The 121,896-nt window shown below is 38.0% G+C and overlaps 1 protein-coding gene and 1 long non-coding RNA gene across 3 annotated transcripts in view; both read left to right on the top strand.

Annotated features, from left to right (window-relative positions):
- Positions 1 to 3,553: 3,553 nt before the first annotated feature.
- LOC116664793 lies at positions 3,554 to 75,423 on the top strand. Its single transcript, XR_004321240.1, has 3 exons — positions 3,554 to 5,195; positions 5,387 to 5,686; positions 75,079 to 75,423. It is a non-coding gene; the product is annotated as an uncharacterized LOC116664793 (long non-coding RNA).
- Positions 75,424 to 88,775: 13,352 nt separating this feature from the next.
- ZNF800 (zinc finger protein 800) overlaps positions 88,776 to 121,896 on the top strand; it is a 45,239-nt gene continuing 12,118 nt past the window's right edge. The window contains exons 1-6 of one of the 2 annotated variants that reach the window (XM_032483276.1): positions 88,778 to 89,420; positions 89,918 to 90,036; positions 94,914 to 95,009; positions 103,380 to 103,523; positions 105,621 to 107,313; positions 108,538 to 121,896. The exon at positions 108,538 to 121,896 is cut by the window's right edge and continues 2,988 nt beyond it. In XM_032483276.1, coding sequence (XP_032339167.1) covers positions 89,976 to 90,036; positions 94,914 to 95,009; positions 103,380 to 103,523; positions 105,621 to 107,313; position 108,538 — 1,995 coding nt within the window. In that variant the 5' untranslated portion in view covers positions 88,778 to 89,420; positions 89,918 to 89,975 and the 3' untranslated portion in view covers positions 108,539 to 121,896. Of the gene's footprint in view, positions 89,421 to 89,917; positions 90,037 to 94,913; positions 95,010 to 103,379; positions 103,524 to 105,620; positions 107,314 to 108,537 lie in introns of both variants that reach the window. The other variant, XM_032483275.1, reaches the window with a different exon arrangement.

Genomic DNA, 121,896 nt, shown 5'->3' with positions numbered 1-121,896 from the left:
TCTTCCTCCACCTGCCAGAGAATGTTGCTGTTCACCCGAGTTCTGTATTTGATCTTCTCTATCACTCAAGCTCTCTTGGGTATCCATCCAGTTCCCTTACCACCACGCATGACTTCCGACTCTGTGTTCCAGCTGTGAGAGCATCCTTGAGCTCCAGCTGCATGTGATCAATGCGGGGTTTCCATTGGAAGTATGAGCACCTGGGACGCAGTGTGTTCTAAGCCCTGCATTGACTTTCCTCTTCCCTCAGCTGGAATCACAGACTCCCCTCTTTCAAAATGAAGAATTCATGCAGAGTTTTTAATTAAGATAAAAAAGACAGATACTTAGCAGTTTGGGAGGAAATAAAATACAAACACACACACACACACACACACACACACACACAGAATTATGGTTGGTGGCAGTGTAGGAATTACCCAGTTAATAGACTGTCAAAGCTTGTCTACACGAACTTTTCATACAATACAAGGAGATTTTAAGACACAAAATATATATGTAAGGAATTTCCAGGTAAAAGTATAAATAAAGCATTTTACAGCTCCTTCGAGCAACTTTAGCCTCTCCCCATTCCGGTTCTCAGCCCTGACTTCAGAGCCACTAATCTTGGTCACCTTGTTTTGTCTTCAGGGCAGGCTGAGTGCTTAAAAGTCTCCTAAGTGGATGGAAAAGTAATCTTTTCCTATCTCCATCCTCCCCTGCAGCTAGGTTCTGCCTGCCCTTGCTCTCTATAATGACACCCTCCTGGCCTTGTTCTTCACATGCTCCAGTGGGCTGATGAGCCTGGAATCTCCTGTGTGGCCCTCCGTCCTGGTCCTGCTCCTGGAGGCCGACACACTTCTCTCTCCACCCTCTTGCTGTTCACATGAACAGCCTCGGGTCAGAGTCCAGGCCAGAGAAGAGGAGCTGAGAGGTGGAATGAGAACCTACGTAATAAGATTTATTTCAAAATGTGGTATCAGCTGATCTAATTGCCTCACTGCATTGCTTACAGTGTTAAAGTCCTGACACCCGAGGCTCAGGGGAATGGACTGATGAAGCTATTTGGATGGATGGATGATACTGGCTATGTCCCCTGGCACACACTAATGCGCAGTTGGTTTTTGAGACATCCAGTAATGATTAGAAGTGTGCCCCTAAGCAGCTCTGGGCTCAGCTCTGGCAGTCATGTCTTAATTAGGTGGGTTTTGACTCATTATTTAGGCACCCATTTTTCCTTAACAGAGTGCTTAGTTGTTTTATGCAATTAGAAGGAGGAAGCTCACAAAAGTCATCACATTACAGAAGAGAAATGACAGAAAAGACCATTAACTCCATCCTACTGTACAAATCCCAGCAGTAATTAGGGGCTCACGTAAACAGCACAGTTTAAATTATTTAGTTGACAGTCTCTAATAACAACACCAGCACTTGGTTCTTCACAAAAGCAAAAGTGGTTAGTCTGCTGTACAACCTCATCATTGGAAAATGCATTTCCCATTACAACATTTGTGATTGCTTCCTTGTAAAAGGGAAGATGAAAGACAGAATTTTCACACATCAAATTGTGTTGCAGCGTGAAAGCCAAAATAAGTGTCTCCTCCACTAGAGGGCTGGTGTCCACACTGTCTTGGGGACTCTTCTCCCTGGGCAGCAGGCAGTGTGGATGAAGTTGGGCAGAACCTAATTTTCAGCAAGTTCTTATCTTTTCACTCTCAATGACTTCTAGGAATAAATGCTGCAGAAGCTAATTCTTTCAGGAGAGGAGTGGTTCTAGAAAGATGACTGAGGTTCATATGGGAGGCTTGGGGGGATTTTAAAACTTCCATTTGGCAAACAATTTTAGTTAAACATTTATCGGGCTCCTTGGATGTATGAGGATGTGGGCCAGATGCTAGATACAAAGATACTGAGACAGTGCTTCTGGCCTCAAAGAGCTTCTTTCTAACCCTGGACCATCAGTCACTGATGTTTCCAGTTCTCCTGGGCACTTGGTCACCTGCTAGAAGGTAGGCATGGCCATGTCCCTTTCTTTGACTAACAGCAACTCTTGTGTGATTTCTTCACTTCCCTATCCCTCTCCAAAAAGTGACCAGGAGTTTGCTCATAAACTGCATCAAATCTAGCCCATCCTGACTATTATAGAGAGTTAGACTTTCTACCACACCTGGTTGTGGACAGTCAATGAGATGACAGATGCAGATACAGTGATTGACATGTAACAGTCCTTGGTAAAACCAGGGTATTTTTCTCCCTCCTTTTCCCTTAAAAAAACTCATGAAAAATGTGAATTCTTATTTCTCAAAAGAAAGCTGAATTCATGTGCCTTTTTTACTACAGTAATGTCTAGAAATGTTTACATAAGAAATTTCTTCATTTGGGAGTTGGGTGATGGCAGGTATGATTTTACAGTTACAGTATGTCATAGAGTTGGCTTATTGTCTCCCAATATTTATTCTCTTCTCCGTTAGTAATATTTGAGTGGGCACATTGTGCCTCAAGCTAAAAGACATTTGCCAAGCTCCCCTGCAGTTATGAAAAACCATGTGACTACAGGACAAGTGATTTCTCAATCTTTTTGTTTGTTTGTTTGCTTGTTTATGAGGGGGAGGTAATTAGGTTTATTTATATTTAAAGGAGGTACTGGGGATTGAACTCAGGACCTCATGCATGCTAAGTATGTGCTCTACCACTTGAGCTATACATTCCTCCCTGACTTTTCGGTCTTGTGAGATCATTTTCTGACAGGCTTTGACTTTTTTTTTCAGAGCAGTCCATATGGTGGTGGAAGGAAGAAGAATTTATCTGTCAGCTGCCATCTCACCTCATGGGGCATTCATTTCCTCACATATGAGGGAGCAGAGGAGGTCTGCCTCGAAAAGGAGACCCTAGGAAAAACCTGGAAGTTGGACGTGAGGGATGTGGGGTGTGGGCACAAAGGGAGGTGCTGTTGGATTGTGGCCACTGGGTCACCACTACCCTGCATAAAACTCTGTTATGCTCTGCCCTGTAATTAGCATCAAACCCAGTGATGTACATGATCTGGTTCCTGCTCATCTCTCTGACCTTATCTTATACCGCTCACTTCCTCCAGCACTGGCTTTCTTTCTGTCCCAAGTTTTGAAGGCTTTGCACTTGCTGTCCCCTGTGCCTAGACTGCTCTTCTCCCTGATCTATGCTGGCTAGTTCCTCTAAAGAGTCCACTCAATCTAGTGTATGCCATGCAATTTCTGCCCTATCACCCCACTTCTAATTTTATTTTTGGATGTGTATTTTCTCTCCTTGGTCCCCATTAGAGTGTGAGCTCCAGGAGAGCAGAGACCTTGTCATTCTTTCCCACTCTTGTTTTGTTTTTTTTTTAATTTTTAAAACATTTTTTAATTGAGTTATAGTCATTTTACAATGTTGTGTCAAATTCCAGTGTAGAGCACAATTTTTCAGTTATATATGAAAATACATACATTCATTGTCACATTCTCTTTAGCTGTGAGCCACCACAAGTTCCTATACATATTTCCCTGTGCTACACAGTACAATCTTGTTTATCTATTCTACATTTTGACTGCTACACCTGCTTTTTTGGCTTTTCCATTTGCATGGAATATCCTTTTCCATCCTTTCACTCTCAGTCTATATGTGTCCTTCTTTCTAAAGTGGGTCTCTTGTATTCTACTCTTGTATTTACTGCACCTGGAATAGTGCTTGGTGCAAAGTAGGCACCCATTAAATATTTTTCGAATGACTGCTTGGATAGTGATATTTGTAATGGAGATATTTATGATGAAACCAGACTTCTTTATAAGTACAAAATGCCTAAGAGTTATATCTGTCAATATATAAATGGCATCCTGTTTCCCTCTTTGACTGAAGAAAAGGTAGAGGCTATTTCTAGAGGACTAACAGCTTGGGTTCAGTGGCCAGATAGGTAAAGTAGGCTTTCCCATGGAGGATTCAAATTTGGGATCTACTGGTGCAGCTAACTGCCTGAAACTTCATGGCTAGTTTCCTACTGACCACATTCATTCATATGTGTAGCGTGGAGATGACCAGAACCTCTAGTAGGCAAAGACAAAAGCTTCCAAGCCCCATCCTGTGCCAGTGGACCTATTCTGTTATATAGAAAGGATACAACATAAGGGACTTATTTGAGAACCATTACATCACTATGGTCTGCAATCTCCAGAGGAATACTCTCATCAGTCTTTGATGTTACTTCTGGGGTGGTCCTTGGAAATCATCTAGTTTAGCCTTCTCATTTTATAGATGAGAAAAGTAAGGTAAGGAAGGAAAAGGTAAAAGTAAGCAGAGAAAGTGACTAGCCCAAGGTCATTCTGTTAGAGGAAGAGCCAGAACCAGAATTCAGATCTCTGGACAAAGAGTTGAGACTTTTACAATGTACCACGACAACTTTCCTTTATTCCCCTACTCCCCTAAAAAAAAAAAAAAAAAGAAAAGAAAAAAAACCCAAAGGATTTTTCTTAAACAGAGGATTACCACGGGTCTCTGAACCCTGGCAGTGGTAATGAGAAGGTACTGATCTTCCTTTCTTATTTTGCCTGGAATATTTTTGACTCACCATCAGACAAACATTTACCAGCAAGGAAAGTAATTGTGTTTCATCTAGGGCTCCAGTGAGACCTGCATAAAAAGTCACAGGAAACATTTCCATTCCAACTAGGTAACAGGCTATTGAAATTCACTGGAAACAGATTACCGTGAATGTGTTTTCTCACAGTGGCACAGTTTTCTCTAAGGAATCAGGAGACATGATTATCTTTCCCTTTTCCTTTACAGGTTTAGGTTTGAAGAATTTCAGTTTATTCAGCTCTCAAAAAACCAATTTTCTTTGTACTATGTTACTGTACTTAAAATTTAGGACCATCCAGAAAAGACTCCAATTAATTTGGAATATTTGGGAGAAAACTGAGTGTTCTCCTTTCCTGAAAGCAATGAGTCTGTAATCCCTTTCCTTCAAGTGTTCACCGTTTACTTCTTTCCCTGTCTTCCTGGCTTCAGAGGTGGGAGGTGTGGTCACATTTCCAATTTGCAGTTTGTCCACATTTGTTTTCTCTAGATAATTCTCAGGATGATTATGAGGATTTAGTTGTGCGGAGGTGCACACCTACGTGTAATTTGAACAACTTAACCCTGTGCATTTCTAGCTGAGCGTGGAACGAAGAAGTTCAGGACCGGAGCTTTAGAGTTGGAGCCCCTTGGTAAGCGTGCCCTTTCTAAACATTATATGGGATGTGATATGAGCAATATGATGCCCTTTCGTTTGCCGGGTGGGTTTTGGGAACAGGAGGACTTTGCGTTCATCCTTCCCCGAGCAAAAGACAACTGAAACAACCGGCTGGAATCACCCCGCGTTCCTCCCTCGTGCAAATCACTTTCATATTTGTTGCAGCTGGCCCTGCTCGGTCCCTGAAGAGGCAATTGCACAACTTGCTGCACACGTCCTGTAGCCCTACCTTTGTGCAGCCGATCTCTCCTCGGTAAAATGTTCTCAGCGCACAAAAGCAGCGGCTGAAGGGAACCGCTTCGGGCAGAGACGGAGGAGGCAGCTGGCCGGCTGCAGCACCGCTGCGCCATCTCCCGTGGAAACGGACGCTGCTAACCCTGCCTAGGAAACTAATGGAGCGTCCCTAAGAAACCCAAACTCCAGCTTGGCTCACCCCAGCTTTCTCCCCAACCTCCAGACCCCCAGGTGAGACTAAATCCCACCAACCAACCCTGTGGCGTCAGCCCCAGCAGCCTGCCTGTAGAAGGCAGGCTTGCAGCATGCTTCTCATCCCGGAATTCAACCTGAATCTTAGCATGTTTTGTTTTGTGAAAAGAAATGCTGTCACCCCCGGTTTCCTTTGTTTTCCAGCGATTTCTTGTCTTATGGTAACTTAAAACATTTCCTCTGGGGATGGGGTGAAAACAATCGGGTATAAATGTTTACTGCGCAAAGTCCTTTGGCTTATTTAGCGTGTGAGACTTGAGAGATGCCTGCTAACTCCCCAGGTTACCCACACGAGGCTTCCCACTGACTCCCGAGAATTGTGGCCGAAAGCCAAGGGCACAAATGTGAGCTGCACGTTGCGGGCGTCCGCGTCAGCATTTATATTTAAATATATTTCCCTCTAAGAAGTTTTAATTGGAGATTTCGCCTCGAGGGGCTCCAGTAAATCAGAGGAGCCAAACCGAGTTATTTCGCTTCGTCCCCAAGCTTTATTTTGGGCCTGTCTTTCCCCTGCGGTTCTTGCCCCGAAGCGATCTGTAAAGCGAACCCACTCTGATACAGTTTGAAAAGTGCATTTTGTACTTGGCTCTTTCTTTGATCGAATTAATCTGGGCTTTTTTTGTAGTTCTAAATGAGGCCTATGGGCTGACAATGTAGCTGTTTAAAGGGGATTTCAGGGGATAATAGCCAATGCAAATAGTGCCATGAGAATGGCAACTTGCTTTTGCACTTTCAATCACATAATAACTGCAAAGAAAGCTTTTAAAATGAATTGAAATTTTGTGGCATGCCATCTGGGATTATTTGGGGAAACAGTTCTGAATACTGCAGTTGGGCCAATGAATGGTGGTACGGTCTGCTCTTAAGCTGACATGTTTCAGATGGCAACCTTATGCTAACTGGTGCAAAGTTGGCTAGCATTTTTTTAAAAATTTTATTATTTTCTTTCTCTCGGATTATCTGCAAAAATTCTCTTTGATTGCTGGTATTTGGGTCTGAAAAACTTTTCTATTGTTGAAGAGTTCAATTCAACTCCTTGCAGCTGCTGATCCCCTCATTGTTCCCCTCGTTATGTGTACGCGTCTCAGATGAATGTAGCCAAGCCTTTTAGTGCCTTAATAGGTGTCTACATAAAGGTCATTTATTCTGCCGTGCTTGTTTTAACAAAAGTTTATACACAAACAACAACCGCAGCTAAAACATTCACATTAATCAATTTCCTCCTGATTGCAGAATGCATAAACTGCCTCGAGCCAGAGCCTGGGCATGAAAAATGTTTTTCTGTATATGACGTTGTAAAGCAGAAAATAGTTTAAGCAATTTCATCAAGGGCAAAAGCAGGGCAAAGCATAAATGTGGCAACAGAGTTTCTAGCTGAGATCTGCCGTTCTGGTGTTTTCTGTGTCTATGGAGCACTGTTGGGTTACTTTGAGGGCAGAGAGGCTCTTAGGATGGGGTGAGTGGAGGGTTTAGCTCCTTCCCCTGATCTTCACCCTGGTTTTGGAGCTGTTCTCTGTGAACTTCTGGCAGGTGTCAGCTCTTACCTCTGCAGGGAAAGCTGTCTAGGTGATCATTAGAATCTGGAGAAAATTGCATAAAAGGTATCTAGAATTTGAATCAAAAATAAATTTGCAGGTGTTAAGTTCCTCCTTTTATACAAAAGAAAAGGTGACCCCAGCCATCCCTTGCAAACTCCACAGAAGGCTGCTTTTAGGATGAAGTAAATGATGAAAATAATAGCCACCGATTGTAAACGTTGGTGAAGATGCTGATATGCTAATAACTAAACTACTTGACACGGGGACAGACAAGCAAAGGTTTCTAAGGGATCTTGGTGCTGTTCTTTGGTGCCTTGAGAGGACTGCCCAGCATAGTGGATGTCATCTGGGAATTACAGAGCTCTGGCCACGTGGGAGAGGGAGCAAGAAGTCCCACCTACCCTGCCTTCCTGAGCAAACTCCAAAGAGTTTGCCCGTGGGTAATTCAGAGACGTGGCCACATTCCTCGCCCACCTCAGGATGATACCTGGTATCTGTTCATGGAGCTGTCTTCACCCAGATCCTTCAGGAAGTAAAAAGAATCACACTGTATGGTGCCCATAGGTTGTTCTCCTTTGCTGTATTGATTTGTCTGCTCACCAATCTTTCAAGCTCAAGATTTACACTTGAAAAGTTAAGGATTCAAGTCCTCAGATACTTTGGAGGTTTTGTGAAGGTGTGTGACTTGGTCTCCGGGTGTGTGTGGCTCCACCACTTCCCCCAACCTCATCTGAGGGTCTCTTCATTCCCCTTTCTACATCTCCTGGTGCCAAGGACCTTCCCAGTGGAGCCAGTGGGTTCTCTCAGCCCTGTGGGTTAGTTAGGTGCTTCTCACACTTTAAAGAGCATGTGAATGACCTGAGATGTTGTTAAAAAAGCATATTCTGATTCTGTTGTTTGGGGATGGGGCCCAGAAATCTACATTTCTGACAAGCTCCCTGGTGATGCTGATGCTGCCAGGTGCTATAACTTACCTGGAGATGAGATCCACTTCTCACTGTCCCAGAGCCAAAATATCTATCTGTGAAATGATAGGAATGAAAATGGCCACTGATGCAATCATGGATTTTTTTTGCTTTGTTTTCATTTTTTTTCATTAAAGGTTATTATAAGATATTGAACATAGTTCCCTGTGCTATACAGAAGAAATGTTTTTTTAAATTTATTTTTATACATAGTGGTTAACATTTGTAAATCTCAAACTCCCAAATTTATCCCTTCCCACCCCCTTTCCCTGGAGTCATAAGATTGTTTAGTATGTCTGCAAGTATGTTTCTGTTTCGTAGATGAGTTCATAGTGTCCTTTTTTTTTTTAGATTCCACATATGAGTGATATCATATGGTATTTTTCTTTCTCTTTCTGTTACTTCACTTAGAATGACAATCTCTAAGTCCATCCATGTTGCTGCAAATGGCATTATTTTATTCTTTTTTATGGCTGAGTAGTATTCCATTGTATAATATACCACAACTTCTTTATCCAGTCATCTGTTGATGAACATTTAGGTTGCTTCCATATCTTGGCTATTGTAAATGGTGTTGCTATGAACATTGGGGTACATGTATATTTTCAAATTAGAGTTCCCTCCAGATATATACCCAGAAGTAGGATTGCTAGATCATATGTAAAGTTCATTTTTAGTTTTTTGAGGAATCTCCATACTGTTTTCCATAATGACTGCACCAAACTACATTCCCACCAACAGTGTAGGAGGGTTCCCTATTCTCCACACCCTCTCCAACATTTATCGTTTATGGACTTTTGAATGATGGCCATTCTGACTGGTGTGAGGTGACCTCATTATAGTTTTGATTTGCATTTCTCTGATAATTAGGGATATTGAGTATTTTTTTCATATGCCTATTGACCATTTGTATGTCTTCACTGGAGAATTGCTGGTTTAGATCCTCTGCCCATTTTTGGCTTTTCTACTCCAACAACTTTTTGGGAGATTGGGCAGGGTTTGGGGACAGTCTGGTTTCAGAGAAGCTTATTTTGCAGTTTATCTGGTACCTAATTTGAGTCGTCAGGTTCCAACCAGGAGAGACAAAGTAAATGATTTTTGGCCCCAATCATTGATCATTTCTGTATCAGTCACTCGTGTTTAAAGACCACATATATATCAGATGCCTACTATATGCAGGCACCGTGCTTGACGCTGTGGCTATGGTGCTGGCAAATGGATCTCATCCCTGTCCTGCAGTGGTTTACACTCTTAGAGTCTTCAGCAGACAATCTTAACCCTGGCTGCACACTGGAATCACCTGGAGTGGGGGGGTGTTTATAACTAATAGATGCCTGGGCCCCCTCACTCCCAGAGAGTCACATTTAATTGGTTTGGGATGGGGCCTAGTCATCAGTATTTTTGAAGAGCTCCTCACGGCAATCTAGCATGCAGCCAGCACTGAGGACTCCTGGCTCAAAGGGTTGAACTAGATGAGGAAGGATGTGGATGGGAATTGTGAGAATTGCTACCTCTGGTACAGACTTCAAAGGCAGCGGAGGACGGTGGGTTGACCATGTAAGTAGAGTTTTCTTTCTTTGTTAGCTTGCCTTTCCGAAGCATCATACTCATCGTAGTGAGAGAGGAAACGGCAAAGTTACTGTGTGTGCACGTCAGGACGTGGGAGCATGACAACTACTCATGTGTCAGTGATATCACGTCCTGATTCTAAGTCATGGGATGTGCTGTCTTCCTGGCACTAACCCCTCTGCTGTTCAGCTGAGGCTGCTTTGGTACATAGAGGGACAGGATCTCAGTGGTTCTAGTTATGGCGACCTGCTGTCCTGGTTGGTTTGGGACTGAGGGGGTTCCCAGGCTGTGGGACTTTCAGAGCTAAAACCAAGAAAGTCCCAGGCAAACCTGAGTGAGTTGGTCACCCTAGTTCTCGTGCAGTAACTCCTACTGTGGGGCTCTCTAACTTGACACAAAAAGCCTGATTCATAAAAGGAAAAAGTGTAGAAATTGGACCTCACTAAATTAAAAACTTTTGCTTCTTGTAAGACTTTGTGAGAGGATGAAAGAATAAGCTACAAACTGGGAGAGAATATTTACAAATCACATAACTGATAAAGGACTAGTATCTAGAACACATAAATAATTTTCAAAACTCAGCAGTAGAAACCAAACAATGCAATTCGAAAGTAGGTAAAAGATATGACTAGACCTTTCACCAAAGAGGATATATAAATGGCTAATAAGCCCATGAAAAAATGTTCAACATCAGTAACCATTAGAGATATGGAAATTAAAACTTCAATGAAATATTACCACATGAGTATCAGAATGGCTGCAATGAAAAATGATGTCACCACCAAATGCTGATGAGGATGTGGATGAAATGGATCACTCTTACATTGCCGCTGGGAAAGTACAATGGCCTAGCCACCCTGGAAGGCCGTTTGGCAGTTTCTTATAAAACTAAACATGCAACTACCATACACCCAAGCAATCATACTCTTGGTCATTTATCTGGGAGAAATGAAACCTTATGTTCACACAAAAACCTGAATGTGAATGTTAATAACAACTGTATTTGCAATAGCTCAAAACTGGAAGGAACCTAGATATTCTTCAACAAGTAAATGATTAGCCAATGATTGTATTTCAGTAGATAAAATATTTTAAGACATTGTTTGTAGAGAAGGAAAATCAAAGGCGTTCGTAGAGGTCAAAAGGTTGGGAACTACTTTTTCAGTGCTTACCAGGTCTGGGCGTTTGATTTTGGGGAGCTATATTCAGGGAATACTCAGTCTGTGTGGTAGGGAGGGGAGCTGGGTAAATGATTCATTCTCACAGAAGAAGAGCACTGTGCTCCTGCATAGCACTTTCCAGGCACTAAACAGGATTCTCAGTGTGTTACACATGTTAACTCATTTAATTCTCCTCACAACCCTGCAAGACAGGTACTAGTCCTGTTCCCATCTTACTGATGAGAAAACTGAGGCACAGAGAAGTTAAGTTGCCCAAGATCATACAGCTGAGCAGAACCAAAGTTCAAACCCAGCTCATCTGGCTCTGGAGTCCATTGCCTTTCAAAAAAGCATGCAAATGCCTAGGCTTTATAATAGGTCTTCTATGTGAATGCCAAACAGTTTTATTTTAATATGTCCCCAGTTTTCTAGAATTTGTTTTGCTTTCCTTTTCTGAATCAACTTATCTATTAAAAATATCTATATCACAAAGCCTGTGGACCTACATGCGATACTGCAGTTTGACTGGAATAGTGTCACTGGTAGGAGGCATTAACTGTGTGGAGTCTTGCAGATGGCAAAACAAGATCAAGATGGAGTAATGTTATTCTTAATGTCGTTGGGCATGTCATCTGTTTTGATGAGGCCTGCATAATTTACCAGTTACTAGTACTATGGAGTAATTTGTTGAATGGTGTCATTTTCATTTATTCAAGATTATGATTCAACGTAATGTGCCGTTTGTTTATGTTCAAGGGTTGTTATTTCCCCGTGGGAACCTTAGACAATGAAGGACAAGCTTCCTGTAGAAACCCTAATAAGCTATAGAGGGGTTATCTCAAGTACGTATCTGCTGTCTCCCTCCCCCAGGTGTCAGATTTTCTACAGATGGGCTGACCTATGGACATTAGAATGTTCTTTATTTCATAGTGTGTTCACAGGCTTAGACGGATTTGAATGGCTCTAGATTTAATCACAGGCTTCTGTGATTCTTGGTGTAGCATGTATTCATTTAGAAATGAAATGAGACCTCATTACCTTACAACTCAGTCTAAGGGATTTTGCTTGCCAGAGTTTATTGTTGTCATTGTTATTGTTTTCAATATTATTATTACTAGCAGTTGTATTGCTGAGACTCTTTTTTAGTATTATTTCTGAGAAAATAGAGAAAATCAATGGCGGTACTTAGGGTAAGTTACATGATTTCTCCCTTTTCTTCACCCTCAACTTAGGCCACTAGGCTAGCTCAGTGGGGGAACTAATTAACTTTTAGATAAATTATTTTGCTAATTAACTTTCAGATAAACTACTGCTTGAAGGAAAGGGAAGAGACCTTGAGGGCTAGAAGTCAGTCTATCAAACAGTCAGTGGAGATGTCCCTGTAATTTTGTCATTTTGCAAACGATGTCAATAATGTTTGCTTGGCAATCTAAGAAACAGCATCTCAAGCGTGCGGGTGTCAAAATGAGTAGGAAAAAAATCTCTAAGCCGTCGTCAAAGTGTCTTCTCTCTGACTCAGAACATAAGGGGCAGAGAGAACAGAATCTGTCACCATGGCTTACCATAGACTTCCCTTGTACATCCCTCGATTTTATGACCCCTGGAGCAATGTTAAGTATGATAAGAAAGTCATGGCCCAGATTCTAGCCAGATTATGGAAGGAAAATGTTTGTGTATTCAGGAACAACTGAACTATCACTGGGAGCTCTCTTTTATTTGAGAAATCAGGCAACTGGCAGAAGATGGAAAAAGGCATTTAAGGACACGTTGTAATGGAGGTGTTTGTACAGAGTGACAAGAGGGCTTCAACTTTTTCTTATTATTTTAAGCTCTATGTCAAGTCAAGGTAAGCTATTATTCTAGTGTTTGTTACTACTTTTTATTACATGTACTGCTTAAATTGTAATTCTATTAGACATTTCAGGGAGTTTTAGAACTAGAAGGGGATTTTGTGCTAATAAAGCGGCAGAATGCTTACGCCCCCTCAAGGACCCCATTAAAAGCTTTATATGTTGTTTCATTCTCTACAATCTGGGTATAATTGGGTATAATTATGCCCACTTTACAGTGAGAATAAATGAGGCCTGGCAAGGTTATCTAACATGACCAAAGTTTCCCATCTGGTTGAGCTGGGATTGAAATAGTTCTGCATGACTCTGATGTGTTCTCTTAACACTTGGGTTCTAACTCCCCTGGGTGATTATCTGAGAAAACTGAGGTCAGGAGAAGTTGATTTGACTGAAGTAGCTTCACCACACGGTCTATTTTCTGAATTAATTAAGTAGAGAGAAAAGGGGAAGGCCAGGGAGAAGACCATGGTGCTCAGGAATGGAACTCTGTTCCCTCTGGGTCTTAAGACACCTCCTAGTCACCATTTCTGGAAACTTCTTCGCTGATCAGAGCACAAAGCACTTTCAAGCAATAAGCACTTACAAAAGAATAACAGCTTATTGAGATATAATTTACATATTATAATGTTCACTCTTTATACAATTCAGTGATTTTTAGTATATTTACAATGTTGTACAACCATTGCCACTAATTCCAGAATATTGTAATCACTCATCTCTGGCCATACCACCCCGAACGTGCTCGATCTCGTCAGAATATTTTAATCATTCCCAAAAGAAATCTCACACCTGTTGGGAGTCACTCCCCATTTTTCTCTTTCTCAGCCCCTGGCAACAATAAATCTGCCTTCTGTCTCTATGGACTTGCCCTTTCTAGATATTTCATATAAATAGAATCATACACTATGTGGCCTTTTGTTTGTGGCCTCTTTCATTTACAGAATAATGTTTTCAAGGTTCATCCATGTTGTAGTATAAATCAGTTGCTTTTTATGGCTGAGTAATATTCCATTGTAATGAACACACCACATTTTGTTTATGCATTCATTAATCATTAACAGACATTTGGATTGTTCCTACTTTTTGGTTATTGTGAATAATGATGTTGTGAACCTTCCTGTACAAGCTTTTGTGTGGATGAATGTTCTCAATTTTTTTTAACATTTTTTTATTGATTTATAATCATTTTACAATGTTGTGTCAAATTCCAGTGTAGAGCACAATTTTTCAGTTATATTCAAATTTTTTCGTTGTATGTTTTCAGACTGTTAGAAGTGGAATTTCTGGGTCATAAGGTAACTCTATGTTTACCTTTTTGAGCAGCTGCCAGACTGTTCCCCAGCGTAGCTGTGTCACCTTACATTCCATTTACATGTTTGAGGGTTCCAGTTTTCCCACATCCTTGTCAACACTTGTTATTGTCTATCTTTTTTGGAGCCATCCTAGTGGGCATGAAGTGGTATCTCTTAATGGATTTGATTTGTATTTCCTTAATGACTAATGATGTTGGGCATCTTTTCATAGGTTTATTGGCCATTTGTGTATCATCTTTTGAGAAATAGCTATTCAGATCCTTTGCCCACCTATAATTGGGTTGAGTGGTGAGAATTCTTTATATATTCTGAATACCAGACCTTTATCAGATGTATAATTTGCACTTATTTCTTCCTTTCTGTCTGTTGTCTTTTCTATTCCTTGATGGTGTCTTCTAAAGCACAACAGTTTTAACATTGATGAAGTCCAATTGATCTATTCTTTTCTTTTGTTACTTGTGTTTTTTGTTTCATATCTAAGAAACTGTTGCCTAATGCAAGGTCATAAAGATTTACTCCAAGAGTTTTGTTGTTTTAGCTCTTAATTATAGTGGGAACTATAATCTTACATCTATAATCCACTGTGAGTTAATTTTTGTGTTTGGTATGAGGTAATAAGTATTTTTTTCTATGCAAATTCATGGGAGTTAATCAAGTTGGCACTTTGATTATTATATATTAGAACAGTGCAGTCAATTACTTGAAATTATGTTACTCTATTAATCTGATTGGGAAGAAACATTAAAATTTTGTTTCTAAATCCAAGATTGATTCTACCCCTGTCTTTTCTAACTTCAATTTTCTTAAAGCTAATAATAGTAAAATATGCTGGGATTCTTTGATTCATATCTGTTAAGCCATTATACTGGGGCTGGGAAATAATTTTCTTTTAAGGGACTTTTGCTAACTCACAGGAAAAAAATAAAAGCAATTCATGAGCCACAGGAGTAGAACGTAACTTCAATTATTATTTTAAAGAAAGTAATAAGGTTAAAAAAAAGAGAGTCCATGGATCTAGTTCTTGCATTAGGAACCAGCAACTGAAAGGAATGTTTAAGCTCTTAAGTATTAAGTCTTTAAGAACCAACTGCCAAGGAAGAGAAAAAAGATAGATGGATTGGGAGGGAAGGATGAGGGAAAATGAAGACAGGAGAGAGATGAATAGTTAGGGAAGCCCCACCCAGATGACTGATCTGGCCTGGCAGTTCATTTTGGGTGTGAGCAATGGGGCGTGGGGGACTGTGGCAGAGCAGAGACCCACTTAGAAGAACAGCATCAGTTAACAAACCTGTAAAATTCCTGGTCTGTTAAAGATACAAAGGTAGACAGAATGAAAGAGGAAAGAAAGAGACTGGCATACACATAGGAATTATTTATAACAGTGTGAAGAAAACCAGGTTTCATGAAGTAATAAGCATTTTAGGAGTCTGTGATTAAGTCATATAAAAATGGAAGTAGGGGAGGAGTTCCCTTTATACAACCAAAGGCATAAGGAAAGTTATCCTATCTGGGTACCATCACCCTAGGTGGGATGATTTTAAGAGCCAGATTCAGCTTATAGCCTTGTCTTTTATCCTGGGAGGCTTGGTGCCTGTATCACAGCTAGATGACAGTGCAGAAGATGGAATTTCTTCTAGGGTTTTATTTGTTTTATATATTATTCTGATTATTTAATATATTTCATGGAGACTGAACACATCAGGCACTTACTGAGATCATACATAAATGATTCCTTTTTTTTTTTTTTCTTTCAAGACTCTCACAGCTGTAAATCAGGTCAGTAGGCAAAAGATTCTAGATCTTCAACGTAGCATTAAACAGGTAATATTACTACTGCAAACTTTAATCCAGATTGTAGACTTGCTAGAATTCAGTTGTACTGAATTGACATGAGCTGCAGTCTCTGCAACTTTATAAAAGGGTTTGAAATGATTAAAACAAAATGTTAATAAATAGCCAACAACGTGAAACGCTATCAGTGTGTGACAGGTGTTAAATATAAGAACACTACATTCGTTTGTATCAAGTCCTTCAATAATATTAATTTTCAAGAACATTAAATTCTGTCTAGTGTACTGAAGCTGGTAATTATAATGCATAAAAATAGCTGAATAACCAGGGTAGTGCCAATTACTCTGTCACTCATGAGTCATCAATTATTTTCATGCAGCATAATATGTATGATGCTTGCACACACAGTGATAATGTAACAGCACATAAATGAAAAATTATTTTTCAAAAGCATGGTGAGGCATGCCTGAAAGCTTAAACAAATTTCCTTGAGAGCTGGGTTATGCCTTTTTGAGGAGTGCTAAATTGATTGGTTTGAAGAGATTTTGGTTCGGGCTGGCCTATGTACCAGCCTCCCAGGAATGCTGCATACACAGCTTCTCTGTGCTTTAGATGACCCATGACAATGGGCAGAGGGCAGACCACGTGTCGGATACTGACTGACTGTGTGATGAATGGAGCCTATCGAAGGGTAAATTACAATGGTGTTGATGGCGTCTGTATTAGGAATAGGCATTGTACATCCAGGATTTCCCTGAAACTTCCCACCAGCCACCCTATGAAGATAGAGTCTTCTCTGAGGCTGGTCACCCCCGTTGCTTCTTTTTCAGTTATATTCTGGCATGCTCAACAAACCCTTGTCTTTTGGAAGTCCTCGGCAGGGAGCCTTTCCGATGTCTCAAGCATAGTCCCTTTCCTCAGTTCTGGGCTCTTTAAGAAAGGAAGCTCAGGAAGAAACTGATAGAATTCAGAAACAAGGAGACCACTTTATAATGTTGTCAGAATTAAATGATATGTTTACAGAGCACTTACTATGTGCCAAGCACTGGTTTAATAGACATTAAATTATTACTATTCCTTGTTATGAATGATAATTATACATTGGACCTAATTGCTAATTTCATGCTCAATCGATTTCCCCTTTGTGGAAAACTACATAGTCACAAAGGAGGTAATAGAGAGATACTTCTTTTTGTAAATGCTGTATTTCATTTTAGATTTATGTGTAATTTCTATTAAAATCCCTCAAATTGAAGTTCACACAAAAAAAGCTGGACCCAGAGGTGCCCTAAAAGATGCTAGATAGAGGATTATAGAAAGCAAATTATTGGATTCAGTGGATGGTGTTTATTGAGCATTCACTAAGGAGCTCTAATAAAAGAGTGAAACTTGATTCTTCCCCAAGGGAACATAGCACAGTGGAGGGGCAAGAGTGTAGTCAGACACAAAGGATTCATTGCAAATGCCAGCAGAGGTCTAGGACAAGGTACACAACGGGATAACTAAGCGTTGGGATAATCAGTCTTAGATAAAGTCAGACAAAAATTCACAGCCGAGCTGTAAGCAACTTGAAAGAGGGGAGGGCCTTGGTAGGAAGGAATGGGAGGGGGTGGGATTTGAGGAAATTGTCAGCGTGAGGATTGGAAGGAGGGCTCAAGTCAACCCTCTATGAGTGTGGGTGTGAATGAGTGTGTGGGTTGGTATAAGAGGGAGATGGGGCATTAGGTAGTAAAAACCAGGAGTGGAGAGTATGAGCTGGGGAACCATTAGGAAGAAAGGATCCTAGTCATTTTTACTGCATAGGAAGCGCTGTACCACATGACAGGGATATGCGATGTGAACCAGCAGAGGCGGACTCTGCCTTCTGGGGGCTTACAGTCTACAGGGGGACACAGACATGACTGAAGGCGCAGAGATCAGCTGAGAGTCACCTGCAATAATCTGATGGTGGCCTGAACTAGGTAGTGTCGGAGAGTGCTTTAGGTACTGGAAAAGATAAGCCCAGAATTCTCAGTGGCTTGACACAGTAATAGTTTGTTTCATGCTGTGTCACAGCCCAATATGTGTCTTCACGGTAGACAGCCTTCCAAGTGTTCATTCAGAGACCTGGGCTCCCCTATCTCATGGCCCCATCATCCTCTAAGACCTGTGAGTCTACTCCGCTCAGCTGGTGGATGGGGCAGGAGCCTTGGGGATGTACGTCTGCTTCGTGAATCCCAAGTAGTACAAGTGACATCAGCTTACATTCCATGGGCAAGAACTCATCATATGCCCTCCTCCCCTGCCCAGATACTAAGGCTTAGGAAGTAGTTTCTGTCTGAACAGCTCCTCCCCTGTGACGGTTCCACACTACAGGACAGGAGCACAAATCTTGGGTGGTCAGGCAGTGGTCTCTGCTACAGTTGGGTTGGTGAGACAGGAATGAAATAAAGAAACACCCAGGAGCTGGAGTCAACATGCCAATTAATTAAGCTCCTGAGATTGACTTGGATATGATAGCAGAGGGACAAGCAGTGGTATCCAAGTGAAAATGACCAGTTATGGATTCTGTGGGTCTGAAGCTTAGGAGAAATGTCTAGGCTGGAGAAGGGGATGTGAGAGTCTTTAGAACATAGACGGTGATTGGTGTCATGGAAGAGGATGAATATTCTGTTGTCTTTGTCCAGGTGAGAGGCAGCAGGATCAAGGGTCAGGACTCCTGTTAGGGGAATGGATAGGGAGTGTTGCTGGGGAGAAGAGAGAAGCCAGCCACAGCACCACATCCAATTGCAATTAAGGGGCTGCATCTGATAGAAATGGGGGGGGGGTTGGGAGGGGGTGGTGATTCAGCAGGGGGGACACTAGCTCAGTTTTTATAATGTTAACAGCTAGAGATATGATAGCATTAAAGAGGGGACTACAAGTAATCCCTCTTATTCTAAGTCATTGAAACCTCAGGAGATACAGGAGAGGAAAGGTCAGGGAGTTCTTATTCTATGGAATATTGAACCACGTGCTTAGATACAGTCATCTTGATACTGAGTGTCAGAAGAAGGGCTCCAGAGGACTGGACAGGGAGTCTTTGTGGATCCTCATAGTTAACGGGCAAAGGAAGAAAAAGGAAGGGTGGAGGATCACAGGGAAGAGAACACAGTAGGGACGGGTTCAAGAAAGGAGGATTAAAAAGAAGAGTCAAGGGGGAGAGAATAGTTAGCAGAGTGAATGGTAGGAGGCGTTTACATCAGGGACACATGACCTGTCAATAAACGTGTGGGTAATCTTCCTCATAATTTGCACTTCAAAATTGTATCAGTAAAATGACAGTTCTCATTTATGTAGCTTATGCTGGGATTAATGGGGCTGCTGCATACACGGATGTTTGATTTTGGTTTTAGCAAAGAATTAAAGTGGCATAAAGTCTTGTTTCATGAGAGAGCTGAAGGCTAACGTGAGAAGCCATGAACATGACTTTGCAATCTACTTAAGAATAAGGGACATAACATACCTCAAATGGCTCAAGGCCAGTAAGAGATTTGGTTTAGAAGGACCCGTTCTGCAGCTGCAGAGAAGGGAGACGAAGATTCGGTACACTTGTAGCCAACAGATGTCAGTGTTGTGATGCGATGCACAGCCTGATTTTGGAGTCTCCTCTCTTGCTGTACTTTGGGCTTTGATTTAATGTTATGAATATTGTCAGCTACCTCTCCCCTTTAAAAAACACCAGCAGAAGTATATTATAATGAAAGCTTTTCTGTATACAGAGAACTGCTTCTCACACCCTGGAAGTTTCATCTGATCTTCAGAATGAACTAGAGTGGGTGTCATTTCAATGCATCTCTTTGCAACGAACTACAAAATGACAGCACTTGGGTGAAACTGTATACGATAATGAATGTCTTGAAATGAACAAGGAAATAGTCAATAGTGAAGGATATATTGGCTAAATGTTAGCACACTTTTTTTGACACAGTCACTGGCTCTAAAGAGTGCCATCTTTATTCTTTCATCATCCTCCATTGTATCCTTTGAAAAATTATTCTTGTTTAAGAGATGCAACAGCCATATAGTGTGCTCCATCTTCCTCACTGTATGTCTGGGTGTCACAGAGGCTGGGATCCCCCTGTTTTTTTTGTGGGGTTCGAGCAACCCCAAGAGGACTAAGAATGGGATAAGAGATTGATTTCTTCTTGTTCTTTTGGGAGCCTCGCATTGTGACTGAAAGCACATATTGTTAGAAGCCAAACAGAGCTATATATCTCACCAGCCTGTTTTTTTTTTTTTTTTAGACTTTTATCCAAGTGGTGGCTTGGATATTAAACTTTTCATCGAATGAGGGTGAGTTTGCAGATGGAATTCTTTTTGGGCCAGTCTGATTTCTTTTTTTTCCCTGTGGATGTGACAGAATTTTTGGCAGTGTAAACAACTGTCTGGTGAAGGCACAGGCGAGGAGAGATCATGGCCCAGGGGTCAAGGTCAAGGGAAGAGAAGCTATACTCGTGAAAAGCTGTCACTCCCTAGCCACCTTGTGTCTTCAGGTCTATTCAGGGATTTGGCTCTCCTCATTGTCTGGCTTCCTAGGTATGACTGGCTGCTTTTTTGTGCAATAATCTGTCGAATATTGGGAAGGAAACTTGAATTCTATTGGTACTGGAGAAAATAACCCTGATTTCCAGGACTCAGTTTACCTCGTTATAATATAGAGATAATAGTGACTTCACAGCAGTTGGAAAGAGTTGCACACCTAGTCATGATGAGTGTAAAATTGCTGCATATAGTGGGAAGACTCAGCCTTCAAGTGTAAGGAAGACGAAGGTGGATGCTGATGACAACGTAGTGCGTTCTAAGATATTTTACTGGATGTGTCACTGGGTCGCACTGGGTCATTTTCACTGTTAATGGCTGAGCCTAAGAGAGAAACCGGAAACCTGGTTTTGGCTGAGTCGTAATCAGAATTCGGGCACTTCTTCCACAATTTCTGGCAAGTTGCTGGACTTTCTAGTATTATCCTAGCAAAATTCTTGTGCTAAACGTGGACAATTGTAGCTTTAAGATCTATCCTCAGCATCTGGATACTAGATTTCTGGTTTTGCCCTTTTGTGCCCACAGCCACCCTTCTCCCTCCTGCCACACTTGTCTGTCCCTAATCTGTACCCCATGAACAAACCTCTACAAACCTACATATGTGATAAAACTGTGCAGAACACAATACACACACACATGTACAAATAAAACTGGGGAAATCTGAGTAAGAAAGGTGGATTGCATCAACTCCAGTATCTTGATGCTGCGCTACATTTTTGCCAGATGCCACCAGCAGGGAAAAGTTAGTAAATGGTACCTGGGATTTCTCTGTATTATTTCTTGCAACTGCATGTGAATCTACCATAATCTCAATAAAATTTCAATAAAAAAGGCATTAATTATTTTCAGTATACTAAAGTAATATCTTTTTCTTTAATAGATGTTTTATGTCCCTCATACAACCAAATACCATCAGCATTTTTGTAGAACTACTTGTATTTACTACAAAAATTGTATATTGGTATGTAAAATTTTTAGTGATTGAAGAAAATTATCCTTAAGTCAGATATGATTTAATACTCTAAAAAGACTTGCTTTTATTTTTTGCCACATATCCATTTCTGAATGCTGTGCCCTACCAAAACCTTCCTATCAACTATCTCTTGGAGAATGGTGGTTAAGGCTTCAGGCTCTAAAATAAGATTATCTAGTCAAGTCAAGTTGCACTATTTATGATTTAGGTGTCTTTAAGTTCTCCATGACTCAAGTTTCTCAACTGAGAAATGGAGTCAAAACTAGCACTTACCTAAGAGGATCAGAGTGATAATTATATGAATTTGTGTGCAGAGAAAGACTTGACACAATCTTACGGAGAGTCAGCACTCATTAACTATTACTTACTTTATTCATACTATTTTATTGCCTATAGAATATGTACTATGATTGCACAGAGACAGTGAACTTTTCTTTGAAAATGCTAATAGTAGATTCACATGCAGTTACAAGAAATAATACAGAGAAACCCCATATGTCATTTATGCATTTTTCCCCACTGGTAGCATCTGGCAAAACTGTAGTACAGTACTATGACCCAGATACTGGCATTGATGCAATCTTTCTTACTTAGATTTCCCCAGTTTTACGTATACTTGTGTGTGTGTGTGTGTGTGTGTGTGTGTGTGTGTGTATTGGGTTCTATACTGTCTTATCACATGTGTAGGTTGTATATCCATCACTATAGGCAAGATCATCAACGATTCCATCACAAGGAGCCTTCGAGCTGCCCCTTTATATCCACACCCACCTCCCTCCCTCCCTCCCACCATAATTTCTGTCTGGAATCTGGAATCTGTTTTCCATTGCTATAATTTTGCCATTTCAAGAATCACAAACAGAGTTACACAGTCTGTAACCTTTTGGGATTGACTTTTCTCACTCAGCATAATTCCCTTGGGAATCATCCAAGTTGTTTTGTGCATCAGTAGTTCATTCCCTTGTACTGCTGAGTAGTGTGTTCTGTGGTATGTAGGTACCCCTGTTTATTTAACCTACCTGTGGAAGGGCATCTGGGCCACTTCCAGCTTTTGACTATTACAAACCAGCCTGCTTTGACCATTTGTATACAGGTTTTGCTGTGAACACAAGTTTTTCATTTCTCTGGGATAAACATCCAAGGGTACAACTCTTGTGTCATATGGTAGTTCTATGTTTAATTTTATAGGAAACTTCATGTATTAGTTTCCTATTGCTGCTACAAATTTAGTGGCCTAAAATGACACCAATGTTTTCTCATAATTCTGGAGGTCAGATGTCCGAGTCACGAGTCTCACAGGGTTGACAGAGCTAATTCCTTCTGGAGGCTCCAGGGGAGAATCTCTTCCTTGTTCCCACCAGCTTCCAGAGGCTCATCATGGCCCCTCTTCCATCTTTAAAACCAGCTCTGCAGTGTAGTCTCTTCTCTTCTCTCTGATGTTTTGCCTCCCTTTTATAAGAGCCCTATGTTTACATTGCATCCATTAGACAATCCAGGATAATCTCCAAATCTCAAGATTTGAATTTAGTTACATCTGCAAAGTCTCTTTTGCCATATAAGGTAATATTTTCAAAGGTTCTGGAGATTAAGGCATGGACGCCTTGCGGGGGAGGGCATCACTCAGCCTGCCACGTTGCCAAAATGTCCAGAATGACTGTATCATTTTGCATTCCCACCAGTCATTTATGAGTGATCCATTTTTTCTTCTTCCTGCAACCTCACCAGAATTGGATAGTGCCGCTCTTTTTTTTTATTTTAGCCATTCTGATAGGTGTGTGGTGATATCTCATTGTGGCTGGTTTTAATTTGCAGTTCCCTGAGGGCTAATGATGTTGAACAAACACCTTTTCATGTGCTTGTTTGCCACCTGTATATCCTTTTCCTTGAAATATCTCTTCATGTCTTTGCCCATTTTCTAATGGATTCGACTTTTTTTTTTAACCATTAGATTCAGAGAGTTTAAAAATATTTTTTAGGTACTAGTCTTTTGTTGGATATGTCATTCGCAAGTATTCTCTCCCAGGCTGTAGCTGGTTCTTCGTCCTTTTCCCATGGTCTTTTGCAAGCAGAAGTTCTCAATTTGATACGGTCCAGTTTATCAAGTTTTCCTGTTATGGGTCATGTTTTTTTGTGTCAAATCCAAGAAACTGTTGCCTACTCCTGGGCCCAAAGTTTTTCTCCTATCTTTTAGTTTGTTTGTTTGTTTCTAGAAGTTTTATAGTTTTATGTTTCCACTTAACGCTATGATCCATTTTGAGTTCCTAGAGTATTCATGTTGTCGCTAGTTAAATAGACATCCACTTTGCAGATAAACTGTGCCGGATGGCAGATTTCAATAGCTAAACAAATCTAAACCAGTTCTGATTCCCCTGGGCAGAGCCCTGGGCTCTTTTTCATGTGTACATCCATAATGAAATGCCAGGCTTCATAGTCTTTTTCTGAAGAAAAATAACAAAAAGAGATTGTATGTCATCCTGCTCAGTTTCTTTGGTTGTGGGCTTGAGTAATTTGCCTTATTGGAAAAGAGTGCTGTGAACTGGTTTAATTTTCTTGGTACTGGTTGTTTCATTACATCTTCTTCTGGCTTCGGAAGTGGAAAGTGCGTTTTTCTGTGATTAAGCATCTAATCAAGTTCACGTTATACTGTTGGACTATGGACCGAGGGTACTGCTGAGGCAAGTAGATTTTGGGAAAGGATTAGGGAGAAATCAGTAAAAGCTCAAAACAAGCATCATGAAGGTTGGGACAAAAACCGAAGGGTTATCGGTATTACTGCTGATTGGTAATAAGAGACCCCGGGAGGGTCTTTTACTCTCTGGGAGGTTATATACTAAAGAAGTAAATATAAACTTGTATTTCCCTCTGAGACATTCAGGGACGTTCACTGTAACATTTCAGATAAATCATTGCCCTGGTAATTTTATATTACCAATTTTGTGATGGATTTCCTACTCTGTATATGGAAGGAAGAAATTCAGTGGACTATAAAGTATGCACTCCAAGTTTCAAATGGTCAGTATGAGAAGTGCGGTGGCTTTTGTAATAAACGTAGCAACTGGATTGGTAAAGATAATTATGGAGTGAGTCTACCCTTGGCCCTTTTGAAGATAGATTCCACTGAAATCAGTGCGATTACATGCATGGATCAAAGATAGAATGTTGAATAATTTTGACATATCACATTAAATCAGTTCACAAACTAGTTGCTACATGTGCTAGAAGAACTATTTTTAAAATATGTAATCAGATCTTTACACTTTAAAGAGAATATTTTATACATGTTATTTTGTTGTCAAAAAGTGATAAAATAATATGAATATTATTACTGCACACATACTTTGAAAATGGTGAATGCATAATTTCAGGGACATTGGTGATGTCTCTGGTCTCCACAACTGTAGCTTGATTGTAGATCATCAGGTGAAGGGAATAAGCCCCTAAAAATAAAGATGGCACTGTTGTAATTAGTCTTTTTTCTTTCAAGGCAGAGAAGAAAGTGTATATACTATTGGAAGGCAGAAAGCCTTGATCTTCTTGAGTTAACAATACCGTCTCCTCTACCCGCTTGTACTCAACTTACAGACTAGCCCTTCCTCATTGTCTGCGTGCAAGAGAGCACGGAAATTGCATACGACCTGCAGTCTCCTCTCTGATGAGACAGCTCCCTAACACTGCACGACCAGATCACACCTGCTAAAATGTCCTATTTAAGACTTGAATCTAGAGCTAAAGAGGCACCGTGTAAAATACCACGTGTCAGGCTAATTAATTACTTGATCAGAGTCCCTGCTTCTATCCTTTTGGTAACCTGATCATATTTTCAGACTTTGCCTCATTCTCTTTTGCTTATAGACATTTCTGTGCTAGGTAGAGACTTCTTTTATTTCTGCATAATTTGTGCAAACCTTGGTATGAATGAAGTGGGACTGGGGTCCTGCCCAGTGAATGAGTGTGACAAATGTTCCCTTGGGGCTGAAGGGGCCCCTCTTGGGGTCCATACACTTTCATGGCTTTACTCGGCCACATGGTTGAGGGCTGTGTTTGCCCTCTCCGGTCTCTCCCTGCAGAAGTAAGAGCACCCTCCATAAATTTCCTCAGCACTCTGTCTGATTCTATCTTAGAGAATGTCCAACTCTTTACTTTGCCATAATTACCTGTGCAGCAGGCATAACTCTCAATAGACTGGAAGCCCCTACAGGGCCCAGGTCGTGTCATAGTTACTTTTGTGCTTTCCCAGGGCATGTAGTCAGGGCCCAGAGCAGACAGGTTGTGTTAATGTGTGTGTTCCCCATTTTCTAAAGTCTGAATGAGGCATATCATGATACTAGCTGGGCTATGTGTTTTGTAACATTTAATGACAAGGATTTTGTTGGTCTGGATTCTAGCTCTCAGATCAGTGGGTCTGCTGTCCTTATGACCAAATTTTCTGCATTTATGTTTTCAGAAGAAGAAGTGGTTACCTCCTCTCTCTGCTCCCTGTTTTTATCTCCTAGGATGAGAAACATGTTCATACATGCCCTTCTTGCTAATCACTACTTTGGGACTAATCATCAGGGACCTTAAATTTAGAAGAAAATGTGTAAAATTCCTGTCCGGAATTTGTTTCTAGGGAGCCACTGGGGTATTTTCCTGAAAAAAGAAAATCACATTCTTAATCTTCTTATTATTAATATTAGATGATCCGTAGAATCAACACATTATATAATGAGCACAAAGAAACAACATAATATTCTTACAGCATTATCTTCCATGAAAGAATACCTTCAGTTTGCATGCAGAATTATCATATAAATCCAAAGTACAACTATTATTATTGTATGTTTTTAATTATTATTAAAAGTAGGTCTATAAAGCCAGGAAGATATATGTTTTCCAAGAAAACAGGAAGCAAATTTGGTTTTACTAGTCATACCTAGTAGAAAGCTATTAATTTTCTTCCAAGAATAAAATAGGATTGCAAGTGGGTGTTTAAAAAATGCATTAAAATGGCAATGTGCACATAATTTAAATGAGCCAAGAGCTGCTAATTATTCTGGCATGTGTTCAATTACTTTTGTACTATTATTCCTCTAATGTAAACAAGAGAAATCCTCTTAGTTGTCAAAAATTGCTTTTAGTAGATGTTGCTATTTTTGGTTTTTTGCTGTTCTTTTTTGTGCAGTTTGCATATTTAAGAACTAGTCACAAAGTGTGATTATTTAGAATATTAAAAAAAAGAATGCACTATTACTTATCTTTTTCAGCTCTTAAAATCAAATTAAGGAGCTAATTAAGCTGTTCACTTACTCGAGCGGAAAATAATCATGCAGTGTGTATCTGGAGGAAAAAAACAGCCTTACGTGCATCCAAATGAGGTAGAAGTGGGCTGAGACATACTCATGTAACAGGGGACTTACAGCATGATGCATAATGAAGAAGGCAGGTCCTTCACTGTAGTATACTTGATCATTATTTTCCAGAAATGACATTGATTTGTGGGCGGGACTGCACTATTCTTCACAGCTCAGGGCCTTCAGCGTATGACTAAATACTGCAGCCTTATTTTGAAGGCATTCTATCATACATTTACAAAATTTAAATGAGTTAATTAAGTTTATTAGAACATGCTCCTGCTCCCTCCAGCATGGTGTACTAAACGCTCAGCTAGTTCCTGGGTAAAGCATGCTTACTGATGAGTCACAGGCTGTTGGACTGAAATTCTTTCCCCTGAGTTTTGACTGAAACACCAATATGATGGATACCAAAGAAAGTTAGAAAATTCTGTGAACCGCATCCGTGGAGTCGTAGGGCAAGATATGAAAAAGGGTCATTGCATGGAGTGAGAAAAGGATTAGTGAGGAGGATATCTTTGGAGAAAACTGTGTGATACGCAGTTCACTGTTCCTATCCAACCCCCCACCAAACGCACAGGTGGAGACACTTCCTTCTAGTCCCACAGGCCATGGCACCTCCTGGAGAGCCTTGATGAGTGCGGGCTGGGTTTGTTTCTGATGTTGAAAACCTAGAGGCACGAGAAGGGCTGACTAACCACTCCTGGGGAAGATGTGGAGAGGAATTGGCTTTGTTTTTTTTCCCCAGGGCTGCCTCATTGTTTCAAAAAGACTAGATGTGGGCATTTGGGAGAAAGAGCCAGGGGGGTTTCTCTTAGAGCCGCCATCTGCAAGAGGTGAGAAGGAAATAGAAGATACAGGCTGGTTATGTACCACTGGGGTACAGAGTCTAAGGGGGGAATGATAACAAGCACTCAGGTTAGAAATGCACCCACCTGGGGCTAGAAGTTGCAGGAGAAAGATGTCCATTGATAGTAACTTCTAAAGAGCTCATGAACCCTCAGCTCATGGGGGTATCAGCTAAATGAGAACGTTTTGTCCCATTCCTCTTCCCCATCCTCCTACTTTGACCCTGAAGACATCAACACTCAGCTTGGAAGAGGGAAGAGGGAAGAGGGAAGAGAAGCACAAGGCAGTGAATTAGGCGAGAAGCCAGTCAGCCCCTCGTTCTTGTGAAAGGCTTCCAGCCTGAAGCAGAAGCAGCCTGGGAGAGGAGGAGATTTGCTGCTAAGTCAAGCCCAGAGTTATAATTATTATACAGAGTTGGACATTCTAATTTCTGAATCAAGACTGTTTTTTTTTATCCCGGTGCAGGGAAACATCACCTCTGCAAGGTAAATCTCGAAGGAACAGTGAGCGGCAAAAATGAAGTTGGGTTTCGATTCTATTACAACATATACGTGCTTAAGTAACCTGGCAATTTCAAACGCAGTGCTAGGTTTGTAGGAAATGGAAGAAATTTCCAATGGTGAAGAAAAAGAGAGAATAGTTTGCTGAAATTTGAGTAGGAGATGCAGTGAGCATAAGCAAATGTGATCAGGAGGCTAAGCTGTGCCCAAAGCAAGGTAAGGAGTGGAACCTGAGACTCTTATGTTAGTTCAGACCCTGGAAGGGGGATAATGTAGCCCCAGGTCTAGCATCCCAGGCCCCCAGCAGAAGCAAGGGAAAACCTGCTCTGGAGGAAGGCAACATCAGTGGGCCCTTGGGATTCCCATAGATTAAAATCTGCCAAATAACCAAAGATCACCAAAATGACAGAAGAGAAAGCCTCCCTCTCACCATGAGGAAAGTCAGCAGAAACAATGAACAAAGGATTCTGAGTGTTAATGAATTCAGATTTTGGAATTGTCAGATGGAGAATATCAAGTGATTATGTATGAAATGTTTAAAGAAATAACCTGCTAAGTCAAGAAATGAGAAACCCATAAGGAACTACCCAAAACAAGTGGGAAGATTTGAAAAGGACCCAAAGAGAAATTCCAAAATGAAAAATATAATTGTTGAAATTTAACAAAATCAGTGAATTGGTTAAGAAGCAGACTGAACAACTGAAGAGAGAATTATTGATAGAGGATTAAAAGAAATTACCCAGAATATAGCACAGGAAGACAAGTGGATGGAAAATATGAGAGAATTTATTACAACACATCCTCAATTAAAGAACTCCTAAAACAAGTATTTTGGTCTCAGATCCCCTTTATATTCTTAAAAATTATTGAGGACCCCAAAGTGCTTTTGTATATGTAGGTTATATTTATTGATGTTTACCATATTAGAAGTTAAAACAGAAATTTAAAAGATTTTATTAATTTATTAAAAAAAACATAGTTTAAGAAAAATAGCTTATTTTCCAAAGCAAAAATATTGTGTTATATTTTTGAAAATTTCTTTATTGTCTGTATAAATAGAAGACAGATGGATTCTCATATCTGCTTCTGCATTGATTCTATTGCTATATGTTGTTTGGTTGAAATGTATGAAGAAAATCTGGCCTCACACAGCTATGTAGCAGAAAAAGGGAGAAGTATTTTCATAGCCTTTTCAGATAATGGTGGATATTATTCTTGATATGACACCCAAACTCAACAAATGGTAGTCTTCTAGTGATTAGTTGCAATGTGGAATTTGAAAGCCAAATCAGTAAACTTTTCATATTCTGTTACATTAAAATTTATTTGCCTATGTTAAACTTTAAATGGATCTTTTACTTATGGATGATTTTGTAACATCATGGACTAGTGATTTGGAAGATACTGATTCACTGATTCATGCAGATCTTCCAAACATTGATGCAAAAATCACACTCATTAACATCACCGCTGATCTTGTTAGAAAAGTCCCTGTACTGAGAAGCTCATGGTGGGAAGTACACATTTTCTAAAATTCTGATTTTTGCTTGAATACTGGAATTTTATCATTGGCAACAAATTCTGTCAGTTGTTTTCCTAGAAGTTAACAGGCTTACTTCGTTTAATTTTGAGCAAATGTCTGCCAGTTATCCAAGCTTGAATAGCCATAGTTCATCTGTCAGTCATCCTTTTAAGGAAAGATGGTGTTCCATGAAAAAACTGGTTACGGCAGCTTGAAACTCAATCGCACAAGTGTTTTGACCATCATACTCTGGTATTCAGCAGGAGTGTTTTTGGTACTTCCCATGTGGTCACAGACTATTAAAAAGACATTGCCTAAGTGTCAAGAGTTAATAAAATTAATATTGTTTTTCTGATTCACCAAGCACACTGTTAAGTGAAACTGCATTTTAGAAAATTTATGGTGAGTGGGTGGCCGTGGAGAACACAATGACTCCTAGCCTAATTTGGTGCCACTGCCTTGATTTGTGCCAAGGCAACTGCACTTCACCCATCATTGCTTTTGTACCTTCAGTGTGTGTGTCAATGCAGTGAAAAAGACAAATAACACCTCAGTATTATTATGAAAGTAGTTTTGACCTGGTGGACCCCTAAAAGGGTCTTGGGGACCCTATAGATCCATACATCACACGTTGAGATCGCTATCCTAAAGGAATGGAAAAAAAGTCTCCAGAAGTAAGATCTGAAATAGAAGGTCTGGTGAGCAAAAGAAAATGATAACCTAAGAACTCTTAGCTATATAAAATCATAATGTATAATTTGTGGGGATTAAAACATTAGAGTTAAACATTGTAGGCAACAGTACCATACAAATTGGGAGGGGTAAAAATAATGTGTAAATTGGGAAGGATATTCAGAGAAGAATTTTATGGTATTGATTAACATTAGGACTTTATTTAAATATGAAGGAAAATGTTAAGGATGGAGAATGTTTAGTTAAACATTGTGGATTGAATGTATGTATTTATTTTCATGCCCTTCCCCAAATCACAAGCATGACAATAAATGGATGTTTTTAAAAGATACAAGCCTATAGAAGCAAGTGAGGAGACCAGAGCAGCCAAATTTAGGAAGGCGGAAAGCAGGTGGATGAGTGGTAACTATCTTTGACACCCTTGAAGAGCCGAGTTCCAAGCTGCATGAGGAGTCAGTGGCAACAATGAAAAATAACTGAGGTTCCTAAGAACTTCAGATTTCAGAATTACCAGAGGCAGAATATAAATTGATTATGTATGAAATTGCTTGAAGAAGTCATGTATGATCACTTTGTGATGTGTGTAAGTCATATCATGCTGCTGTACATCTTATGCAGTGCTGTATGTCAGTTATATCTCAGTAAAACTGGAAGGGGAAAAAAACATAACATATGTACTAACATAAAAGGATAGCAACAAGAAACTGTCAGAAAGGCAATGTGTACCTGGAAGAAATAAATGGCACCTTGAGAAGCACTACTGATGCTGAGGGATCCTCAAAAGGTCCCGAAGCTGGTGTCATTATGAACCTCCTGGAGATGGAGGTTAGGTGAGGGTGCAAAAGGAGGAGAGGTCGAAAGGTTTTCTACAAAGAGGCTAGCCTCCAGCTTTCCTTCCTCACCCTGAGGATTTCCTCTGGGTATGATCATTCACATGACTTCTGGGCTGAGCGGTGGCAGGCACAGTTGGGAGTGGAGTATATTAAAACCTATATACTGAAGTGTAGGTACTGAATCTGTGTACAGCAGCCCCCATTTGAAATTCAAAAAACTATATTGTGAGGATTGAATGATGGTGTTGGTGCATATGTGGTAGGTTTAATGAGAGGATATGGAGTACGTGTGAAAGTGTGTTTAGTTCTTATTTTCCAAGGTGGGAAGGCGATAGGTAATACCTGAAACAGAAAAATAAAGAAGTAATAACATAAGCATGTTATGTAGAGCTATGGACATAAATATCAAAAGAATCAATTAAAAAATTGAAAGGATTTACCTTTGGGAATCAGGAAATGGGGCTGTGGGGAGGGGTTAGGAAACTGCAGTCTTCCAGAACAAATTCAAAGAACTGTTTGACTCTAAGCTATATCCACAAGTGTCTTTGATAAAAATAAAAATGAAATCTAAAAATTACAAGGTTACTGCTAAAAGAATAGAAATAGATTCCATAATTTCAAACTTATAAGAGGAAAAAGATAGAAAAAGGAAATGAAATAGTTAAAATCTTCCCACAAAAAATACCAGGCCCAGATAGTTTTACCAAATTTTAATAATCAGATTATTTCCGTCTAACACTAATGCTTCCAGAATACAGAAAAGGAGACATTTCCTCACTTACTCTGAACCTGGTGTAAATTTAAAACCCCAAATTTGACAAAATTAGTATAGGAAGGAAAATTGCAGGCCAATTTCATTCTTGAACATTAAAAAATTCTAAATATTAATAAACCAAAATCCAGCAGTGTATAAAAAAAGCTAATGCATCCTGATTAAATTGGGTTTATTCTAGGACACAAGGGTGATTTGACATTCAAATAATTATAAATGCCATTCATCATATCAAGAAATTAAATGAGAAAAAAATAAATTCAATAGATTCAGGAAAAACATTTGACTTAAAAAAAAATCTTGTGAAGCTAAATATGGAAGGACATTTCCTTAGCCAGATAAAGGGATTTAAAACAACAACAATACCCTACAGTGAAAATTATTCTTATTGGTTAAATCTTAGGAGCATTCTTTTTAAGACCTGGAAAAGACAGACATCCACTGTTGTCAGTTCTCATCAACATTTTATTGGCTTCCTAGTAAGGCAAGAAATAAGTAAGAAGTAAATTCATTATTTACAGATAATATGATTCTCCACCCAGAAAATTCAAAGAATCTATAAGCTTTTTACAGAATTAAGAAGTTAGGGAAGCTCATTGGTGGGGCCACGTGCTGAGTGTGATTAGTCACTCTACTCTGTGTCCCTTGGATAGGTCTGAGACTTGGGCCAGAAGCGGCCCTAACAGGGCTCTCCCTGAGCTTCGGGGAGGTGAGTTTCCAAAGAACGGGGCTCTGCGCGAGGGCAGACTGGACAGGAGATGCTGTGGACCCCACCCTTCGGAGTGGCCTGGCGGATGCCTCCTTAGCCGGAGCTTGGAACAGACTCACGGTCAGCGAAGTGAGTTCAATGGCTGAGGTGAGGTACCATGTACGTGGGCCTCATAACCCAATTCAGACTACTCTCCCTCCTAAAAAAAAAAAAAAGTTGATTGGATATAATGTTAGTATACAAACTATTTGCCATCAACAAATAGAAAATATAACAGAAGAAAGAATACCCCATGTAATAGCACAAAAATACTGTTACTTATGAATAAATCTACCAAAAGATATATACAGTCTTTATGAAGTAAATTATAAAACTCCATACAAAGGCATTAAAGAAGATCTAAATAAATGGATAGGTATACTATTTCATATATTCGAAGATTAAGTATCATGTGACATTGATTTCTTCCGAATTAATTTATAAATTTAGTGCAATTCCAATTAAAATCTCAATAGGGATTTTTTTTTTCTTTTTTGGTGGAACTTGAACAACTGATTAGAAAAATTATATGGAAGAGCTATGAACCAAAAACAGCCATAGTACTCCTGAAGAAGAGCAAGATGGGAGACTTGTCCTACCAGATAGTGGAACCATTTATAAAGCTACAGGCAAATTAAAATTATTTAGAACAGCAGCTGAGCCGGAGTAAATGCTATAAATATGCAGATCTTTCTAGAAGTCATGGAAGTATTTTAAAATTTCTTCCTCAATCCTTTTATTTTTATTTAAAAATTTTTTTAAGAGTTTATTTAAACAAAAATTATTTATTTAATTTTAACACCTGTATTGTGTTATGGTTCCTGAACAGTAAACTACATATGTTTCAAATGTACAATTTGATGAATTTTGATAGATGTCTACACCAAGTGAAACCTCAGTCCCTTCATGAAGTCCTTCCGTACCCCTCAGCCTCTTTCCCACGTCGTTAATTGACAAGTTCCCAGCAGTGCATGGCAGCGGTCTTGGGAGGCACTGCTGGTTACCACCACATTTGCTCTCTTGACGGATTTGTCTGCTTATTGGTTTATGCACCTTGTTACATGGATAAATTGTATTTCCACAACTCTTGCCCTAATATTTTATATCCTCTGCAGACCAAGGATTCTGGATCTCTACAGGACATTTCCGTGTCCTCAACATTCTGTTAAGTAAGATAAATAGGTTACATTACATCAACGGGTTCCCAGGGCTTTGGACTCATCCCACTGTGGTACTTTAATAGACTACATGTCTTCCTGGTGGTTCTTCATCTAGAACTGTACTGCCTACTACTGTAGCCACTAGCCACATGTGGTTCTTAAAATAGAAATGAATTAAAATGACTACAATTAGAATTTCAGTTTCCCATTCTCACTAGCCACATTTCAGGTGTTCATAGCCACATGTGGCTTGTAGCTCCTGAACTGGACAGGGTGGATAGAGAACATTTCCATCACTGGACAAAATTCTTTTGGATAGTACAGGTGTAAGACATTTTTCTTGAGCTTTTCATCTTCTCTACCAGTTAACCTAGGACACACCCACAGTATGCCTACACTTTTACAACAAACACTTTGTGGTCTCCTCTCTCCAATTTCTCACGAATCACCTGGAAACTCAGGGTCACACCTGGGCATTGTCATCACCCAGAATCACCTGACATTTAGGTCTAAGAACTAGTTCTCCACTGTTTTGCTCTCAAATGCTCACCAAGCCTATTCTTAAGTTACACCGACACCTCCAGTTCCTGGCCCTCTCTGTTCTCATTTGACCCCTCTGTCTTCCTTATCCAGCCTAGTGTCCACTTTTCGACGTTCCCATGCTGTTATCCTAGAATCTATCAACTCTCATCCTTCTAATACATCTGCCTTGATTCCTCTTGTCCTGTATCAGGTAAGTGGAGCAGGAAAACTGACTAAATGCAATTGAAGTTAGGTATTCTATACTAGTGTTTTTCAAACTTTAACTCGCAATTCATTGATAGATCATGAGCTCAATCTAGTGAGGTTTTTTTTTTTTTAGGATAAAGTAGAAAACATTCATCTCAAAAAGTAAGTGTAAGTATTGTTTCATGAATGTATTGTGTTAGTTATGTTCATATATATGTATGTGTGTGCTGAGCCACAACATAAAACATGTTTCTTAACATAGAATAAAGGTGTTTGACAACTAGTGCTCTGTACTGTTCTGTACTGTCTAGCAATTCTTCAAGATGTCTGGAGTCTTAAGTAGCTTTTCAAAAATTTCCCTTCAGTCCTCAACCCAGTTCTCTATTCCTGACCTTGTGAAACTCAGAGGGCTTACCTTCGCCTTGCTTTCCAAAGAGAGGTTATCAGATGGAACAGCTTCAAAATCCTCCTCTACCAAGAAATACATGTCGATCTGCCCTAGTTCTTTTCCTTTCTCTTCTGCCTTAATGAGAGGGATGGTCCCCTTCTGCTGCTTTGGTGCTCACCCTTCCCTTTTCATTGGTGACCATGTGACCCAGCTCAGTCGTCTCCCTGAACTCTTCTTACATCTTCCCACAGTTGATACACACACTAAATTTCCTACCTTAAAAAAAAAATCCTCCCCTGATCCTGTGTCCTCCTCTGTCTATATCGTACATCTCTACTTCCTGTCATAATCATTTAAGGTTTTTATTTTAAAACACCTTTCCTTTAGAAAGTATTATTTTTATTTTCCCTAATTATAATGGTAATATACGTTGTCTGTAGAACGTTTGGAAATGACAAAGTCACGGCACTTCTTGTAAGAGAAGTTTCCACCTGCAGTCACCCTTCTTCACAGCCTATTCCCCAGAAGCCTCCACGGTCTGGCATCAGCACCCTCTTCACTGAAGCTGATCTTGACCCTCACTTGTGACCTTTACACTTCCTGGGTCTTGCTTCTCCTCTTGGTGATGGCAAGCTCTGACCATTTCTCCAGATTCTCTCCCCACTCAACTTTCCCTTTCCTTAGTTCACCTCCGCCTCCATGGTCATTTCTCCTCAGACTTCCTTATGGTTCCCTCTTCCTCTGGTCGCCCCTTAGAGGTCAGTGTGTTCCCGGGCTCTCTGCTTGGGTTTCTGCTCTTCTCGGTCTGTATGCAGTTCCTCGGGGCTGTCATCCATGCCCATAGCTTCAGGCACCACCTATGTATGGATTGCTTGTGTCTATATTTCTAGGTTCATGTCCAAGGAGCACCTCCGTCTGAGTACTCCACGGCGCCCCCCAAATCTGCCTAAACTGAACTCATTATATTTTCTCCATATCTGTTTCTCTCCCCAGTTTTCTTTTTCGACAAAGGACACCCTCCATCTACTAAGTTGCCCCATAAACTTACATATCTTGCAGTATTCCTCCCTCTTCATGCACACACCTGGACAATCACCAGTTCCAGGCCGATCTCTCCTGAATCTCTGTCCTCGTCATCCTGAGTGCCACTGCCCACTCGGGGCTCCCATCCTTTCTTGCTCGCGCGATGATGGCATCCTTCTCTCTGTCTTACTGTCTCTAAAGAAGATCTTGCTCTTCTTTAATCTTTCCTCCCCTTTGCCACTGGAATGATTTTTTGTCTTCTGAAAATGGTAATCAATTGTTTAAGCAGACACCAGCACATTTTTGTTGTAAAAATTTTAGGCGTAACAGTTGAGTAAGAAATGAAAGTCTTTTTCCCTCAACACTTTCCCCCTCCCCAAAGGTAATCACCATAAACAATTTTGGTGTGCATCTTTCTAGCCCTTTTCCTATGAATTTATGTGTACATATAGGTTCATAAACAAAACTATAGGATTCGATTTTTACATAAATAAGGTCATACAGTTCACTCAAATTGACTTTTTCTCTTAATAGATCTTAGCACACTTTCCATATCAGTATATACACGTCCATATGATTCTTCCAAACTGCTTCATAATTTTACATATACAGGCTTAATTTTCCTTTCTCCTACTAATGGACATTTCAATTATTTTTAGTTTGGGGCCATTATAAGCAGTGCTGCTATAAAAATCTTTCTACATATATTGTATCATAATTGAGAGCATATTTTGGTTGGACAGATACTTAAAAGTAAAATTGCTGGGTCACAGAGTACATGCATCTGAATTTTCAATTGACACTGCCAAATTGTCTTCCAAAATGCTATAGCCAATTTATATTTCCATAAAGATCATTTCCTAGCATTTCAGTACTAACACTGAATATTGAACATTTGTAAATCTGACTGTAAAAAATATTCAGGTGTTGCTTTTATTCACCTTCCTTTGATCAATAGTAATACTAGGCATCTTTCCACACGTTTAGTGTGAAATGTTTTGGTGAAATACTCGTTTTATCCTTTGCCTATTTTTAAATTGAGTTGTTTGTCTTTTCTTACTGATCTGTGGAGCTCTTACAAATATTTTCTCCCAGTCTGTGGTTTTTTTAAAAAAATCTTTTAAAAGGTACCTTTTATTATTTAAAAGTTTAAAATTTTTATGTAGTGAAATGGTCAATCTATGGCCTTTGGGTCTGAAAAAAATTTCTTACCCCCAAATTATATTAAAATAATCTTGTACTTTCTTAGGATGCTGTTATAATTTCATTTTTACATTTAGCTCTTTCATCTGTGTGGAATTTATTTTTGCACAACACAGGAAATAGGGACCTAATTTTGTTTCCAAATGCTTAGCCAATTGTACCAATGCCATTTAATATAAAATTCTGCCTTTATCATCACAGAAATTATGAATATGTGGCTGCTGCTAGCTTTCCTTACGTCCTCTGTTGCCTGCAGCACATGTTTTAATCATTAACGTTCTATGTTTTGAAACCTGCTATGGTAAATGCTCTCTCATTGATCTTTTTCAAATGTATTCTTATACATTTTTCTCTTCCAGATGAACTTTATAAAAAGCTTGTAAGTAAGTGCCATAAAAAACTATGCTTGGATTTGATTGGGATTATATTGATTTTATAGGTTAATTTAATGGCTTTATAATTTTGAGTTTTCCCATTCTGAAATATGGTATATTTCTTCATTTTCTCAGGCCTTCTTCAGTATAGCTTCAGAAAAATTTTATATTTTTATTTACATGAGTTTATGCATTTCTCATTAAGATTGTTTTTGGATATTTCAGTCTGGGCTATTTCTGTGAATGTATATTTTTTAATTATATGTTCTAAGTGGTTATTACAAATATGTAGAAAATTTATTGATTTTTTTGTGTTGATCATGTATTTAGCCACCTTAGTGAACTTTTATTAATTATCTATACAAATATAATACTATATTAATATTTTTCAGTTGATTCTATTGAATTTTCTAGCTTGACAATTATATCATTTCCAAATAATAAATGTTTACTTTTTCCTTTTGAGATCTGTACCAATTATTTCCTTTTTCTTAAAAAAATTTTTTTTTGTCTTATTGCACTGACTACAATATTGTGGTTGATTTTTTCCCCCTAGCATCCCTTTTCTCCTGCTAACAGCACCTTGATTGATTGGGTGATTGGTTGGTTAGCTGATTGACTGATTTTGAAGAGTTCTTTCTTCCTTGTGGGTAGTCTTAGAAGAATGGTAAATCCTGGGACCCTGCTTTCCCATTATGGACGTAGAAGGGGCCCTTGGACAGTTTTAAAATTAGATCTTTCCCATCAGTGCACCTGCATAGCCAAGGGGCAAGCCCGTGTCTTGGGCTTAGCCATTTGGATTTACTGTCCTAGGACTTTGGCTCTTGAAGAAAGTGACCCATGTGTAAGCAAGCAAGAAAAACTGAAATTCATTGGTTCCAGAGACCAAGTAATTCCTATCTGTTTTACTAGGTTCCCCAGGCTCCCAGTTGATTTTGAGAGTTTTCTAAAAGTGCTCCAATAAATTCTCCTTCCCCTTGTATAAAATTAGTCAGAATTGGTTTGAGGCGATTTCTTTCAACCCAAGAACTTTCATCTGATACATTTTCTTGGTCTTGTCTTCAATTAGAATGTCTCTAGTGGTTCACTTTCAAAAATAATGTGCATGTTTCTGATGGTTAACTTCTATTTAGGAAAAGGAATTTCTTTCCATTCCTACCTCATAAAAGATTTTCTAAAATTTAGAATGGGATTTTTATTTCAAAAAGCCTGCTGTATTCTATCAAATGCATTTTTTATATCTATCAAAACGGAGAAAACCCTGATATTTTCTCCTTTGTTAATGGGATTTCCTAATGTTGAATCATCCTGGGAGTCCTGCAATAAGTCGTATTTGGTCATGATATATGTATGTTTAATATACTGCTGCATTTAATTTACTAATATTTGGTTTAGGATTTTTGCATCTACATTTTTGAATAATAAGACAATAACTGTCTTTTTCAGCATGCAATTTTGATCCAGTTTTGGTAATAGGGTTATATTGAATTTGTAAAATGAAATGGAAAAACTTTTTATGTTTCTATACTCAATCTGGAATTGTTTGTCTAAAGTAGAAATCACTGTTTTTCCCTTAAAATTTTCCTATAGTTCATTTGTAAAATCATCTGATTTTTCTTTATGCCTTTTTAGAGATAGACTTTTAAAATAACATTTCTTTTTTCTCCAACGGTTATTGATTTCTCTGTGTTTTGTATCTTCCTTTGAGTCAATTATTTTATGTTTTCTTTGAAAATATCCATTTAATCTAAGTTTTCAAATTTATTGATAATAACCTGTATGTAATACTATTTTTAAAATAAAAACTCTTATCTATAGGTATGCTCCTTTTCTTATCTTAACAGGTGTTTCTGTTGTCTCTCTCTTTAATCAGGCGTGATAAAATTTTCCTACCTTATTGATCTTTTCAAAAATCAAGTCTATCTAATTTTTGTTTTCCATTTTGTTAATTTTTCTCTTTGTCTTCACTAGTTGCTTTCTTCTGCTTTCTTTGGGCTTATTTTGCTCTTGAATTGGTAAATCTTAGTGGGAGGCAAAGCCTGCCTTCTCTGTAAAGGCTGAAAATGTCAGTCTCTCTTGTAGCATGGACACAGACGCATGATCTAGGCTCCAGTCATGGGTACACTACCCCAGTTTTGCATTGAGAGTTAGCAATGCACAGAAGTGACAGCAGTGGCATTGGCAGCAAGACCAAGTTCTTGGGACAGGACCATCAGAGGCAGTCTCAGCATCCATGGCTGTCAGAGTCAGTGCAAGATGCAGTTACTGGCCCCTGGTGGTGGCAACAGCATTGTCCTTCCCAGACTGGTTCAGTGGCACTGTGGTGGGCGTTGCTCAAACTGTGCAGCTAAGTCTAGTTCTAATGCCAAGCCATTGATTCTGTGAGCTAATCATTTGTCCTGTTAATAAATAAATAAAAACCAGAGTTGGTTTTTATTGCTTCCAACTTGGAATCTTGACTGAATACATGCTTTCATTGTCATTCTTTGCTAAATAAGTATTTCCAAATAAATAATGTTTCTAAATGACATAAATAAAAAAATAGTGTTTCTAACTAGCACTTTGAGTTCCTCTTTATTCCAGGAGTTATTTAGAAGGATGTTCAAAGTATTTCCCAGTTGATAAATATTCTGGTTCTCTCTTTTCATTAATTTCTCTTTTTATTGTGATGTGGTCAGTTAATGTGGCTTGTAAAACTTCTGACGTTTGGAATTTATTGACATTTTACCTGTGATCTGATATGTATCAAATCCTGAAAAAAAAAATCTGGTTACTGATCTAAGAGTATATTTTCCATTTGTGAGTCGGAAGTTTCCACTCTGAATGTAGCCATTCATGGATTTGTCATTTTTACCTTCTATTTTGAAGAGTTACCAGTCTTCATGATTGAGAGCACCTTTTTTTGTATAAAATACTCTGTTTTGAACTTGAATCCTATTTTGTTTAACATTAATATTGTCACATTTGCGGTACTTTCTTTTTATTAGCAATTGTTTATTTTCCATACATCTATTTTTACTTTTACTACATAATTTCCTCTCTCCGTCCTTCCCTTCCTTCTCTACCCAAAATGCAAATCTCTGTCTTTTAAAGGGACAATTTGCTGTATTTGTGTTTATTATGATTATTTGTATGGTCAGTTATATTCCCCACCACTTCAATTTATATTTGTCATTATTTCTTGGTGTTTTATTCTTTTGGCTCCTTTGTTGGAATTATCACATTTTTTTTCATTTAATTTTTATTTCTCTTTTTTCTAATCATTATCCTTTAAGTCTTTATCCTATATTTTTAAACTTAAAATTTAACTTCACTCTCTAGAGCAGAAGTGTCCAATAGAAACTTCTGTGATGATGGAAATGTCTTCTGTCTCTAACACTGTCTAGCAGGGTAACCACCAGCTACATGTGGCTATTGGGGACTAGAAATGTGGCTTGTGTGACTGAGGACCTGAAGTTTTAATTGATTTAATTTGAATTAATGTACTTCTTAATAATTTTTTTTGGTGGGGGGAGGTAATTAAGTTTTTTTATTTATTCTTGGAGGAGGTATTGGGGATTGAAACCAGGATCTCATGCATACTAAGCAGGAGCTCTACCGCTTGAGCTACACCCTCCCTCCTAAACCAGTGTACATTTAAATAGACATGTGTAGCCAGTGAGTACCACTGGATTAGTGTGCGCCCGCTGCCATAACAAGATACCACAGCATAGGTGGTTTAAACAACAGAAATGTATTATCTCACAGTTCCGGAAGCTGGAAGTCCAAGATCAGGCTGTTGCCGGTTTGGTTTCTCCTGAGGCCTCTCTCCTTGGCATGTAGATGGCTGTCTTCTCACTGTGTCCTCGCCTGGCCTTTCCACTGTGTGCACATCCCTGGTGTTGCTCGTGTATCCACATGTCTTCTTCTTACAAGGACACCAGTCAGATTAGATCAGGACTCACCCTAACAATGTCATTTTAACTTAATCATCTCTTTAAAGGCCCTGTCTCCAAATACGTTCACATTCTGAGCTACTGAGGGTTAGGGCTTCAAGAATTTTGAGGGATGCAGTCAGGCCATAACAGCCAAATTGGAGAACACAGGCCCAGAGAATTTGTATTTATTTTTTCTTCTCCAGATACACTGCTATTCACCGTGGGATACTTTGGTTTTTCTGCTCCACATCCTGTACTACCATCTGCCTTACATAATCATCTGGAATTCTGCTTCCAGTTTTTTTCTTGATTTCTGCATTAGGAATGATTCGAATTAGCTAGACATTTTATATACTTCTTTGTTTATATTTTTTTCCTTTTAGACCATGCATTGCTCTTTCTTGAACTCATTTATTTTGTTGCTACAATATTGCCCTCAAGTAATTCTTTCAGAGAGGCTTGTGGGCCAGGTATAGGATTCTTAGTTCAAAATTAATGTCTCTTAATAATTTGAAGACATGGTTTACACTGCTGGTTTCCCACTGAGATCCCCTATTAGCAGGCAAGGGCACCCATTCCCCAACTGTTGTGAGCATTGGCTTCTAACAGCTCCCTCCTGCTCACTTGTCTGAAGAATTGCCCTTTGTTCAGAGAGTTAACTCATTTGGTAAATACCCACCCACTTTCCCTGGGGGCAGTCTCCAGCCTTCTGTTGCCAAGTAGGGGTATACAAAAGGCTTTCTCACTGCCTCAAGGTAGGACCAATTCTGTGGGGAATGTTCACGTTCCAGAGCTTTCCCAGGGATCAAGCTGAAGCCAGTCTCTTGCTGACACCACATCTTTGCCTAGTTCCTTCTCCAGCCCTATTCTGTTTCTCTTACTCTCTCTCTCCCTAAGGTACTCCCTTAATAAATCATGTGCACCCAAATTCTTGTCTCAGGCTCTGCTTCTAGGGAACCTCTGATCCAAGATACATTGTTTCAGTATTTTCTACTGTCCCAGCCCTCATACTTAGCCCAGAACCCATTGCCAATTAGACTTTCAGAAAATGTTCACCAAGGAAACAAATGAAATTATCTTCCCTGGACAGCAAGCTGATCACATTACACTTTCTTTCCAAATCTCACTTCTAAATATGAAATTAAAATTCCTGATTTTGGCTTAAAGCCTTATTCTAGTGGCTTCTTCACATCAAGCCCATCTACCTTTGTTAGTCTACTCTGATTTTTTTCTTTTAACTGCTTTTATGATCCCAAACATATTGTTTAACATCTGAATTATAAACAGTCTTACATTGCTTATACATGTGTTTTATTTCCTCAGCTGGAACACAATTTTATGGACTTTGTAAGTTGCTTAGGACCTAGCACTTTGCTAGATATGTAGTGTTCAATTAATAATTGTGTATTTATTATGTTATTGTATGTTAAATTATTGTATGTTAAAAGATTGTATTTGAACACACATTTTCTCTTAGAAAAAATAGTCTTTTTCTTTCCTTAGTACTCCCCGTTTGGAAACCCTATTTCCATAGCAACAGATTATCATAAAAGAAGGAGGATAGTATGGTCTTTACTGTGAATGACCAGGAAGAGAAAGGTTATGAGAAGAAAACTTGTAATTGCAAAATTATAAATAAAATGAATGAATCAAGCAGAGGCAAGCAGTTAATACAAAGAAGGCTAAATCATTTCTAACAGCATTAATAGTATTATCGTACTTCAAGATGATTAAACTAGCCAGCAGAATCCAGAGGCTCAAACGTTAGTAATGTGATAAACTTCAGAAGCTGAAGGCAAAAGCATTAGGTCAGTCCCAGGGGTCCTTCCTGGCTTCAAAGCAGTGCCCTCTATTTGATCAGTGAGGGCAGTGGAACAGAACCTTTAATGATTTGCAGTATCATCAAGTCTCCAATAAGCCCGTATTTGAGAGTTGCCTGAGGTGACTTTCTCTTTAATTTGTGAAAAGTGTTCAATATCCAAGTAGTGACAAATTGAATCTGGCTCACAAAGAGGAGAGAAAAATAATGTGGCACAAAACAAGCTTCTCTTTGGAGAACCTAAATAGAGTTCAGGACAAACTCCAGCAGCTGCAATTCAATGGATATTTTTCTTTGGCTTTATGTGACTAGGTAATTTAAAATATTCCAAGTGGGGGATGGGGGGTAAAGCTCAGTGGTAGAGCGTGTGCTTAGCTTGCACAAGGTCCTATGGTCATTGAGCATGCTCACCTCTTCTTGAAGTGAAGAACTTTCAGTTGGAAAAAAGGACTGCTGGGGTGATATGACCACACCTAAAATCCAACATGAACCAGTCTTGGGGGTGCAGAGATTTTTGAAGAGGAAGCAACATGGAAGAGGGCACAGGGCATGCTGCACAGCCAGCTCTCTGCTCCCTGGGTCTTGGTGGCTTCTCCTGAGAAACAGGTGATTCAATAGTTAGGATGATCATCTCTGAGGATCACTGAGCTCAGCAAGTCCACAGTTTTAAAAAAGAAGAAAAACGAATAGTATTCTTTTCATTGCTAGTTGTAATTTCTTTCTTAACCTCACTATTTTTTTTTGTTAACTATAGTTCTTCATATATTTTTGATATTAGTCCTTTGCTGGTTATATAGGTTGTAAATATTTTCTCCTTCTCTATGGCTTTTCATATTTTATAGGGTCTTTCGATGAGCAAAATTCTTATTTAATGTATAACTTACCAACCTTTATTGTTGCAGCTTATGTTTTTTTCTCCTCCTCCTCTTCCTCCTCCTCCTCCTTCTTCTTTTTCTTTTGCATAAGATGCAAAGTTTAGGTCAAAGTTCATTTTTATTTTTTGCATATGGAGGCCCCGTTGTTTCAACACCATTTGTTGAAAATATTTGATCTGCCTATTTTCCTTTGTCTAATTTCCTTTCCTACCTCTCTTAGCTGTAAATTATATCTATGAGTGTATCCTTTTCTGGACTCTCTTATTCATTCCATTTGACTGTTTCTGTACAAAAACCACACAGTCTCTGTTGCTATAGCTTCACAATAGGTCAATATCTGTCAGAGAAAGCTCTTCCATTGCTACTTTTTTTTAACAGTCATGAATGGATGTCAAATTTTATCAAATGCTTTTTTCTGTACTTGCTGTGTGAATTTGTGCCAATTGGTTTTTCTAATGTTGAAATAACTTTTTCTTCCTGGAATAATCTAATTGTGTTATTATATAAGTTACCTATTGTAGCAAAACAAACAACCTCATATCTCAATGGCATCCAAAAATAAGCATTTACTGACAGGCAGGCATCTTGGGTTATCTGGGTTTGGGCTGATCTAGGCTGCATGGCTTTCTTTGATGCTGTAGCAGTGGGGACAACTTGTATTCTGTTGGTAGCAGTCTATTTTTGTTTGAAAATATCTTTCTTTGTCCCCCCCCTTCTTAAAGGAAAACATTTTGTGTTTACAATTCTAGACTGTCAGCTATTTTTTTCTCAGCTCTTTGAAAATATTGTTCCATAGTCTTTTGACTTTCATTGTGGCTGTCTTGGTGTTTCATATGAAGGTTAGTTGTCTTTCCTCTTGGGTTGCTTTTAAGAGATTTTCCTTGTCTTTGTTATTCTATGCTTTCTCTATAGTGGGTTTCTTTTTATTATCAAGCTTGGGATTCATTATGCTTCTTCAATTTGTGGAGAGGTGTCCTATCATTTCTGAAAAAAGTTTAATCATCAGTCCAAATCTTTTTTTGCTATTCCTTTTCTCTGAGTGATCCATGGTTGGTTGAATATGCAGAAGTGGATGCAGCAGATATGGAGGGACTGACTATAAGTTATATGTGGAATTTCCACTACGGGGTTCGGGAGAAGGCATGGAGAGGGGGGGCATCGGCACCATAACACTCAATTGTTCAAGGATTAACTGGGTATTGGGGAAACTTTCCTAATACTGAGTAAGCGGATAGCATTTGACTATCACAACGTGAAATACATGACGACACTTTTTATAGAATGCCAACGAAAAGTATAGGCAGCAATAATATTATAAATACATAAGTAAAATAGTAAAGCAGTATTTGATCAGGACTTCAATGCAAACATGTACCTTGGATTTCATCATTTAATAAATCATTTGTGTTAATTATAGTGTAATAGAAAGAGCTAGGGTTTTGTGTGGGTGAAATATCATGTTTTCCTGCCTTCTACTCGTTGAAGACCCTCTGATATCCTGAATGCTGGCCTGACAATCAGGGCTCTTCAAAATAAGCAGAGCTAGTTTTGTTTGCTTCATCTTTCTTCTCCTGACCTCGTAGAGACTGATACCCTGACCACCACCAGATTTCACTGCCACTGGATTCTGACCACGCTCTTCGCTTTGCCACCTCAAAGCCTTTAAACTTGTCCTTCCTCCTTCTCCCACCTCTGCCTTGATTATTTTTGCAGACAACATGATTTTTGGCAAATAGTGCATCCTTTATTTTCTATGTCTATTTCTACTTTGAGGCTTATTTAGAAAGCGACCCTTTGAAACCTCACCCTGGCAAGACACGATACGATCTCTTTCTTTGCCACCCAGAGCCTTTTAAAGATCTTTTAAAGCTCTCCTATTCTGCCTTACGTTATCATTTTGCTTTTTTCTTACCTTTTTTTTGGTTAGAATATCAGCTTCCTTGATGCAGAGACTCTTGTTCATAAGTATGTTCCTCCCAAAATGCTAAATCAAGTGTCAAATACATGGGGTATAGGTAATAAGAAAAGCACCAGATGAAGTAAAATCAAAAACATTTCCTTAATTGGATGAAATAGATTAATTTGAACACAGAACAGTCTTCTTTCAGTATTGGTGCACGTGAAATTAGTGCATATGGTATGGTAAGGGAAAAAATGTGTGGCTTGTATGTAAACAGAATTTGGAACCCTTGTGCTATGCAGAAGAAAGAAAATCATTTTTCAGAAAGTAGGTGAAAAAAAAGAGAAATGATTGATTTGTTGTTATTAGCTTCATGCATAAGTCTTTGTAAGTGGATCTATATTAAATTTTGCAGGATATTGTCATGAATGAGAATTAGAGGAATTCTTCTAGGGTATAATTAAGCATGGACTAAATGCAAATTGCATAGTTTGAAGTCACCCAAGGGTAGTGTAAATTTAACATGACAATTTTTCAAAATATTATTTTCTTATGTAAGGACCCCAGAATAATTGCAGTCATTTATTTTCGCAGGTAGCAGATCTTCATTTCAGCTCCCTCTTAGGTCCTTTTTGTTTTAAATCACCCCTGCTTTTATGTGAGCCATCACCAGCTGACTCGCCTTTTCATACTCTTCACCGGATATAAAGCACTTTGGTTTTGCTCTGCACTTCAAATTTTTTCAAAGCATTTTTACATTTTTTGTGCTTGCAACTCAGTGAAGTAGGAAGCCTGAGTTTGTCTACCCACTTTTTACAGATGAGAACCGTGAGCCGCAGAGTGGTTGAACAGCAGGTTAAAGGCAGTGGTGCTTCCCCCCAAGCCCATGCTTCTTCCCTTTCCTGAGTGAAATTACGTGGGCCCCCAAGTTCTACTGGAACAAGCCGTGGGCCAGCCAGGCACCCAGGGCTGCCTGACACGCCTGTGTGATGGCACACTCCATTGGGTGGACAGAAGACTGCAGGAAAATAAATGTGTCAGAGAAAGCTGGTTTATTATTATTATTATTCACAAGTTTTATCTACTCTGTTGTTTGAACCCTCTGGATGAGCCAGTTTTCATAATGACCTCACATCGTCACACTAAGAGTTATTCTTCAAATCACTTGGAGATCAGTTCACTTATTTATGCCGGATGCTTTCCGTTTGACATTCAGATATGAACATTTTAATTTTGAAATTAAGTTATGGACTCCTAAGCGTAAAACTTGGAAGACTAGTTAACATGCTCTTTGTTGATAGCAAAGTAAATACATGTTTAGCTGAGAAGCAGGACTGCTTTCAAATCATTTGCTTCATCTGGACCTAAATCCAGGAATCAGCCCAGTGGGCATGATGATGTTATTCAAGAATTTGGGGAAGAAATGAAGGATAAAACTATCCACATCTTATTCTTTTGGTAACTCATGTACAGACTTCTCAAAAGGTGAGATTCTTTCATAATATATTTGTCAGAACCTTGTTTACCCCAAGATTTCCATTGTAAAGTTTTATTCAGCTTTGTGGTACGTCTTCACAGTTTTGTCATTTAAGTCCATTTCGTTCTTCAGTTTTGCATTAAACAATGACTATAGCCATAATGTCCTCTATGATAAGACCTTTGATTCCACAATCTGTTTTGCATTAATGAATTTCTTTTAATCCTTAGATAATTCTTACTGTTTTCCTCTAGACCAAATAAGTTTGTTTCCCCTTTTCTCCATTATGATGACCTAAGTCAGGACTGCAAATCAGAATACTCACTTTGCAGGTAAAGTAGCTTTTAACGGTTCCATTAGCTATATTCAGGTGGTTCCCTTAAAATACATTAGCTATATTCAAGTCGTTCCCTTAAAATAATTCCTGGCCTTAGTTTTTGCAGAATGAAAGTAACAAGGTGAGGTCACCAGCAGGCCAGGAGGGAGGTGGGATGACTCTCATCCTCAGTTAAGGGTTGCGGAAGGTTGGTAACTAGGTCAGCAAAGGGGGTCTGGGGAGGACGAGGGTCATGGATGACCCTTTACTAGTTGAATGGAGGTTGTGTAGACATAATTTAGAGTGGTGCAGAGGTGCTGAACTTGGGGACAGACTGAAGTTCCAGGCCCTCTTCTGCTGCTTTCTAGCTCCAAGACCTTAGATAAATCACCTGATGTCTCTGAACTTCATATTCCTAATTTATGAAATAGCAATAATAATAATAATAATAATAACTCCTAGGATCTTTCCGTCTATCAGTTATCTGCTGCCAAGTAACATGCTGTTTTAAAACTAGGCTGCTTGAAACAAAATCATTTGCTCACACTTCAGACTGGGTTCAGCTGGGCAGTTCTGTTGGTCTTTTCTGAAGTTGCTCATGCAGCTCCAGTGATCTGGGGGTTTGATCTGGAGCTGGTTGATCCAAGATGGCCTCACCCTGAACAGGCAGTCAGCTGGGACTGGCAGTGGAATGCCTCAGTTCGCCACGTGGCTGCTTCAGCAGCAGAACCCAGGCTTCTTCCATGGCAATGGCAGTAATTCCTGGAAGGCATGTCCCGATGTGCAAGTGCTTATCAAGTCTCTGCTTGTGTCACATTGCTAAATGTCTTTGGCCAAAGCAAGTCACATGATCAAGCCCAGGGTCAGTGAGGGAGGAAACTGTGCTGCAGTAGGGAGGCTTGATTTATGTGGGACAATTAGTGTAGCAATTGGTACGTTCTGTTGTTCAAACACGACAATGCATGGGAAATTATTTTTAAAGTGTTGTATCAGTTTTTTTGTGTGGTATGTGTGAGTGGTGATGGGGTTGGGAGATGAGAGAAGACATGGGGCCTGAAAATTTTAACAGATATTGAATTTACAGTCTTGAAAACAATTATTTAGTTTTATCTCTGACTTCCATTATTAAATTTAAAACAGTTAACTCAGGTGGGCGCTGAGGTATAGCATGCTGGAAGCTGGATCATGTGATCAGTATGTGACGCTTGGAGAAGAGGACTCAGCTACAGAGAATTGGCACTTCAAGAGAATTGGTTCAAGGATAAATCAGATTTATGGATGAATTAGTCATTCATCATAACATCAACATCCATTCTAAGTGAGTTTAACTTAAAAGTCAGGAGGGTAGTGGTCAGTGTCATCAGAGCTCGCCACAAATGCTGACTGTGGATGGAGATTGAAAAGGTGAGGATTCATCTGAGACAGACTGGTGGGAAGTAGGAAGGCACCAGCCCTACAAAAAGAGGGGTTTGGGGTAGAAAAGGGGATATAAGGAGGCAGAAACCAAGACAAATGCCTACTTCTCTGGACTATCAAAAATACATGGGGAGGGAGAGAAGCATATGAATTTGGGAGTCCTGTGACTCAGTGCAGGGCCAGGTAGGTGCTTAGAGTTTGTGTGTCATGAGTCCCTTAACGTTGATCTTTCAGGAATTTGGGGATGCAGTGGAAGGATGTGGTTGCTCAGCAACCATCCTGAACCACTGGGTCCCAGGTGTAAAGGCAGGGCTGACAGTGGGGCTGAGCTATTAGACTTCCTAGGTCAGGACCAGCTCGGGAGCTGAAGTGAAAGTGGCAGGCATCAGTGGGCCCACACGAAAAGCTTCAGAAGGCTGACACAAATGCCCGGCAGGATAGTGGGGCTCAAATGTCAGTGAGCACAGGAATTCCCTGGTTAAAATTGAACATCTCTGGAGTCATTCCAGATATTGTGACTTAGTACATCTGGCATGGTTCTCAGAAGTTTGTATTTTCAGGGAACAGCTCAATGCTAATGATCTAATTGGTGCTGCCCAATATGGTACATGTGCAGCTATTTAAATTTAAATTAGTTAAAATTAAATAAAATTAAAAATTTAATTACTCATCTGTTAGCCACATTTCAAGTGCCCAATAGCCACATGTAGCTTATGGCTACTATACTGAACAGTGCAGAATTAGAACATTACCATCATTGCAGAAAGTTCTATTGGATGTGCTGGTTAAGCCACCTACTCAGTGATTCCTTTCCTTTGGACGACATCTGGTTCTGCTAGACCGTTCTGGTTTTGTGCCCAATCCTTCATCCATAGCCACATCTACCTCCCAGAGGAGTAACCCTAACCTACACAGTGGCTCAGGACCATGGACAACGGCACAATGGCTATCCCTCTCCTCAAATAGTTTTAGTCACATTTTATTTAAGTTTAAGTAAGTGAGGAGCCAGGAATGGGAATCTAAAGTTAAGGAATCCAATGGAGGTAGCAAGCTACGTTGACCCAAGAGTCTTTGACTCATACTGAAAACCAGTCCATAATCCCTTAGCTCAATGGTAGTGACTCTGGCTTCTGACCATGTCAGCTCTTCTCAAGGAGAGGCAGAGAAAAGAAAACCTTGAACTGCTGCTATTTAGAATATATTACTAACTAGCACCATACATGCAGGGCAGTTAAGTAGGAGATAAGCATGAAAAGAATTAAGTGGGCTTAAATTCTGGGCTGCCACTTTCTTGTGGTGCAACCATGGGAGTGCTACTTAACCTCTTTGAGTCTCAGTTTTCCAATCTGTAAGATGGCTATAATAATATTAATGTTATGAAATGATAGAATACTTGTAATGAACCTAATGTAAGGTTTAACACAGTAAGTATTCAATAAATATTAGTTCTGTTTTACCTCTTAGTAATGTGGACTTTATTCTCTCTAATGTGGCAGTTTCCAACTTATGGTGTAGAGTCTCTGCTTTCTGGTAGCAGCGTCTGAATTTAAGGACAGAGATGACTTGGTTCTTGACTATCAGTTTGTTTTCTTGTCTGTCCCCAAGTAGGATCTGGCAGGGCTATGTAGTTCAAGTACCCAGAAGAGCCTGGAGTGTTCCAGATACTTGTGAACAGAACTGCAAATAATGATCTGGAGCTAGAAAGTCATGGCAGATTCTCCTCTCCCCTCCTCCTCCTCTTCTCCCATCTCTTCCTTCTTTTCCGTCTTCTTTCGCCTCTTCCACTTCTTTGTCTTCATTCTTCCTCCTACTTTTTCTCCTCTTATATTTCCTTCTTCCTTTCCTCTTCTTTTCTCTCTTCCTTCTTCATCCTTTTATTCTTTCTTCTTCCTTTTCCTTCTTCTGCTGCTGCTATGAAAACTGTATGTAAGTATGAACAGAATCACAATCTCATTATTCACTGGAGCTTAATGAGCTTTGTTAGTGGAGTTTCCCCCCAAAATATCACACTGTTAGTGTGCTGATCTACTTGGGAACATAGATGATCATATCATTTCCCAAAGACAGGGATTTTACAAAGGGATTAGGTGGCTTAAACTTACCAGTTAAGATCAGTTTGAAATTATGCTTTGATTCTTTTTTAAGCTTTATTGAGTTATAATTGACACATAAATGATAAGATATTTAAATTATTCAGTGTGATGACTTGATATATGTATACATTGTGGAAGGATTTCCCCCCGTCTAGCTAATTCACACATCCATCACCTCGCACACATCCCTCCCTGCTTTGTGAGAACATTTAAGTTCTACTCTCTAGCAAGTTTTGATTATGTAATACAGTGTTATGAACTGTAGTCACCATGTTACACATTAGATCCTCATGGATCTTACTCTACTTATAACTGAAAGTTTGTGCCCTATTACCAACCTCTCCCTACCCTATTCACCCTCATCCCTGCCCCAGTTCTCTGGCAACCACTTGTCTACTCTGTAGTTTCTACACCTTGGCTATTGTGAGTAATGCTGCAGTGAACATGGGAGCATAGAAATCTCTTTGAGATAATGTTTTATTTCCTTTGGATATATACCCAGCTTATATAGTGCATAGTGGTTTGTTGTTGGCACTGAACTAAAAAACTTGATGAACCAGGAATGCATAATTTCAAGCCAAAGCAATCTTGAGAAAGAGGAAAAAGTTGAAGACCTCTCATTTCCTGATTTCAAACTATATTACAAAGTTATAGTAATCAAAACAGTATGGTGTTAGCATAAAAACAGACACATGGATCAGTGGAACAGAGAGACCAGAAATAAGCCCATTCATATATGGTTGTTAATTTGCAACAAAGGAGCCAAAAATAGAGAAAGAATAGTCTTTACAATAAATGATGCTGGGAAGACTGGACAGCCCCATGCAAAAGGATGAAATTGGAACCTCTATCTTCACCATCCACAAAAATCAACTCAAAATGGATTAACAGTTGAACATGAGACCTGAAACCATAAAACTTTTAGAAGAAAACATAGAGGGTAAGCTCCTTGACATCTGTCTTGTCAAAGATCTTTTTAGCTTTGACACCAAAAGAAAAGGCAACAAAAACAAAATAAACATCTGGGATTACATTAAACTAAAAGGCTCTGGTCAGCAAAGGAGATCATCAACAAAAAGAAAACCTATGAAATGGGAGAAAATATTTACAAAATATTTACAAACCACATATTCAATAAGGGGTTAATATTCAAAATATATAAGAAACTCATACCACTCAATATCAAAAACCAAATAACCCAGTTTAAAAATGGGCAAAGGTCCCAAACAGACATTTTTCCAAAGAACATACACAAACGGCCAACAAGTACAGGAAAAGGTGTTCAACGTCACTAATCATCAGGGAAATACAAGTCAAAACCACAATGAGATATCATGTCACACATGCATTCCCAATCTGGTCAATCTGGCGGGATTACCACATGCATGCAGAACATTCAATATAGTCATGATAATAAAACAATTCTTTTTTAAAACAAATGTATGCATTGATGGATATAATATCTTTATTGAATAGTTTATTTCCAGTTAACTGTAAACTATAATATTCAGAAGTGCTTGCTACTCCAGAACATTTGCCTCCATCACCCTTTGTAACATTGTAGTATTGTAGTATCTCTATAATTCAGTGTGAATCTATGTTCTAATTAAGTTTCAAATAACAGAAAAACAGTCTTAGACTAGAACAGTTTTTTAACGATGGTGTCTTGGGGACATAACAAATTGTTCCCTAGCAGCACTGCTGCATTAAAGTTGTAATAATCCAAAGGCCATGTGTTAACTGATGTGAGTGTAAACATGCATAATAACATAGAAACAATGGAAGGTCTAGATTCCAATCTCCATCTGGCCATTTGACAGCAATGCAGGGCTGAGCAGGTTGCTCAACTTCTCTAAGCCCCTGTGTTCTTATATGTAAAATGAGGATACTAACCATTTGCATGGATTTGTAAGGATCAGAGATAATATACAATACTAGGCACAAAAATATTTTATGTTACTTATATTTATGTATACTTACATTAGATTCCTCTTAGGCAAGATTTAGGGAATCTAGTATTATATTAATAATGGTAATAAATGTTACTTGGGAATCCTATTAACTTTATTAAAACCAAAGATAAACCTGCATCATATAATTGATTTCATTCTTTGCCTTGAAGATAGTTATTTTAAACATACATAGTAGAAGACCATGTGATTCTGGAATGTATTACTTGTAAAATTAAAAAGAGATGGAATATGTCAAACTACCAATTTTTTAAAATAAGTAGTTATGAAGTTTCACAACTGGAGAAAAGTACTTCCCTTTCAAATTGTTCTGAAAGCATGTTTTTTCTTACCTGATGCATAACTTACTGTCTTACTTTAATCTGATAAAAATGTACCCTCCAGAGAATGAATTTTAATTTACTTTGTTTTGACTGAATATGTTATCTGCTGAAATAACTAGGAGTAAAACCTTGGCTTTGATATGAAGGGAGAAAGGATCATAATTTGAAGTTCTTTTTCTTCAGTTATTTTGACATTAACTTATCGTTAAAGGGAAGAAAAAAACCCTAAGAAGCCTTATTACTTTGCATTTATGCCAGTTGGTAAAAATAAAATATACTTCACTTGGATTTTTCTAATAATTGTATATACTTCCTTTGTGAAGGTGGAAAACTTAATAATTTTAGAAATCTTTACTCTCTTTTGCTCTGGCATATCTATACTACAAAATAGAATGTACTATTTAAAAGCTCTGTTTACTTTTGATTTGCATTTCCCTGATGATTAGTGATGTTGAGTATCTTTTCATGTGCCTGTTGGCCATCTGCATTTCCTCTTTGGAAAAATGTCTATTCAGTTCTTCCGCTCATTTAAAAAAATCTGGTTGTTTTTCTGATGTTGAGTTGTATGAGCTGTTTTCATGTGTTGAATATTTACCCCTTATTGGTCATTTCATTTGCAAGTATTTTCTCCCAGTCAGTAGGTTGTCTTTTCATTTTGTCAATGGTTGCTTTGCTGTGCAAAAGCTTTTAAGTTTAGTTAGGTCTCATTTGTTTATTTTTGATTTTATTTCCTTTGCTTTAGGAGACAGATCCAAAAAAAATATTGCTGTGATTTATTTCAGGACTTTTCTGCCTGTGTGTTCCTCTGGGAGTTTTATGGTATCTGGCCTTACATTTAGGTCTTTAATCCATTTTGAGTTTATTTTTGTATACGGTGTTAGAGAATGTTCTAATTTCATTCTTTTACATGTAGCTGTCCAGTTTTCCCAGCACCGCTTACTGAAGAGACTGTCTTTTCTCCATTGTATGTTCTTGCCTCCTTTGTTATAGGTTAATTGACCGTAAGAGTATGGGTTTAATGAGTCTTTTGCTTTTAAGAAATATATCTTGTAGTGGCATGTGGTTGTGCTTTTTAAAAAACTATTTTATTGAGGTATGATTGATATACAAAACACTGCACATATTTAATGTATACAATTTGGTAAGTTAGAAGATAAGTGTACACCTGTGAAGTTATCACCATAATCTGCACCATAAACATGCTATCACCTCCAAATGTTTCCTCTTACCCTCTTTATTTATTATTATTATTTTGTGTGTAATAAGAACATTTAACATAGATCTGAGTTCTTGTAACGATTCAATGATGCAGCCTTTTAAAAGATACCTATGCATCTTTGCACTGGTAACCATGAATGATTATTGCTATTATTATATATTCCTTGTGATAAGGTTTAAGACTCCTTAAGAAAATTAAAGATAAAAAGATTCATTCTCTATCATGTTATTTAAAACAATCCCAACTTCCTTTCTAACAGTGTCATTTGATGAATTCATATGCAATATGATGCATATATATTTTACACACGTTCACCCACATACACAGGCAAACTGAGGAACAAGCACTTCTGTATGTGACCAAGAATATTCTGTTGGTCTGGCTAAAAACAGAAATATTGAAATATGTAGAACTATTTATCTTTCTTACTGAATAAACATTTAGTCCAGGAAAATTCCTTTCTGGTTTTCCTTAAAGGCAGTTGAACCCTGGGTAAACATCTTCATGCTCTTAGATAGAACATTCTTATAAAGTATAATTCTTTTTGTTAGAATTAAATTACATTTTTAAATCTTTAAGTGGCATTCACGTGTTCTAGTATTCTAGGACTTAGCGTAAATGTCCCTGTCACACTATTTATACTTCTATGAGTTTGCAACCTTCAAGTCTCCAATTTTATCATCTTTTGGTCTCTTGTTTTCATACATTTTCTTTGAGTTTTTAATAAAATAGTTAATTACCCTTCTCTGGATTTTTAAAAATTTCTAATCATATTTTTTGGCAATTAGTGTATAGAATGGAATGATTTTGTATTCTGTACTGTCTGATCCAAGCATTCTGTTGGGTTTATAATTCAGAGCATCCCGTTGGCATGATGTGGTGAAACTTTGCCTTCCCAGTGATTATAGATATTCCCCAAATGATTTCTCATTGGCAGGAATCCCGGAAGTTCACCTAGCTTTTCCTCTCCTCCCTACGGTATTGAACATTGTCTCTTCCACCTTCAGCCCTGCCTGGGGTCCTAGTTCAAATAGCACAGAACCAAATTAGTTCAGAATCATAAGCTCATACCCACCAGATTTTGGGCATCGCCTCCACCAGGTGATACCTGCTATACTTGCCACTCCATCAGATCAAATACTCCAGAGAGGCCCTTGGCATAGAATGAATGGGGCCCTTGGTGATTCTGCCATACCCCATCGCCTTGACTTGAAGAATGTGTTTTCAACTTCTCTTTACACCCTTATGGACCATGTAGCATAGTCCAGAATGACCCCAGGCCGAGGTATCTTTCCTCAGGAAACTTAGGGAAAAAAAAAAACCCCTCTCTTTATTATGGAAATGTTCAAACATACACAAAATAAAGAGAATAGAAAAGTAAATCCCCTGTACTTATCACTCAGCTTCAACAATTATCAATACATGTCCAATCTTGTTTCATTTATATTTCTAACCGCTCACCTCTTATTTCTCCTCACTCCACTGGATGATCTGAAAGCAAATCCCAGATATCATATCACTTCATTGTAAGTTTTTTAGTATTTACCTCTAAAAGATGAAGAATTTTTTCAAACCATCACACCATTATCACGTCTACAAAAGTTATCAATAATTTGGGAAACAAAGTATCCCAGGAAAATAACTTGAGCCCATGTGGTATTATTAATGTAGATTTGAATTGCTTTTCTTAAAAAAGCCTTATTCATGCAGTGTGAAATCCTCCAGCAATTCATCTTCATTCACTTGACATGTGCTATTGAAGGAAATCTAAGGATCATCTACAAACCCTGCTTCCTATGCAATCACCTTCTTTACATTAGCATCGAATAAGACTGAGCTGAGTACTAATCTCTCAGGGAAGAAACCCTGTTGTTGGCACATCTCTACCCCTTAGTATTTACCCCTCTGTCTCCCATCCTTATGAAGCCAGTTCCCCATCCACATCAGAATATTACTTTCAGCCCCTGTTTTTAAAAATGAAAAGAAGCTATTATCAGAAGAGTTTTTAATCAGCTTTATTGGGATATAATTTATATACAATAAAATTCAGTGAATTTTGAAAAATGCATGCAATCATGTAACAGACACCACCATCAAGACACAGGACAATTACATCATCCCGGGAAGTGCCCATATGTCTCCACCAATACTCTGCTTTCTATCACTATGGGTTTATCTTTTTTAGAATTTCATATAAATGGAATCTTTTGTATCTCTTAGCATAATTCTTTTGCAAATCACTGCCTGTAACCATAGCTTGTTCTTTTTGTTGCTGTGTATTATTCCATCATACAGATATATCAAAATTTGTTTATCCATTCACAGTTGATGGATATTTGGAGGGTTACCAGTTTTTAGCTATTATGAATAAAGCTTCTATGAAAATTTAAGCGTAAGTCTTTGTGTAGATCTATGTTTTCATTTCTCTTAGGTAAATACCTGGGAGTGGAAGTGCTGGGTCATATGATTAAGTGTTATGTTAACTTCATAAGAAACCACCAAACTGTTTTCCACAGTGGCTGAAACAATTAGCATTTCCACCAGAAAACGATGTTTCTCCACATCCTGGTCAACTGTCAATATTTAAATTTAGTCATCCTAGAGATTGTATAGTAGTAGCTCTTTGTTTCCCTAATGACTAATGATGTTGGACATCTTTTCACGTACTAATTATTTGCCATTCATTTATCTTCTTTTATGGACTTTCTGTTTGGATCTTTTGCTCATTAAAAAAAATTGAGTTGTCCATCTTCTTATTGTTGAGTTAGAAGAGTTCTTTTTATTCTGGACACAAGTCCCTTGCCAGATATGTGTTATGAATATTTTCTTTAAGACTGTGGCTTACGTTTTCATTCTTCCAAAAGTGATTTTTGAAGGGCAAAAGTTTTTAATTTTGATAAAGTCCAAGTCATCAATATTTTTCTTTTAGAATTTGTGTTTTTGTGTTGTATTAGAAATTATTTGCCTAACCCAAGGTCACTAAGATTTTCTCTTATGATTTCTTCTAGAAGTTTCATAGCTTTAGCTTCTACATTTAGGTCTATGACCCATTTTGAATTAATTTTTGTATATGATATGGGGTAAGGCTTCAGAATCATTTTATTTTTGCATATGGATATTCAATTTTTACAACCTCATTTTTTTAACATTTTTTATTGATTTATAATCATTTTATAATGTTGTATCAAATTCCAGTGTTCAGCACAATTTTTCAGTCATTCATGGACATATACACACTCATTGTCACATTTTTTTCTCTGTGAGTTATCATAACATTTTGTGTATATTTCCCTGTGCTATACAGTGTAATCTTGTTTATCTATTCTACAATTTTGAAATCCCAGTCTATCCCTTCCCACCCTCCACCCCTCTACAACCTCATTTTTGAAAAGGTTATTTCTCTATTTAATTGTCTTGGCATATTTGATGAAAGTCAGTTGACCACATATGTGTGATTCTATTTCCAGACTCTCTTCTGTTTCATTGTCTTTTTATGTTTATCTTTATTGCCTATATTCTCTTTCTATATGTCTATCTTTAGTCAACACCACACTATCTTGATTCCTTAGCTTTACAGTAAAATGTATGAATTTCTGCAAAGATTTTGCTAGGACTTTTGTTGGAATTGCATTGAATCTAGAGATCAATTTGGGAGCAAAGACAGTAGACTGGAGCATCCATCTTGACAGTTGCCTCCAGCAACTCGTTGCTACTGTTCTACTGTCTCTTTTAAAACAGAAAACAGCATGATTGGGCAAGTCTTTCCAAATTCTGTATCTATACTTGGTATGTCTTGACCAAATGCTAACGAGCCTGCAGCCTTCCTTAGTAAGATAGCAGTGGGATGTCTTCCCAGAAGTTTACAAGGGTAGATGACAAAATTTGGATATATGCAAATATTATTCAATCATTCATTCTACAAATATTTATTAAGGGTGTATTACATGCCAGGTGCAGTTCTAGGTGCTGGGGTTATGGCGTTTAACAAAGCAGACAAACATCTCCACCCTGAGGGGCCTGTCTTCTAGCCTTGTAAAGAACCATCAGTGTATAGCATTGGCTAAAAGCAGAACCTTAAAAAGTAGTCTATCTCTTGATCTAGTATTATCTTTTCTGAGAATTTATCTGAAGAATAATCAGAGATATTGTCAGAATTATGTAAAAATATTCATTGCTGCATTTATGGTATAAAACCCCAGGAAAAATCTACATACTTATCATAGGAAAATGATTAAATAACTGGTGATACGTACATTTAATGAAATATTATGTAATTATTAAAAATTTAAATTTTAGAAGACTATAAGACCACAGGATAGATAATTTAAAATGCTAAATCATTTCCTAGTAAGACTGAACCAAGTTACATCTACCAGCAGTGTTTGAGAATATCTAATTTACCCTTGCTGCTGTGAGTACTTTGAAAAAACAGAATGTGTTATAATCCTAAATGTGTGTGTGTGTGTGTGTGTGTGTGTGTGTGTGGTTGTGTGTAATATGTAATTACACAGTAAAGCCAGGGCCAGTTCGGACAGCAAAAATGGATCTCATTTTAATTTAAATTTCTTTTATTACTAGTGACATTGAATATTTGTTCATCTGTTTAGGCTATTTTTGTATTTCTTTTGTGAACTGTCTCTTTTTAAGAGGAATTTGGATAAATTCTCTAAGTTTGATTTTTTGAGAAGGCACCTGGTTAGGGAGGTTTTTGTTCTCTTATTGAGAAGTCTATTCATTGTGCTATAATGTGGTTTATGAAAGATACTTTAAAATTTTAAAGTATTCTTTGGGATTATTTGGAAAGTCAGTAACTTAATACTTCAAACTGGAAAAAGCTTATACTACACTAATTTGAGCAGTAAGTAGTCACCATTCTTTTTACATATTTCTTTGCTGTTTGAAAATCTTATGGGGAGGATATAGTTCAGTGGTGGAGCACATGCTTAGCATGCACGGGATCCAGGTTCAATCCCCAGTACCTTCATTAAAAAAATTGGGAGTTTGGGACTGGCTGATATAAATTACTATGTACAGAGTAGATAAATAACTAGGTCCTACTGTATAGCACATAGAACTATATTCAATGGCTTGTGGTAACCTATAATGAAAAATAAAATGAAAAGGAATACTTATATATGTATAACTCAGTCACTATGCTATATACCAGAAGCTAATACAACACTGTAAATCAAAAAGTAAAATTAAAAAAGATTTTTAAAATTTAAAAAATTTAAAAAGGAAAAGCTTACTGTTAGGTAGAGCATAACTTGTGTTGTTGATTTTGCCTATTATTTTAGATATTTTATATATATATTTATTGCGTATTTGAGGACTATGTATTCAGGTGCTCTGCTCTTTCTGTTTTTGGAAGCATCTGCTTCCATAACTTTTGACGTTAACTTTTTATTTGAGAAGTAAAAAATAAAACTAATAAACTAGGGCCAAAAGAAAATTGTTGAATGTACAGCTAAGAAATGGAAAGCACTCATCATCTGTCACTAAACTGCTTTTCTAAAATACAATGAGAAAACATAGAAACATACTGCAGCATTGTGCTCAAGCAAATGCAAAGAAAGGGTTGGGAGTTAGTACAACACATTCAGAAGACCAGAGAGATGGCTCACAGGGAGAAGGGTGCTGGCATTGAAGAAAGGTGAGGGAAAGCTGGGTAGACAAGGTGGGACCAGATCATAAGAACCATAGGCGTCATGCTGAAGAGTTTGAAATTCTTTCTCTAGATAAGTGGTAGCCCTGCAGAATACGGATTTAGAAAAGTGATCTAATGAGAATAACAAAAATTATTTTGCTGGTAGTCTTGGGTCTCTCTATTCATAGCAAGGCTGTGAAGGGTCCTTATCTTAGTGTTTGAGATACTCCTTTCCCCTCCAGACTACTTGTGTTTGCTCCATTGAGTTTGAATAAATAAAGCAAACAGAATAATCCAATCATGGCTCAAGCAAAAGAAGACTTAATGCTTTTAACCAAAAGGATGCCTGTTCCAGCCAAAAATATTACGGAGGCCGGCAAAAATGAGTTCTCTTGGTGGTGGCTTCAGTGGACTGTCAGTGTCTGGGCCTTTATCTCTCCAGTCCTATCATAACTTCATGATCCTGATGAATTGGCATCCATTTTTAGTGTTCATCCAAGGAAGGACATGGAAGCATCCATGGGTTACCAGCAGCCCTAAGACCTAAGGTCGGCCCTCCATTTCCCTAAGATTGATCAGGGTTGGCGGTGTGGACGTGGCTGTTTGTGGGAAACACCAATCTTGCTTCCAGCCCAAATTAGATGGTTAAATTCCTCACTGTGGTCTGGGAAATTCCTTCTCACTGAGGGATAGGGACCATGGAGGGACCAGAATGAAGAGAGGGTTAGAGACAGGCTAGTGGACACTGGGGTGGGAGCAGAGAAGAGAGCATTCAGGTTTTATCTCGTTTGATGAAGGGAAATATTTGAGAAAGTGGAGATAATCTTTGGGCTCTTTTACAGACTATGGAAGCATAGATTATATATTTTCTTTGAAAGCCAAATAAACAATATAGCTTATTGTATGCTCTTCAAGTAAAATAAATGTCATATTATTTTCCAAGTCATTTCCAAATTCATACACTTACATCACTTCATGTATTTTTAAAAAATTACAATGATTCAAGAAAGCTTCCAAATTATTACGTGGAGAGTATTAATAAACTCTATCAGAAAACGAAAAAGAAATGGAAACAACTCAAAATGGGTTTGATATTCTGAAATAAAACAAACCAATTAGGGATAAAAAAAAAATTTAATGCAATTGGTTTGAAACGGTAACAGAGTATATAGACTCTTGATCGCTATCCATAAAAAAAGGGTGAAAAAAGACATTCCGTTTATTTTCTGCTAGTGTGGAAACAGCCCTTACAACACTCTCACCAAGCTGAACCTGTGGGACAGTTCACCGGCTTCCACTCCTTGGTGCCCGACCCTCTACACTTTTCTGCCTATAGTCTCACAGTCCTTGCCTCTTCCTATGTAGACATCATGAGTTGACTGAGCTGTTAGCACTGTGGGGGAGGTTTTGCTTACAGTATTTTAATCAGCATGAATTCTTTAATCAGTACAGCTCCCAGCATTTGCCTCTGCCCAGCAGACTGGTATGTCCCAAACTCTGCTGCACATTGGAATCTCCTGAGGATCTTTAAGAATCCTGATGCTTGGTTCCTACTCATGGATTTTTTTGGCTTAACAGCTATGGGATGCAACCCTGGACGCTGGGACTTTAAAAATTCCCAGATGCCTCTCAAGTGCAGAAGGATTTGGGCCCCACTGCACCAGACTGTTATTCAAGGGCTCGCAGTGTAAGCCGCTATCTGACTAAAAGGGAAGAGCATGAACCCGTGCAAGTCACTGGTGCGAGGAGAATATGACCGTTAAACTGCTCGGTAGCATCTAAAGGCAAGTAGTAAGAGGTGTTCCAGCGACATCATTTAAATAATTTTTACTGCAGTTTTTTTCAGTTCTTAATTTTATTTAATACCATTATTCTTAGCTCCGGGCTAAATGCTTCCTCTTTCTTCGTGGCATTAATAACTTTTACATATTTTTGTAACTTTATCTCTTTACTCTGTCATCTCTTGGCAGGTTCTGCATATTTAATTTCTTGCTCTTTTTTTTCAGTAAATGAATCCCTGAAGGCTCCTATGTATATGCTTTGCTAGACCTCCCGTTCACAGGTTTCTTATGTCCCCAGTTTGAACATTACGTGGAATTAGATGGTCTCAGCAAGCAGTGAGGAAAGGCAGTCTTGCCTCGACACCCAGCCCAAATCAGCACTGACCTGATTTTTACTTAGGTCACTGGAAACTAATCTCTAATTTGTTTTCCATTATCATTCCAAGATCTCCCCCATTTCTCCACTGCTGTTCCTCCTTGCCATTTGCTGCTTTCTAGGCTTCTCTATTATTGAATAGTTGTGCAGAAAAGAATTTCCCCAGAGTTACTGGATTGAATTTTTTCGAGATTTAAAAAATGTCCTCATTATTAATGAACTATGTGGCCAGTGCATGTCTGAGTTGGCCTGTTTTTGTAGCCCTCCCTATTGCTTTGCCAAGATACTATTTGAAATATGACTTCATATGCCTTGAACTTCCTTTTGAAAACTATTTATGTATTGAATAACGTCAGAACCAAAGCAACAATAGCCCGCATCACAATTGCCTTACATGGAGAAGTTTAGGGCTTTTTATTTTTTCACACACTATTCTACTTAATGCCTGCATTTCTTTTACTTACATTTTCTAATTATAAAAATAATAAGTGATAATTAATAAAAATTTGAAATTACAGAATAATATTTTTTAAATTGGGAGGGAAATCACCTATAATTATGCTGATATATCTACTGTCAATATTTTGGTATGTTTCTTCTTAGTCTTTTTCTATACACATTTTTTCAAGTGTTTATGATAAAAATTTTAAACATATAGAAAAAAATGAAAGGCTAGCACAGGGAACCATATACCTACCACCTAGATTCAACAATTATTAGGATTTGCCATAAATAATTCCTTTCTGTCTCTGGCTCTGTTTGTCTCTCTGTAAATCTGTCCATCTCTCTCTCTCTCTCTGTTCCCCTTTTATGAGAGTGAGCCATGCTTCTTTACTTTCCAAAATATAAAACTTTCTCATATGTAACAACCATAACATCATCTTGATAATTAATAATAGTTCCTAAATATAGCCTAATACTAAATCTGTATTTAAAATGTCCTCAGTTTCCCCTAGATGGGGCTTATAATTGCTTGGTTTTGCAAAGCAGGATAGAGTCAAGGGTGGCATTTGGGTTGTTACGTTTCTTTAGTCCCTTTTCATGACATCACCTTTGGAAGAGCCCAATCTTGTAGGCGTGCCTTGCATTTTGGTGGGTGAGCATTTCTTCCGAGTGACCTTTAACCTGTTCTGTTCTCTGTGTTCCCTACAAACTGGAGGTTAGATCTAAGGCCATGGCTAGCACTTTTGGCAAGACTGTTTCATAGGTGATGCTGTGCAGCTCATATGAGTTCATGTCAAGAGGCGTATAATACCAGGTGGTCTCACTAGAAGCCATGCTGTTTGATTCCCTAATTAAAGTGGTGCAGCCGCATCCTTCCATTTCTCCCTCTTTGTGATTGGCAAGTAATCTGTGGAGTGAAATTTTGGTGCTTTTAAATACTATATAGTCCCCCATCATCTTTTCACCTAATGGTGTTAGCATCCACTGAGTCTTGCCAGAATTAATGACTTCATTGGGGATTGCCAAATGGTGATTTTCCAATTCTATTCTTTCTCTATTTATTATATTATTCTCTATAGAAGAACTTACCCTCATAAATTTTTTCTTCTAATAAGACAAAGTAAGTGCCTAATGATTTTCTTTATTGACTGATTTTCAGAGTAAATACTTAGTGTAATATTTCATAGTTTTTTTGAGGCACAAAGTTGAGATCATAAGACATATACAGTTTCTCTACTTCTTTTTAGCTAATATACTAGTATCCTGGAGTTAGTGTTTTCTCTAATGTTTTGTAAATATCTCCTCTAATGGCTATGTATAGTCCTTCTGTATAGTTCAATCAAAACTCTATTAAATATTTAGATTGTTTCCACTTTTTCAATGGTGACGAATAATGGTTTGCAACATTCTTTGCCTGAAATTTTGCTTAAAGGCTGGATTATTTCTTCATGATAGAGTCTGTTTTTTTTAAACCCAAATTAAGCATGTGACTGTGTGGAACATGTTGGTCAGTGAGTGGCTTATAGATATATAATGGACCTTAGTTAAAAGCTGCCTCCCTCCCCTTAGATCTAATGCTCATCTGGTGCTGTAGTTTGCCTCATGCTACCTTGTCTTTCACCTCATTTTTAGAGTCTGTGTTCTTTTCTCAATTGTCTATAAACCCTTTGAGGGCCGACATTGTGTTTCATTTCTCTGCGTACCCCTAACATGATGCGTTATGCTTTACTCATCATAGACTTTGAAGAAGTGTTTGTTGATGCTGGTGATTACATGATATTTTGCCTCATTGTGGCAAACTTAGTAGCTTTAAAGGATTAGTACTGTCTTTGATTTTGGAGGCTTAATGTCTAATTGAAGGCTCATTTTGGTCTATTCCTTGTATTAAAAAGCACCGTCATTTTGTGTGTGACATATGGGATTGGTGAGGGTGCTGCTGGGTTTCCTAAATTACTCCCATATCTGGAATAAGATATTGTTAACCTTGGTGGAAGTGATTATTTTATTTTAATGCAAAAGCTACTGCATCTTCAGTGGCATGCAGCTGAGAGGCCCTGGGTGTGGACCAATTGGTGAGAAACGTGGCTGGATGCCCTCCCCATCGTGTGGCAGTATCTTCTCCTGGGAAGATTCATTGACAGACGAGTCTACATAACAGAAGTGAACTTTTGTCCTGGGACACCCGTGTTAGGGGAGATAAAACCTCTATTACCCACAATGGTTGTTATTTATTTGGTATTGCTAGTCATCACGATGGCCCTCAAACTGCTACTTCTCAAGGGCTTATTTTCATGAATGGCAGGTTATCAGGGACAAAACTTGTTCTTGGAGAATTCTTTGGTTTTATTTCAATAGCATTAAAGTTGATATTTAATTCAACATTATTACTTATAATCTATTAAATAATCTTCCTTGGTTGTTCTTCATATATGTTCTGGGTTTTTTTTAATTGAGTCATAGTCAGTTAACAATGTTGTGTCAATCACATTTTTTTTTTAAGTTCACAGTTTGGATTTTTTTTTTAGTTCAAACATTTTATCTTTAGGAATATTTGGATCTGGAAGTATGTTTTTTAAACTAACACAGATAGATGGACAGAATTATTCCTCTTTATGAGCAAACTATATCTCTGTTGCATAGACCACAGAATAAACTTTGAAATGCATGATTACAGTTTCCTTTTCCATCATTTTGAAGGGGAGGGAGAATTTCTTTGATAGACTTCTCTATATTGAGGACAGGAATCATGTCTTATTAATAAAGTCAAATCTCCAGAGCCCAGTATAGGTCCTAGTAGGTGCTTAGTAAGTTTTTCTAGAGTCAAAGAATTAATTTTTCTTTGTTGCTGTTGGTAGGGTCTAATAAGAGAACAGAGTAAGTCCACTAGTCCCTAAATAACATAAAACTCTTTTCAGCTCTTAGAATAGATGATAGTAATGCTTCCTTATAATTTTTAAAAAAGCACTGTAATCTCTGTCTTTTGGACCAGCCAAGTGGACACTGTCATTTTTCTTTACAAGGTATTTTCAAAACACACACACACTCACACACAAACTTTATGGAAAAATATATCAAAATTGATTAGACTTCAGTATTTTCAGTGCTTTATAAGTGTTAGTCCCATTCATCATCATAACATCCTTATAAAGTGAGTATTGTTACCTTCTGCACATGGGTAGGTAATGTCTGCAGTGGATGTGTTGAGTCTTCAGTGTCATAAAGGTTTCTCATTCTTCTCTTACGAAAGCAGAATCCATCTGTACTTTTGATGGAATGCTATTTTTCATTGCATTTCTTAATTCTGGGAAATAGCAAACAGATTTTTAAAAGAGAATAGAAGGTAACCAAAGTATCCTCTGATGGACAAAGGTTTTAATTAGCAGAGGGAAAAACACAGTGAAATAGGAGAGACTAACCACTACATACAAATCCGTCCTGTATTTGTACTTAACCACCAACCACCCTGTTATTGTTAAACTCATTTCAAATTCCCATGTTAGTGGCCTAGAACTATTACTTTTGTTCTCCTCTAGTTGCCATAAGAGCCAGACCTCCCTAAGCACATGGTGCTGTCCGACTTCTCAAACCCAGGGTTGCTCTGGGACTGTGTCTTTCATCCATTCCACAAGGTCCACCTAATCCTACCTTCTAATACTCTATTTATCCCCAGGAAACTACGTGACCCTATATATACCTACATGTACACCTGCATAGCCATCCATCTCTTTTGACCCTATCTCAGAATCCCTATCTTCCCCACCAACTGGCTTGAGGAAAGGATGTACCAGTGATTTTTGGAGACAGGTAGAATAGATGGCTGAAGTGCTAGAAAAGTGTTTAGACTTTGTTTCCTTCTAGGATTTTTTGCTTTAACCACCAGCCTCCACCCCTACCCTAGAAACTCAATATAGAAACTCCTCCCAGGCCTGGTAAAAAACCTTCCCAACCAAATCACCTGAAAAATACTGTGAGCTGATAAAAACCATGCAGTATGTAATTGAAGGGAGTGTATATGGCAGAGAGACCATGACCAGGATAAGTTCCTTAATTCTGAAGGCATATACTATTTCTTTTGAATTCTACTCTTTCCACTCCAGTTTTCAGCTACTTCATGCTACTTGGGGCACTTGAATCAGCACAGAAAAAAATAAACATAATTACTCTAAAATTTGATAGTCTCACTATTATTTTATAATCCCTGTGATGGAGTTACTATTACTCCCATTTTATAGCTGAAAAATGTGGACTGCAAAGAAGTGATTGATAGAATCAGTAAGTGGCAGAAATTGGACTTAATCCAGGGCTTTGACTCTGACTCTGTGCTTCCTTTACTAAACCATCGGGCAAAGACAACATCACGGTATAGGGCAAGTGACAAAAATGAACACGAGGGGAAAAGACCATATTCAGGATTTCAAAAAGCTAATTTAGCAGCATTACATACAGGGTCATTATTTGGGTAGAAAATTGTAGAGAAATAGAATGCCAAACTTTCTTCCAGCTCACTAGGTTGGTACAAGTCAGCCCTATAAAAGGCTCTGCCTCATTGATTTCAGAAATGACAACTACAGCAGTAAGAACAGAGGCCCATAAAATTCACAGGAAGTACCTAAAGGAAATCTAAGTGAAAAACATTTAAAAATGAAAACAATAGATCTGTGTTAAGGAAAACACATCTTAAAGAATCAAAGTGAGGAAAATAAAAAACTTCAACCTCAGTTACTGCAATAAAGAGTGAGTGGCTGAAATATGAATTCCTTTTCATTGCAATGTGAAACTGCCAATCAACCGAAGAGAGTAACAGCCCACGGAGCTGAGGACCATTAAGCACGACACTGGCTTATATATAGTGACTCTCTGTATTATAAAGATTTTCTCTATAGGTTCCAAAACATACTCTTTATTCAGAGTAGAAAACATTTCAACATTAAAAAAAAAAAAAAAACTCTGTTACAATTAAAATAAATCTATTTGGACTTTTTTTCCTCTAGAATAATTCTTAATTACCATTGTAATATAGTCAGTCCATCTGTCACACAGGAGAAAGAAAAAAAGAAAAATGATAGGGGAAAAAGTCTCTGTTCAATCTTGTTTATTGAAAATACATTTTATTGAAAATAAAAATCTTTCTTCACCTATGAATAGTGGATCCGGCTACAGACATTATGAGTGATGGATCTGTCTCAGGTTTAATGGAGCCTCATATGTTTATCTAAGCTTACCCTCATATTTAAAAAAAAAATTAGTGCAAAAATACAAAGACAAGAATAAAATTCATCCATTATTCCTCTGCCCAGAGAAAAGCGCTTTTAACATTTTGGTATGTTCCTCGTTTGGATTTCAGAATGCTACGTGGAATAGCTTATGCTTTAAGAGGATCTTTTCATAGAAATGATACTTTTATCTTAAGAGAGTGGGAAATCAAAACTTTGACAAAAGATTAAAGTGCCAATTATTTGTAATTAGACAATCATTTAATGAGGAGCTTGTTCTCTCTCAATGCTTACAGCCTCTAGGTATTGAAAGGTACCCAAGAGGCTAAAATACAGGGGTCACTTCAATTGATGGTGTTGAGTCTTTGACAGAACATGATTTTGTAATCGGCTTGGGTCATTCTGACAACTCTCCCTTCTAGATAATTTTGCTGATTAGAGATTTTCGAGTGTAGTATTTAAAGACTTTTTCAAGATTTAAGAAGATTTATTATAGAGCAGTGGTTGTAAAACATATATACACATCCATATTACCTGGGTGGCTTATTAAAACATAGATTTTCAAGTTTCTGAGTCAGTATGTCTGGAGTGGGGCTTGAGATTTGCATTTCTTTTGTTTAATGTGTGTATGTATTTTTTTTTTATTGAAGTATAGTCAGTTTATAATGTTGTGTCACAGTAGGCACTCAATACTGCTGGTTCCTATTACTATACATACAATGATAAGTTGGGACTAGATAATTGATACTTGGGCACTTAATTGATGCTTTGGGCACAATGCTATGATTTTAAGTAAAATCTATAGTCGAAAAATAATGATGGCTGTATTAGTCTGCCGGGCGGGGCTGCTGTAACAAAGTACCACAGAATGGATGGCTCAAACAGCAGGAATTAATTTTCTCAGTTCTGGAGGCCAGAAGTGTGAGATCAGGGTGTCAGTAAGGTTGGTTTCTTCTGAAGCCTTTCTCTCTGTCTTGCTGTTGGCTGTCCTCTCCCTGTGTCTTCATGTGGTTTTTGTTTTTCTCTGTGTTTGTGTCCAAATTTCCTCTTATAAGGACACCAGTCATATTGGACCGGAGCCCACCCTAATGACCTCATCTTAACTTAATTACCTCTTTAAAGACCCTGTCTCCAAATACGGTCACATTCTCAGGTGTCAAGAGTTACTTGAATTTTGACGGGAAACAGTTCACCTCGTAACGATGGCTAAGTGTGCAGTTTGGGCCTTTTTCCCCTACTGTGTTTGATGAAGGATTATGATGAAGTTATCCTTAATTTTGAGTTTCCAGGTTCTGCTTCCGTCAGTCATTTCACCATGAACCTTTGGGTTGCCAAAAACAAAAAGCAAAAGAAACCAAAACACCACCACCATCACCACCACTGAAACCCAGAGGCAAGCAGTGACATCAATAATGTCAAACAAAATAATTCTCCAACCATCTGATGTGAGAATGTACATTTTAAATGCTCGCAGATTTACCTCGTCTTGTTGTCTAAGAATTACTGGCCTGGCTCCATCAGATCTAGCAAAAGCTAGAATGGTGTTAATATTGGTTGTGACTTTGTATTTTGTGCTGACGTATGTCTCAGGGCTGATAGCCTCACTTTCTGCAAATGAATACTGATCACCCACAAATTAAATACATTAGTGGCAAGAAACAGTTTGCACATTCCATGTTTTCTGCTATGGGGGCATCCATTAACTGATAAATTAATGCCCTCATGGGCAGTTGCCTGGCAGAACTCTGAGATCCCGTGGACCTCTTGTTTCTACCTCATGCTCTTAATTCATGACACACTAATGATTTCCAGATCAGTAAGTGTACTTGTTAAAATGTCTTTAAACATTTAGATCTAATGGCAAACCAATACTTTTGTCATTGGAATTGTAATGAATAAGTCAGCTTATCATGGCTCAGGGATTATTTCAGTGAGGAAGTTCTAGGTGTAAAAGAGATCGTGTTTAAATAAACTTAGTGCTTGGGATGTACTTGGTGCTCAATCAATGTCAATTTATGATTCATTTTGTCAAAAAGTCTCAATTCACTATGGGTATAAACATGGTATGATTTTACCTTCTTGAGTTATGTGCTGTCTCTAGGGAATGGGCTCCTTTGAGAAATTTTGGTGCAATTCCACACCTTTAAGGACATGCAATTATTAGAATGGTTTATCAACCATGTTTTAAGGCTCAGTGCTATCCATTTTAAAATATTAAACTCGTACTTGGCCCAAATCTCCAGCCACACCCATGCCCATACAGGTAAGACTTTTGGCTGCTTGCTACTGGTAGAGATGGTGATGGCCAGGGTTGGGTAAGGGCAATAGTGGTGATTGTTGGTGGTAGAAGCTGGAGCAGTGGTTTGTAGCCTGGTGGACTGGAGTGGGCAGAGAACATACAGTGGACGCTATTGGAGGCACCATCCCTTACCTCTGCCTTCTCACTTCTTCCCCTATGGTGCTGGGGTGGGTGGGAAAGGCAGGGTCAGAGGTCTTCTTGTAGAATGGCCTATAATGAGGTAGCAGCTACTACTCTGCTGATGGTGACTGGCACTTGTACATTTGCATTTTGCAGTAGCTACCCAGTGCTGTTCTCTCTGTGGTGTGTTTGTTGATTCTCTGAAGGGTGCTGAGAGGAGCTTCCTCTTTGCACAGTTGCTAGTGTGGGGGACCTGGCTTGGACTCCACAGCTACCTTGGCCACAGCCCCAGCCACTTCACTTGGGGTCCACATCACTTGGAGTTAATCAACTGTTGGATAATTGTTCAGTGTGGTAAAAGTAAGATAGCTCAGGCACATAGACCCCTTCAGCAGTGTCATCTCGACTAACAGACACTCACGCATCGTCGTTGCTCCAAACAGTGGAAATGTGGGTTGCCTCTCCTGGACTAACCTTCTCTCAGACCTAGCATCATTCTCTGAAGTGGCATCAGGCACTTGGCCAATCTAGTCCTTGGCCTACTCTTACATGAGACAATCTGTAGCCCCCAGTGTAGTTAAAGAAGAGAGTTTGGGGATCCTCGATCCTCCTGATCGCCGTTCTTTGGCTTTCAGGATGTAAAGGAAGAGAGTAGCCTACTCTGAATAAAACTGTAGCCTCCCAAATTGTGACCTCATCTCTTCAAGTTCTTCCTTCTTGTGTCCTTCCAGCCCAGCAGCTCCCACAAGCCCCATGGGATGCCGCCTTCCCCTCAACAGCTGTCGCTTTGACTCAGAATGTGGACCTTTTCTTTCATCTCTGCATCTTAGTTGCCAGTTCTGTGTCTCAGAACCTAAAGCCATACGGTCGCTTTAGTTTTGTTTCCCTAAGTGGAAATAGGAAGTGAAAGGGTTGGATTGCATGGCTTTGCACATCCCATCTAACTCAGATCTGAAAGTCACTTGATAAAGAAGGGGGCTTACAGTCTCAAGAAATAGCTGTGCAAAGGAAAGTGTAACACTAGATTTTATAAGGCTGGGACTACAAGTGCATTAGGTAATGCTCCAGACACCCCCAGAGGAGGTGGCTGCTTAAAGAACAGTTCTTCGTTCACTGGGTGCTTTAATCTGAGATCTACCTTGTCCCTCATCTTTACAACATATTGCAAGGAGAGTGTAATCAATTCTATCTGTTCCATGGATGAAGAAACTGAAGTACAGAGAAGGCAAGTCTTTGTCCAGATTATGCAAAACCTCCGAAGTAACATCGTCAGGACTTGCACACACATATTCTCATTTTAACATATGTATTATGTGTTACAGTTTATGAAATACTTTTACTGAATGTGTCAGGGTGGCCTAAACTGTGGTAAAAAGTAGACCTAAGCCTGAACTCAACTCAACACAGTAGAAGTTTCTTCCTCTCTCACATGACAGCTCTGGGAGGTTGTGCAGGTCAGTGGGTGACTCTCCTTCGTGGTCTCATGAGGGCTACACTTATCTGTGGCTCTGCTGTTTTTTAGCAGGATTCGTTTTAAAAGTCAGGTTTGTTTAGGTATAATTTACATATGGTGAATTTCTCCCTTTTTGGAGGTACGATTCGGTGAGTTTTGGCGAATATGCACAGTTGTGTAACTGCCGTCCCATTTGAGATCTAGAATGTTTCCATCAGTGCAAAAGTACCCTTGTGTCCCCTTTGTAGCCAGTCTCCTTCTCTCCCCCACTGATGTCTGTCCCTATAAGTCAGCCTTTTCCAGAATGTCATATAGATGGAATCACATAGTAAATAGCCTTTTGTGTCTAGATTTTTTTTTCTCCTTAGCATAATCCTACCAGGGTCCTAAATTTTTTGTGCCATGGGCTGCTTAGTCAGTCTGGTCCAGCCTCTAAACTTCATTATGTATGTAAACTACATAATGAACATTATGTTGAAACATGGTTATGAAAGTACTTAAAAGAACTAATTTGTGATACAGTAATATATGTGCTTTTAATTAATGCATTAAATAAGAAGATCTAGCAGTGGATCTAATAACTATTATAATGTCAAAGTAGTGATAAGCATACATTGTATTTGAGATTTATCCAACAGCTGTACTATTGGCGACTTTTATTGGTGACAGCATCAGTTACTGCTCATAGTACTATGCTTTGTTGCCCCCGCTAATAATGAAAGGAAATGCAACATTTCAAATAGGGGTTAGTGAAAATAAAGATTTCAAGGCTTTCCTCATCTAAATCGCAGACTCTCCAAATTCTATCTGCAGATCCTTGGGGGCTCCATGTACCCCAGGTTAAGAATTCCCGCTTCTAGGGCCTCACCATCCTTTACAACCAGCCTGCAGGAAGGGAAGGGTGTAAAGAAGGAGCTGTGGGAGATTTTCGGGGCCTGGCCTGGGAGTGGCATACAGGACTTCGGCTCACAGTCTGAGAACTTAGTCAGATGGCTCCACCTATCTGTAAGAGAGACAAGGAAACTCAGGCTAGCTGTGTACCCCGAGATGAGCCTGATGGATTTTGGTGGCTACTTTGCTTCTCTGTCACACTTATTTAATTTAACCTGTATAGGATACCACCTTATACAATACCATCATAAATGCTAAGAGCATGGTTTTTAAACATTTACTAATAATCTCATTTAGTTAGTAAATCAGAAAGTCAGGACGCAAATCTGGATCTTTTTATCCCAAATCCCACACTGCACGATGTCTTGGTGTCCTTATGATGCCATAAGGACCACTACAAAGATCTACTTGCATGAAAATATTGCTCCCTTTTCTGTGGGGCCACTGCATCTGGGGTTTAACGCTCTGTGGCTACTGTCTTGAAACTCTATAGTAATTTTATCTTCGAATTTGTGGTTTGTAAGAGAACTCTGGAGGGACAATGAAACATTCTCTGGGGATGTGGAGCCTTGGCTCACACACAGTGCCCCCCGCCCCCGCCTTCCCTGGACAGGTTCTTGGTTGCCTGCTCCCTGCCCCCTGGTGCCCTAGGCCTGCTTTTCCTCCTCCTCCCCACTCTCACCCCATGATCACTGCCACCCGCTGCCTGTTCTGGCAACCAGGTCTCCGCAGCACAGAGAGAAAACCTGCATTCTGTTGCTCTCTTCTGCCCCTGGCGGCAGCCTGGATGCAGATGCAAGGAGGGTCAGCATCTGGCGTATGCCCTGTGGTGTTCTGGGCAGGCAGCACCCTGTACATTTGGCAGGTGACTTGGAGGGGCCCTCTGGAACATCCCCAGTCCAGGCACTGAGCATGTACCGGCGTGGAGGTTACAATCCTTTTGAGCTTGCCTGTCCCCTGTGGGTTGGGGCAGTTGTTCCGGGGCTCTGTATTTTCATTTTGCACTGGACCCTGCAAAGTACATAGTTATCCCTGCCCGAGAATCCCAATAGAAGACACTATGCTGAATTATACAACAGAGGCATCTGCCATTGTTCAGATTTTTTTTTTTTACAGCACAGATTTACCTACAAGCAATGGAAGGATTCTTTATCTGTCTCCCACTACCAAATGATCATGAATCAAATTCATTAGTTTTCGCAAATTGTGACCAGAGGTGGCATTTTAAAGAGTCTGATCCTGAGGACATTCAGAATGGGCATATTTCTGCAGGTAAATTGATAATAACACAACCTGAATGGTCGTGGCAGAATGGGCCGAACGGCAAGGTTGGCAGACTGTCTACAGGACCCCAGAGGACCCTGGCCAGGAGAGGCAAATAAGACAGAGTGAAGTGCTCGAGGCAGGCCCTGTAAGGGGAGGAAACAGAAAGGAGGAGAAGGGAATAGCCAAAAGGCAATTCTCCTTCACTTCATATTTTTGCTCGGGTTGGGTTTTGCTTTGAAGATTCTTAATCTTGAGGAAGATGTCAGCAGGAAGCTAAGGTATAGATCAGCAGTGCACATATGCTCAAATCTAAAAGCAGCAATTTCTTGCCACTGTAAAATTTGGCTGGTAATTCTGCATATTTTTCTATAACAAATAGTCATATCTCTATTGCTCTTCTATTATTTCTCACGAAAAACACCCAGAATGACTTAAGGATACTTATAGTTGTCCAAGATTTCTGATATTTTTCTTCCTCAAAATCAAGAAGAAAAATAAGCAGGAGGACTTAGAAATTGAAACTAGAACTCACAGTTGCCATACCACTAATCAAAACCACTGCTTTACTTCCTTTCCCACAGCCATAAAAGCATGAGTGCTTTAAGAGAAAAGGTAAATGTTTTGGGTTAAATTGTGTCCTCCCCCCTCCCCCCAAGTTATATGTTGAAGTCCTAATCCCTAGGATCTCAGAATGTGCCCTTATTTGGAAACAGGGTTTGCAGAGTCGTTGGTTAAGATGACGTCCTACTGGAGCAGAGTGGATCCTTAATCCATCATGACTGGTGTCCTTATGAAAAGGGGAAATCTGGGCACAGAGACATGCACCCAGGGAGAACACTACGTGAAGACTGTTATGCTTCCACAACCCAGAGGACTACCACAAGCTAGAAGGAAGGCCTGATTCAGATCCTTCCCAACTGCCTTCAGAGCGTGGTCCTGCTGACACCTTGATTTTGTACTTCTAGCCTCCAGAACCATGAGACAATAAAGTTCTATTGTTTCAGCCACTCAGTTTGTGCTATTTGTATGGCACTCCTAGAAAACTAATGCAGTAAGCAAAGGATTGCCAAATCTGTATTTAAGAAGGCATATTTCACAAAGATGGTCCATTTTATAAATAGGTGACTGGTCAGAAAAAAGAAAGCATGCATTCCTAAGGGACACTGAGTAAACCAGCAATTTTCATCAAATAATCAACCAGCAAATGATCCAAAAAACTTTAAAATCTTTTATTTTTGTTACAATTTTTAATGAATCACAGAATCCTCTGTCTGAAAGAAACAAAGAAATCTTGTACATCCAGTCTTCTGTCTCTTCATTTCCAGTAGAAATAGATATATATTCTTTCTTATTAAATATTTCTCTTGAACATATTGTATGATCTTTCTCAGGAATCCCTTCTTTTTGACCATCTTGACTTAAGTATTCCATCCTATACAATTTATCCTCACCTCCTCCCCCAGATAATTTGAGACAGTTGATGACACCTTCCTTCTCTCCAGCCTAGAATGTCATAGCCATATTGGTGGCTGGATCAGTTACACAGTGTTCATGAAACAATTCACATGGGCCCATGTGACTTTTATTGCTATAATAACCCAAGAGAATATAGGAGATGTCTTGATATTTGATCTAATTCAACTTCATTAAATCCTATGTTAAAGTTGAAATAAAATGGGAGGATTCAGAGGAAGCAAGGATGCATCAAGCCTCTGTGTTTCCTAGTTCATGCAGCAGCAACTGGACGCCCATTTCAAGACCTGCCTTCACTAGCTAGAAGGTGCAGAGACCAAGACCACAGTCAAGCAACCATGTTACTTGGAGACAATCAATACATAAATTTAGGATATAAAGGAATTAGATTCTTAAGATATTAAGCCACTCTCCAACTATATGTTGGATGTCCTTATAAATTATACTAGTATGCTGTTCATCCGTTAAGGTCCCAGATGACTTTTTTGGAGGGGAGGGGAGGTAGTTAGGTTTATTTATTTATTTTTACAGGAGGTACTGGGGATTGAACCCAGAACTTTGTGTATGCTAAGCATGTGCTCTACCACTTGAGCTATGTCCTCCCCTGCTAGATGAATTTGAGAGTTTAATGATACTTGGCACTGTGGAGGAGCAGTGGAGAATACTGGCCACATTTGCACTAGATTCCAGAGAAAACCAGAAAGGTGCTTCTCTTGAGTCAATACATGAGCCTCTCACCATCAATTACTTGCACAGCATCTGGAGTCTGTCGAACCCAAACATGATTTTGTTACCTCTGACCCTGCTTAAAATATTTATAGTTTGCAATCATTTAAAAATAACACATTTTAATCTGTCCTTTAAATCATGAATTTTATCACCTTCTGCATCTGAGGCTGAGCCTTGAGGTTTACTGCTCTGGGGATGAGAGGGAAGTTACCTGACTTCTTTAATCTTGAAACCAGGCTTGGGCTAGAAAATAGTTATTTAAATTCATTTAGCATATCAAGAATCAAGCCTACTCACTTGAGATCATAGGGTCTGCCATAGCGTAGAGCAGATAGCCAGGTCTCTGATGGTACCCAGGTCTTGAGGCTTGCTGCCCGAGGTGGATGAGGATATGATATAAAACAAAGAGTCTCAGTTCTCTTGGATCCAATGTCCCATTTCTGTAACTGATGTTTCATGATGCCTCCTTCATAATCCTGAAATGAAAGTCATAAGTAATATAAATTATCCACACATAGAATTCAAAAAAAAATCAATATAATAACCTAAGCCAAATATAAAGGGGAAACAAAGGGAAAGTAATATATTATAAAATAATGTCTTTCAATGTGTAAATGCCTGGGGGTGTCTAGACTATAAGATATCCTGAAGGGGTCAGCTGCTTGAGCCTTGTTATAATGAAAAAGTTTGACTTTAAGAGAAGTAGGAGACTCCTTTGTACAAGAAATATAAGAAAATGAAAGAGCACACGTACAAGTGGAAATGAAAACAAAACTAGAATTAGGATACATAATACCAGATCAGACTTATTTGTATATGATAAGAGAAAGAGGGAGGGAACCTTGACTAAACTGTTACAGACAGCTGAGATGGAGAAAATGAGGAAGTGTGATATTTGTACAGATGAGTTCAGTCTTACTCGTTAGTACAAGGCAGACTAATTCCCTTTATTATGATATCAAACAGGCAGTGATGAAATATCACACACACGAAATGTCTCCTGTCTTAAAATCCCACTGCATCCAATCCTTGGATACTGTAACCTTAGATAGGCAAAGAGGAAGAAAGCAGATTGGAAATTAATGCCAAATTAGAAGAGGCTACGAAGAAGGCTATTTGACAGGCTTCTGGGAACATAAAGATTGAAAAACAACAGACCATTATCAATTACATATTTTAATACATAATTTTCACAGTATAGATACCACTGTGTTACACAACATTAAAATATGTAAGTTAGAAATGATATAGATTATGTAAAAACAACCCTTATTGTTAACACTCACTGTGACCCCTGTGTTTCTAAATCTGTTTAAAGGAGTCTCAAATTCCCTCAACTATATATTTGCATGTCACAGAAACAAACAGACAGAAATGCGGGTAGGGAGATTTTTGGACAAATTCTTTTCTCTTTATTCTGAAGTCCTGAAACTTCTGAGGGGAGAGGGGACACGCTGGCCTCTAGCCTCACCCACTGTGGGCAAGTATATTTGATAAGCTGGGAGGAATGCCAACAGTAGATGAATTATTGCTTCACTCGCTGTTTGGGATCCTGGGAGGAAACTGCAGTGCGGGGCAGTCTCGCGCTCACGTGGCGGGGTGCATACCATAGTTAAAAGTGTGCCGTGGTGTGCACAGGCAGGGCAATCTTGTTTTCGTTTGTGATTTTCCCTCAGTTCCCATGTGGCCTGGATGCTGAGTTTAGAGTTGGCTGACCTGCTATGGATGGTCTGCTAGGAGCTGGCAGCACCATACCTCTTTCATACCACTTATCATGTTATGCATATAATATGCAAAATGTAAATTTGCATTTCAGTGAGTGGCTTTTGGATTAGTATCTGTCTTTTCAGTTAGATTGTAAACTTCTTGAGGGGTAGACCTTAGAACAGTATCTGATATACAGTGCCTGATCTATTAATAGAGATGAGAAAATATTTATTGAATGAGTTAACGAGTTTAATCCCTGTTACTCGACTTCTGAGCTTACCTTTACTTCTGCCCATTTGTTCATTCATTCAAAAATGTTCATTGAGTGCCTACTATGTCCCAGACTGTATAATGTTTTCTATGATTCATGAAACAATGACTGATTTAATGAACCACGATTATCATTTTGTTTGCAAAAAGTTCTGAATAGGCCTGCAAGAATATAGGGACCTATCTGCTCACAATGTGGCTCTGTATATGGCAGGAACTTAAGGCTTCATAGTTTAACCCTTAACCCTTCAGAGTTTTCGTGTGTTATCCTCATTAATATCAGTTAACTAAATCACAAAACTTAATCTTTTAAGTTTCTTTCTAGCTCCTAACTTAAATCCTACTACCAAACATCCAGCTCAACTGTATATTTTTGCAGCAAATCAAACTACTGGGGTATGTAAGCACTAGACGTACTAACCATGAGGCTTTCTTTCTAATGCTGATCTAGACCACAGAACCCATCTGAAAACTGCAAAACGTCAGCTAGTTTTCATAAATGATTTTTGATTATTCAAGTAATTATGTTCTCTTAATGAGTCATATTTTATGCAAATTAATTTGTTTCTATAAATTAATCATAGCAAAGAACATTGTTGCATATTATGTGTATTTGTACTAACTCCATAAGTATAAGCAGTAATGCATTTTTGGTAGAAATATGGTTTCTTGAATTCTGTAAATTGAGTCCTTCTGAGTTGATAATCATGATTTTTCTGCTGAATGTTTAATAGAAGGAAATGTTTTTTCTTTTTTTATTACTTTGACATTTTTAATCAAAGTAAATTAATGAAAGCATGTACATGAAAACAGTAGGCTTCATATAATCTGTAGGGAGACAGCAATTGTACTAGGCTGTAAACTCCCTGAGGGCAGAGACATGTTTTTTTGTTCAGCATTATGTCTCCTATCCCATTCCCTAGCACTGTTATTGGCATATAGTAGGTACTCAATAAATATCTGTTACATGGCTGAATCAGAATACTCTAATTCCATCCTTATTTATAGAGGATGAACTAATGATGCCTGATCCCAGAGTCGGCATTAACAGGTCAACTTGTTGGTTTATCTCAGTTTATGAAATAAACCAATGAGTTAAATGTATGCTCTAACTTTGAATGAGGAGGAGTAAGAAAGATCTGATTTCTTTCTTTCTTTTTTTTTTTGAGTTTTTTTTTTAATAGAAGTACTGGGGATTGTACCCAGGACTTTGTGCATGCTAAGCATGCACTCTACCACTGAGCTATATACCCAGCCCCCTGAAGAGTGTGATTTCTTATTGCATGATTTATGTGGGAGATGTTTGTTTCTATTTACTGTATGAGTTCGGAGGCATGAAGGTTTGGTTCAGTCACCAGTCATTTTTGCACAATGTCTGGGTTGGGAATAACTTGAGTCATCTTTTTAAACTCAAGCTTCCATCTAAAGTTTGAATCTCCTTTACGATAATTTCTACCAAGGTCCTTGCCAAAGTTTTAACATTTCCGAGTGATAGGGAATTTATCATCTCCTGAGGCAATCCATTCCATTTAAGGACATTTTGGTTGGAAAAGTCTATTGTATTGAAATTGACCTCCCTGCACTTTTGACACCCAGCAAGGATGGTTATATGGGAATATATTTCCATTCCATCTGACACCCTAAATGTATTTGAAGTCTTCAGTGGCTGGGTGAAATTTCTCCACTTTGTACAAACACACCTCGTAGGACACGATTTCACATCTTTTCCCTTTCCTGGTCATTCTCCCAGTGAATGTGCCTCTGTTTGTTTATATCTCTTTTAAAGTATAGTGTCCAAACAGAACCCAGTATTTTAAGTGTGGTTTATGTGAAGCAACTATGCTCCTGCCAAATACTGGATTTATAGACTGATAGCCAGGAGTGTCCCAGACATTTTCTCTTGGGAGTGTAATGACAATTCCTCTGAACCTGCAACAACGTTTCTGTCTCCTTCGTGTCAGTATCAGAGCTAGAGCACTTTAGACGGGGCAAAGTGATCCTTTCCTAGGTCACATGAGAAACAACAGGAGAGAATATATATCTCTCCTCATCTATCTCCATGCTCAGGGAACATATGAAGGCTGGTATAGAGCTGTTGAATATTTTTGTTCTGCGGATACGTGAGATAATGAATGTAAAGTGCCCAGCCTGGTGTCTGGTTCAGAGTAGTGATTCAACAAATCTTAGTTAACTTTTCCTTTCCCCTCGCCATCTCTTTATACTTTTTCTCAGAATTTTTTACCCTCTCTTTTAACACAAGGTGGATGCAGGGATGAACAAGTAGAATATAAAATATCTTCTATAGACTCTTTTTTTATTCCCAAAAGTCATGAGTTCTTTGTTTTCTTTAAATCCTAGGGGACAGTTAGATGAGATACACATGTCTCAGGTGTTTTCCAAAAAAAAAAAAAAAAGAAAAAAACACAGCACTTAAGTTGAACAATCTGTTGACATTCATTTTATTAATCTAGTTGATTTGTGCATTATTTTGCATTGTCATTCATCTGGGTGGGTTGTGTGTTGTTTTGGTTTTTTGTTCTGTTTTTGTTGGGGGGGTAATTAGGTTTCTTTATTTACTTATTTATTATTATTTTTTTAAATGGAGGTACTGGGGATTGAACTCAGGCCCTCACGCATGCTAAGCATGCACTCTACCACAGAGCTATACCCCACCTCCTTGGGTTGTGTGTTTAAAATGAGCTTCCTAAGACTAGAAAGACAGGGATTAAAAATGAGGGGTTTCAATTAGATCTTCTCTTACTTTATGGTATTATAGTTCTCAGTTTCACAAGTGATTAAAAAAAGAGAACTAACATGGATGGGGGAATTTTTGAATATTCCATAGCCATTGTTCCTTTAAAAATGAAATTCTGAGAAAGGTAAAGTAACTTTGTTCCCATAAATGAAACTGCCATTCCTGACAGTTGGCACAGCATCTCTCTGAAAGCAGTAAGATGATTAGAAACACACTGAACTTTGGCTCATTTTTTCATAAAGGCATTTATTTTAGAAAAGAGTGACTCTAGATTTGGGTACTCCCCCACAAAGTACCAAGAAGAAAGTGTCATTCTATGGCATTGAAAACAGAGATAATTCACTCCAGAATGTAGGTGTCACTGGATGGTTTAGTACTGCCTAGCAACGCAGATCTCACCGAGTATCTGACACTTTGAATCCTGTAGGGCTTTCTCTTAACTAGAAATTCCTCTGCCTTAGTGGAGAGAGTAATTCCCTGATGCTCTTTTTCAAAATTCTCACCAATCTAACTTTTTCCTTACTCCATGTATGACAGTTACAACACTGAAATTGTTTTATTAACAGGCTGCTGACTGTCAGTATCTGATGACTTGAAAGTAGAAGAAATAACCCAGACTTTTTATAAAATACCTTCTATCTGGATAGGCTCTAGTTCTAGAGATTTCTCAGATGCAAAATATACACCTTTTATTTGAAAAAATTATAAAATTTGAATGGGAAAAATTAATGTCAATTTAAGATTAAAAATGTGATCAGTTTGTGGAAATTATTTTAGAAATTATGCTCTCACTTATATGTAAAGTCAGAAAAAACAAAAACAAAAACAAAACCCCCTGAGCTTATAGACACAGAAAACAGATAGGTAGTTGCCAGACATGGGGTGTGGCCAGGGGTGAGTGAAATGGGTGAGGGTAGTCAAAAGTACAAAAGCACAAACTTTCAGTTATAAAATAAATAAGTCCTGGGGATGTAGTGTAGAGCATGTTGACTATAGTTAATAATACTATACTGTATATTTGAAAGTTGATGAGAGTAGATCTTAAAAGTTCTCATCATAAGAAAAAAAATTTGTAACTCTATGTTGATGGATATTAACTAGACTTATTGTGGTGATCATTTTGCAATATGTACACATACTGAATTACTGTTGTCACCTGAAACTAATATACTATTATATGTTAATTATATCTCAAAAAAAAAAAGAGATTACTATCAACCACACATTACATTCCTCTGGACGGGATTCCCTGAGAGACTCACCACATATTCCATTCAAAAAATGTAAAATTTCAGTCTAAGCATGAAGAAACATTTGGCAACTGCAAATTGACTTATTTTATAAAATAACTGGCCTGTATTAATCAAAATGTCATTGTCATGAAAGACAAAGGCTGAAGAAGTGTGCAGATTGAGGGGAAGTAGAGAGACATGACAACTAAATGCAATATGTGATCCTGGACTGGGTCTTATATTAGAGAAAAATAATCCATAAAAGGCATTATCAGGATACCTGACAAAATTATAACATAGACTGTAGGCTAAATAAAGTATTATATCAATGTTAAATTTCCTGAATACAGTAACTGTGTTGTGCTTTATGTAAGATAAATTCCTTGCTTTCAGAAAATACACACTGAAGTCATTAGGGATAAAGGGGCAGGATATATGTATGAACCTATTCCCAGATCGTTCAAAAAACGATTATGTGTATGGATTGAGAGAGAGAGAGAGAGATCAAATATGACAAAATGTTTAAAATTGGTGAATCTGGGTAGAGTATGGGAATTACTTGTGTTCTTTCAATTTGTTTATAAATTTGAAATCATTTCAAAATTTAAAGTTAAAAAAATAAAAAATGATCTCTAAAAAAGCAGAAATTGCTTAAAATAAAATTCCACTTATTTGCAAGTAAAAAAAACCTAAGAAAACCAACCAAACAAAAATAATCATCCCTCCTAAAAACAAAAGCACAATCATGATGAATGATTTTACATGATGAATGGTTCGTAGTTTCACGTGTCCAGCTATGGCATATATTCTGCAGCATTACTAGTTCTACACAGTAGTGGTTCCTGTAATTGACCTTGTATGGTTGTTCTCTGCGTTGAAAATGAGTGTCCTATTAGGTTAAAGCCCTAACTAAACTAAACTGCTAAAATTGATTTTCCCCACTACACTTTTTCTTATGATATTTATTGTAAAGAATGAATGTTGTCAATATTTCTTCTTTAGCCCAATTGAAATGAAAATTCATTCACTCAAGCCCATCCAGTAACTTTTAATGCTTGCCTATTATGTGCCACATAGCGGGCTAGATGATGGTAAAACAAAGAGGAATATGTTATGGTGTGTTTCTTGACAAATTCAGACTAATGGGAGAGTCAGCCATTTAATCAGAATGATGTATTACAGGAGCAGGAAAATGGAGCAATTGTTTGTTTGTGGGAGTTAGTTTCACAGAAGAAGTGACATCTAAAGTGTGTCTTGAAGGATGAGTAGGAGTTTTCCAGGTGGAGGGGAAGGATATTTCCAGGCATGAGGCGCAGCATGTGCAAAGGCACAAAGCCTTGAAAAGTTCAATTTATTTGAACATTTCTAATTTATGCCAGATGTAGTTCAGAAGCATTAAAACCTAGGCCAGCTGCTTTAAAAAACTTTTTATTGTGAAATATTATATACATTCACAGAAGTACATAAAAATAACTATCAGCTTACTGAATTATTACAAAGCAAATGTACATGTAATGATCATGAAGTCAAAATCTCTAAAATGGCCAGTAACCCCAAAATTGGCACTACCCCAACAAGTGCACTTCCCTACCATTTTATTATTTAATAGTTGCTTTAGCTAATGGTTACAGCCACATAACCTACACCTCTATCATCTCTCTCTAAAATTCCCTTGTGTCCCACACTCTCACCCCACCCAGTTTAACTACCATTTGCTTGTTGATTTCTGCAATGGGTGAGAAATCCAGTGTGTTTGGAGCAAAAAGTTGTGAAGTTGTGGGAGGGATGAGTATAATAACAAGTATTTATTATTGTTATGCCTGTACTGTGTTCTGGGCCCTTCTGGGTGCTTTCTTCATTCACTGATTTCCCACAACACTGAAAGGAGCATACAGCTGAGGAAACTAAGGCTCAAGAGAGGTTCTCACTTGCTTAGAGAGACAAAACTCATGAATGTGGGTGGAGATGGGACTAGCATCCAGATTTTTCTGACTCCCAAACACATGCTCTTTCTGTTAATGGCTCTTATTGAGATTTGACTTCATCATGTAGAAAACTGGCAATCAACAGAGATATTAAATTGGGAAGCAGTATTACATTTGTTTGGACTATAATTCTGTTGATAGTGTGGAATAATGGAGTGAGGGAGAGATGGTGGTAGGGAGACCATGGAGGTACTTATTGCAGTGGCTCAGAGATGAGGTTCTGGATGAGAAGACTGATAGTGCACATGGAGAGAAGATGCCGTTTCCTAGACCCTTCTGAGGTATAACCAGTCGTTTATGGTACTAGGTTTGATGTTGGGGATAAGTGAGATGAGATACCTTGGACACAGGTAACTTGCATTACTTTGCATCTTTGCACGTGCTCCTCTCCAAGGCCTCTACCTTGATAGCCTGAATAGATAGCAACACTGTTGATTAAAATTTGGAAGAGGAAGAACAGGTTTGGTGAGAAGATAAGTTCAGTTTTGGTCCTGCTAATTTTGAGATGCCTGAGGAAATTCAGTTGGTCTCCCTGAAGGGGAGTTAGAAATAGAGCTTAGAGGCTGCAGGGATAGGTCTGAGCTGGAGATTAAATTTTAGGAATGATCAGAATATATTTAACTTGAGGCACAGGACCTGGATTCAGACAGACCTATGTTTAAATCTTAGCTCAAACACTAATTACCTGTTTTCGAATTTGTAAAATGGGATATCTAACCCAGAATCTTTGTAGGGATTCAGTGAAAAACTAGAAAGCACTTGTTCTGAGTTCAATAAGTGACAAAACTATCATTAGCTATTATTATTAGATTACAATAGAGACTTACTTATGAACAAACTCCACTACAGCAAAAAGCATTAAAAAAAAAAAATGGAATTCACTTAAATGGTCTCTGAAATGCATTTGCATGGAAGGCCTGTAAGGCATGGCAACAAAATGATAAGAAAAATGAAGGGATCATCAAAGTTTATCTACACAAGGCCACCAAATTGACCCAGTCAGTTTAAAGAACAGGTCTCACTAGTGTTTCTTTGTTTTGCTATAAAGGCATCATCAAGCATAAAAAAATCAGCAGCTTTAATTCTCTACTATCATTCTTGAAATAATTACATATTGTATTAGACTGTATGCAAAAATCGTCACAATAATCCCTCCCATTCCTATATGCATATCCCTTTGAAATGTGACTTGGCTACTCCTCCCATCAAAAAGGGGGATTTATCTCCCCAGTTTCTGAATTTGTGCTGGCCTTTTAACTTTGACCAATAGAATGTGGTGGGAGTGATGTCAAGTAACTTCTGCTTCAAGAGGTCTTGCAGTTGTCACTCTGCATCTGCTTGGCGTGCTGCCACAGTATGAAGCCCAGGCTAATCTTGGGGATGAAAGGTTACAAGGAAAAGAGAGAGGTCCAGTCAACAGTCAATCCACTGCCAGCCGTAAGTGCACCCAGTCAAGCTGCCAGATGACTGCAGTAGCTACATGCATGATCCCAGACAAGGCCAGAGAGCACATAACATGGCTTTAGGGTACTGATTCTGGGGTGGTTTGTCATGCAGCAATAGTATGTATATGTGTATAGGTATGTGTGTGTATATATATGCAGTAGAATTCTTCAGCCTTAAAGATTGGAGAATATTTTTAAACTGTAAAAGGGGTCTTAGGTTAATCATTACGATGTACTTCCAGACTTTAGGGATCAAAAAGTTCCTTAAAGCTGTAATGATATGTCACCTAGATTGCTGCAGTGAACAGTGAAAGGGAGGACGATTTTTCTGTGATGGTTTGTGCACAGCGTTTTTAGAGGAAGGGTGATAATTCTAGATGATGTTCAAAGTCTCTTTAACTTTAGAGCCCTGTGAAATTCAAATTCTTGTGAGTTTAATAACTCCATGTCCACTTCAGGGACTTGTACATAGCATTTTGAATACTTTTCACAAATGACTGATCTGTTGACTCATCTTCCACATACAATGTGATCCAAAAGACCCAAGCTATGGTATAGTGCAGGCAACACCATACAGGGAATATAACATAATGGCTAAGGTTATGAGTTCCAGAGCCATATTGCTTGGGTTCAAATGCTGGCTCAGTTGCCTCTCAGCTGTAACACTGATGGGTTATCTAACCATTCTTTCCCTGTTTCTGTGAAGAATGGACGATAACATCTCACTGGATTGTTGATAGGATTAAATGAGTAATGCTTGAGAGTAAAACATATTTACTCAATACATGTCAGATACTTGTATTGTTATTTTGCAGAAGGGAATGATTTTGGTCTTAGACTAAGTTCTGTTACTATGTGACCTTCAGTAAATCAATTAACCTCTGCATTTCAGTTGTTCTCCTCTATAAAGTAAGGTTTACTAGATGACTTTGGTGGGTTCTTTTCATCTTTAAAATTCCATGATTCAGTGTTCAATGTTTTACCCACATGCACATCCTAATCTTGTCTATAATTCTAATTTTTTAAAGATCGTTTAAAACTTACTCTATTAGCAATTCTGAGGACACTCTGGTTATGATCACTTTGAAGTGTAAATAACACTGAATTTACTCAGGCAACTAAACATTTTTTATTCACACCTGGTCAGCAAACATTTATAACGCACATACCTGAAGCGATGCCTTTTCACGTCTATGAAAACTTAGTTGTACATTCATTTTTTAAACCCACGATAAATTTGCTTAAAAGTAGGAAAAGATCCTCCAAAAGTGAAGAAAATATTGCACCTCAAATTTTACCAAAGATCTCCAGTGTTCAATAAAATCACCAAAATTCCACTATTAAAGGTCACATTTTCTGGTTTTTTTGCTTCAGCAGAGTGCATACAATTAAATATTATAAACATATTATAAAAACAAACACCATCATGTGGATAAAGTTTATTTTACGTTGGCTTATAAATTGTGGCATTTCATAACATTTTACTTTCATGTTCTGTGATGCTTCTTGACAGTGGGACATAAAAATGATATTAGTGTGACTAGCTGGTGTGTGTGTGTGTGTGTAGAATGTCAGTACCTAGAATTCCTTTTAAGTAGTTAATTTTTCCATCCTTTTCCTGTCACCTATAATCAAACTACAACAACCCCTCAAGACCTATGCAAAACGCTCCATTCAATATTTTTACAGTAACGGATCTACTACAAACTTAACTCTGAATTTTGAAAACGGATTTCAGTCACTCGTTTGCTCTTCAGAAATACATATGCAGCCTATTTACTAAACTTTCTTTTCCAGGGATCAGAAAACTGGCAACTTAAGTTAGACAACTACGAAGGTTTTCAGTGGATCTTGGCTGGGGGTTGGTGAGGGAGATAAAATCAACGGGCTTTTTCTTCCTCAAAATTCTCGTATTTGCTTCTGGAGCAAGAATTCCGACTGAGGAGTTGCGGTGGCTGGGGGTTGGTGAGGGAGATAAAATCAACGGGCTTTTTCTTCCTCAAAATTCTCGTATTTGCTTCTGGAGCAAGAATTCCGACTGAGGAGTTGCGGTGGGGCAATGAGGCGGAGAAGGTGGCTCTGCCGCACACAGGTTTGAATTTGACAGACCACTGCAATCTTCGGGGATTTTCCAAGCAGGCTGAGCGCGCCGAAGAGGCGAAAAAGTGCGTACAGCCCACGTGACCCAACTTCACTTTCAGGCTCCAAAAGCGAAGCGCAGCTGCAATCAATACCCATCTTCCATTAGTAGACTGTTTTCCTCCCAAGAACCTGCTAAAAAAACTCCAGGTGCTGAGAGACACACTTCGGAAATTGTTGGGTTAAAAAAAAAATTCCACCTGTACATTTATAAAAGCGCTAACCACCTTTTTGGGATCACCACTACGGCTTGCGCATTTGCGAAGCATGTTCCTACAGTTCCCTCCCGTGCTTTTCTAAACCTCCCCGTTTCGGTTCCACCAAAAAAGCGATAGCAACAGTTTGGTTGCCGAGGAGCCCGTCTCCCGGGCGCAATCGCCGCATCAGGGGCCTCGCACCTCTCGGCCCGCGAAGCCGAGGACTTCGGTTCCCCGTCCGCCAGCGGGAGGACACGAGGGCGAGCGGCCGGCCCGAAACCTCGGCCTCGGCCCCCGCGCCACCCGCCACGGTTCCCTCGCCGCGCCCGGCCCCGGCGCGTCGCCTCCCCACCGGCGGGGGAGCCGGGCCGAGCGCATGCGCGCGGCGCTCCCGGGCGTGCCGGCCACACTCCCCCCACCCACCCCGAGAGCTTGTCACTTCCTGCCCTCGCCCCATCTCCGTCCGGGGTCAGTCAGTCGCTCCCTGTCGCTGCCGGAGAGTCTCTGCTTCCCCCTTCCTACCCGCTCCGCGGCGGTGGCTCAGGCTCTTCGGGGAGGGGGAGACCGAGGAAGCGAGAGACTGGCTTAATAAAGTTTCCTGAAACAACAACTACTACCAAAAAGGGCCCGAGGTGGGGGGAGACCCCCATCCTTCCCCGCCCCTCTCCAAAAGCCTGAGGGACCGTTGCAGGTGGAGCGGCGCTTGGGGGGAGCCGGGCTCCGGCAGCAGCGGTTGCCCCGGCGAGGGGCGCCTCAGGTCTTGCCCGCTCCGGTTCCGGCTCCTTCGGTGGCGGCGGCGGCGGCTGCGGGGCGGTTCCTCCTGTCAACTGCCTGCGCCCGCGCGCCGCCCGCCCGCCCAGCTCCACAGCGCGGAGGGACGCCGTGAGCCGCCGCCGCCGTCGCCTCGGGCCGCGCAGGAACGTGGTGAGCTGTGGCGCTTCCGCGTCAGCGCCGGCGGGGACTCTTTGGGAACGCGTCGGCCCGAACCCCGGTCCCTTCGCGTGGTCCGCGGGGTCTGCGCCAGGTGGGGTCCCGAAGCCGCCTCCCACGCCAGGCTGTCCCCGCGGCCGCCCGGCCTGCCTGCCTTCCTTCCGCCTGCCCGCCGGCCCACCCTAGGAGTTCAGTAAGTTGGGCGCACTTGGTCGGGGGGACGGGGGGCTCTGCCGCGGAGACCCCGACGCACGTGCGTGGCGGGAGGGCGCGGCGTGGGCCCCTCGCCGGCGGGAGCTGCACCTCCGCCGCCCCGGCCGCCCCTGCCGTCGCGCCCTCCTCCCCGCGGGCCCCGGCGCCGGCCGTGCCCGCCGCGCTCCGCGCCTCCGTCTCCGCGCGCGCCCGCCCGGGAAGGCGAGGCCGCCGCCGCCGCCGCCGCCGCCCGCGTAGCCGGCCAGGCCCTCGCCCTGCGCTGCGCGCCTGGGGCTGCGTTTCCGGGTAGGGCGATGAACCTGTGCCGGAGTTCGGGCTGGAGAAGCCTTCGTGCGTTTTTCTTTTTCAGTTCGAGAGGAAGGTGCCAGTCGGTGGAGGGAAAGCGGAGGGCGGGTGAAGGGAACGTTTCTGGAAAATGCAGCCAGAGCCCCCCCAGGAAGTTCAGGGTGAGTGACTGATTTGTGCTTCTTTCAACAGCCAAGCCGCAATGAAGAGCTTCTTACAGTGAAAGGAAAGTAGGTCGCGCCCACTGAAAATGCCTTTAAGGGACAAATACTGTCAGACTGACCACCATCATCACGGATGCTGTGAACCAGGTACACCCCTTTCTTCTCCAGTTACTTTGCCGTGCATCAGAGCCACTCTGCCATCTGTTTTCTTCTAGTGTTTTTTTCCTCCTGCCCAAGAAGTCATTCTTAACTAAGCAAGCTATAATTTTACCCAGCATAAAACCAGTTATGAAGCTAAAAACTTGTACAAACAAGAGGTCTCCCCAACTTGATCCCTTAAAAAAGTACTGCAAGTGTCACCTTCAATCTTTTCCACAAGATCACTCACTCAATCCCCTTTCCTTCTCTTTCAAGGCAGCCTGCAGTTAGTAGTATAACCCTCAAGCTTTGTGAATGTTTAAAACCGAAGAGAAAGGGAAAAAATGGATAGTAGAATACTAGCATTAATCTTCGTGAAAGTTGTTTCTTTCAGACTTTTAAAAACTGAAAGCTTCTCATGCTTAAATAGTGCTGAAAACCTAAAAATGAGTTTTGTTTGGGCTAAAAAAAGTTTGTTAAACTTAACTTGTTGGAAGAAACAGGTTTTGCTAAGTGCGACCTCTTAAACTTCTTGGGCAGAACACACTGTATTGCAAAATAAAAAAATCAAGAAAGTTTGATGTGCTTTGTTACAGACATTTAGAGGTACAGCTTGAAGGGGAGTTCTTGAATACACATTGCCACTAAACCAACTAAAGGCTATTATTCTATTCTAGTTTAGAGGCAGTTGTTTATCATTATTTTTGACCTAAAAGTTATTAGGGCTTTCTAATACTTTGCTTGATTTTTAACTGCACTAACGTAATTGGGTTTGTCATAGTAGAGTTCAATTAAAGTTTTCTGATTAATGGGAAAAAATGGCAATGATAAAGGGGAGGAACTATTTTCAGAAAACTTCAGTATGGATGAGAATAACATTTGTACTATAACCCGTATCCCCTAATTTGCTGAAAGTAATACCTCATAATAAAACAGGCACTTCCAGGATGGAATCCAGTGTATTCAGCTGCTCCCTGACCTACCTAACTTTAACAATCCTTTCTACTGTGTATTTTCTGTACCCTTTCTACTGTGTATTTTCTGTACTTGAAGTGAAGCTCTATCACTTTAATTTTACCAAATATTGAATGGAATTTGCTGGTTTTGAAGTAGAAAGCTGTGAATATATTTTATGCTTATGTTCCACTGACTGTTACAGTTTTTTTTCTCAGAACACTTCAAGTCATTTAAGCTGAATTAATTAAATCATCTTATCAAAACATCTTGATTAGGAAGAAATTTACTTGTTCATTCCTTTATTTCTTTGACAAATCATTATCAAGCACCTGTTAGGTGCGAGGCACTGTTCAGGGCAATGGGGATATAAGTGGTGAACAAAACAGATAAGCTCGTTCCCTTGTGGAACTTTTGAGTGGGAAGAGATAAACAGGTAAACAAATAAGGTTATTTGTGACCATACCTTATTTAGTGTATGCTGGTAATTAAAGTTTTGTAGAGAATTTAATGTCTTTTTAAGGAGGTTTTCCAGAGTTGAACTTTTAAATGTGTGTTGGGACTTTTCTGCTCTTTTTTTCTCCCTCATTAACATAAAGTCAGATAAGTTGCATTAATTTAAAAATTTCAGCTTTCTTTTTCCAGAAACTTTCCCATGCAGTTTATTTTTCAGACCGTCAGGTCGAAAGTAGTTGGTGTTTTCTTTGCTTTTTTAGCTAGAATTAAACACTGTTTGAGGATTTAGCTCAGTAGAAACCTGGAAGTTTAACTTATGGGGTAGTTAATCATCATTATTTCAGAGGAAGGGTGTGCCAAAGTGGGAGGATGTTTCCAGTATTGAGAGGACAATGTTATGGTAGTTTTTAAAAGAGGATGCCCTCAGATGGAGGGAAGAAGACCACATATTTGAGAAGTTCTTTTAATGGGCTCTCCTGAGAGGCCTGTCCTCCTTTGGATTATGAACAGTAGTTGAGTTCCTGAATGAGCTCAGTGTGTTCCTGAGGAGGCCTTGATAGGATGGATCAGTTTGTAGCGAAGGGTGGTTTTATAAGCCTGTCAGTGTATGTAAGTTTGTTTTTAGTTATGTTTTAAGAAAGTTTTTGATTATAGAAATTTTCAAACATTCAGAATAGAGAGACTAGTATAAGGAACTTGTTGTAACACAACTCCATCAGTTATCAATACGTGGACAGTCTCTTTTCATCTATGTTCTCCCTTCCCCACAGTTCTCTTCACCCTCCAACTGCTCCCTCAACCTCTGTTATTTGTAAGGAAATCGCCGACATCATAGGTAGAAGACTCTTAAAGGAACTTGTTTTAAGGTAGCAGAGACCCTTGGAAAAGTGGACATTTTATTCTTGGCAGTGTGTTCTTGGGAGGATGTAAAGAAAGATGTTAACTTCTGAGCATTTGTGATTTTTGGCTGGAGGGAGATGCTATTTTTTTTCTACGTGGTCATGTAACCTGATCTTGGGAGGGCTTATAGGATATGTAAGAAGAAACTTCATAAAATATTAACATAGGAATTTTTTTTTAGGGTTACAAGTATGTTTTCAAAGGAAGAAAGAATAGTTTCTTACAGTGGGAACTACACAGATGTGTATACCAAATGAATGTGTCCACTCATAACTAAACTAACCCTGGGGTTATTTTGAATGGTGTCTTGGGATGTATGTTTATTCTGGTGGTAGCAGTGATGGTGATGGGTAACAAAATTTTGCTCTAGCTTTAAAATCAGATGTTGTCATGTGGAAGTGGAAGTTAGAGTATTATAGGAAGTTTTCTGGAGCATGAACCTAAATGAGGAAAGGGGGCTCTAAGGAGAAGTTTCCATTTTTTCCCATATTCCTTCCTTAGTCATTACTTTTTTTTTTCATTCTTCCTGTCTAGAATTTTTGCCACTTACAGAGCCAGACTTTGGAGCTTTTTTACTTCTTTGAAATTGTATAATTTCTAACCTATCTTTTGTAGTTATTATTTTTTGTAATCAGTTATTGGTTGTTATAATGTACAAATACTGGAAAGAGATCCATCTAATCCAAATAAATGATATCATCAGTCTATTTACAAACTTCTGCTGTTGTTTCTCTAAGGGATTGAATTGTGCTTCTCTTAGATTTTGGAAAAGATTTTTTCAGTTTTTAGTTTCAGGAAACCAGTTGATTTGTAGATGATGGTGATTGTGATAGAACATTTATTGAGCCTTTCCTGTATCCCAGGCTCTAATTTAACCAGTTACCTGCATTAGCTGATTGAATTCTCACACAACCGTATCATTTACTTTTATTATCCCCATTTTAGGGATGAGAACGGAGAGATCAGAGAGTGTAATTTGCCCTAGTTGTATCTAGTAAATGGCAGAAAAAAATTTCAGTGCAGTCAGTCCAGGTCTGGAGTCTTCTGTTCTTAATCACTGCAGTTAGTACCAATGTCAGATGTCCTCAAAATGAGTTGTGTTCATGTATATGTTCTTTAAAATATCCCAAACTGTCTCTTAAAATTGGGAAAATTTTACTTAATGGAATGATTTGGTCCTGAGACATAGTTCCTCCCATTTGTGTGCACTGAACTTAAGAACAGAAGCCTGAAAGAGAATCTCAGGCTGTGTCTATACACATAGCATAGCAGTCTTTCTCCCCCTTATCAGACAGCTAAATGCACTCCAAGCGCAGGCCATGAAGCAGTAGCAGAACTGAGGTATCCTCTCCTTATCTCCTCACATTGAGCAGATGATCTTGGGTTATGATGGTAAAACGTTGTAACATATCGAAAAAAGAGGTTAAGTGACTGGTTTTTCTCCACCACAACTGTCTCCTTATTTGATATCTGTTGGAAAACTCAGTTTTCCTTTTCAGTTACCTGTTTCTTATTACCAGAATCTAGTTTATATATATTTATACTGTTAATCTGAGAATTTTGGAAAGCAGGGATGATATAGACCTCTATGTATGAAAATGAAAAGTTTTTATTTTTAAAGTGGAAATATTATTTTAACTTATAATAAAGCGTTCTTTCTAAAAAGCACACTTCCAAAACCCCAAGGTGGGGAAGTGTGAGGCCGAAAGTTAAAATCAGCCGTGTATAAACAAACCCACCCTCACAGAAAGAACCTTTGTTTTGTTGGTATCCCACCAGACTTTTTGTGTTTATACTAACATTTATACATAGACACACATGTACATGAAATTTCTTTTCTTTCTGTAGCTTTTGAAATACATATTAATAAAATTGAGATCATATTCTATAACCTGTTTTCTGCTTAACAGTGTATCATTGACGTCCTTTGTTGTCAGCGCATATAGCTCTAGCTCATGCTGTGTAACAGCCATGAGATATTTCATTGTGTGGATATTTCATAACTTATTTGGTTCCTTTTGAGAGATTTTTAAGTTGTCTGAAATTTTCCCAGTTCTTTACAGTGCTGCAAGAGCTGCAGTGAACATTCTTGCACATCTACCACTGTGCACTTGGCCAGTTCTTTCCTTAGGCAGTGGTTTTTGAGTTTTGCTCTGATAATTGCCCAGGGAGCTGTACTAGATTGTCCAGAGTGGAATGGTTTTTGGAATGGTTTATGAGGTGTGGCTAAGTTATCATTGCCCTGGAATTTTGTTTAAATGTAGTAGTTCCTCTTCAAGGAGAATAAAAAGGCAAATATGACTAATATGTACATAATAATGCCAAAATAGTAAGATTTTTGCATTTGAATTTAATACATAACCTTACTACCTTAATTTCACCTTGAATTCAGAAAAATTTTAGTTATTTTTCCCTGTTATTTCATTTTGCCTTATAAAGATGATGGTGAAATTTGAACAAAAAGTATGATTGTCATTAATGTAATTATAGCAAACTATTGTTTTACTTCAATAGTAAATGATTTAAATAACCATTTTTTTTGTGGGGATTGGGGTGGGTGTTTGTTTTCCATGTAGTTTATATCCTGGAACCTGGAGATGCTCCTTTGTTACAGCAACCACTACAGACATCCAAATCTGGTATTCAACAAATAATTGAGTGCTTTCGATCAGGTATGATTGTCTTAGGATGTATTTTCAATCTTCACATAGTAGTTAAAAATTACCTAGAAATCCTTGGAAATAATTTAAAAAATAAAATATATACATTGGTTTTTCCTTATAGAATACTTTTGTTATTTTTAAAAAGTGGATGAATAAATATTGACTTGATTAGACATTCTTTTCCAGTACTATATGTTATATATTAAATTTTAAAATATATTTAACATGGTTTAAAGAAATATGTGGTATATCTGCTGGTAAAGTAGCTCTTTCTCTTTAAGATTCATTGTTATTTTTTGACATGTTCTTTATAAACTCTCAAAGGGCAGTAGTAAATTACACAGGGTTTTAATGAGCTTTGGCAGAGTAGATTATTTATTCAGAATGTCTGAGATGTCCGTTGTTCTAGATTAATTACTTTATCATGTCTGTTTATGTGACTCACTCTCTCCTACCTAACCCTGGAGTTTCAATATCTTTAATAGACAAGACAGAAAAATGTGTCACTCTAGCCCTGATATCTTCAGATACATTTGTTTAGCTTTTCTTTCTATTAGGTTACTGTAGTAAGGGATGTATACTAAGGATATTTGTGCAGTTGCAATGCAGTGCTTTAAAATAGGTGTTGCTCACTACATATAAAGGATGGAGAACTGCTAGAACTCCTGTGTTATCAGTAAGATCTTGGATTGCTGTGATTCTTGTCATCCACTTGTCCACTTCTTGTAGATTTGGCTTCTCTGACACTGCAGACTGTTAAGGCAAAATGAACAAGCAAATAAATACGCATGACTAATGGACATCTAATTGGTGGACACTTAAAGGATTAGAATTTTTTTTGTCATTTTAAAGCTTACTACATCTTAATGAAAAATTTCTCAGATTCAAAGGAAAAGATAATTTATATGCAACCACTTGTTTTGTATTGATGAGAAGTATTTTGAGATGCTTTTTTAAAATCATTGTAAAGGGAAATAGCATATATTTAATTTATTTTAGGATTCTAAGAAATAGATTGTTCCTTAATCTAAAATAAAAAGTTTATTTCTGACTCTAAGGTTCATTTCTTACACTTTAATCTATAGTCCTCATGGCATTACTTTTATGTCTATTTAAATCAGTAAGTATTATGTGTATACTGTATGCCTGTGCTCATGTTGGATGGTGGTATAACCTATTTTACCTTGTGTTTTGTTTTGATAATTGCCCTTGGTCAATAGAAATAACTGACATAAATTCTCCTATGGTAAATACAATTAAAATTTTACTAATCAGAGGCAGTATTTAAGTATGTTTCTGGCATAATAGAAGAATGGTTAGTTTTTATTTGTAGTAAGAGTTTCTGTTAGCTACTTTTAATATAGAGATAAAAATTCTTTTTGTTCTTTCTCATATTATGGAAATGAAGATAATAGCTTCACATTTAGTCATATTCCTTGGTATAAGTTATCTTTTTAAAAAATTCATAACTTGGAATTAATGAAGTTGTTTTATACTGCTTCAGTTTATTACAGTGTTATTTGATTAAGAAGTTAGAATTGGTTCTTTCATTCATGCTTTGTCTTGTAAAAAATTCCTTTCAACAAGATCCTGTACCCAAAATCTGTATTTTTTTTAAGCTTTGGAAGTTGAATATTTAAAAATGAAATTACTTGTTTTCTCATTGCACTATGGTCCTATCTGTTTTCTGTGTTTGCCATTTTTTTCTTACTGTCTGAAGATAAAGGGACTGTGAAACGGGTAACATGTTCTTTCTTAAATGTCCCCACCAAATTGGCCCTCTGAGTTTTTTTTTTAAGGCAAATTTTGAAAATACTGTAATTTAAATTCTCTAAGTACCCAATTGTTTAAATTAGAGATGATTTAGAAATATGCTGAATAGTACAAAGAAACAAATTTTGGGTTAATGAAGGAATTCTTTTACTTCATTAGTGTGGTATATCTCATAACTAAGTAATTTTAATTTCCTTAAGATAATAATCTCTTACATATCTGGATAATCTCAAGTTTCCTAAGGTAGCTCTTCTTTAGCACTGAGGTATTTAAGCCTTGGCTGACTGAGACCTTGGAAGGATGAGATGGAAGTTTGGGCCACATGTCTTAGGGTCTGAGATCCCTTCTCGTCTTGTAAATTTCTCCCAGTCTCACTTTGCTCCCAAGCAGGCTTTCGATGATGACTTTTCTTTCTAGGCTCTTTCCATTACAGCTGGGTCGCACACTCACACACATTGCATTTAAAGAACTATTCTTGTGGTGTTTTATATCTGACAGATATTTGAAGATAGAACTTCGAAGTCTGCGCTTTTGCTCTTGTTAACCTTCAGCAGCTAAGCCAGGTTGGGCAGTAGTAATGTGTTAGGATAGCTGCCTTTATCTTCAAGCTCAGATACTTGTCTTGATCTCCTGTATCAGCTCTATTTAAGAGATTTACCACCTCCTGCCTACACTGGGCTAGCTGTCTATGACTGGTATTAATTCCTGCCCAAGCTGGGAGTTTATGAAAGGCTAAGGAAGGAGTTGACACAGTTTTAGGCCTCCTAACCCCATGTGTGCTACACTGACTGCTTGACCAATTTTGACCCATTCTCTTTGCTTCACACTTCAGCTTTTGCTTTACACTTCAGCTTTTGCTTTGGACTGTTTTCCTGGCTTTAAATTACACATACTTTTTGACTTCTGATCTCTCTTTGTTTCCATCTGCTTGACTTGTAATTTGAACTGATTTTTCTTTTTAGAATAAGTAATATGTACCCGTGATTTAAAAAAATAATAGTAAAGAAATATAAAAGGATATACAGAAAAACAGAAATAAGTCTCTTTGTACAGGCAGCACTGCTACAGAGAATGTATCTTATTTCAGAGACCTTCTAAACATGCATGAGCATATAGCCCTCACTTTCTTCCTGATATAGACAGTAGCTGATTCTGCATAGTTAAGTACCTTTGTTTTTTTAATAGTACTTTCCACTGTTGTTTGACATCTATCTGTCCGTAGATAGATACCTCATTTTTTTAGAAGGCTACCTATTTTGCCCCACCTACAGATTTTCTATAGGTTTTTGCTCTGAATCCTGGCTTCAGGTCCTACCTTTAGTGTGCCCTGCCCTTTGCTGGAGTCATTTCTTGGTTGTGTTAGTCCTTCTAGGATTATGTCTGTGACTCTCTGGCTTCAAATTTCCTTACTTTATATTGACTTTTTTCTATTAACTTCTGGCCCCAAGTGGAAAGAAAATTTTAAATAACAAAAAAAGGTGTACTTCCATGAGATATTTATAAAATTGATTTAATTGAGCTTAATATTCTTTCTTAGTCTTCTGGTAGAGACAGATTAGCTGTGGAATGCCCTAAAGTTAGAAACAGAAAAATGGGAAAATGGAAGGATAATCATTTTGTCCAATATTCAAAACTGGTCTTTAATATGAAGTTGACATCTTTTTTTGAATTCTTAAAATATATATTATTTCTTTTTACAATATTATACAGTTGACTCTTGAACAACATGGGTTTGAACTGTGCAGATCCGTTAATATGCTGATTTTTTTCAGTAGTAAATATTACAGTATCAGACGATCCTCAGTTGGTTGAATCTGCGGATGCAGAATTGACGATATGGAGGAAGTGAGTATAAGGAGAACTGTAAGTTATATGTGGATTTTTGACTGCGTGAAGGGTTGGCATCCCTAACTCCTGTTTTTGTTCAAGGGTCAACTGTATTATAGAAAAAGGCTGCTGCCTATAGAATACACTACTACTGTGTGCAAGAAACAGCATCTTTTTTGAATCTTAAGGAGGAATAAATTATAGTGAAAAATGAGAATTGGCTTTGTGTGATGTTTGCTATGTCATTATCTAACTAAATTTAAGTTTGGTCATTTAATTTCTTAGAAGACTGTTTGTTTTTTACTGCTTAAAGCAACATTTCTTGCAGTTAATGTAAGCTGTGACTGGTTGGTGATGCCTCAGTCCTGACTCTATACACAAAAACTTGGGATGAAAGTATGATTTATGAGAGATAAATAAGAGAGTGCCATTTTATATGATGGGGATTTTTTGTTGTTGTTGATGATACACAGCAGTTGTAGAAATTTAAAATTAGACTGGATATTTTGGGGATGAATGAAAATTAGATTTATTTGTTTTATTTTTTGTTCTTACATTCATCCTCAAAGCATGTCATCTGGGGCTGTGTTCCTAGGAGAGCAGCCATTTATATTAGTCTGGGACTTTCTCAGGGGCACAGATCTTATCCTTCACTTTCATGTCTCCATGGATAACATTGTACCTGGTACTTAATAGGTATTAAATAAATCAAGACTCACTAGTTGGGCACCAAAATAATATTCTACTTATAAATTTATTCTAGTATGTGACAGTGTTCCATAATTAGTAATTTTTTTAACCACCCCTTGTAGGTGGTGGTTTTATGATAACAGTTTCAACTTTCTTAATTTTTTTTATCTTAAAGATGATTAGTTAGAAATTTCCTTCATACCTGTCTTGGAACTCAGGGGGTGTGACAGGAATTACAGATTTGCTTGCAGTGTTGAGATAGTATTGTGGTTAAACAGTCATCCTCAAGAAACTGAACTTATATGTGAGTCAAGAATAAAGCAAGCAGTATATCATTTAAAAATCATTATTGCCACAACTTAAAAGGGCCATTGACCAACATATCAGTATATTAAGGGAGAAAAATGAACTTATCTTTGTCTAGCACGGAAGAGTTAGAATTACATTATGTCAGGTGACTGCCATCCAAACTAATGTAAAATTCAATACTGATTCCTTTTGAAAAAAAATCTTTTAAACATTTTTATCAGTATGTGCAATGTGTTTGACATTAATTGATAGCACAGGATAAACCCTTGATGAGGTTTAACTTTTATTGAGCACCCATTATGTGCGAGAATCTGAAATACTCATTAGTTAGTTAATTTCTAGGCATCAGAAGCCTTCTCTTTGGAGGGCTTGTTTTTTGAAAGATACTGATTAATGATCTGTGTAGCAGTACGTGTGACTTCTAAGATAATTTAAAAACCTAAGGCAAGAAAGAGAGTTATTAATAGAGGGAAAGGAATAGTTAGGAGTAAGGCAGCATGGCTGGCTGTCTGTCATGGTTAAGAGTTGTGGAAGAACTTTTGTTGCTGTCTAAATGATCTTGTCTGCTGTTCCAAATTATAGAAAGTTTTAACTATTGACAGAGGCACAGTTAGTTGGCTGTGTCTAATCATTAAGTGAGCGAAGCAATCAGAAAATGATAGTTGATTAGAATAAAGCCATTATATCCCATGGGAAAAACAACAAAACCTTAAATGGTGACTGAAACTAACTCAGGAAAAAACTTCTGTCTGTATTTATGGAATGGGGGCACATTTTATTTTTCTCATTTGTAAAATATGTAAGCAGAATTGGAAAACCTTTCAGGTCCCTTTTTTAACTTAGCAGTCAACTTTACATTGACTTAAAAATATCTTATTTATAGGGAAGTTTTTAAACATAGGGAGGACTCTCCAATATGTCATTTAACAAATGCTCATCAGGCATGGTCCTGAATGCTGGGATACAGTGATGAGTATTAAAGATTATCTTCTCTGGCCTTTTAGAGCTTCCAGTTTAATGGGGATACAGAAAAGTAACTAATTATAAGATGGCAGGATAATATAGATATATAAGGTGCTCTGGGAATATAGGGGATGAATTCTTAACAAAAAAACAGGAGGGTTCTGAGAAGGCTTCTTGGAGGAAGTGACATCTAACCTGGAATCTGAAGGATTACTAGAAAAAAGCCAGACCAGGGAAATGGGAGAATGTTATAGGCAGAGAGAAAAAAACATAGGTGAAGGCCTGAAAAGTGAGTGAGAGAAAATTTGGTGAATCCATGGACCTAAAAGAAATTTGGTATGCCTGGGTCAGCACAACTGTTTGTATGTGTGCATGTGTGTAGGTGGCATGAGGGTGGTGCAGCATTTGTGATTGATGATTAAGGTTGATTAGTCAAGATTAGAGCCAATTTTTTTTTTGGATGCTTATTGGAAATAAAATACACACTCTTTACTGAATATAACTAACTCTGTAACTAAGACTAAATGAGAAATTGGTACTGTTTTTGTTTTCTTATGATTGATTAAGAGAACCTGATAGATATGTTTGATTTAGGGATGCAGTCTTAAATTTTTACAAATAACTTTTTTATGTATAACTTCATGTTATAATTTCTATTTAGATCTTAGTAGAATTCTTAAGTTAAACCAAGTTCAGATTGATTCCGTGTCCCTTTTCAGTCCTTTTTAACTATCTTTAAAGGCAGAATTAAATTGTAGTATGGGTCTAACTGGTCTTTCAATTTAGAATTAAAGTGTGCAAAATTTTAGTATGTTTTCTTCCATCTGGTAATGCACCGAGCTACACTTACTGAGAACTATATGTAGGTCAGTTAGAGAGGTTCATCTAAAGTATTTTTTATCATCAGCTTATCTCTCATAGTTTATGAGTCACTTACGAGGTTAACTGTAAACTAAATATGTTAGCAGTTTATTGCCATTGTATTTGGTAATGCGAAATGGACTACGAGGAAATGTATGTGAACTTACTTTTATATAAAGAATAATACCTAAGTTATCATCTGAATTTTTAAATTTTTAAAAATTTATGTTTTCTGATTTTGTAGTAATATGATCTAGTGGATCAAACCTTGAATTGGATTTAGGGAAATTATTTCATTATTTATATATATTTTTTCTCAGTAGAAACCTGGATGTATAATTTAATTCTTCTGGAATTTAGATTCACATTTTCTTTCATAATTCTCCAAGATAAGTTTGGTTTGGTTTGTTTGTTTAAGATGGATAAACCAAAGTGCAAAGATTGTATAGCTCTTTAAGGTCACACAACTAGATAATATCAGAATTGGAATCTCTAAAGACTTAGGAAAGTTCTGATAACCTGGTAATCTTTTTGCAGTAGAATTTTGAGGGCTAGGGGGAGAGGATATAGCTCAGTAGTGGAGCGTGTGCTTAGCGGACGTTCAATCCCTAGGAACTCCATTAAGAAAAAGAAAAGAATTCTGAGGGCTGACCTGTCTTCAAAATGATGATAAAATGGAAAATGGTGGTTAATACAGAAATTAAATGTAAACAGATTGCAAAAGATTGAATCAGAAATATTTAACTTTTATGTACCCTACAATACTAATTATGCTACTGAGATTGAGTTTATTCTCTAGTAGTCCCAGAGCTTAGTAGTCTAATGCTTGTTGAATGGTGGAACACGGTGCACCTAGCCTTAAAGGTGTTTTTCAGGACACTTGTTTTTTTCCTCTTTAATTTTTTTCCTCTCTAAGTCAGTATTAATCATTGTTTTTACAAGGCTCATTGATTAGTTCACAGTGCAGATCAATTTTGTTAGTTTACCTGTGTCAAAGACCTGTAGGAAGTAGTGACAGAAGACTTTCCATTAGTGTTTTATTCCTGGTAGATGTTTTTATTTTAAAGATTTTTAAAGAGTACTTGTTACCATTTATTTTTTCTCTGCCTTTTGATCTACTGTCATAATGCTTAGATTCCCTTGATCAGTGTCATTTCTTCAACGAATATTTATTGAGCATTATTAGAGCTGAACACTTTGTAGCTGTAAATAAGACAGGCTTGGTCTTGGCTGCTTTGGAGTTTATGATCTAGTTGAGAAGACAGGCTTTAAACTAGTAATTATATCAATATTAATTGCAATTAGGGTAAGAGAGAAAGGTTTTGAATAAATTTCTAGTGGTATTAAGAGGCCTAAGCAAAATTCAAAACCATGGACAAGGATTCTCTGTTATCACACTAAATGGCTATAATCCCATGTTGGCCCAGAACCTGAAGTAATGCGAGCTAATTTAAAAGGAAAGTCACAGACAATCCTGTGGCACAGTTGTGACCTTCTTTAAGAAATCAAGGGAAATGCATTACTTCGTGTTCACTTCTTAGTGCAAAAGAGAGCTGGAAGAACCAGACCAAAACTTCAGTGAGGGTGGCATTTAATTCTTCTCTCCCACTCCAGGTTTATTGAATCAGAACCTCCAGAAGTGGATTTTGTACATCTTTATTCCCAGGTTATTGTGATGATCAACCAGGTGTTGGAACCATTGTTAAGATATCCCAGGAATTGATGGCTCCTTAATTAGAAAAAGACCACCAATTTCAGCTGTCCTAATACCCAAATGATAGTAGGATTTTGCTTAGAACTTAGCTTGTAACTTAGTTCTGAGTATAGCGTGGTAGAAATTGCAATGTCTGTATTTGTTTTTGAAGATTGTTTTTGGATTGTCAACAGTAGTTACCCATTTTAAAAGTGCATGTTAAAGTTACCTTTTGTGTTAAATTTTCTTTTCTTTTTTCTCAGGAACTAAACAACTTAAACATATTTTATTAAAAGATGTGGATACTATCTTTGAATGTAAATTATGCCGCAGTCTCTTCAGAGGATTACCAAATTTAATCACCCATAAAAAATTCTACTGTCCACCAAGTCTCCAGATGGATGACAGTAAGTTTTCTTCATATATTCAGTTATGCATTTTACTGTGTATTTTTATACTACAACTATACATTTGTGTTAAAATGGTATTGGTATCTAGTTACAGATAATTTAGTGATGGAGAATAAAGTAAAATTCTTGACTCAATATTACATTCAGTTTCTTAAATATTTTCATATTAGTGTTTTTCATTTGGATTTTACTAAAGACATGTAAGATTAGATTTATAAGTATATTTATTTGTATTAAAATATTGGATATTGGTTTTGAATGTTTATATGAATGTAACAACTTGTTGCCAAATATGACTCATTATTTACTTAGATTCTCCTTAAGTAAATGAGAAGGTTTAAAATAGAGCAAAGGATGAGTAAATGAGTTGATTTGGAGGGAAGTGCAGAGAACATTAAAAAATATTTGTTATTCTTTCTAGTGTTTTCTGGGTCTTGATTTTAAGATCAGTTTTATTCTCAGTGAAATGTCTTAGATAAATCATTTTATTAGAAATTAGTTTGTGTTAGCTTGAGATGTGAAGGCAGGTAGTAGGCTAACAAAGTCTTTTTGGAACCAAGTGTATGCTGAATTAAGTGTATGGTCTCTGTATGATTAAGTTGCAGTATATGTAATGTATTATTTTCTTGCTTTAAAAACTAATGTAAATTCCTTAACATACTGTAATAAGTAGTGGGTTACTTTCATTATTTCTTGTTCAGGGTTTTAACTCTTGTGGACTTACAAAATATAGTACTTATTTTGTCATTTTGATATTACAGTTGCATTGTGGATTTTGTGCATTTTTAAACTTAACCTTTTTGGGATGAGAATGGAATGCAAAACCTCAAATATCAAAAGCACTGCTTTAGTTATTAGCATGAAACTGATTTAAAGTATATTATAGGACATAGATGAAACAAAAATTTCATATTTGTCTGGAAATTTTTCCTACCACTGTTAGATCTTAACTGTACTTATTTTTATCCTTGAGATATAAATGAAAAGGCAGTCTATAGAGATTAGTTTCAAATCTAACATCCTAATTAAAGAACTAATAGGAAGTTAGTTCATTTTCTAGTAGTTGTTTTTTAGTGTGGACTAAAGTTTAGTTGAATTGTAGAGGGAGATAGATAAATGGATGGATTTGCTGGATTATTGTGAACTCTTCTTTGTAATACTTGTTCTAGAAATACTTTTATGAAAGAGTTCTTCTTCTTATAGACACGACTTCATCTATTAAAAAGAAAGATGAGTAGACTAGTAGAGCTGTAATTAGGCATTTCTTGATTTCTAAGTAGATGTCAGATTTTTTGATGCTGTATTTATAGCTAGGTTTTAGCATTGTATTTAGAAACATAACCAGTGTTAGACAACTGTTACAACAGGAATATTAGGTTGCTTAGAGGGTGTAATTATTGCACAAGTAAATGAAACTAGCTTTGTTTTTGGAATAAATCTATAGTTTTTAATCATTTGTTATAATAAAATTGTGCCCTGCTAAGAAGGCATGTAATAGGACTGAGTTAAGCAGACACTTCTGTACATGACGATCATGTGATTCATGTTTACACATTTTTCCTGTAAATCTTTTTCATTTCCTGTAAGATGTTCAAATGTCCCTATACAATTATACTAGATTATTCATTATGGATTAAGTTAATAGGAATGCTATTATGTTTTCTAAAAAAATTATTTTTACATACAGTAACATTTTTCATGATTTTTTTTCATCTTGAGTTACGAGAACCTTGATTTGGCTTTGCTAGCCTAAAAAGTTTGGACTGAAAATATGAAAATGTTATTGTTTAGGATATCCAGGTGCTTAAGTATTTTATATTAAAGCCTTTAGATTAGACTTAGCTCTCCAGATTGCATCTATTTCTTAACATTTGTGTACCATGATGAGATTTTAAATTAAAGCACATTTTGGTTTAATTAATACTAGTTTTTAGCCTCATAAGGTATTGAAAAGTAGACAATGCACATATAAAAATAAATGCAAATCAGTAATATAATAAATTTTAAGACAGAGGTTCATAGTACATTTAAAAGTATTAGAGAGCTAGAGCAGGCTAATTATTTCAGATTAAAATGTTGTTTTTTCCTTAACAGACCTTCCTGATGTAAATGATAAACAAAGCCAAGCCATAAACGATCTCCTAGAAGCCATATATCCAAGTGTGGACAAGCGAGAATATATCATTAAGCTAGAACCCATAGAAACTAATCAAAATGCAGTGTTTCAATATATTTCAAGGACTGATAACCCTACTGAAGTCACAGAGTCAAGCAGTACTCCTGAGCAGACTGAAGTTCAAGTACAAGAAAGTAGTACTGAACAGTCTAAAACAGCTCCAGTTACAGACACAGAGGTGGAAACTGTAGAGCCTCCTCCCGTTGAGATTGTTGCAGATGAAGTTGCACCTCCACCTGATGAACAACCTCAGGAATCACAGGCTGACTTGGAAACGTCTGACAATTCTGATTTTGGTCACCAGTTGATATGTTGTCTTTGTAGAAAAGAATTCAATTCCAGACGAGGTGTTCGTCGTCACATTCGAAAAGTACATAAGAAAAAGATGGAAGAACTAAAAAAGTACATTGAAACACGAAAGAATCCAAACCAGTCCTCTAAAGGACGCAGTAAGAATGTTCTAGTTCCATTAAGTAGGAGTTGTCCAGTATGTTGTAAATCATTTGCTACAAAAGCGAATGTAAGGAGGCATTTTGATGAAGTTCATAGAGGACTAAGGAGGGATTCAATTACTCCTGATATAGCAACAAAGCCTGGGCAACCTTTGTTCCTGGATTCTGTTTCTCCTAAAAAATCTTTTAAGACTCGAAAACAAAAGTCGTCTTCAAAGGCTGAATACAATTTAACTGCATGCAAATGCCTTCTTTGCAAGAGGAAATATAGTTCACAAATAATGCTTAAAAGACATATGCAAATTGTCCACAAGATAACTCTTTCTGGAACAAACTCTAAAAGAGAGAAAGGCCCCAATAATACTGCCAACAGTTCAGAAATAAAAGTTAAAGTTGAACCAGCAGATTCTGTAGAATCTTCACCCCCTTCCATTACCCATTCTCCACAGAATGAATTAAAGGGAACAAATCATTCAAATGAAAAAAAGAACACACCGGCAGCACAGAAAAATAAAGTTAAACAAGACTCTGAAAGCCCTAAATCAACTAGTCCGTCTGCTGCAGGTGGCCAGCAGAAAACCAGGAAACCAAAACTTTCAGCTGGCTTTGACTTTAAGCAACTTTACTGTAAACTTTGTAAACGTCAGTTTACTTCCAAACAGAACTTGACTAAACACATTGAATTGCACACAGATGGGAATAACATTTATGTTAAATTCTACAAATGTCCTCTTTGCACTTATGAAACTCGTCGGAAGCGCGATGTGATACGACATATAACTGTGGTTCATAAAAAGTCATCCCGTTATCTTGGGAAAATAACAGCCAGTTTAGAGATCAGAGCTATAAAAAAGCCCATTGATTTTGTTCTCAATAAAGTGGCAAAAAGAGGCCCTTCGAGGGATGAAGCAAAACATAGTGATTCAAAACATGATGGCACTTCTGACTCTCCTAGTAAAAAGTATGAAGTAGCTGACGTTGGTATTGAAGTAAAAGTCACAAAAAACTTTTCTCTTCACAGATGCAATAAATGTGGAAAGGCATTTGCCAAAAAGACTTATCTTGAACATCATAAGAAAACTCATAAGGCAAATGCTTCCAATTCACCTGAAGGAAACAAAACCAAAGGCCGAAGTACAAGATCTAAGGCTCTTGTCTGGTGAGGAACAGTTACAGAGTTTTGCTTTTTTCCCCCCATCGAACTAAAAAAATCATTTGACCATAATTTATAGCTGGTTCCATTTTAACACATGTTTGCTTCCATATATCTTATGGCAGTGGGAACTGCAAGAGTGATGTGCATATTGCATTTACCTCTTCAGTGACCTTTATTCCAGTGGCTTGGGAACAAAAGTTAACTGCAGAACTTATCTTCCACAGGACGATGCAATGTAGTTATAGGTAGATGGCACAGGGTCAGTGCTTTCCTCTCAATGTTGTAAAATACATACATTTATATTGGCTTATGTTTACAATAGAAGTCTTCTGTTTAACTAACTTTGCACAGGCTTAATTTGATTCAGTGACTTAGTCTACTAATTAACGCATTGTAGGAAAGTTAAATATACTAGAATGAATTTGTGAAGGCGATAATTATAGGAAAAAAGTCTTTTGAGGCACTGTAATTATTGTAAAAATTAATCTGTGACAGCTAAATAAAGTGCTGCACTCAGAAAAAAAAATCCCCAAATTGAATTTAGAATGATTAGCATTTATTATTTACGTTTAACATAGTGCTTCCAGGCAAAAGGGGAAACTTGATAAAAGTTTGGATTTTTTTTCATTCTCCTTGGGAGTATGTGTTAGTTACTGTTTTTAGTTTTGATCTATGGAAAAAGTGATTATTTAGGTCCCAAATCCTCTTATTTTTACCTTTTTGTTTAAATAAACTTTTGGTGATCGTTTCAACATAGTGAATATTATTAAGTAGGGTTTTTTTGTTTTTTTTTGTGGTTGTGTGTTGCAAGAAAAGTAAACTCCCTATAGGGAAGAAAGAAAAAAGTACTACTTTTTTTTTAGAGGGTTTTGGAACAAAATATAGATTTTTAAAATGCAATATAAAATAAAGAGCAGACTCCCTGTACTTGTTTTTGCAAGTCTCTCTATATTTTTAAAGTTTACCTTCAGTACCTGTGTCCCTTGTATTAAGGCATTTAATATATTTAACTAGTACTTAGTTTTGGATTCAGGTTCCAAAGCAATATACTTAGTTTGAATGCTAAGTAGGTTAAATGTTGTGGTTTGATTATCACACAGTTTTTTATTTGTGTGGAAAACTTGAGATGAAACCGTCTTTTAGAAGTCATTTACTATTGTATAATTTTAAAAACAAGGTTTTATTGGTAAACTCAAAAAGTGTTCATTTATTCCCATTTCTCCTCAGATAACTTCAAGTGATGTACGGAAAGGTTTGGAGTTCATTTTTGTGGAAAGACTTTAAATTGGTGTTAGAACCACTAAACATCTTCAAATGGTACTATGAGGAAAAAAAGAAAAAATTCTGATAAATATTTGACTGTAACTGCTGTTTTCTGACTAAAATAATAACCATCTAACCACTTGTTTCTAAGGCACTGCCTCCTCCAGCACTTTCAGGTAGCTGTCACATTGCACATTGTCATCACAGTCCATCAGCTAACCACCCTTGTGTATTTGGTCTGCAGTTTCTGCAAAAATGTTGCAAACTTTGTTTCTCCAAACAATTTGTTGATTAAAGCGATCAACAACCTGAAGAAAATATCACCACTGGTGATTTTTAATTAACAAAGACTTTTTATCTTAGTGATTTTAGTTTTGTTCCACTTTCTTTGGCAAAGTTTTTGTCTGGATTGTACGATATATAATTTCCTAGTTAGTGTTAGGACCAAAAGACAAATTAATATCAACATATTATAAATATTTAGGCTACTGAATATTTGTAATTATTTTTACATCCATTTATTTCTAACTTGTTCTCCAGCACTTAAGTGTTTGAAAGTTTCATTCTAAAATATATAGTACAGGAAAGTTCCAGTTCATTTTCATCCATGAATCATCACATTTTTCATTTGTAAACATCTGAGGTTTTTCTGAAAATTAAACATTCCCCTATTTTTCTTTAAATTTTATACAAAGCACTTTAATGATAGATGCAACTTAATTTTTCAGCTTTTTTTTTTTTTAAAGACCACACTTACTAAGGTTAATATGAAGGTAAATAGCTTACTGATATTTTATGGATACAGACAATCCCTGCACAACCACTTATAATACTTTAAATATTGCTAAAAAAAGGAAGATGGGGGTGTAAACCCTGATTTTTTTTTTCTCCCAAGTAAAATCTTAAATGACCACTTTAGATAATATTTGATTCCTACTGTAAAATTTGGAAAATAATGAATTTTTGTCCATTTTTATAATCAAGATTTTAGGGAAAACAGAAGTACATCTATCTTTAATGAAATATTGGGCAGGTTTTTGTGTATCAATATTTTGTACTTTTTAGGTAATATTTTATTTTTTAGTAATTTTTTGTCAAATTATAATTTTAAAAGGTACAGCAGAGAATATACCATGTTTTTATATAGGTTCACACCTGTACTTAGGAGGGACCCTGTCCATCTATATACTTTTTGTATAAAATTTTAAAATGTTGAAGATCCACAAGGTCATAATAAAATGCTTCTATAGCTAGAAAAACATTTACTCTTCCCAGTGCTTTGCACTAAAATATACTGTGAAAGGAAACTAGAAAGACTGTAACTGTTGCTGGAAATGTTCTATATTGAATGTACATGCTCTTGTTGGAAAAATGTACTATATGTGATGGAAATAAACCCGACTCAAAGTTATTTCAGCTAAATGTGCTTCAACAAAGGTGCATTGGTTGAAACTTAAATGTTTTATTATCAAATTTAAATTTATTCAGTGACTATGAGCAGCTCCACTTGAATTTTATCCTGATAGTTGTATTTTAAGAATTAGAGTGATAATTTCTCTTTAATTTAAAAACAGATTTATTTTTCCACATATGGAAAACTTATACTTAATAGGTCTAACTTTAATGATTAATAGCTTAATATTTTTAGGGAACTAAATGTGTAGGTGTTATTTCATTTATAAACCATCTTCATTAGTTGCACATTATTAAACCTGTATGTTTGACTCTTGCAAGGTGTTATCTTTTATGCATTCCTTCACGCAAGACGTACTCCGAAAATAGTTTCCTTAAGTACCTATAACAAGTGGAAAGTTACGAGGATTCCTAAAAAGCTAAGGGTAGTTCCTTGCTGCAGCTTCTCATCTGTATGTCAGCCTTTTCCTTTTTGCTTTACTTGTTAAATACTGTAGGGGAGAAAGAGAAATGGCCTGATGTTGGTGGAGGAGAGCCCAGTTGCTGGAATTCTCTCACTCACCTGTGTCCACGGGCGCATTCACAGTTTGTCTCCTCTGTCATAACTTTAGGGCCACAGAGAAGGAATTTAGGAGGTGGAATTGAGGGTTCCAAGGACTGTAAAAGATTAATCAGGGTCATAGAGAGAGAAACAGCACTATTTCAGGACTTGTCTCAGTTAGAAAGGGCCTAGAGGGAATATTTTAATCATAGTAGCCAAATTAATGGATTATGGCAGATGTAAGAGTTAGAGACTAAACTAGAACCAGTTAAGAAAGGTAGAAGGAACAAGTAAGAAGTGATTAGAAACTCTTTGTTCTTCCTATTCCTTTCTGGTCTTCATCCTTACTTTTTGGTTTTATTTCGACTCTTCAGCTTTGTCATCTCAGAGGTTCAGGCTTTGAGGCTCTAGAGGAGAAGAGGCCTAGGAAATGAGTGCCAGAAACTTTTCTGTATATAGTCTGTATAAGCAGATGTTTATAGCACTTTTGTTGTTGTTGTAGGGCAGGGTAGTTAAGCAGGTAAACAACCATCAAACTGCTTATTTTATATTAAGACCTATCTCTGGCTACAAATTATATCCACCTTTGCTGCTGTTTGATCAGTTCAGAGTTTTCGTATAGAATTCGACCCATCTTCCTTCCTGAAGATATCTTTTACTCCTAAATGTGGTGGAAGAGGAGAAACAGTAAAAGGTATGGCTTGCACTTCAAATTTAGAGGTTTACATAGTGCGAGTGAGAGGTGGATGAGGTATGGCTGACACTGCAGGTGTTCATTAGAACATGCAGGTATACCTTGAATGCACAGTAATCATTTTTTGGGTTCATGTCTCTCTTTTTTTCCCCTTCTTTACTCCATACTTGAAAAAGAAAACCTTGAAGAGTATATATTCTTGAATATATAAATTACCCATCCTTAGTTTTTAGCCTAGTTTTATCTGTGAGCCAAGTTTTCAGTTAACACAGATTGCTTGTACTGTTGAAAAGTACTTTCACGTTTTTTAGGAATGTGTACTTGTTACATTGCTTTATTATGGTCAACAGGCTGTTCTTCTGAGTTTGCTTTAAAGAGCCTGTGGATCCTCTCTTATACTCTGTTTCTGCACCCTTTCCCTTTGACCTCTGTTCTGAGCTGCTAGCTCTTTCCTTTTTTTTTTCTCCTGTAATTAACAGAGATCATTAGTACCAAGATAGTTAAAAACTTTTTTTTTTTGAGAAGGTAAGAGGGTGGAAAGTTAGCTGACTTCTTCCTGAATCATTATTGTTCTACACTTGATTTGTCAGGTTTATTATTTATTTTCAAACTTCTTTCTCTACATATATTCACCACTATCACACCATAAGCAGAGGGGAACTTAATGAACATCATAGATGCATCTGGTCTGCAAAATGCCTGAAAGTTGGAGGTTTTGCTGTTTGTGTCCACTGAACAGAATTAATTTACTTGATTATGTATTTTTGAAGTCAGGGACTATGTCTTGATCATTTTGTTTAGTGCCTAGCACGTTTTCATGTATACCCAGGCACTTTAAATAAATGATAATGATATTAAAGTAAGTAGTAGCCTTTTCCATCTCAAAATTGTGCTGTCATATACTTTGAGACTTCGGGCCTTAATTTCTTAAACTCTTATTCAATATTGATAGATTTAATTTATTTTAGGAAGTACCACTAGTACTCAAATGAGAATGTATGATAATAAAGAGAATTCTTAGTATTAGCTGGTAGTTATGAACATTCATGGAGTGCTTACTGTATGCCAAGCACTTTGCTAGCCTTTACATGCATAACACCCCTAATCCACCAACAACCCTGTGAAGTAAGAACTGTTCCTTCACTATCCCCACTTCACAGAATAGAAAATTGAAGCATAGAGAAGTTCAGTGATTTACTCAAGTTTGCGTAGCTAGTGAATTACAGACTTGAGACCTGACACTAAGTCGTACTACAAAGCACGTGCCCTTAATTAGTGCATCTTGTATTTGCAGATTTTATGGTTTGCAGATCACGTTCAGTACATTACTTGTTGGCAACTTGGTGTAATGATTTGGAGCTGGATTAGTTGAATTTTTTGGATCCACAGATTATTTCCTGTGTGACTTTGTGCAAGTTAAGTTACTTAAACATTCTGCGTCCTAGTTACGTCACTTACAAAAGGAGGATAATATTTCTTACCTTATAGGTGGTTCTGAGGATAAAATGAAAAGTACACATAAAACAGGATGGGCCTTGTCATGTAACAATAAATGTTTGATATGATTACTGTTAAGTGATTTTCACAGTATATCCAAGTGTGGAAGTTTTAAGTTTAAATGGAAATGTGTGCATTAGAAGAGAGAACTTTATTGCTACGTTCTCTGCTGCTTTTGTATTTAATTGGGACAGTGAAGACAACCAACTGTATTATTTGCTACCAGTTTTCTTCTAATCAGATATTACTAGTTTATCATTCCTATTCATAAATTTTTCATTTGTCTTGAAAAGGATATTAGGTAGTTTTAAGCATGTTCTCTTTAAATTAGGCTTTGTTTTTGTCGTTGCTTCTTAGAATGACCCATCTGTCTTAAAATTCTCATTAGTATCTGTTCTGTCACACAATATTTTCGTTTTGGTCATATAAAATATTGACATGGAGCAAATATTAATTGAGTAATATAGCTGAAATATTTCTATGAAACTAAAGTAGGTATGCAGTACTATTTAAAAGCACACATTCAGTTGTGGAAAGAGTAGATTCTTCAGGAGAGCATAGTTTGGGCTAAGTCAGGAGTTTTTTTTGGTGAATGTGTCATGAAGAGATAAGAAGAAACGCTACTTTTCAAAAGTTGCCAATGGTAGTCATCAATGGCAGTGCTCCAGCTTTCAGCTGAGGTGCAAATACTGTTAAATTATCTGTTGAGCGGGTTTCCCTACACACCCGCCTGTTCTTGATCTTGCTTTTTTAACTATAAGATGACGATTTAAAAAATTTTTGTGTCGAGGGATAATTTGCAACATCAGAGAACCTTTATCCCTAGGTTTGGAGGAATCTTCATACCCTGAACTGCAGGTCAAGTGCTGGGGTTCCAGCACCTGGGCTGTGTGGCTTCTTAATGATTCTGATACTCAAATATTTATGTCAGGTATCTGAGTATTCCTGGCACACAAAATATTGTAAAGTTTAAGCAGTAGAGTGTTGTGGTTGAAAAAAAAAACTAGTCAGATGAAAACAAACCAAAAACCCCACTTTGAATGCTTGAGCAATAGTAACTTGTAATCTGTCTGGGTGTCCTGCTCTATATAACCTGGTAACACTTTCAATATGAGAGCATATAATGATGTTATGTTCAGAGGAGAAATTATTACACCAAAATGAACCCTTTGTGTGTAGAACTCTTTACAATTCTTTCAAATATTAGTTATTAATTCCTTCTATCTGTGGGATTACCTTGAAAATAAATTAGCCCTGAGGTATGGAACTGTGGCTTTTAGTCAGACTTTCGAAGCTGTGCAAAAATACGTGTTTTAAAAAGTTGAGACTCCTCTTGGCTAAATCAATGCTTTGAGAGGCCTAAACTCCAAAGTACCTAGTTGTGTCTGGTAGTTTTTATTTTGGAAGAAACAGCGAGAAATACTGTTCTTCTAAGGAAAAAAATTGTGAAGCACTAGGAACATTGTACACATGATTGAATTACATGAGAACAATTAACTTTTAGGGAAAGGATTTTTTGGTAGTAGTATTGGATTTTTGACATATAGGTTGTTAGGGTCATTTTTATCTAAGCTGTAGGAGAGTGGCCATGCCATTTTCATGCCTTTTGCTCATTAGATACTTACTGCGTTCCTTGGAATCCAACATACTGGACATTTGTAGATGTTTGAGACTTTCTGAGCTTCATTCTCCTTCCCTTTTGAATGGGCAGGCGAGGATGTAAAATAGACTCCCGGGGCTATTATAAAGTTAGACAAGAACATGCTTAGTGAAATTTGTGAATCATCTTCAATATTTATATCCCCAAGTTAAAAAACTTGCCTCAAAATATTTTCATAATTTTCCAATTTGTCATTTCTTTGCCTAGGTATCTTGATGAGTCAACTATTGTTTCTTGTGATTGTGAGTGAAAAAAAATTGCTTATTTGTCATGAAATTCGGATGCAAACATACACTAATAAGAGGAAGAAACTTTTAAAGGAGATGGTTTTGTTGCCTACAACTGTCGTGGATCTCTTTTTAATCTCTAAGTATAATTCTAGTGATATAAATTGTTAATTTTTAAGGTTTAAGATACTTCTTTGAAGGTCATTTCTTTCTAAAACAGTTAACTAGAGTTAAAGAACACAGTGTCTTCAAACCACAGATTCTATAAGATGGAAGTAAGACCCTCAATACTTGGATGACCAGCCACCGCTAATTTGCCGTGTCATCTAGTTGCTGGTGTGTGAGTGCTTGTGCACCCCCACATACGAATACAAATACCGTGCTACCCTTTTTGTTGTTAGCACAGAGATTTAGTTGGTTTGTAGCCAGTAAAGAGAGGTTTGTTAGAAGGCATTGTGTGGGGAAATAAGAGAGAGAGAAGTGGCCAGGCCTTAAGGGAATCTAGGAGTAATTGTACAAACTGGCTTCACTGTGTAGATTTTAACTAGGTATTAAAGAAAGTGGAAAAATTAATGCAACTCTGGTGACTGGGTGTTGCCCTCTTAGCAGCAGCAGTATTGTTTCTCTGCTGCTGTTGTCCCTTCTGAGACTCTGCTTTTACTTAAAAAAAAAAAAAAAAGGCCTCATTTGATTTCTTAGTGTGGTTATATAACTGCCTTATTTCTTCCCCTACTTGACTTCTTGTCTTTCAGCTACTTTCCCTCTCCATGTAACTTGAATTCAGACTTCTGTCAGACAAAATCTGATTGGTTCAGTTTGGTATGTTCTGTCGGGCAAATCTCCCGTGCTAGGCGTCTTTGTAGGTTGCTGGCCATACGTTGCTCCTCAGAGGTTGGCTGTTCTGGGACAAGTGCTCTCTGTTGGTCCTGTTGTTGGTGATCATGGTGGCAGAGTCAGTGGCATAAAACATGGCCCTGGACCTGGTAAAAAATCTTTTTGTGCCAGTCTTTCAAAGAGGAATCTGGATAGTTCTAGAATGTGATCATCTTTCCAGTGCACGTGATATTCTTCCATTTTAAAGGTGATAGAATTAAAGGTAACCTGTGGACTTGACTATTATGTAAATACAGCACCAACAATCCTTTCCATACTGAGAAAAAGTGGGAAACAGTTCTCTAATCAGCGCCTGCAGTTCCTTCTCTGAACTGCCTGGTGCTGTGACCATCTTTGGCTTTGCAGATTCAAAGACATCCTGAAGTTTTCACTCAAAAAGAGCCATTACCGTTGCTGTAACAGCATCTTAGGCCATTCTGTCAGTCACTGCTGTTTTCTAGACACCCACAATTTTGCTGCACAATTTGAGTTGGTGATTTAGTGAATCCTTAGATTATCGCTTTTGCTCTTCAACTTGTATTTCCCACATTTGGGCTTACTCTGCAGTAGCTGCTTTATATCCTCTCATTCATTCCTTCAGTGACAGGCACTACTGAGTGTTCATCATGTGTCTGGCACTATTCCATTCGTCTGGAAAACAGAATCACACGGTAGTTAAAGCATGAATTTTTAAGAGTCATGCATACCTGAGTTCCAGTCCTGGCTCCTTTACTTACTAACTGTGTAGTTTGGGCAGGTTACTTAGTTTTCCTAAGCTTCAGTTTTCTTATCTGTAAAATGATAGCATAAGAAACTACTTTATAGGTAGGTTTGCTGTGGGAATTTATAAAAGTTTAATGGTATATTGTATGTAATATACTTAGAACAATGCCTGGCTCAAGAGCTCAGTAAGTATGTATTAATACTGTTACAGTGATCGTTAAAATTGCTATCAGTTTGCTGCCAAAATACTTTCTGGCACTTGCCAAATAGTTTCTGGTTATCTTGCTTTGCCATTTGATGTCCGTTGCCTTTTTGTTGGTATTAATCCAACCGTTTAAGGAAAAGTCAGACATAACATCTGTGATAAGGCCAAGATAGACAGCAGTTTATTAAGTTAGAACATATTACTTTATGGGTCTTTAATCTGCTGCCATTTTTGGCAGTACCTTTTGCTGATTGTTCAAGAATATGTTGAACTTTTTGATACAATTTTGCTTCTTTGTGATTAATGTTTTAGAACAATGAATAGTTTTGAGTAGCAAAACTCAGAACAGCTTTCAGTTTTATTATGACTTTTTGTAACACTAGGCTATGGGTACAAGAATACATTCTGAGTTTATAAGCAAGAATTAGGTCTTCTCTTTGTATCACTAATGTTTTACAGGATGCCTGGCATATAACAGGTGCTAAGGGAATGATGAAGGAAGGAAGGAAGGAAGGAAGGAAGGACATTACATCAGCTATCTTCAGGCTTATCATTAGTACACAATATGTCTTTGCCTTTAAGCTTTCTCATTACCTCATCTTCTGATCTATATAGCTTCTCTGTCTGTGAATTCCTCTGTTTCTGTTTCTGCCAGCTTCTGTTTCTTGACTTTTTGTTTGTGCCGCCTAGCTGCTGCTGTTGTTACTAAGTAGTGGTGACAAATTCAAACTTATGGGAGTGCTGTATTGACTGCATACTCTGATAAATAATCCATAATCAGTTACACACTATATGGGTGTACATTTAATGATATTTTGGTAATTCTTTTTTTAAGATTTACCTTTGTTTAATTCATGCCTATTGAATTCTGTGAAATGCAGCTCACACTTCACTTTGATTCCACTTGCAGGTCATAGGAATTAGAATTAGTTAGTTATTTCATTTACCCATTCTCACATTGCTACTTCAGAACTTTTAAACTGTCCTCAAAGCCTCCAGTCCTGTTTTGTTTCCTTGATAAGAGGCAGCCTTGCCTATATCATAGCAAAACGCAGAGAAGATTTCTTTATGCTCCTCTTCTGCATCACGATTATATTCTCTTCCTTCTTTGGTTCTTTGAATGAAGAAGTGTTCTTTTTTTTTTTTTTCCCAAGTCCAATACTTCTACCCTTGTTAATCTTTCTCGGTCCTTCCTCCAGCAATCCTCCTTTTCTTCCCTCTCCCCATCTCTGTCTCCCTCTGTACCAACTTCTCACTCTCAACCTACAAACATGCTCAAATTCCTTTCAGCCAGAAAGTGAACTTCCCTTCCAGACTACCTTCAGTCTAGTTACTGCCATCTGTTGCGCCTTCCTTTCACTGTCAGACGTCCATGTGGTCTCATGCTACTCTGGCCTAGCACTGTTTCACTGTACTGTAATTGTCTGTTTCATTGTCTCCCTCCTCCATTAAGCTCTTAGGAGACCTGTGCCTTGGTCACCATTGCTTCCCCAGGGCCTAGGATAGTTCCTGGCACACAGTAAGCATTCAATAACAGAAGTAGTAAGTGATGCTTTAAGAATGGAGGAATGTGACAGAGTATAAAAAAAGAAAAAGTAAGGAAACTCTGATCCACATTTAAAGGCCTAGTAACAAAATAAAAGCCAGTGGCAAGAGAGGAAGGATCAGAGTTCTATTGAAATTGTCTAGTTGTGTCTCTCCCCTAGGCTATAAGCATCTTAGGTGTAGGACTCCTGTCTTTTCTTTATACCCCTAGCACCTAGCATAGTAAGTACCTGAACATGGTGGATATTGATAAATGTTTATCAAACTGATGCTCCTGTGAACTCTGATCCTTCCTCCATCTTCTGTGAAGATGACCCCAGACTTATATTTTAGCCTGGCTATTCTAATTATAAGACCATTTGTTTTCAAAGTTACATGTCAGGTATCTTCACATGGATGTTTCTCCATATCTTAAAGGAACAGAAACTCAGTAAAGCAAACTTACTGTCTTCCCTTTGAACTTGCTCCTACGTTATGTGTTACGCGTTTCAATGATTCACATTCCTACCTTCCTGGTTACCTGGGCGAATTAGAATCCTAAGAAATACCTTGACTCTTTCTCTCCCTTACACTCTTTACCTGATCAGTGACAGTGCCTGCCCATCCTGCCTTTGAATGTTTTTCACATTTGGCTCTTCTTTGCCATCTCCACCTTTAGTAGTTTAGTTTGGACTCTTATCTCTTACCTACACTACTGCAGTAGTCTCTAAACTGACCACCTCTCTGATCTGTCTTCGTGCTGCTGTCACACTGTCTTCCTAAAATACAGATCTGTTGTTAATGTATGTTCATTGCTTGACTGAGTTACTCATTGTCAGGTCTTAGCTTAAATGTCACTTCTAAATAGAGACAGTCTAAAGTAGTCTCTCTTGTGGTTCTGTTTCATGTTCCTTTCCCTGTTGTCATCCAGTAGTTTTTAGTTATGTTTATCTTTGTGCATTGATTTGTTTAATGTCTTTATTCCCACTGGAGAGGTTTATGTGAGAGACTGGGGAGAGTTATGTAGACCCTGTGCCTAGCACAATGTTTAGGACATAGTAATCCTTAAAAAACATTTGTCGAATGAGTGGATGGATTATAGCTAGCTTATTAGTATAGGAAAACAGGAGATAGTAAAAGCAGAAAAGTTACAGAGTCCTAGAATCTGCCTGCATTTTCACGGACCTTGGTCAGTAGTTCTAGCCTTTGTGAAATAGTAATGGGCTTCTCCCTTCTGCCACTTGCATTTATTTCCCTGAGAGTGGGAGTCAACAATTATACTACCCCGTACTTAACTAATGCTGATGTGACTACAGTTGATTTGGGGGCTGTAGATGGTGGCAGCTAGATTTACCTGTTATTAATGCATAGGTGGTGCCCTAGGCATGCAGGCAAACAGGTATTTGCTAAGTTGAGTTAACCCAGATTTATTTTTAGCCTCTTGAGTGATGCAGGCCTTTGTATCGTGTTAATTAAAGTGTTTATTGTTTGTAGGACTAGTTGTGTTTGAAATGAGGTATTTATTTGCCTTTTAAAGATTAAAGATTTTAATTTAGCAAACTTCTATTGAATGGAAAATGAAAAAAAAATTAAATATTATCTAGAGACAGATGAATAATAATAAGCAAATTAAACTTCCCCTCCCCGTGGAGCCTGCTCAGGTATCAAAAGTCAGAATTTCATAAGTCTTCAGATTTCATTGTCTTAGGTTGACTTGCTTCATCCGTTCTGTAGACGTACTGAGCTCCTGCTTTGTGCGAGGCACCGAGTTAGGTCCTAGGGTTATAGAGATAAGAAATACAGTTTCTTCTCTCAAGTGCTGAGGAAGAAGAATACATTACAAAGATACACAGAAGTGGAATATTAAGGCACACTTAGTGGTCGGTGAAGGCTTTCCATAATTGATTCATCATTTTAAACTTAAGTTTTAAGAGTTAGCTAGGTAGAAAAACTTTCCAGGTAGGTAGAGAGGACATGAGAACACATGGAGACTAAAAAAGGAATACGACCAAAGCAAGAAAGATCTTATATACCAAGTGAGTAGTTAAGAATCATATTTCCAAAATTAGGGGTAGTTGTGGAAGGATTTTAAGCCAGGGGCATCTGATAGCACTGAGGAGACTGAATTGGAGATGGGATAAGGGTAAGATTTGTGGTGGAGAAATCAAATAGAAGCCAGTTTCAGAAATTTAAGTAAAAAGTGATCAGGGCCTCAGTTTAGATAATGGCACTGAGACTATGGAGATGGATACAGATACTATAATTATTTCAGAAGTGGAATTTCCCAGACAGCAGAGATGAAGACAGTCTAGTATGATTCCCAGGTTTGGGCTTTCTGGCTAGGCAGGTGGATGGTACCATTTTTCAGGATATGGAACATGGGAGGGGGAACACCTTTCCTGGGGGAAGCGTTGGATTAAAGTCTACAAACATGTTGAATGTGAGGTGCTTGTGGGACATCTAACTGGAGATGCTTAGTGTGAGTAGGATATACAGACTAGAGGTCAGGAGAGATTGCCCAGGGACTCGAGATTTAGGAGTCATTCGTGTACGTGTGGTTGTTGAAGCCATAGGTTTCAAAGAGGTTACAGGAAAGAATAAATAGAATCAATATATCATACTAATTCTCACATTCTCTTGGTTTTTTGTATAATTTAGGTCAGTGCTTTCCTATTTCAGTTCTTCATTTGGGAAATGATGTTTGGTTAGTGCACTGGTTCTCTGTCTTTTCCCCACCACCACCCCTACCCCCCCCCCCCCACATATGACGTCTATAATATAACGTGTATTTGATACCACTCTAACAAGTGCTGGATAATTAAATTGTAATAGCATTAGGCAATGTGAACTAATCTACATATTGTATTTAGAGGGCTTTTTCAAAAATCTGTAAGACCTATTTTTAAAAGATTGTTTCTTTAAAAAGAAACTATCTTATTTTTTAAAATAAGCTATTATTAGTGTTCTTGGACTGAACAAGATGTGTTTGTTGAGTCCCATAGCTTGGGTCTGTCTGTCCAGGAGTTGTCACTTAGTCCCTATGCCTCTGACTAAGGCAGAAACTGTCTCTGAAAACTAAGAGAAAGCCATCTGGGTAAACTAATAGAATCTGACATAATCCATATGATAAACTTCAGTAATTTAGTATCCATAGCCAGATTCCAAGGGGAAAAGTATGCCATTAAACATTGAACAGATGATTGAAATAAATTGTAGTAATTTTACTTTTCTAGGCTGCACTCTTTGGACTGGTGAATATTTAAAATAACCATTATTGAAAACTAGATACTTCACTGTCATGTATGTTCCTGGAGGGCCCTCGAAGGTTTCTCTCTATTTCTTTTTACCTCCTTTGTGAAGGGAGAACCTGACAATAAAACTTTAGATCTTACCATCTAGATAACCACTAGAGTTTAAGTGGGGATTTTTGTTCCCTCAGAACTGAAATGAAGCAGCATATTTACCCTGTCTAGGCCAATGAATACTTTTAGGAGGGTATGCAGAATGACTTTTAAGAAATCAGCCCTGCTTGGGATCGAAACCAGTGACTTAATACTGAAAGCATAGGTCTGTATGCCATTTGAGCTATCCAGCTTTTGATTAACTTTCAAAATCTGCCTTTAAAGGGAAGAATTACCACTGTGTGTTAGGTTTCAATAGAGCAAATTTTATGGATGAAGTCAATCATAGAAATGCTGACAGACTTGAACTAGAAGAGGATAACTATAATAAAACAACATTTTATTATAATTTTATAATCTATAGTAAAATGAGAAAAAGAAACTTTTAAAATTTGCTGTTCTAATGCTTTGAAAATGGTTTATTTTTCTTGTTATTCGAACTTTAATCAACCATAGGCATCAGCATAAGCCCAAGAGCCATGTCAGGATAACACAAGGCACATTACTATAGCACAGAATTATTTTAGATCATAAACTTTTAACTAATACTTGTTTCCAGTCTTCC

This window comes from Camelus ferus, chromosome 7 (assembly GCF_009834535.1).
Source record: "Camelus ferus isolate YT-003-E chromosome 7, BCGSAC_Cfer_1.0, whole genome shotgun sequence".
In the NCBI taxonomy this organism is placed as follows: domain Eukaryota; kingdom Metazoa; phylum Chordata; class Mammalia; order Artiodactyla; family Camelidae; genus Camelus; species Camelus ferus.
Note: the sequence above shows the minus strand (reverse complement) of the source record. Positions and strands in the feature narration are given on the sequence as shown.